General features: G+C 37.0%; 1 protein-coding gene across 1 annotated transcript; it reads right to left on the bottom strand.

Annotated features, from left to right (window-relative positions):
* Positions 1-11,798: 11,798 nt before the first annotated feature.
* Positions 11,799-120,265, bottom strand: crim1 (cysteine rich transmembrane BMP regulator 1 (chordin-like)). The gene is made up of 17 exons (XM_026285941.1): positions 119,239-120,265; positions 108,051-108,224; positions 64,104-64,346; positions 62,951-63,071; positions 62,092-62,213; positions 46,640-46,822; positions 43,844-44,041; positions 33,434-33,562; positions 31,833-31,989; positions 26,040-26,161; positions 23,781-23,993; positions 23,473-23,688; positions 21,438-21,659; positions 21,115-21,303; positions 20,012-20,128; positions 18,658-18,845; positions 11,799-17,236 (listed from the first exon to the last, which is right to left on the bottom strand). Exons 1-17 carry the CDS (start codon positions 119,549-119,551, stop codon positions 17,060-17,062), a joined length of 3,084 nt encoding a protein of 1,027 aa, XP_026141726.1. The 5' UTR covers positions 119,552-120,265; the 3' UTR covers positions 11,799-17,059.
* Positions 120,266-132,746: the final 12,481 nt, after the last annotated feature.

Consider the following 132,746-nt stretch of genomic DNA (forward strand, 5'->3'; position numbering starts at 1 on the left):
CTTCACAAAACATTAATTGTACTGGAGTTTGTGTGGATTACTTGTGTATTATTATGTTTTTATGAAGTGGAACATCTCCAAATATGTTCTGATGAAGAAACAAACTCATCTACATATTGGATGGTCTGAGGGTGAGTACATTTTCGGCAAATGTTCATTTCTGTTGAACTTTTCTTTGGTGTAGAAACACAGTTTGCTAGTAAATTTCACAAGCAATTTCAAAGACACATGAAACGAATTAAACATGGATTTTTGTAAAACTACGATGCAAAACTAAATACATTTCTAACAGCTAATCGCAGCACATCAGTTTGTGTGTGTTAAAGTCCAGCAACAAGGAATCAGCCTCAGGGTGGACTGTTAATGCCCTCTTTTTTTCTTTTTTTTTGGTGGGCCATCGTTTAATTGCCTGAACTAAATGTATCGGCAGACAAAAGATGAAGCAAAGTGATGTTGCATGCTCACAAATCTGTTTGTACCAGCTACAGCCGAGCTGGTTGATGTCAGTGTTTTTTAAAGTCAGTTTTTTGCTAATCTTTATTCGGGCTAAAAGTACAGGACTGTGTGATGGTTAGCAAGACTGTACTGGACACTGATGCTACCGGTGTGCCCCCTGCAGTGCACGCTGGATAAGCTTGCCAAAAGACAGTCTGGAATAGCTCAGAAGTCCAGCTGCCTTTTTGTAATCATGTGAATGGTCTGAATTCTCCAGTGGTGTGTAAGTATGAGTGTGTATGAGAGTGGATGAGTGTGTGTGGTAAGTGCAATTTTAAAGGTCAGCTGGTGAGAATTTAGGCTGAGGCACTGTACCTGGGGTAATCATCGATGCTGTGATGATTTGTTGTAATACTGAGAAACAGAATACTGTATGCTTTCCAAAAAACTCAGCTTTTCACTGGAGTAAAACATGTGAAAACTAGCTTTGGTCTTCTTCTAAGTAGTTTAGTACAACTTTAATTTTCAGTAAATATACAGTTGAAAAGTTCATTTACATAAAACATGGTAATTAAGCTTTAAGCAAATTGATAATTTAATAACATGTACAAGGAGAAGGATCTTGTGTGCTGCTAAAACAAATGGTGAGATTAGGTTCTTCATTGTAAGGTATGTGGGAGCACAGCCCAAGGGAACACTTGACAGGTTTCAGCATTCAAATACAACATTATTTAAAGAGATGCTCATGAGAATTATGTCCTGTAGCAGGATAATGTAATTTATTATGTATTGCAGTTAATTAATTTTTTATTTATTTTTTCCAGGAGGGATTTCTACAGAAGGTTTTCCAGGAATCTATTGGTACTTAAAGAAGATTAGATGCTGTTTACCTCTCTCTTGCTCTCTCTCATTCCTTTGAATCATGTGTTTAGTTCAGATGACTTGCTTCCCCAGACGATAATGACAAAAGACTTGAGCCTTTTTCCATGGTAAAGCCTTGAAGAAAGACTGTGATTGTTTTAACTAACCAACACTAACTGAATAGATGCTGATGTTGTGAACTCAAGAAACTGTATTTCCGGTGTTTTTCAGAGAAATAGTGAATATTGTTCTTACAGGACAGACGTGATAAACATGCCAGTAAGTTTCTCTCCCATGTAAAGTGTGCTAAATTACTATTAGTACATGCATTTGAGAGCAGAATGATTTGGAATCAGCCATGTTGTTGTACTGTATGTTAATTGTCAACTTTCAAATATACAATTTTTGTAGACTGGCAAAACAATTGTGACCATAGCCAACTTGGACTCAAATAATGCATGTTTTTTCTTTACCGCTCTGTTGGCTCAGGGATCATAATGATGATTAAGCAAGATTTAACACTGTCACTCAAAACCTTCACAGCCGTTTACATCAGCTGTAACCGGATAAGTCTCTAGATAAAAATGAATGAAACTGGAGTGTAGCCAAATAAACATTTGATTCAGTTTGATTCAGTTTGTATGTATTTTACACAGCAAAAACAAGATTTATTTAACTGTCAAGAAAGAGTGTTGAATATATACACTAACATGGGTAGTTTATATGGTCGTCAATGAAAGGGATGCTTCCTTGTATTCAAAATATTGTGTTGACTTAATATCTTACATTTTGGCTTAATAAGATTTTTCTAAGAAATATGGAAGGATGAACATGGTGCATGATTCCTATTCATTCCATCAACAAAGCACTTTAACACAACAAACATCTTGGTTACTGGGGAAGCAAGACCGTCACTTCTGGGTCCAATTCAGTGGTGGCAACAATGCCCGATAAATACCATTTGTGCAGTGGAAAAGTTGAACAGATGTTAAAGGTTCTTCACGGAGCCATTGATACCAAGAAAGAACATAAATACAGTATTAATTATATTCAATCCTAACTTTTGGTGCGTCTTAAACCTTTTGTGTTGACACTACATTAAACATTTTGTTCACCCACAGTAATTGGACAAAGTAAATGTTGAAATTGTTATGTGTTATTTATGTGTTATTTTTGTTATTTTTATGCGTTTTTGCATAAAAAGCAAGGGTAATTCGGAATAGCTTGCACATACTGTTTCTAACAAATTGTTGTCTAATAGAAGAACTTTCATTTTATTAATGTTTGTTAAACAAAACATTTGTTGAAATTGACTTATTGGTTGTACAAGCCTAAATGAATAGTGTGGAAATGTTGAAGAATAGCTCCAAAACAGGAACAAATCTCACACAATCTATTTACCAATGTATTCAGAAATTCTCAGGTGGATTCATATTTCCGCATGGCACCTGAACCTTGACAGCTAGGGGTCTAAAGGGCTCACCGCCAAGCCATTGAGAAGGGAACAAACGGCTCCTGGGACATACTCTGCTCTGGTAGCAGTAGCTCCTGGCATATGGAAACATGTAGCCTCGTTTCAAAGAGAGCTCCAGCCACCCCAGGTAACCTTACTTACCCAAGAGGAAAAGCCCCTCCTCAGCCAACCTTCTTGTTTGCACAGCTAAATTATTTCTCCACTGCTTTCATCTTACCTTCCACTCTGAGGTAAACGTCCCTTTAAATGATTTCTCTGTGCCTCCCTAGATATGTCAAACTCTTTTCATATGCTTCAGTGTCTGCATTAAACAACCACAAATGTAAACATTTGTAGATATTTTTTGGCTAATGATCAAGGCTACACTAGTCTTTTTTTACCCTATAACAAAATTTAAGTAAAAATAGATAGTTCTCCTCAATTTGTATTTGCGTTTAAACTGTAGGACTCTACTCTTTATTTTCTATGATTTATTTTTATTTTTATAATTACTATTTTTCTGTGCATTGCACTTATTTTTGTGCATGCATAAAATTAAACATTCACATTTTAACTATCAGTAACTGCTGTCTATGTGTTGTTTTGTTTTCAGCATTTATTGTAGCTTGTGGAAAGTGTGTTTTTTTCCTTTTAGTTATGTTGTAAAATATTTCTATTTAGTGTCTTTAGGTACTTTAAAATTTATTTTGTTATATTTTGTTTTTAATTTAATTTTGATTAATCTCTACTTCAATTAACATATAATTTTTTTTGAAGTAACGTAAAAACAAAAGTTTTATTTAAGGATATCAACACTAATTCAGTGGAAACGAATTGATTGCGAAAAGTGAGGTTTCCGTACCTGAATATGATGCTGAAACTATAAAAGATTTGTTCAAGGAATCCAAGGTCATTTTCTGAGCTTCTGCTTGCTGAGAATGAGATGGTGCAAGGGCACAAGGAGGCTGAAGTTCTAAATATCACATTGTTATATTATGATGGCATAAATGATGTCAACAGAATTTTTTTTTTAATATGGAGCATGATTATTAAATTTGCTGGGAGATTAATAAGACAAAAAAAAAAAGTTGCTTTGGAATAAAGTGCACAGATTAATGCACAAGCAAGGGAAAGCGACCCAAAATCTTGCTAAGAAAGTAAATATTGTCCATTTTGATTTCATGCTGACGATAATCCTTACTAAACATTGAGGACCTACTGATGTATTATGTACTTGTGTAGAGACTCATCTCAGCAGTCATGCTGCCTTCCTGCCTGTAATCATGTGAATGGTCTGAATACAGCAGTGTGTGAGTGTGTGTCTTGGGTTCAGACTTCAGGGACTGGTCAGCTGATGAGAATTTGGGGTTTGAGGCACCAGGCAGGAAAGTCAGCTGACGACTCGAACACTGTGGGGAAGTATGTTTTTCATTCTAAGTGTCAGTGGTGTATGCTTGCTCCATCTTACTCATACTATGAGGGAATTAAATCTGCCACTCTTAAAAATAAAGGTACTTCATGATGCTGCAGAAGAACCTTTTTGTTTAAATGGTTCCATAAAGAACCTTTAACATCTGGAGAACCTTTATGTTTCACAAAATGTTTTCTGTTGGTGAAAGAAGGTTCTTCAGATTATTAAAAGGTAAGAAAGAGAGGATTCTTTAAATAAACTTTGAATGAATGGTTCTTTGTGAAACCAAAAATGGTTCTTCTATGGCATTGCTGTAAGGAACCTTTTAAGCACCTTTATTTTTTTATGGGATATTTAGACATGGTTAACTGGTTTTTCTTAAGGACCCAGATTTTATTTTGAACATCAGTGTCCCAACACTGACTGTACCAAAACTGTTAATTGAATAAAACAAACTTAACACAAATGTCCAAAAATATAATTAAAATGATCAATATTACAGTGAACCAGTGTTTTCATGGCAAAATATACCATATTTAACTTTAGCAGGTGAATTTGAATGTGATATAGAATGTGAATAAGACCAAGGTATAAGCAAAACAAATGACAAATGTGCTGTTGTTTATGAATTAACAGTTAATTCCTTAAAGCTGCAGTCCGTAAGTTTTGCCTCTTCGTCGCCGTCTCTGTTTGAAAACCTTCGATCGTAGCTGTTTATCTTCCTTGAGTGGGTTGTGTGGTGACGTGGCTCCAAGGCAGATGAATCTTATGTTTTGAGGAGTATGTGTAGCATTCAGTAACCACACCAAAGTGGATATTTACTATACTTTGCAATCACAGATTCTGGCCTGCGTCTTGGAATATATGACTCAAATAAGAATTTTCACCGGATATTGTCATCTGAACAAGTAAGTAACAAGTCTGCCAGGTTTGTTCTGACCAACTTAGTAAAAAAGCATTAAAATAAAATGCGCTACCAATGGTGATGTAATCCAACGATCAGTTAGCTCATATCACATCAAACTGTGCTAATTGGGCTATCTGTTATCAGTAGCACATTTAAAGCTGGAATATAATTACATTTCATTTACATGTGTTTCATAAACACATAATCATTTCTGGATTACAATCTGTCATCAAAATGATAAATTTAATTCCATTTCAAGGGAACTTTGAACTGCGTCTATTAGGGGTCGTTATGGGGAAACACCTCGTCATGATCCGTGTCTGAGGCATACATTAAAAAAATACCCACAACATCTTGGCCGGCGACAGCACATGACGTCACTACCGGTGCGACTATAGTACAAATAGGTGCTGAGAGAACATGTCATCCTCTTCTTGTTCTTCATTGACTATTTTATTTGAAGAGTACAGCTTTTAGGAGTGCATGTTTCCCACCAGAGGCTTTGCTCTGACACCTCCAGTTCACACGGTTTTCTGGATGTCCGGGCTGGGCTTATGCTTTCAGGCATTTGAACATGCTTTAGGTCACGTCCCCTCTCTACTGAGAGCTGGGTGTGTTGCTCCCTCAGCTAGGTATTTTACTGCTAGCCATTCCACCATTAAACCATAGGCTGAGTTAATGACTTCTCAAATATATTGTTTTTGTGATGCACCACTTCCATCTATGGGATGCTCTTTTAGAGTGCCACGAGAGCCCCTTAGAATGGTATCCCTAAAATCCATGTTATGGTAAGTGTGCACATGTAGTCTTTTTACACTTTCTAAAATCCACAATTTGGTAAATTCTCACACTAGTAATTTGGGGTCTTTCTAAAATCCTGTATGGTGAGGGCTACGAGCAGCGATCTATAGAGACAGTTCCTTCAGCAAACTCAGAGCAAGCGGTAGCCCCTGTGTGACAGGCCAAGACTCAGTATGATACTAGGATCTTGTTCATATCCCCTTAAAGGAATCTATTTCTGATTTCAAGCCTTGAGCTCTACCCCAGGCCCAGGAGTAGTTTTTGGGGTATGTAGCCTAGGCCTTTGGTTGTGGGGGATAATGTCACAGACAGCCGTCAAACATACAAGGGGCAACTCCCTTAAAGCTTTGCTCACCATGGTTTTCTGGCATGCACTCCTCTCAGCATAGTGGTGTGGGTATACCTTTCCCCATAGCGACCACTAGAGGACACAGTTCGAAGTTCCCTTGAAAGGGAATGTCTCAGTTTACTTATGTAACCATGGTTCCCTGAGTAGGGAACGAGACACTGCATCCTCTAGGTTTCTTGCCATGCTTTGGATGCAAACTTCAGATAAAGAAGTGGATGATGTGTTGTCTCGGCACCTATTTATACTATAGTCTCACCCAGGCGGGAAGGAAGTCGACCGGAAGTTGAAGTCGGCCGCGTGCCACCATCTTGTAGCAGAACTTCACTTGCGTTAGCATCCCATTGACTCCCATTCATTTTGGCGTCACTTTGACAGCGAATAACTTTACATCTGAGGCGTTTAAAGACTTAATTTGTCCATTAATTATTTCTAAAGAAACACGAAAATGTATAAAAGGCTCCATTACCTTGTATCTTACTTTATGTTCCCGTAGAAGCAGTTTTTGTAAAAAATAGGCTAACGATTGCGTCATAACCACTCGACTCTCTGTCGCACAGTAGAGAAATTACCGTGTGGACAGGAGGAGAAGCTCGCAGGCAATCTTTTACTGTCTATGAGGCTATCGGGGGGACGTGGAGGCATAAAAAGTCAAGGGAGAAAATAAATCAGAATACTTACTCCTGCTCACTCACGCCAAAGAACTCCCCGCTCAAGCTCGCCGTCTCTGTAAGATTAACGATGGCAGTTTGCACGCACAGCTACTAGAAGATTGACATCTGTCAGACAGGTTGCTGACGTCATCAAGCTTAGTTTGAGTCTGCGCGTCAGAAACCGAAGTGCTAAAAATAGCTAAAAATGGGCTTCACTTGTCTCAATTGAGTTCCAATGGGGTCGCTGTGTCCATTTCTTTTACTGTCTATGGTCTCACCGGTAGTGATACCATGAGCTGTCGCTGGCCAACATGTTGTTGGTGTTTTTTTAATGTATGCTTCAGGCACGGGTCATAGCGAGGCATTTCCCCATAGCGACCCCTAGAGGATGCAGTGTCTCATTCCCTACTCAGGGAACCATGGTTGCATAACTAATGTGAGACATTATTCCTGCTCCTGTGAGAAAAGGCTAAAAACAATCTGCCTCTTGCAGATCCTCATAAGCGATAGCCTAGTAGCTGTAGACACAGTGTCATCCTCGAATTCTGTGAAAACCTACCTGTACTACTGAAAACATTATTACAAGTTAACTGATGTGAATTGAGCTAAAGTAAGGGGATAGTTTTGAACCATAACTGGTTATGTACTTGCTCAAGTATTGATTTTCGGTTGATTTTCCACCAAAAAAATTACGAACTGCAGCTTTAACAAATTAATACAATTCTGAGGAATTATTCAGAACAGTTAACAAATATACATAATACATAATGCTGAACTGTAAGTTATTTTCAGTGATAACTGTATAAAAATGAAGGTTCTCGAGTCAGGATTCAAACTCTGTAAGCCCGTAGCGCAGTGGCAATGTATATGTTGCTGCACTGTCCACAAGGCTGTCCCCATTTACAAGTAGCTTTTTTTAAAAGCTTAATTGTTTTTCTGTAGCATGCACAATTATATATCTATAGATTCATTTTATCACTTGCATTTCTTTTGCAACCTTATCAGGTGCGTTTTGGGTCATGACTCACCAGCTGAGAACTGGTCTGGGTTGCGTTTCCCAAAAGCGTCGTAAGCTTAAGTACATCATAGACCTGTTGAAACCAATGGAGTTACAGTACGATCAATTTAGGCTTACAAGGCTTTTGGGAAATGCAGCCCTGGACAGTATTCCTTTGTGTGCGTATCTAGCTAATGTTATACACTAATTCTAATAATGAATTACTGCCATGTGCACCTCCACCTCTGACTTTTCCTCATGCATGGACTGTAATAATCAGAAATAATTCCATAATATCCAGTCATTATAACGATCAATAATTGAAGAGAACAATTAATATTAAAATGAATACTAATTTAATGGGGCTTAATAGAGGGAACTGCACTTGCCGCATGCTGTTTGCCAGCGGGACTTGGCCGTTCTCCACTTGCTGGTTCGTAGCAGCTTGTTCCATTAACTCTGACAGAGCTGGCGTAAGAGCCACAGTAAGAGGATTAGCTGATGGACATTTCTGCCATGCCTGGTCAATTATGAAAATGAAAAATGGACAAAAGGTCAGAGTTGACATTCACTCCATATCACAAAACTCTATGCAAATGCCCATACACAAATGGTGGCAAACAAAGAGGTTTATTGTAGGCCACCACATGGGAAAAAAAGATTGAGCGTAATATACTACAGTAAACAGCAAATATGCTATTAGAGGACATTGTCGTATATTCTAGTTTTTCTTGGCATGGCTTGTTTCTTTATGCTTGCACTGTGTTCTCATTCTGTATAAATGAAGCCGGCTGTTTGTGTCTTGAATCTCTTACCTCAGTGTCGTATAATCGCAAGAAGTGGAGCATGAAATAGTCTAACAACCTGAACATCAACATTCGTGAACGCCCGAAGAACTGTTATGCATTTACGGAGCCAAGCTTCGCTTTCTAACGCAGCCCTTCCTTTATCAACTTGCACCTTGATTGTAAAAACCTTACAAATGTCTCTGGATCAGTACGTTGGTAAATGTCATCTGACGCCCTCTGAAATCAATCAGGTTTTCCATATAGCATGGATAAATGATATAGATTAACCTCGTGTGACGGTGTTGCCTCCAGAACAGTACAGAGCATTCTCATGACCTTCCAGCAAATATTTAATAAACACTGTTAGACTTTGTCATGGCAGATACTGCCAGCATGTAAGATTCAAATTCTAACATGATCTATTCACCTTCAGTGACAGTTTCAAAACGGCAAACAAATCTCTGAAATGTACTCTTTGATACTTTTAGACATTTTGCAGTAGTTTATTGATAATTGTCAAATATTTAAAAAATAACACATATTGTTATTATTATTATTATTGCAATAATATATTGTTATTAATAATACAAGTGTCAAATATTTAAAAATAAAGAAGAGAAGACAATGCTGAATAAAGTCGTAGTTTTTGCTATTTTTGGACCAAAATGTATTTTCGATGCTTCAAAATATTCTAACTGACCCTCTGATGTCACATGGACTACTTTGATGATGTTTTTCTTACCTTTCTGGACATGGACAGTATACCGTACACACAGCTTCAATGGAGGGACTAAATCTAAAAAATCTTAAATTGTGTTCCGAAGATCAGTGGAGGTCTAACTGGTTTGGAATGACATGAGGGTGAGTTATTAATGACATCATTTGTCATTTTTGGGTGAACCATCCCTTTAAGGTGTTGGCCAATAACAAAAACAAACAATAACAACAACAGAACACACACAATCAAGTAAAAACACCTGCAAAAGGGTTTGATGACATGAGGGTGAGTGCATTAAATGGCAGCTTTTTAATTTGAAAGTGAATTGTCCTTGAAGGGCTCTACACAAGCTGAAATGCTTGTAAGTCTGTCCCTGATGATTCTCTCCTTGTGGACAATCATGTGATATAATGTGGAACACAGGACAGCCACTAACTAGGAGTGCTGACTTCATATCCTGTCACTGCCGTCACATCCCATCATCTTCATACTCCAATATGTTAAGCACTACATTTTTGTTTTACATTTTCTCTTTAGTGCCATTCATGTGACTCTCAAACCAGTATCAGCATCTTTTACAGCGCAGTAGTACGGAAAGTTTCGCGGCACTCTGTCGCCCCTCAGTGTTTAGATTGTGTAACGGCAGTCATTATAGCTCACTGGCATTTTTTAAGTGTTTGGTCATTCATTATTACTCATGGCAAAAGGTCCTCTAAAGATCAACGACCACCGCCATTCTGCGCAAAACTGACATGGCAGTGATTAAAGCAGAGTGAAACACTCAAATTACGATTTAGAAAGAGAAAAATTATAATAATGCAATGCCATTGATTTTCTAAAGGGATTGACGTGGTTTAATGCAGCGTGTGAAAACGTTATTGTGTGTGAGGACGTAATGTGTTTATAATGATTCTTACGGTCAGTTACACCAACTCAAGCAGCAAAGCTTTCTATCACATATACCAAATGTATTGTCTATACAAGTAGAGACATGTCATGTTTATTGCTAAATAAATCTGCATGGTTCACTGTACATGAACATGCATGTCAGTGCTTTATTGAATGTGTTAAAATACTTGACAATTAGCCCATGCCATCATTTACCCTTTATACCCAATATACCCAACTCTCAATAATACCCTTTGTTATTTTAAACCAGTAACGGCTCCTGAAAGTAAATTTAGGTGGGGCAGATTCTGGGTCGTTGCACAATAGCCTAAATGAAAAATATTTTGTAAAGTTTATATTCTATTCTCTGAACACATGCGGACAAAATTTTGGCAGATATGTCCTTCCAAATGCCGATTTAGAATGTTACAAGTTGTGGAGCTGAAGCGGATGGATATCGTCTTGGTGGAGCGAGGTTCACGTAAGGTAGCGTGAAAATAAGCGGGGCAGTCTCACATCTGCCCCAGTGGCTCTCAATTAGAGCGCGCTGCAGTTCCACTTTTCACCACAGATTTATGTTGTAAAATTGTGGGGCGCTGTTGAGCTCGGGAGGGCTTATCATGCTTATAGCATGTATACATGCATGCTAAAGTCATGCGCTGGATTTAAATATATACTGCTTACTTTACGACTTAAAATAGTATGGAAAATCGGAAACATATTTGTTGCAGAGTGCTGAACACTTTTATAATTTATTATTGTTTAAATTTATATAGAGGTCTATCATGTTGTGGATGAATATTTTGGCCCATATAGACGAGCCAGCGCCTGTTTTAAACCCTTGTTTCCATGGAAAACTAATTAGATTTTTTTTCTTATTAAATATATTCACATACCCATGTTTTCATCAGTTTGTGAATGCAATTAATTTAAGGGGATAGTTCACCCCAAAATGCAATTCTATCATAATAATTTCATCATCTTTCTTCTTTTGAACACAGAAGATATTTTGAAGAATGTTGATAGCCAAACATTGACTTCTATAAATTATTTTCTATTTTGGGTGAACTATACCTTTCAGGTTCATTATTATTATTATTATTATTATTATTATTATTTTATATTGAAAGCAGAAAGCTCTCGGATTTCATCAGAAACATCTTAATTTGTGTTCAGAAGATTAATGAAGGTCTTATGGGTTTGGAGCGACATGATGGTTATTCATTATTGACAGACTTTTAATTTTTGGGTGAACTATAACTCAAACTTATAAAATTGCCAACTATAGGGCCTGTAATATTTATTTATTTATGTATTCAGCTTGACAGCCTCAGCAATTTTTCACTTAATTGATTAAAATTAAATCTATTTTTTTTCCCTTTTCACTCAGATTAATATATGTATTGTAAATGTAATTTCACGTCGTCTTTGATTTCTGAAAATTTCAAAAGAAAAAAAAACTGGATTTTATCCTTTTGGCAGTAACTTTGCTAATTCTAATGAGCTGTAGCACAGATCATAAACATGACAAGACTCTCAGTTGTTTAAAAAGTATTTATTGTGCTGCAAAGAAACAAAATAATACAAGAAACTGGAAAAAATCTGCTGTGCTACAGGAATTCTGAGTCAACTTTTCATCTACCCTTTTTATAAATCTGCAGTATCATGACCCATGTTGACATTATTATTTTTTTACATGAACATTAAACACCAGTAGTACACAAACTCCAGAAGGGTGGATATTTTATGTAGAAATAAAGAATGAGAGGGAGGAGAGGAGAAACGGGGACACATTTCTAGAAGCTTCTTGGGCTTCAATTTCTTGGAACAAACGAACTTGCTTAGCATCCTTTTGTAAAAATGGTGTGCTCTCAAAAAAAAACAAAATAATATAAAAAAAACAAAAATAAAGAACAAACGGAAACTGAACTTTGAAACGCTCTTTGAGAGATCGACACAATGCAAACATCTGTGATTTGAGCTGGGTCCTCCGCTAAGTTCAGTTTTTCTGCTCAACAATAAATTATTAAGGTCATAGACAATATATTACATCTCTAATTCTTATTTTCTCCATACCTTTTTTTTTTTTTTACGTTTTGGCGAGTGACACTCAAGTATTTACAACAATACTTAGAGAATGCACAAAAATAAAAAAATAAAATCAAGACTACACCCCGTGAGACCCAAATGAATGTGCAGGTCTGGCTGAATCAAATCAAATCAAATCCAGTCAGTGGTGTTCACTGGCTTTCATCTATAAACTTAAGCACAGTGTTCAGAGGCAATGAGGAGGAAATGTTGTTTTGTGTGGAAATTGCATTTCAACCTGAAAGTGGGCTATGCACAGATTTCACATTGCTCATTAAATATGGATGACATCTTGCTGAAATGCTGTTGAGTTTATTTTTGTAAAGGTGGTTGGGTCCTCTACAGCGAACCATTAATAATTCTTGTTTACCCTCTCTCTGATGCTTTTTGATTGGCCGTGACTGAAAGACAGGGCTACTAATCGTTTCACTTCCACAAAACAGAAACGTTGTAAAGAATAAACAGGAGTGAAGGTCCAAATCTCTGTAATTAGCCTTATATCCTCAGTTATATCTACACATTTACGTGCTTGAATCAAGGCTAAACCACAATTTTGTGGTCATAATACAGTAAATGATGTTGTGAACATGTGCCTAAGTATTGTATTTATTACATAATTGAATGTTGCAGTTGAAAAGTTCTGAAACAAATGTGAATCCACTCAAAAAAAGAAAATTCACAAAGAAAATAAAACCATTATTCATTTACACGTGATAATTCACGACAACTTTCAAGACAATAAAGCACATTTTCCTTTACAACTATCATTACCGTAATACAAAAAAATTCTAAAATTTCTATAACTAACGAGAATTTTTTTCCTTTGAAATATAAATATATTTATAAAAAATACTTTGATTAATCTGCTTTTAATAGACAACAAAAAAGGAAAAATAAACAATGTTTCGGAGAACGTGTGCTTAATTGTCGTAAAAAATTATATTATAATGCAAACAGTGTCTTAAAAATAGGCTTCATATTCTCAGATCTCAGTATATATATGCATTTGATTTAGGGGTAAAATGTGACTTGGAAGTGTTTTTATGAGATTCACCAGATTACTGCTGCACAGGGTCCCACAAGGGTTTAGGAGGAAAAAAAGACATTCCAAATTAAGGGCAAACTCTGTCTACTAAAAAGATTAGTTAGAAAACAAACTAAACCAAAACAAGAAAGAAACACATAGGTTACTTCTCTCTATATAAAAGTGCCAAGTTGTATAGCTATACAAACAATATCACATATAGATAAAGATACAACCAAGACAAACTATCACAAATAACCAGCCCCACCCATTCCCCTCCCAATGCCCCGCCCCTCGCCCCGTCCCCTCACTTCAACAGCTTATGTCCATCAACATTCCAGTAGTTCTGACACCTGAAGGGACTCATGACAGGAAACGATCAAACGATAGCTTCATCGTTCGGCTGTAAGATCACAATGGATGGCGACGTGACATTGCTTCACGTACAGAAACGAAGGCTTTGTTGCACACAAATACATTTTTTTTATCTAATCTTTAGAATTGGCTGTCCACGCTGTCTTTTGTAAACATTAGATTTCTCTTGGTCTAATATTTAACACTACAAAAATCTATTTAAAAGTTTATTTTTTGCCTGTCTAAACAAAGCCAAAGTGACTCTTATGGGCCCCAAAACGTTCAACTGAGCAAAGCTCTATATGTGAAAACAAAAGGGAAAAAACACACACAAAAATAAGGATCGAATGAGATGTTTGTCTTTCTTTCAGTATCATCATCGACTGTGCTTTTTTTAATTACCACCAAACAAGAAAGGCAATGGAATGCCTGTCATCATCAGTTTGCCATTATATAAATCTCTTATTTTGCTCAATCATAAATACATTCATTAGGAAAATGAACTAAGAACCAATTAAGAGAAGTCATGTGTGCGTACAGGTGCGTTTGTGTGTGCGCACTCGTACGTACATGCGAACACATATACATACACACATACATATATACTCACATAATATTTGAGGTCTTTTCATTTTAGCAATAATATGTACATAAATGTTCCTATAATAGCTTTGGATTTTTGAAGCCAAATTCGTTCTCAGTTAGAAAATGAGAACACAAAGGTGCCTCAGTAATGTTTCAAAGCTTCCAGAAAAAGAGGCAGTTTCGTGAACAGTACAAATAAAGAAAAACGGAAAACATTTAACCACAGTATACGTTTCTCTCAGATCCCCTACCAAAATTAATTTGATCATTGTTTAGACCTCGTTCTCAAAACACTGGCACAATTTCTGTGTAAATCACTTGTAAAACCATTCTCTCATAAACAACGCTCTGTGTCAATTTGTAGAACTACTAGTAATAATTAACAATGTCATTTTTAGATTGGTATTAATTTTGTTAGTAGAAACATTGGTAAATTTTTGGAAACTTAGAACTTGTGCAAATAGTTAGTACTACTAGTACGTAAGCAATCCTAACACCATTCGTATGTAAACTAAAAATCTCGACAGGTATACAACTTTTTTGTTTAAATTATTCACAGAACTAATAGTATTTAGAAATCATTTATCAGATTGATCTTAGGTAAAGACCAATCTTATAAAAATGTATCAATTAAAAAAAATGTCTACGGATAAAAAAAATAAAAAAAATAAAACGGATAGTTCCGGTCCTTGATTCTGATTGGTTGAGCCCCGTTTGAAGTTTGAAGCCCGGCAATCACTTTTAACATTTTTTTGGGGAAAAATGTTTTTACTGATATCATTAAAATTTGCTTTGTTTTATTATGTGTAACCTTGCCATGTATATGGACTAACCATTTATATAAAAGCAGTAATCCCTGTGAATCCATGGTTTACAGTGAATTTATAACAGCTAAGGGGTGCTGTTAGGCACAATGCCCCTTAGCTGTTATAAAATCACTGTAAACCATGGTTTCACGCGGCTTATTACTTTATTTTACATACTATTTTTTTTAAGTTAGAAGTAGGGGTATAGTGGTACACAAAATACCTCATTTGCAAAATGGAAACCCTCCCATGACTTTTAACATTAACAGATAAAGATAAAACTTTAATATGCCATGTGTTGATGAAAACATGTCTCAAGTGCATTCATTTGAAATGAGGGAAATCTGCATAGTTTGAAATTCTTAATATAAAGCATGTCTCATGTTAAGGTTTTTTCACAACCGCTCACTCTGTGTTCTGCGTTTCATTTTCAAATGCATTCACAACATCAAAGTATATCGATAAAAATGGTATTTTCCTACAATCCTCATTGGAAAATATATCAATATACTTTATAATTTCTAAATGTGTTCCACACACATGCAGTAATTAAAATGTGCATGGACTGCTGTACTGAAAATTTTCGGTGCGAATGTGTGTACCGTTACACCCCTAGTTATAAATCCACACAAACACTGCTAAACTTCAGAAAAGTACAAATGTTTTTACAAGCGATTTGCACAAAAACCCATTCTGCTCGCAGGCCCTTTGATTCTGTTTTCCTGGTAAATGTTTCTTAAAGACGCAAACAATCCTCACTACTGGTTTTCATCGCGACAAAATGAGGTTTAAAGAATCAAAGCAAAAAAGAAAAAGCAGCACTTGTAAAGCATAGCCTCAAATCCAAACCACTCTTGCTATGTTCCTGCATCTCGCTTCACAATTCTCGGATTCGTTTCAGGAAAATATATATTTGCTAGGAGTGTCAATCTGCCCTTAGTTGTGGGAGAAAGAGCAAATGGTGTTTGTATGATTAAATGGGAAAACGCTCGTACATATAAGCAGAAATACAACATTGAGACCCCACACATCCATTAACAGGAAGAACTCATGTCCACAGAGCAGTTTACTCGGCTTTTCCTCCTTTTGTCTTTAACAGAGAAAAGAAAAATGGCCAAACTCAACCCACAACACTGGGGAAATAGCAATCTTACAGTAGCATCTCCTACAAAAATGCATATGTCCCAACAACAGAATTTCTTTCATCTGATTTTCCCTCTTTTTTTCCCTCTACTCATCTCTCTGCTGTGCTCCGTACACAGTCCAGCGCCTCCTCTGTCTTAGGGAAGTGAACGTCCCTTCTCGGCCTCTCGACGGATCTGGGAATATCAGGTTTCATAGACAGAGAAGCTTTGGTTCAGCGTTAAGTGTTCACACAAGCACTTGTGTCATAGTTATCACTCCTAAAATAATTTCTCTCTTTTCCAACAGAAAAAGTTAGGAATGCAGGAAAAATATGGTTGAAAACACACAAACAACAAAAAAACAAAATACACCCCAGTTGTCCTAATCCCAAAAAAACGTTCATTAGACTTCACGACTACCTTCAACTTGTGCCTGAACATCCACGAAAACTCACGCTTACTCACAAAAGATGCTCAACCTACCATACCTCTGATTCACAAAAGTATTCTGGAAGAGTCCTGTCCAATTTAACAACCACACTCCATAATGTTTCAGTTACATAGGTGCTGCTTCCATCTCCTGGTGAGACTTTCGGGTGTCAAGGTGTGAAATATGTTTTCGATTTGCTTGGAGTGACTTATGTGAATATTATAATTGTTATTCAGTATCAGGGTCTCTTCTCTGACCACTTGGTTTGGTGGTTTTGTCCGTCTCAACAGTTTTTTAGTAGGTGTCCATGTGCCGCAAAGGTTTGGCAGCTGAACACAGGCTCAGTCTCTCTCTTTCTCGTTCACTCACTCTCTCTCTCTCTGCTGTGTCTCACGCGGTCTGGTAGAAGTTGTCAGCTTGCAGGTTGTTGTGTTTCTGCATGCTGTAGTAACCGCTGTATCTCGAGTCAGGATCTGCAATGCGGAGCATGCGTTGGGAACTGTCCACCTGGACCTTTGTTCCCTTCTGGCAGTCCACATACACCAGCTGGTTATTGAGACAGGTGGGCTACACAGGACAAATAAAATACAAAATACAGTCATTCTTATGCAATTAAATGCTGGAAGACACTACACAACTTTTGCCTCGATATTTGTTCCAATTTAAGTCTTGTGGAGCCCATGCTGGGTGACAGATTTCACTGAAAATCACATAGTTAGTATAAAAAGGGCATAGACAATTCTTATTTGTCATGTGTCTCCTGGCAATGAGGTGCATGTTTCTGCATGAGTTTGTTGTTTTCAGACCAAATTGAAAGTCTGGTAATGTGTTACCCTTGTTTAGTGGCCAGTGTTTCTCTGTAACCATTTACAAAGCCAGCAAAAGTATGATGCCCAGTGTTTTAAAAGTTGTTATTTTAAAGTTGTGTGGCATATTCAAGCCTTAAGTACCATTTTTGGTAATTAAAATAAACATTATAAACTTAAATTTAATCATTATTCAAATTCTGCAATTCTGCATCCTATTTGGTATGTTAAGTGATTGTGGGCGATATGACCAAAATCATATATCACGATATGAGTAATTTGATTTCACAGTAGCGATATTTTTTTAAATAAGGTCTTGATGATATCAACATTTTGATACCATAAAACCATAAAACATTCACATTCTAGTCACTACTTTCAATATTACAAAAAATGAATACAGCTCACTAAAAACAACTAAACAATCAGCAATCAAATAAAAATTATCCCAAAAAAAATTATCAAAAGCAATAGGAAAAAAAATATTGTATAAAATGTATAAAACACTTTATATATAAAAACACTGCATTCGTTAACTGTGTAAATTATATATATATATATATATATATATATATATATATATATATATATATATATATATATATATATATATTATTATTATTAAGGTTACAAGAGCAGTGAGAGATTTTCTTTCTTTTGCTGTTTGATAAACATGAAACAGACAGCAGGAATTTTAGACTGCTGTCACTTTAAGAGCTGCCCGGATCCAATATAATGTTATACAATTGCTTACACTTAAGACCTAAAGACCTTAAGACCTAAATTACATTTTACGACCATACTTGCAAAGAGGGGCATTTTGGCAAAATATCTCCGTTCAATACTCCCACGTTCTATGAGCATTGTCTTCACTTGTGTGCACCTCTCTGACAGCGCTCAGACATGGTCTCTCAGACAGCGCTTGCATGTGGAGATTTCTTTCGCTGCTGATTGTGTTTCAAAGGCTTAAACCATTTATCATTTGCAATGCTTAAAAATGCATGCAAATGACACGTTTTTGTGACCATGTAGCACAGCAATGTCACGTCAGTGTGTAACCTTGATAGAGACAATAGTGCAAAATCTTTACCTTTTGGCAAATTTCTACCGATTAATCGTGTCTCCCAGGATATCGCCCACCCCTGGTATTCATGTAGCAAACTGGGACATATAGGCAGGTACCTTATTGGGTGTGCGGTAGCAAGGCACAGGGATCCACTGCTTACGCTGGTTGACCAACAGCAGGGCGGCGATAGTGAGCATCATCATTAGGATGGGCAGTGCCACCCAGGCCCAGTGCAGACCAGCATCCTCACTGGGTAAATGTGTCTTGCCATCTAGGTAGGGCATCTGCAGACTTCCATAGTCACCTGAAACAACCCACAACACACCTGTTGGCACATTTTGCACCTGATAGCCGTGACTCATTGAGCAGTGACTCACTGGGGCGATGCAGAACAATTCAGAATTGAATCATGACATATGAAATGCAAATTGGGCTTGATTGTAAAAGCAGGTAATGTCAGACATCCATGTCAGCAATTAAGGCAAATGCCAGAATCTTGACAGACAGACATCCCACTCAAATCAGCCTTAACAAAAGCAACACATGGAAAATCAAGAAGAAATTACAGATTGCTAACAGAGAAAATCAAAAGAAACAAACAGCCAGTTTTGTTAAAGTGAAGTTTGATTAAAATTACTTCAGAAGTTACATAATTTTCTCACCAATTCTCTACCACAAGTACACGAAATTACTCGATGGAATGAAATCAGGAGAAATCATAGTCAGCTATAAACACGCTAACAGCTTATGTTTGCAATTAAGTATCTTAAAACAGCTTAACTAGACGAGGTAACTTTTCAAATGAATTATTTTCTAAATGTTACTCCTCCATGAGATGTGTGCTGTCCGAATGATTCTTACTTCCACACTATACTGTACAGTATGTTAAAAGAGTAGTATATCTGAAAATATCTAGACAAAAAGTACCCTGATGAACTACTACATCCACCGAGATTCTGGAGTGTGCATTCGATAGATGCTTTACTATCCCATGAGACCAAGGGAGTGGATTTGTGAATGGCAGGTAAGTGATACAACTGACACTGATAGGTCACATGACAGTAGAAACATGGTGGATGCAATACTTCCAAATTTCATTCATACTACCCTTATTCATACTATACAGAACATAGTTTTTAACAGTTGTGAAGTAAGTTTCAAATCAACTGTAGTTCCTACTAGAGAGTATGAAAATTCAGATGCAGCTTAGTTTATCCTGAACCAGAATACTGGTTTTAGCAGAAGACCTTTATGCTAAAGCTCGCTACAGCACCCCTTGTGGCACTGCTAAGAATACAAAAAGCATTATGCATTGGACTTTTTGATTTCTTCTTTTAAAAAAGTGGCTCATAAGTCATTTGCTCATGAATCAGACTACACTGGTTGTGCTGTGTCTTATTTTATGTATTAAGCTAAGACAGCCCAACAAAGACTTGCTGTCTATATATCATCCCATACTCTGGTACGTACCTCTGAACTGTGGCATAATATCGTTTTCGCTATGAGTTGGCCAGGCTGGTTGATGTCTCTGCTTGTCTCCTCGTTGGTCTGTCTTCTCTATGGGCACATTTGTGGGAGCGTAACTCTCTGTAAAATATCAGAGACACGGGGACACAGAGAAAGATACAAAGAGAGAAGAACAGCGTGTTACAGAAAAACATACACCAAAGCACATAATACAAATCGTAACTACATTAAGAGGAGTCAAGAAGTGCCTACTCAGAACAAAAAAGATTCGGGTCAGTGTGAAATTGCGGGGCGCAGGCTAATTAAAAGCTCATCTTCAGAGCTGCGTCTTTGAGTGGGAAAGCACCAAAGGGTGAGTGATTACCCAGAGTGCACAAGACACCGCTCTCAACCCCCTCACTGATCCAGAGCCAAGTGACACAGCAATAAAGAGGGCCGTGATCAATGACATTATCTCCCAAATGCAAAGAGAGCTAATTTAGCCTCTGTCCGGCTTCGACTTAATCAATCCTTTTAAATGATTCATCTCAACGAGTCTGTATTTAGACAAAAGACCCATTCAATTAGAGAGAAGGTTCTGAGTAAACACTGCTTTATGAGAGCCAGACAGAGAGTGAGAGACAACCAGATAAAGAGAGAACATGAATGAGATAGACAGACATGTTACAGAGAGCAAAACTGCAGGGTACTACAGCTGACACTGTCCTATATTCTAGTCATCGTGAAGTAGTCTGTAGTCCACTTCAATTTATGTGGGGAAAAAATGCAAACCAGATTGCAAATAAAGCAGAATTTAACTCCAGTAGTGGGATGTACATTAGAATTAAATATAGATATATTAGACGCAAACACAATTTTCAAACTGCTAAGTATTTTACAAAAAGCTAAATGTTTCAATAAAACACTATTCTTAGCTAAGAAAATTGACACTAGTTCTGATAAAGGTTGTACACTGTTTGTGATGCCACCTGGTTAAATATTTTAACCATGCAAATAAACTCTGAGTAGCATGTCTGTTTTGTATTTTCCATGCAGATTCACTGTCTCTCATTCCGTTCTACCCATCTGATCTAATCTCTATGTGAGCACAGCACATAAATCCTGACCTGGACACATGGGGCAGCAGCTGCCCTCCACAGTGACCGGCTGATGGCAGGGTAAGACAGGACAGCTGACAGTCGAGCAGAGGGTCTGGCCTTGCAGGCAGTAGCAGTGAGTGCAGCTGTCAATGTCCCATCGTTCCTCGTCCATGTACGTCTTCCCGTTGAAATGACACACGGCCCTTGGCGTGGCATCTGGTGAAGAGGTAGGTGCAAGAGACGCTCGGTCATAGCCATGTCAATAACACCCACAAATGATCAGAAGGCAACTTAACTTGGCTGTCTGATCTGGGGCAATATTATATTCAGCTGTGTATAGATTTACATACCTAGACAGTATGGGCAACACTGGCCCTTCCTGAGCACGGGTCGGGCGCAGTTGACTGGGGGGCAGGACTCAGAGAAGCAGCTGATGGCCCCGTCTAGACACACGCAGCTGGAGCAGACGTTGGGCTTCCAGGACTCAGCGGCCAAGAAGATATCACCATCCTCATTCCTGCAATAGCTGGGCATGCTGTCGTTACTGGGCATCTGAGGGGTGACTGGATCATCTGAAACAGGGGATATATATAGAAACGGATTTCTATCAGGACAACTCGCTGAAGATTTTTGCACGGTAATGGATATGACAATATTCATGCATTTGATATTGGTGGAATAGAACTGCTACACTGCTATATTGCTGTTGTTGGTTATTGCTGTTGCTGTACAATATTGCTGCTGCTGCAAAGCAAGTACAGGAACATGCTACTGCCAATACATACTGTATGGTGATTCAGTACTTTGAGTATTAAAGACACTTCTGCTGCATAAATTTCATATACATAGAACAACCCATAGCAGCAGGTGGAGATGGGGAAGGAGGTGGGTTGCAGAGAAACTCTGAAGTGTGCTGTGAAATGCTCTAGTGAATGCTAACAAACCATTTAAATGTAAAGCAGCAAGCTCATTGGCTGCATGTACAATGTGAACCAATCAGCTTGTGCCATGTAGTTTAAAGCCTGGAATCCACTACATGATTTTTGCATTAATTTTCCACAGATTTACATTTTGAAGAAGCCTATGCTAGTTGTCGAAAGTCAAAGCCAGTCTGGAGATTTGAGTTGACAGATTCCAAAGAAAATCACAGTGTACGATGGACACATTCGATTGTTTAAGCTTCAGACTCTAAATCCACCCAGTTGGAGGATATCAAACATGTTTAATATTTTCAGCCGATTTTAGAACACATTGTTTTTATATGTCAGTCATCTCCTAGAAACAAGGTGCACGTTTCTGCATGAGTTTGTTGTGATCGGAACAACTTTAAAGTCTGCTCGTTTATCATCCTCAGTCATGAAGTGTATGATATAAGTTTTCCTCTGTCACTGAAAAAGTCGGTAAAGAACATGTTGCTTAGCGTTTTAAAAATCTGTTCAGATTTTAAAAGTCATGTAGTGTATTCCAGGCTTAAGGCTGTGAACATCATTAGTTAGCATTAACGATCCATCAGCTTGCGCCATCTAATGACAGAACTATAAATACTTTTTTTCTTTAAATCCTTAGATCCTTCACAATAAGACCAGAAATGTATTAAAGAAGTAAACAGTTTTGATGTTGACCTAAATGAGATCCAGTTTACAAGCTAAAATGAAACTGACAGTCAACGGATTTCTAATAGTCTCCTGGGACACCACGTCTTTGAATTCAAGCATGAAATTTGAAATTTGCTAATAAGTTCACCATATTTCTCTGGGGCTGTATTTGCTCCATGTTATAGTGAGAGTGAAAAAGTTTGAGAACTTTCTCTTGTAACGGAACGAAATGTCAACATAATTCGACTAATACACAAATGACTCAAAAACATAAATATTCATAGCAACTCAAACAATCCAATCTTGAAAAACAAATCTACATTTCTCTCTTTCATTTAGAAAGACAAAAAATGATTTACGCGGTGTCTAGAACATTTTTAAGAGCAGAGTTATAGTTGAGTTACTGAAACAATCTCTGAAATGTGCATCCATTCTATTCCTCTGTCATCCTTTCGGCTCAGACTGTTGATCATGTACTCCTGCGCCAATGCAGTATTCATCATTTCCACCAAACACATGCATTATGCACGTTCACGTTTTGTTAACTTTCCTCCCGTTGAAGGTGTCTCACGCCTCTATGCTCTAAAAGTCCTTACAATAATGAATCTTTTAAAAAAGGATGTTTTTCTGCCTCCCCAGACTGTAGTCCTACAAGATCCAAATATCACAGCCACTTTGGCTTCTCCATGACATTCAAGTTTTCGCAACGTGCTTCTAAACTAAAGTTTAGGTAAGTTAGAGTAGGCCTGTCAATGCTTTTCAAACATTAAGGCTTCTGTTGACCGCGCACCTGGACAGTGAGGGCAGCAGGAATCCTGCGTTCTGATTGGACTGTGGCAGAGCAGGGGCGGGCACACCTCCGTCTCACAGAGCACACGTCCGCTGTGGCAGGTGCACTGAGTGCAGGAGTCAATGTTCCACGTCTCTCCCTCCACAAAGTACTCTCCACCCGGAGCCAAACACACGGACGCCTCGTTCAGCTCCGGCTTATGGGAACTGGACTCTTCTGAAAGAGAAAAATAAATATTTTAACATATGAAATCTATCGTGAAGTATCAATGGAGATCGTAATGTAAGTATGTTGCAGTTTTGGCTCACCTGGACAGGTGGGGCAGCAGTGGCCAGGTCGGATGGTGGGGTTATCACAGGGGGGAACTGGGCAAGAAATAAGGGCACACATTTCTCTCCCAGTATGGCAGTAACAGTCTCTGCATCCGTCATGCCAGCTCTGCCCATTCTCGTGCCTGCGGCCATCCATAGACAAGCAGGAGCCCAGTTTCACTGCTGGAGCCACAGACGTCGAGCTCTGATCTGCACGGAGGAACCAATGAATGAACAATCAACACATCAACGGAAAACTGAGAGCTGAAAGCATTAACTCTGAACAGCCTAAACAAGTTATCAGTAATTCGAATCCCATTTCTGTAACAGCTACACGTCATGGAGTATCACATTTGCATAACACCCGACTATGTTTCACGCAGTAACTTGAACTGCCCTCAAACACGGTAGCTTGTTCGTCATGCCGAGAAGACGCTGTGTTCCATACTGTCAAAGTAAATTCATTTTTTTCAAAGAATCAGTGGTTAAAATATTTTTTTTTTCCACTGTACCACAGCAGTACAAGCCCAGTCTTTGTTGTGTTGCCTTCATTGTACTGACGACTGCTTTTCTAATCTTGGTGAGTACAAGCGGGATTCACAAAACCCTCACTCTTGAAATATGACTGAATCACAACCTGTGAGTATGGTACATAGTAGATGTTTGAAATTTCAAGTGAGCACTCAAAATATTGAACTATGACAATTGGCATATCATTTCTTGGATGCCCTGGGGGTAAGCAGATAAACATCACATTTTCAATTTTGGGTGAACTATCCCTTTAATAGCAAAACAGGAAAAGCCAGAGGATTCCCTGAATCATTTTTGCATTTATATTCCAGACGTTTGACCTCTTCAGTGAAACATTTTCACCGGCTGCACCACAGACAGCGTGAAATGACAAAATATGCAAGTGATGCCTCGCACGCCCCAAACCCCAGAGCACAAAACATTCTCAAATCTCATTCTATCTGCCAAGAGCGTCACCTCTCACTGCCTCTCCATAACAGCGGCAGGGCTCCAGCCAGGCCCCAGTCAATATCACAGAACCATTTCACATTGATTAAAATCCTGTCTGGGTGATATGTGGAGGATGCACGCTTTCAAAAACTCAACGCGAAGGGAGATTAAAAAAAAAGTGTCTTTTTCCTTGCTCTCTCGTCTCATTAAATGAACCGAGCTTGTGAATATTTCACGTGCCAGCTTCATTATTGAAGATGAATCAAATGAGAACACAAGAGTCGTATAAATAATGGAGGGCTGTGAGTAACTGCGAGCCAGGCTTTTGTATATGCAACAGGTGGCCCTCAAAATAAATGGAAAATATGTGGAGGGGGCTGAGTCATCCTGGAGACCCTGGTCTCCTGAATTGGAGCAGTTCTCTTGGTGCACATGGCTCACACTTGGAAATTAAGGAATAACACCTCAACATATCGATTCAGCTGTATGGGGCCAGTGTAGCACTAGATCACCTCTGGACATGAAAAAAATAGCTTTCGATTAATATTACTTAGATTTTTAAATATAAATTACTGAATTTTTTTTTATTTGATTAAAAAAAAAATTAAATGGGAAAATAATATTTGATCCATGTGAGCTGTCTACTTCAAGGGCATTTAAACAGATTTTGCTTATGTATTAAAGCAATAAGCCATGAACTGCAGTGATTTTACCTTGGGTTAGGGGTGTTATAGGGGCCTATAGTATCTTATTGTATTTATAAAATTGCCACAACAGTTATATGATAAAAGTCACCAATCTGTAATAAATAATTGTAATTTTTAATTATATTAAATCAGAATAAACTTATACAGTTCATTACAATGTTTTTGTAGTTAAAACTACAATTTCCTTTAGCTTAAATATATATATATATATATATATATATATATATATATATATATATATATATATATATATATATAACTGAACTAAAGCTGAACTAAAAAATAAGATGAAAACTATAAAAACTATAATTGAAATAAAAATTAAATGATCTGAATAGCCAAAGTAAAAAAAAAAGACAAAGACAAAAGCACATCCTCAAATTATTGAAATATAAACTGATATAAATACTAAAAATACTTAAATGTATAATACTTAAATATTTCAAATTCAAAAGATGTGCATTTACAGACATATATTTTTTTAAGATTTCAAATTTGGAACTATTAATGAGAAATGTAACAGTCATGCTGTAGTTAAAGCAGATAATGCAAAATCACTAGGTCTATAAAAGGCAAAACAGTGACTTACCTCTACACTGGCAAATCAGACAGCCCAACTCATCGTGCTGGAAGCCCATTGGACATGACTTGTCACATGGCAGTTCAGGGCATTTCTTACAACGGCAGGTGTCACAGCCATGCTTGTTCTTACTGATAAAAAAGGGAGAAAGAACAAATTAGCTTGTTAATATGTACATACATGCATAATGCAGTAAGCTTTCCCTTTTAAAAAATAAATCAAACATTTTGTCATGAAACTCTAGATAGCCCAGACCGATAGCTTCTAATTCAATCTGATGTAATCACATCATTATTCACACAGCCCAGCTGGATGGTGTCTTTTCACATCAGCAGCCAATGAGCTTGCTGCTCAACATTCAAAGGTGTTTGCTGTAGCAGTTTCAGAAACCATCCACCTTCCCCAGTTCCACCTGTATAGATCCACTATGGGGTAATTTCATGTATCTTATATATGGGGGTTATGTTGTATTATGTGCAGCAGCAGTATTTCTTACATGCTCATAGCAGCATGTCTGTGGACTTATTGGTTGTAGCAAATCCTGGTACTTGCTCTGCCGAAGCAGCCAATCTTTTCCACCAAGACCAAACACATTAACACTGTCAACTCTTATTTGTCATGACATCTCTTAGATAACAATAACATCCTTCCCAATATATATATATAAAGGGACTGTTCAGACAGAATGTGTTTTTGCATTCCACTGCAATCTTTCTATTTACATTTTTATTTAGCTAAACTTTCGTTAGATGGATGTCTTTGACTCTAATCAAATCAAACCACAAATCCAAGTATAGTAACTTTATAAAAGGCAGCTGCACATTTTTGCCATTTCAGTGCTCACACCTCCCATTTTTCAACACAAAAACATGTTTGTGTGAATGGCCCCTAATAAAAGCTGATTTATTTTAAATGGAGTTGGTTGCCTCCTGAATGCAGCCATGGTGAGATCATGACTAGTCAAAAACTACTTTATCTGTGTACATCTTGTTACTAGACACTATCAATCACAGAAATTAATTAATAGCTTACTGCGATTACCATGTTTCTATTTGTGGATTTCTGGATCCATGCCACTAGGTGTCAGTATAAGTTTGCCTGCACAACATATACAAAAAAATGTAATAAATAAAAAATAGACAGAGTGCACCTTTAAAATAACTCTTCAAGACATATGGCCTTCATAAAGAGTCAGTGCACACTCTCAGCACACTTTGTCATTGGCACATCAAAGCTTGGCATTATACACCAGGTGCCAAAGACACGGTCCAATGTCATTCGTTAACACCGGAACAGAGCGAGAAGGAGAGAGAGAGAGGAAAGAATGAGAGAGTCTTTATTGACCTTACTTGGAGTCCTGTCAGCAGATGGCACATTAAAGACGACTAACCAAAACGACCAATCAAAATGTTCCCTGATGTCCAAGACACCTTCCTTGGAGAACAAACTCTTCCAGAGTACAGTGGCCTGAACCCCAACTGCCCATCTCATACACACACACTTCTTCCCATCCTTCATCCTCCTATCCGCTCTTATTGAATGAATAATAGGGCTGAGAAGCAGCCATGTGCAGTGCGTATTTGGTTTGGTGATAAGAAGTTATCAGGTATGATGTCAGCAGTGGGGAATATCAATATTCTTTGTGCAAGAGGAGGAAGTCTGCGCTAAGCTGCATGCATTATTCAGGCCGCGAGCTTGATCCTCGGCCATAACTTTGAGGGGGCATAAATAGATATCTAAAATTAGAATCTGAGATGCAAGCATTTGCACTTGTGTGCTCATTCATGACGGCAGAATTGAGGTGGGGAGAGACAACGACGGGCCAGGGGCCAAACTCTGATAAATAAAGACTCTGCTTTATTCAACCACACCTGAGGGAATGAGCCTCAGATAGGAGACTATAGAGATACAAGACCAGCCAACTGCTTCCTCCTTCTCTGCACTTGTCATAATGGTCTTTATTATATTTTAAAGGAACAGTACACCTATTTTTTTTTTTTTTTTTTAACTTTTAACATTTTAGGGGTTATTCAATGAGACAGTAGAGAGAAGATAATCAAGGGGGTAGCCATGGAATCCCCAATGCCACCCCCCTGCAATTTTAAGCATTTAGCCAAGCCCAGGCCCAGTTCTATGGGGCTGTTTTAGAGGGTGATAAATAACCTCAAACAAAAGCACCCTCAATTAAAAATCTGGAAAATATAATTTTTTGTGCATATTTGTGGTTGCGCTCTGGAGGGCATCAAAGCTTGCCATTTACAATGTGTTTTTGCAATGTTGAGCAATGTAGCCAATCACAGACATTTCTGTTGATTTCTTGAATGCAATAGCCAAACAGAAGCGTGTGAGCTGGAGTTTTTATTCAGTGCAGTTCTGTACACTCAATCACCTCATAACAAACAAAGTCCAGATGCGGTTTAAATAAAAGTTTCAGGTTACACTTTATTTTATGGGGTCCTTGTTACAGTATAATTATATATTTAAGTACTGAGAAATATTAATTAACTACATGTAATTACTATATGGTTACGGATAGGATTTGGCTTAGGTTTACTTGCATGTAATAATGGATAATTTATTGGTACTGCAATAGAAAGTACATGTAACGTGTAACAAGGTTACTGTAAAAGATTTCACGTTACAATAACGCGCTCTCGCTGCTGCTTCTACACTGCATACACATACTGTATATGCACTGCAGGCGGAGTATGTGTGAACCTGTATAATATGTAACTAACAGATCTATTTCGACACCCAAGGCACCGCTACAATTAATGAAATCTATCAACAATTCATGGCAAAAAAGAAAAAAAGTCCCTGGACACTGGACACTATTTATTTATATTTTTTTGCCATAAGTCTAGAAATTACTTTACTATAGTGATTATTTTTACTTATGTCTGTTCAAGAGACGTTACAACTTTTTGATAAAGCTCTAATTGGTTTTCTTCCGGAAATATGTTTCAAATTCATCCTGAATGCATTTATGACTGTAAAGCCAATCTGTGTCAAAATCGTGTTTAAAATCGAAATTGCAAAACTGATCAAAGACATCGCGATTGTTATTTTTTTTGTCCATATCGCACAGCCCTAATTCAGTCAACAAATACAGTTAACAATCTAGCTTCTAAGAACTTAATTATTAACCCAACAATCAGTGAATTTTTTTTGCAGTGGGCCGCGAAAACATATGTGTTTAGTTGTGTGGGCCACGAGTTGAAAACGTTTGGGAACCACTGGTGTAATACATCTGATGTTGAATCAAATCAAATATTTATTTTAATAGCTACTGTTTGTAATGTCTACTTAATGCTCTTACTTAACACAAAAAAAGCTTTAAATTTTTAGGGGTATTTAATTTTTTTAATCTTTTAATCTTTTGGGGGTATTTTCACAGCCAAATGTTGGTTGCAATTAATTAGATTAATTAATCGACACATCTTTTAATTAATTAGATTAGGATTGAATTTTAATTGACTCATAGTCCTAATAATAACAGGTCTTTGCGAGATTGGAGGGAGCTAATTACCTGCTTTCTAGGCTAAAACATTTAGAATTTGCACAAAGCAATTTTTTTCAGACATTGAGCGTGTTTACATGCACGTTCTTAAACCGATTATGATTAATAAGACGAAAATACACTAGGTCATGTAAACACGGTAACCAGTTTTCTTTTATCAGAGTATGGTCATTTTTTTTGTGACAGGAACGCATCGTTAGTGCAGATTTAAGAACATTTAGACCAAGTAAATGTCTTGCAGTAAAGAAAGAAGGAAATATATCACAAAAGCAGACTTTTTCATGACTCAGAAAATGATAAAAATGTGTCTTGTGCAGCAGAAGTAGAAGTGGTTCAGTCACAATGCTGTTTTTATAATTGCATGAAAGGATAATATACGAGCTGTAAGTTTCTGCCGACATGTTGCAAGTTGACATATTGCAAGCTTAATTTAACATCACAACTGAAAAATCAGATATGCAAATTATTATATTTTGATGTCACTACAGGGAAATAACCTGATTTATTAATGATGTAAACGCAGCTTACTTGGGTTGACAGGTTACTGGTGTGCATGTAAACGTGCATATTGACACTCTGCAAAGTTTTGGGAATGACAAATGCATTTTAATGCTGGATTCACTCTTGAAATAGCAGTAATTGACACAGTGATACCCATAGCAATGGACGGGACAAAAATATACGCGAGAGCACCCTCATGATTTCATTCTGGAACTGTGCCTGGCAAAGCCTCCACAGACAACGTCCTGAACCAAATCCAGTTCAAAGACCAAAAACGTGTATAAACTTTATTGAGATCTGGCTATATCAACCAGTAATTTAATTTCCAGCAATTTATGACCGGTTTGAATATAGTGCCAAATTTGATTTTGAATTTTTTCCTCCTACATGTTTCGAATTTGGTGTCAACGAGTCAACATCGCCATTCAGATCAGCAGCAAGTCAAACTAGTCCAGAGTTTAGTAAACGTTGGCAACCTGTTAAAGTTATTCTTGACTGCTAATGCAGTGTAATAAAGTAGGATATGTGTTCTCGATTTAAGAATTTACAGTCGCCTGTGTTAAACTTGTGCCGGACCTTCAATTTTCCAAAATCACCAATTCTACTGTTCCAGCTGTACTTCTGAACACAATTTTGGAATGCTGTTTGCAAATGTTTGTTGGAACTCTGGTTCTGGAAAATCTAATTCTTCAACTCTGTTGCTAACAACAGAACTTGCAACTGTAGTTGGCCAGCGATGCTTTTGGGAAATAAACCATCAGTTAGGACACGGTGTTATGTGGTTTGTGAAATTAATCATTATATACCAAAATAAATGGTTTACATAAAGAAACATTTGCCAACAAAAACCAACAAACCAGCATTTAGTGCACATGCTCTGACACTGACTGGTGTTGCTCATGTGGGTTTTTTAAGTTTGAATCTGGCTTGCAACGGATTCAAGTTCCCAATTTTGTCGCATGAATAGAAAGTTGTCTCCTGACAATAAGTCATCAGTCACTGAAAGTAGTCGTGTGTACTCTCTTGCTCTTTTCTTCTCTTTCTCATCTCCATTCGTCACAAGATGTCTCTTTAACCTGCAGACTGCACAGCTTCACAAAAGTTTGTACAAATTGGCTCAGCGATCTGCCTGTGTAATTGGAGCAGTTTTTTTTGTAGATGTGGAGCAGCAGTGTTTATCCGTCATTGCGTCGAGACATGGTGTTGTGTAGATTAGGGGTTCAGCTTTGCTATCGCAGCTCATCCTTTACGCGGTGCAATCAGAGGCGCTGATCTGAGCTGGCCCTAATTAGCTGTCAGCTCTAAACTTGCACATACAAGCAAAGCATAGCGCAGAAGATCATTTTGTCATTCACAATTTCTCTAGACCGTGCTAGGAACAGCGTGGGATTCGCTTTAGTTTGTGACAACTAATGACTGCTGCCTTTCCTAATAGTTTAGAAAATCATTGGGCTGACTATGGCATAAAATAAAAGATAAAAATGGTTTGGAACTATATTATTACTTAAGTCAGGGGAGACTTAGGAAGAAGTAAGACATTCTTATACTAATCCTTAAAGCTCTAAAACTAACACGTAGACAAACTTTTATTCGAATTGCCTTAAAATTAAACTAGTGTGAATGTCCCTCAAGACCAGCCTGGCTCAAGGAAACAATGTCAGGAAGAGCTTTATAAGTCAACAGAGATTTAATCACATACTGTTCCACTAACATTGAAAGTTTATTAGAAAATGCACTTCTTGTTATTGCTACTTCTATGAAGCAGATAATCGTTTTCTTACATGTAGCCGAAGGGGCAGTCCTTGGCACAGGCCACAGCCTTGCACTTCCTGTGACGTGGGCGACACTGGCAAACATCACAGCCATGGATGTCAGTCTGGAAACCAAAAGGGCATTTCAGAGTGCAGCTGGCAATTAGACCACTGCACAACTCCTCTCCTGAAGAAAACAGAAGAGACTAATTAATTACACCTTTAGACATTAATTACCTTAACATACATGCTTTAAGACCAACACAGACACGGAGGCAAAAACAAGAGAAACATATGCTAATACATAAAGAAATTATAATAGAATAGAATAATATAATGCTGTATTTCCTTCATTTCCTTCAAGTCATCCATTATTATTGTTTAATTTTCATATATAATTTTATTTAATAAAAATTTAGATTGGTGGATGCTTTCATTGGATTAAATTGAATGTTTTTCTGTTTTTCCTTCACTATATTCATCTTCAATCAATCAATCAACCTTTATTTATACAGCCCTTTACAACACTCAAAGTGAACCAAAATGCTTTTCAGGAAATCTAAAATAAAAATAAGAACAAAATATATAATGCCAAAAAAAAAAAAAAAAAAAAAAAAAGCATGCCACAAAGAAACAAAATCCCACAACAACTGCTATAAATTAAAAGCCAGTCTAAATAAATAAGTCTTGAGCTTATTCATCATATTATTTTATTTTATTTGTAGTTTGTGAAGCAACCAACATTATATTATATTATATTATATTATATTATATTATATTATATTATATTATATTATATTATATTATATTATATTATATTATATTATATTATTCAACATAAAATGTACTGATGATTTTCTGTCAGGATATTGACTGAACATTATTTTATTTTATATTAATATGTTACTTAATTTTACAGACATTCATCAATGCAATGAGGTGCAAATTCAAAATACAGGTATAGTACCTGTATAAAATAAATATAGAAAATTCCTCCATATTAATGCAGTACATTGTGCCATTTTTTAACAGATTTTTTAAAATGTATTTCATACATATAATAGGTTGTATTATAACATAATAATATATATGCATATTTATATTGTATTATATTTACAGTAGAAACATTTACTTTGGGTAGAAATTCATGGACACATTTTCTGTTTGCCTGCAAAACACATACATGTTAGCATATATTTGCATTCAGATTTAAGCATGTACCTGCATTGTGTCCAAACGTTTACCAAGTGAAGTGAAGTGAGTGAACTCACTCACTTCACTTCACTTGGTAAACGTTTGGACACAATGCAGGTACATGCTTAAATCTGAATGACTGGTTAGCGTATATAAGTAGCGTATATCTTAAAAAAGTATTATTTTTAATCCACAACCAGTCTTGTGGTCCCACCCTAAACCACTGAAATCAGCATTATGATCTTTTTTTCTCAGACTTGGATTCACTCAGCCTTTCTTAGCATAAAAGAATCCCTTAATCCACCTGCCCTTCAGTGTTTATCCTCATAAACATCTCTGCTAAAGCCAGTCAGTGTCTGGAGAGAGGAGCGCCTGACATCGTCTGTATGGGCTGAGGAAGATGAAGCACTTCTCCGGTGACGTCTCAGCTCACTTACGTGTCTTGCAGCTGCACGTCCTGCAGCCGCTGGAGTCCAGCCGGAAGCCGAACGGACAGCTCTTGTCCCCCAGTGTGCAGTTGTCCAGAGAGCCGCAGGCAGGGGGCGCCATCGTGATGTAGGTGGGCTCTGGAAAACAAAACAATTCCCCCAGATGATGTGAGTCACTCTTGACTAAGTCAGAGTTAAACAGACAGAGAAAGAATACAGGATTGTAGGGGCTCAAGCAGGACTACAATTATGAGTCATAAGAGGCAAACAATTTTACACAGGCTTTCTTTTAGTTTTAGTTAAAAAGACAAAAACAAAAACCCTGCCATGACTTACTCATCCTTATGTTGAGAATATTTTTAGAGAACATCCAGGCCACTCTTTTCAATATAATATAGCCAGTGTTATATTGATATTATTAATATACTATTATAATATTTGTATTATTTTAAGGTAGCTTTTGTTTTCATATTTTCATATTTTTATATTTTTCAAGATTTTTTGAATAATATCTTGGTCACTCTTTTCAATGTAATATAAGCAATTATTTTAGTATTATTGATATATTATTATAATATTTGAAATATTTTAAGTGAGCTTGTATTACATTTAGTTTTTAATTTTAATATAATGAGAAATTTTGAAGGATATCCAGGCCACTCTCTTCATTATAATATAACCAGTATTATTTTAGCATTATTTATATACTATTATAACATTTGTAATATTTTAGGTGAGCTTTTATTTTCATATTTTAAGTTTTCATTTTATTTTGATGTGAATTTAAGAATGTCCTGGCCACTTTTTTTCAAAATAGTATAACCAGTGCTATTTTATTATCATTTATATATATATTTTATAATATTTAAAAATAGCTTTTATCTTCATATTTCAAGTTTTTATTTTTATTCTGATGAGAATTTGGAAGAATATCCTTGTCACTCTTTTAATGTGTTATTTTAGCATGATTTATATTATATTTCCATATTTTAAATTTGCTTTTAATTGTATACTTTTAGTTTATGTTTTGTATTTTTGGTAAGTTTGTTATGTGGTTTTAAATTTTTTTGTTATTTTCTATATTTTTATTATATATTTATGTTCTGATTAAGATGAAACAGTCAGATGAAGAGACGGAACGAAAGAAAGATGTACATATAAAGTTGTCAAGGTCTAAAAATGGATAAAAACCTTCATGACTACAAATACAGTTGATGACAGGAGTTCAAAAAAAATTAACCATCATCACAAAAAATTAACTTTTCATGATGAAGTACATAAGCAAACACGAGTATGCTTTTTAATTTCTCGCGACCAACAACAGACGATCCATCTTAAAGGGACAATTCACACAAAAAAGAAAAATTCACAGTCAGATCTTGCTGTGTGTGTGTTCTCAAAAGCAAACTATACGGAGACAATTTTATGCTAATTAGCAACTGCATGCGCCCGCTTCCTCGTAAAGAATAATCTGGAACCATTAACACTAAAACAAGGATGAGAACGAATGTATGTGCGTGTGCTACTTGTACACAATTATTAGTGCAGCAGCCCCACTGTGTTCTGTTTATGCTCATTAAGCTGCTCTTTTAAACAGCATGCTGTCTCTGGTGGGCTGACCCCAGACCGCACGGCTGCTGGGAGACACTGCGGCGGAGAGACACAGACTTGTGTCAGAATTCGCAAATGAGTCAAGACACGTACCTCTTTTGAGTCGCTTGAAGAAGAGAGAGACACACACGAGCTGTCAGTGGCACAAAGAGAGTGCCGTCATTGCATTAATAACTAGTTGTTCAGTTCAGTTTAGTACACACACTTCTTGGACTGAATGTAAATAGAAGAATGTGAAACAGATGAACTACTGAATACTCATTGAATTTAAGTCGTCAAATCATTTTCAGATGTGGAATAAAAATCAAGAAAACTGGGTCATAAAATGTAGACTATGATTTTATTAAATTGTGAGATGTGTGCTACTTCTCTCTCCCCAACTTGACTCAAAAGTAAAGACATATGGTTATTAAAATAAAAACGAGCTCTCTGTGATAAATATAAACTGGAGGCAAAAAAACAGAACATTCCCCCCCTATTCATTAAAGAGCGCTGTTTCAATTAACACTTACTGTAATATTTGAAGCCACGTCGGCATTGGCGCCTCATTTTGTTTCTTCCTATGTGGCCCAACAACCAACAGAGCAGGCTCACATTCAATGACTTTCAGAAATAAACCAGTGCAGTGTTTGTGAAAATTAAGGCACCTATTTGAATATGGAATCATTTTAGTGCAAAACACTAAAGGCTGTGGGTTTCGCTTCAAAACAGGATGTGCGATATTTGGGGGTTCAACTCAACCTGACATCTTTCCTTTGCTTAATTACACACGCTGCTTCTGGTACAATAACTTGCCTCTGACAGGGAGAGTGTGTCACCTTGAGGAAATGAGGTCTCCTAACAAATAATAATTAGGAAATAAAAATGCACAGAGTGCAGGGCAGCTGGCAAATGGGCTAAATTAAGCTGTCCTGGGACCGGGGGATAGAGTCAGGGCTGTGTCCAACAGGGCCCAAAGGACAGTTGCAGGACTTAGGCGGGACATGGAAATACACCAGCAGCGGTGGCATGGTTTCTGTGCCAAAAGACAGCACTGGAGTGGACGCATCTGTTCATAAAGAAGGACAAACACACCAGTGCTTGTGCTGCGGGTATATTGAATGTGTGCAATATATTCAATATTATATGAAAGTCACTTCTGGTCTGATAATTACTAAAATAATATAAATACATACTAACTAGGTTTTGTAGGTTCAGAAAAAGTGATTACATATAATATGTACTAAAATAACAAACATTGTAAAGATTTGAAAGATGTTTATGATTTGAGCGCCAATAAACATTTTTAATTGATCACTTATAAATAAATAAAAATAATATATATATATTTTTTTACAATATTATAATGTGTATATATATATATATATATATATATATAGTAACATAAATATTGTGAAAAACTATATATAATAATATATGAAAGTTATACATACATATATATATATATATATATATATATATATATATATATATATATATATATATATCAGTATATATGTGCAGTCAAACGATTAATCGTGATTAATCACATCCAAAATAAGTTTTAAGTAATATATGTGTGTGTACTGTGCATATGTATTATGTATATATTAATATACACACATACAGCATATATTTTGAAAATATTTACATGTATTTATATTTATATAATATATTATACATAAATATATTTAATATACCAATTTTTTCTTAAATATATACATGCATGTAAGTGTATGAATATTTAAATAATAAATATACACAGTACACACATATATTATGTAAACAAAAACTTTTATTTTGGATGCAATTAATTGCGATTAATAATTTTACAGCACTAATATGTATATATAAATACACACACACACACACACGCACACAGATATATATATATATATATATATATATATATATATATATATATATATATATATATATATATATATATATATATATATATATATATATATACACACACACACACACACACACACACACACGCATATATGTATATATAATATTTAACTGATTAAATGTAATCTACACTACTACAAAAATTAATTACTTCTAATTATATTAAATTGTAATTAGATGAATGTTACAAGAGTTTTAAATCAATGTGATAAACGAGTTAGGTTACATGTAATCTAAAAGTAATCCAAAATAGTTTGATTATATTACCTCAAATGTGTAATGTAATCAGTGATGCTTTACAGTTGGTAATTAATATACATACAGACTAAAAAAGAAGAAAATTTCTTCAATTTTCAATCTGAATATCTTACTAACTGGACCTTCAGTACTAATGTAGCATAAAATGAAGTGTGATGGGAAACGGCTCTGGAATGTGTCCATCACTTTCCCAAACGGCTGCATGTAACATGCCTCATGTAAATGTGAGGAGCAGTGAGAGCAGAGTTCTCTAGACCTTGCCATCAGGTAGGGCTATTTAAGACCTCTATTGAGGGGGATATCAGGAATCATTACAGCTGCCTTTTATTTCCCCATTTCCCATCTTGTAATAGAGCCACATATGGCTCTGCTGAATGCATAGGGCTATTTCTCTGCTTTACCCTTCAAGAAAAAAAAGAGTTCATCCTTGAATGGAGTAACAGTCCTATCTTTATTTTTGATTGCAGAACTGCTGTCACAAGGCTGCCGACACTCGAGACAGGCTTTGTTATAAAAGGAACCACCAAGGTAACAAAAACAGAACTGTGTGTACACCTTGTGTGTAACAGGGTCACAGCCGCACTAAACTGTTGTTCTCCATGGCAAATGAGTCTTTCTGTACACAAATAGCATTTAACATATTTAGTGAGTGACTGTAATCCTTAAACCGGTACTTAAAGTTCTGGGAAACAAAACTAGATTAGAAAATATGGACCATTACATAAATCTTACACACATGACCTAGTAATGAGACTAATGTCACAAAATCATTTATTGACCTTGTTTATGCCTTATATCCAGTTCAGCTCTGTTGTTGATAATGTAAAGACAATAAACTCAGTACGTTTTGCATCATAACGCCAAAAAGGAATGAATCCAATGTTATAGCCTTGGTATTTCCAAACATCCATTCACATAAAAGAGTAGTCCCACCATTCAAAGAAACATTTTGAGAACTTTTTATAGCTCACATATCTGACATTTTTGTTCTGAAGAATCTGTAGAGCACCTTAATGAAAACATTAGCTACATAGTTATGCTTTTAACATTCCACAGTGTGAGACATTACTGAACTTTTTTGTCTAACAAATTTAGCTTAAAATTTAGTCTTTATTTATTGACTTGAGGCCAAACTATGCTTTTAAAAAAGCTTAACTTGTATTGAACCCAGAACATCTATTTAAAGATCCTAGATTACACTGTGGCCGTGGAGAACGGATGCCAAAATATATATCAACCCTTTAGTGCTACTACTGCTCCCTACTGACATTGCGCTGAATTGCTTTTATCCTGAGCAACATTATATAATATTTATTACAGTGAAAGTAGCCCTGGAGCAACTTAGAGCCTTGCACAAGGGCTCAATTGTAATGCTTAATGAATGGCTCCTGGCTGGATTCAAACCTGCAACTTCTTGGCAACCATTCCAGATATTTAAAGGACACCTTACTAACAATTGTAAATAAAACACATCAAAAGTTCAATAAAAGTGGTCCATATCATCTCAAACCCAATATTCCAAGTCTTCTTAAGCGATAGTCTTGTCTGAGTAATGACTTGTACAAAGAGTTGACAACTGGCCGATGAAAATTGTTGTTGAGTGCTGGCACATAATGCTGGCATAATATTGTACTTTTTTACCTCACTACATTTCATAAAAACATGTAAATCCTTGTTATTTTGAACTGGAGAAATCGTCATGCACTATGAGATGCGATAGCTGTGTCCGATTCACGAACGCGCCGATTCTTTTCATTGAGCTTATTAAATTGGTTCACAAATCACACTAGACAATTGGATTGAGTGGATTGCAGCTGTTGTCGAGTCTACAACTTACAAATTCAAATGATCCGGTCAGAACGAATCTCCAGTAAACAATTCACTGAAATCACAAATCTGACTCAGACTCACATCAGAGATTCAGTGCAAGTGAAAAGTAAGTTACTAATGGCAAATTTTAGTATCTGTTATTGTAAATGAAAATCTGGTCTGTTTTAGCAACTGCCTGAAATGGGCTTTTTTTTTTTTTTTGGTACCTGAACTTCATCCACCTCTGCACTAGCTGGACCCCTTTCGGAGATTTTCGGTTGAGTTGAACATGTTAAATTGGCAATGGAGCCAGTAGGTGAGTCCACTCTGATTGGCTGTTCAGATTACCAAACAGTTCACAAGAAAAAAAAAATGAACGTGACTAAGGACCTTTCCCAAATGGTACCCTAAACCCTCATGGTCCTCCTCTAAGGCAGCCTCAGACCGAAAGTGCACATGAAGTCCACAAGACCGAAAGTGCACATGAAGTGTTCCATTTGGGACAGGGCCTAAGGCAAGCAGATGATCAGACTTTTGTGGTAAGTGAGATTGGTGTGAAAATTCTATGACAGACTACTGCCACCTAGCGGTATGGAGAGTTATTTATTTTCTCACACAGGCACAAAATCTACGGCATTGTTTGCTATTGTCTTTGCACTGTTCAAGCATAACATTTTGGCCCAGCCAGAGGCAATGTAAGGCGACACTACAGTCAGCTTTTGTTTCTGCTAGTTCTTTGATGCCGGTTTGGTTTGTCACGGCATTAAAAGAGTGGAGTTTAATTATTTACATTTCAGTCTGCCGTCACATGAAGATATTGTTGACTTGCATTTCAGAACCTTGACAGGTACTTTTACTACATGAAAATGCTAAGAGATTTTACAATATAACTTTGTTTGTGCACTGTGGTAGAATGTGTAAATAAGGCTATGGACTGCCTTTATGTTTTGTGACAATCTGCTAAACTTATTTTCTTTCTTTCTGCTCCATGGACATAAGATTCCTGTAAAAAGTTATGCTCCATGGAAGTGATATTTCCGTATCAGTTTAACGACATGAAGGTGAGTAACTGATGGAATTTACTTCTAGCTGAACTATCCCTTTAACCGCTAAGCTACACCAGCCGGCTAGCAAAGTATGGAGTTATGAATTCATATGAAGCACTAAGCAGTTAGTCACCTTGCCGTCACAGTGAGAGGATTTCAAGACCGTTTGAATATTTTCACATTCATGTAGTCTATCTGTGCTTAACCTTTCACTGCAGTCAGTGATGATGAGCAGGCACACACAGTGCCTTTGATCTACCCCTGCATCGCCCGGAGAAAGAGCGAGAGAGAGAATTCAAATAAAGAGAGAGCACTGTATTTGAGATGTGGTTTGCGATGCAGTGGAGGTATTGTGTGTATAAAACTTTGTATGGAAAGCCATAGTGCACTACCCCCTCACTTCACCTCAGTACTGAAGTGAGTGCTCTCCACGGTCAGGCAGACCCATCTAAACCTCTAATTGCTTCACAGGCCGAAAGGCGTATGAAAGATTAATTGAAAAGGGGTGAATGTGAGCTTGCTGCTCTGTGCAGGTCTGCAGACAAGCTGCTGTCACTCTCTGTCCATATACTGCTCTCTTCTCCTTCAACAAGATTTATCATACACCACATGCAAGTCATACTGCTTAGAATCTGCTTCTCAACATGCAACATAATTTGAGGCATCACTCATGTCCTTAGTACATTTGTTGACATCCCTAACCCTGAGTGTGAGCCACAGTAATAGTAACGCTTGCCTTCACCATTATCAAGCACCACTATGAGATGAGAAGCACTCCAGGCGTTGTTTTCTCTCAATATACAGAGCCAGAGCAAGAGAAGGATGCTTAATTTGCTTGGATCTTTAATTGGATGGAGGGTGAAGGTGCAGAGGGTAGATGAGACAGACAGGAATCCTATTACCCCTGGTGTGACTCAATTCCTCTGGAACGGCATTGATCATAACCAACACGACAGTTGGTGGAGCCTCGCCCCCACAGCCACAAAAAAGCTGTGGATGTTTAGTACGATTTTTCATTACCTCCTCCACACATATTGTCAGTCTGGCATTTAGGAAGGCCTGATAAGATTGTTAATCGCTCTGAACAAGCTTTCCATTCCCGGTGATCCCAAGACTACAAGTATTTGAAAATCTAGACGGCAAACAGCGACGTGAGGAAATCTATATTCTCCAGCTCTTTTCAAAAGGATGATGTCATCGGTCTACACACAGCCAATCCCGGGAGAAATTCATTATCCAACATACCTGCCACTCATCTATCACTCGCTCGCTTGTTCCCATGCCTGAAATAACCCTCTTTTAGAAACCCTCTCTACAAAAATGTCATCCATGGCCCGGCAAACTGACCTGCATTCCTTTATACCGAGGTGCATGTCCATACCTCGCGGTGCTTAATCAAAGCTTGTGATGAGATACAAACGTGCAACAAACACCGAGGGGAAAACCTAGCCAGCTGCAGTGGGAGTGGAAGTCCCTGGGGTAACCACTACAGATCTGTGAGTAGTATGAAAAATACACTGGTAGGTGGGATATGATATTCCATTGCTGGTGAGGGTAGGAAGCGAGGTCTAATGGAGGGAAATCCACAGGAATGGTTTCGGTGCAGTGTTGCATGACAGTAAAGGAGACACAACACGATAGACCTGAGATATAAGGCAATGGACATGTTTGGGTTGTGCTGGAAGTGGGTTGCTGGGGGATACAGGTAAGCAACTGCTTGCATTGCTCTCAGACTACTAGATTATTCACACATACAGTATGTGACTGGAATTGAAACTCAAAAAACACACAGAGAGCTAGATAACACTCAGGAAATAGAGAAAGAAATTGTTTGCTCACACACATAGACACTAGTCTTGAGAATTCCTGTTTATTTTAGTCTGATGGCAGTTTGTTTGATTAAAGCAGTTCGAAAAAAAATCACAGTAATGTCCTCATCACTTTGGAGGCAAATAAATGCATATTTAGACCCTGTCCCAAATGGCATCCTAAGCCTTTGTGGTCATCTTCTGATTCCACACTTTTGTGATGTGATGCCGCTTTGACTATCAGGTAGAAGTCTGCAGTGGAGCTCTCTTCAGATCTGCCAGAGTGTACAAAGAGCACCCTTCCAAAACCAAAAATGATGAATGGGACACCCTAGGGTAGGGGTGTCCAAGCAGATTCCTGGTGGGCCAATGTACTGCAGAGTTTGGCTCCAAACAGCTCCAACACACTTGCCTGGAAGTGTTGTAGTCAGCCTGAAGACTTTGATTAGCTGGTTCAGGTGTGTTTAATTAGGATTGGTGTTAAACTTTGCAGGATAGTGGCCCCCTCCAGGAACAGGTTTGGACATTCCTGCACTACAGTCTTGTGGACACGTACACATCAGCCATTGTAAGTCCACAAGACAACAAGGTCACTCAAATTGTGCCATTTGGACATTGGAGTATTTGAACTGGGTCCTACATAGACTTAACCAACTCAGCCTGTTTTTGAATACAACATTGAATTAACGTTCATGATTAGTGTTAAGTGTCCATTCTCTGACCCTTTTGTCTGGCTGTTTATTTGGGTGTAAAATATAAAATCGCATTGAAAGGACTCAAACCATATCTAGTGGCCAGAGTATGATAGAAACCACTTGATTTGGGCAGACACCCAAAACGACCTAGCAACTGCATAGCAAGGCACTCATTGCCAGGTACACCTTACAAGTAGCATGTTATGTAATCAGAATACTATTTTCAAGTAACAAAAGGAACATAATGCATTACTTAATGGAGTAATGCAATATTGTAAGGCATTACTTTTAAAAGTAATGCATTTTCTTTTGAAAAAAAAAAAAAAAAATCATTTTACAAGACTTACTATGAAAAAAATAATTAATTTGTGAAGCTGCTATCCCCAGTCTGAATTACCGTAATTACAAGATTCTATGTCTTGTAAAAAGCATTTATGTCCTTGTAGAACTTGTAATTACCATGTTGTAAACTACCATTTTCTGAAAGCCTCTATTTGACTGCTGCAACATCACAGAAAACTGAGAAGGCTTCAGCAGTAAACAGTACAGATATTCTTGTAATCTTTCTGTTTAATAATTCCTATAATTGACTAATGTTAATGCCTTAATAATGCAAGATTACTCTTAAAAAAATAAAATAAATTATATAGATTTGGTTGACTAATGTCTAATAACCAAAAACATTTCAATTGAATTTGAATTTATTAATAAAGCATTTGCTTAATGAATGTTTCTTGTTGTATTGTGGTTTTGTCTACTGGTAACTATAAATACAGAGATTCATTTTGCCATTATTAGCTTTGTCATAGAAATGTATAAGTCAGAGGTTCAAGAAGAATGTCTGGGTTGTTCGCTGGTAATTCCAGTAATTACATGACGTGAACATGACTTAACATAAAAAAAAATAGTGGGTACAAGGGTACTGCCCTGCTAGATTTAGTCACTAAGAACTGTCATCATATCACAGTAGCTGAATACATACTTATGTCAAAAAATAATAGCATGTGAATGTAGAATGAATCAATTAGGCATCTTGCTCAGCCAGAGTAAATTGTAGCTTCACCATTAGAGTAGCTGATCCAGAAACTGACTATGGAAGAAGTTACTTTATACTGGCTTTAGTGGCGTTTATGAAACACAGAGATTGCAATGCATACGAAACCATAACAATTGCGATCGGACACATTTCATAATGTATAACTATAATTATCTGTGTTCATGTGCTGCCACAGAGTGTGTTTTATATCCGAGAATACAAAATAATTCCAACCCACATCCATAAAGTGCATCTGTTCTTACCTTCACACACAGGGCAGCACTCTCCGGGCACAGTGACAGGATTGAGACAGCTGTGGCCACAGGCAGCTGCCACACAGTGGGCCTCTCCACTCACACACTGGCAGAAGGTACAGTCGTCCTCACGCCAATGGTCTCCGTGAGCCAGGATCTGCCCATTCACATAGCAGCCGGCTAAATTGAGCACTGGGTAGATGGGGTCTGTAAAGAGAAAGTGAAAAGAACAGAAAGACAAGATGATGATAGCTGCCACACATTAGTACTGACATCTTGCAAAATACACCCTTCTGGAAAAGTCAGTTTAAGCTGTTTTAGAACGGAACAGTTTCTGAACACCTTAACTTTATACAAGCAACTGGTGGGGGGTTTGTAACTAGTTCAGGATGGTCTACAAGTTTGCACAAGCTAATAACCAGCTTGGACCAGCTAATGACCAGCTGGGACCAATTTGGACTAACTAAATACTAGTCTGGACTAGTTAATACCCAGCATGTACTAGCTAATGATGGTCTTAGACCATTTAGGGGGCTTTTACAGTGGGCTTGTTTGCTGCAGTCCGAGCCTGAACACGATTGTTCCCGGCATCACCCGCAGCGTTGGTCTCCTTTCATACTCAATAGTTGTATCGATCCCAGGTGCGTTTTCAGTCACCTTACGTCATCGCAAACGCACACGGAAAACACATGGAGAACACAGCGCGACTGAGCATAGTTGTAATTTTTTTGTTATTTTGGTGCTATTATGCACAGCATAGTGAACGACAACTGCATTTATGTTCATTGCATGGTGTAATTCAGCACATATCCAGGGGACGCCGTGTTTCTGCTGCTCGTAGAAGGTATTTTTGAGAAGACAGCTGAGTGCAAGAAATGCATTTGTATCTTTGTTTACACCTCTTCCGTGTCCCACAACGTTCCCCTGCCACTCATGGTTTTCGTGTGTTGAGTAAACAATGATATCGACAGTGTAACACATCCGCTACTTTTACTTCCTGAACAAGTGCGCACCCGAGTCCGTGTTGCTTGCACATTCACACACACTGCGCCACAGTTTGGGAGCAGCCGAACTCAGACCACCTTCTCCAGGTAGTCTCGGGTTCGGTACCCCAGTGCGGACCAGGGTCCGATGACTGCGTTCACATTAGTGATTTTTCATGTGAACCATGCCTCGTTCCGCACTAAACTGCCAGTGTGAAAGCCTCCTAAATGATCAGCTTGGACAAGTTTGGACCAGATAATGATGCCCTTTACACAGAGATTGTGGAAAGTTTCTGTTCCTGTTTTGTTCATTCACGCTGCCTGAGCTTTATTGTGTTCCATGTTTTACCGTTTTCCAGTAACCAGCTCAAGATGATTTTTTTTCCAGCAGGGTTAGTGTTATACACTAACAGAGTTACAATAGAAGAAAACTAATATTACAATAAGTGTAAACAAAATTCATCATATTTCATAGTTTAAGGGTATAGCAGAATGAAAATTCTGTCATTAATAATGTCGTTCCAAACCCGTAAGACCTATGTTTATCTTCAGAACCCAAATTAAGGTTTTTTTTGGTGAAGTGCAAGAACTTTCTGACCTGCATAGACAGCAATATCACATAAATATCATATTCAAGGCCAAGAACTAAGAACATCATCAAAATAGACCAATTGACATCAGTGGTTCAATCATAATTTTATGAAGCTATGAGAATTTTGTGCGCAAAGAAAATAATGGCCTAGTTCAACAATTCTTAATTAATAACTTAATTTGTGTTCCGAAGATAAACAAAGGTCTTACGAGTTAGAATTGTTATTTTTTGGGTCATCTATCCCTTTAATTCATCTTCTCAAAAACCATTTTCACTGAAACACTGGAAAACGTGTAATTTCTATAACTGGAAAGTCATGTAAATTAATAAAATAGTACAACTCCATTTTTCTCGTCATGCACAATGCGATGTAAATAATAAAAATAAAAAAACCTACATACTTTTAAAAACTCTTATTCAGTACATCTTGAATGTCATTGGGCCTTTGGATATAGTTGTGGCCCCTAAAAAGTTAAGAATCACTGTTCTAAGTGGTTGATTAAAATGATTTACCTCCATCGTAAGTCAAGACTGTCTATGAGTCAGCATATGGAGTCATACAGGCTTACATTCATTGGCCGATTTCATTTGTTTAATTGACGGCAGTAAAACTCTCAGGAGGAAAGCTACAGGGGAGTGGATGAGCTTCACTTTAATTAACTACATAACAACAAAATCATTCGCAAACTAATTTCAACATGACCACAATCTGATAAATAGAACATGAGCGGAAAATGTAGCAAGGTAATTCCAAGCAGTAATGTATTGGACAACAAAACCTACCCACAAGAGAAGCATAGCAATCGAAATTACATGCTCACTGGCAGCCTATTACAGGTTGTCTACAAAATAAAACAATGAACAGTTTCCCTGAACTAATTAGCCCTGGATGCTCCCTGAACTGGGAGAACGCAAGCACACAAAGAATTTATCCTGCAATTTCAACGTCCAATCGACAGAATCTTCCACATCATGCAAAATACACAATATATTCAGAGAAAGTAAAAAAAACTAGTCATGCCATAATTGCTTTGGAATCTAGTTTTGGACCTGGATGACACTATTCATTAAAATTCACAAAAATCACCTCAATTACAGGCAGAGCATCAACAGCATATGCAAAACAGGCCCTAAGGCACAAGGCTAATGCTAAAGACAGCTTGATATCATTTGGAGAATGGTGCACACATGCCTGCTATATGAAGACCAGGAATATTTTCTCTTTCTAACCTTCACAGACAGGACAACACTCTCCGTCGGGGACGTAGTAGCGTTCGCAGTGGAGGACGCCGCACTGGGCCGTAAAGCACACGGACACCCCACCCTGACAGCGACAGAAGCGACAGGCATCCATCCTGAACATGTCCCCATCCTGGTACTCCACTCCGTTGAAAGTGCAGGCCTGCTTTGTCTCTGCAAAACACAGTAATCCGAATGCAGTGCATTAGAGGTTGTCGGATATATGACTGACAGCACAACAAAACAAACAGGGTCTTGATGACAGGGCCAAGAAGAATAGTTAGTTATAGGGTACGCAGGGACCGAACGGTGTGCATTTGTGTCCAAGAGAGCTTTTAGCAGCCGAGTTTCAGATAGCTGTGGAATTGATGCTCACCGGTCACCATGGCAACCCTTAGGTACCAAATTCCCCTTTCAGCTCATGCATTATAATGCCTATACTTGTGTTATGAGACCAGTCTGCTTTTTGCTCCAAAATGCAGCTTAATAAAGGTCTCTTTATACGTGATTGAATTCTGAGGACTTATGTTAATGCAGTGGATATGAAAAAATAAAAAAGATCAAATAAAATAACAGTTGCAGTGGCTGTGAAAGAGAACTCCAAACAAAGAATTAACGCAAAAAAAAAAAAAAAAAAAAAAAAAAAACACACTAAACTGCAAAAGACTGTGTTCTTAATTAGCATCTTTGTCTTGTCTTCTTTTATCAACACATTCAGTACATCTTAGTACAAAGAAAAGTAAAAAAAACAGGTCACAAATATAAGGGTATTTTTGGGGCCTGGAGAAGTTTTGTCATGCCCTGACACTTGTGCTTTTTTCAGTAGCTTATAAACATCCAAATGGCTAAAGTCTAATATCACTGTAATCAACAGAAATTGGGCTATAATAATATTTGAGCAGCATGTATGTTTTTGATTGTGTGTTTGAGAAAAAAAAAAAGTTATGCGTGGTTAGTGAACAAGTACAAATGTAAAAAAAAAAAAGATGTCCTTCTTATTGTCCTTCAAACAATTTAAATTAGAAAGACATTTTGTATAGGCCTTTTTTCTTATAATGAATTACATAATAAATTATTAGTGTTCCTGTAGCTCAACTGGTAGAGCACTACGCTAGCAAGCAAGCAATGTTGGGGGTTCGATTCCCCAGGAACACATGATATGTAAAAATTTATAGCCTGAATGCACTGTAAGTTGCTTTGGTTAAAAGCGTCTGCTAAATACATAATTTTGATTTTAAATTTTAGTTAAGTTTAGTAAATTAGATAAACATCTTGTTTTGAGTATTATTGAAACGTATGTTATTTCCAAATTTTTTATTCAGTGACAGTAATTATTTGGTTTCAATACCAAGACGTGTTTTATTCAGGGAATCTGTGTCACATCCCTCTCCTTGTGCTTATGTTGAATGACGCCAAACACGTCCTTGAAAACACCTCTGATCACAACATATCTGAAGGAACTCTGCTGATGACAAACAAGAGGCCTTGGAACATTCCATAAAATCCTATCAAACGAAAGAGTAACAGATTATCAAAGCAATCCATTAAAAGAGGAATTATTAGAAACCTGGAGCCAACAAAAAGCACCCAGAGCCAAGTAAGAATTGATCTCTGCACGCTTAACTGTTGAAAGATCAGCTAAATGCTGTGCACAGCGTTTTTAATTCCAGTGAATAATTTTGTTAATTAGTACAGGCTCAGTGAATTACCTAATAATCTGGTGTGGCAACTGTGAGGTTGTCACACTAGACAGGTTTCAAAGAGGACTGTGTGAATTTGCTCAGTTTTCTAATCAAAGCTTTTTTTTGTTCCATCAGCCTGGGTCTGTCACTCTCCTCTGGGTGACAGCTACAGCTTGTGAAAGCGGCAACTAATTGGAAGGAGCTGCTTAAAAATCAATGCGCAAAAGAAAAAAAAAACTTTTTAAAAGTAATAAAAGAAATAACCCCCTGCCATTAGAGCTGTAAAGGAATCAGATGCTAAAAGGAGCTGTACAGGTGGAGTTGAGATGTCTTTTAAAGGAGAGCTCTCTATAAGTGTAATATATCAAGTGTCTTGTGTTAACAGGTATCATCTGTGTTGTATGTTCTTAATGATATAGTACGCCAGAAGGATGAGCAGAAGGATTCATATCTGTTATTAATGAAATATAACATGCTGAATTGTTTATCACACACTTTCAGGAACAGAAGGCATTAGATGTGTGCTATCTGGGCAATTAGCTGAGGAATAGTAGGTTATCAAAAGGTCATTAGCTTTTAATGTGAAATCCAAGATGGCGGAGATATTACAACAAATTATTTATTAGCAAGAGCAATACTTCGATATTTCCAACATGTCTTGGGAAGCAAGACAAACAATCTTTAAAAGTATTAATCAAAAAAATATTTGAACATTATTTAAAATTTTGTATAAAATATATTATGCTCATGTTAAGAATTTCCAGATTTTTTATTAATTTGCAAATATATATATATATTTATATAGATTTTTTACAGTACATTGGCAGTTCAAGCAAATGCTAATGTAAATTAACCAGTTGCTAAAACTCGGCAAACAGTTAATTAGTAAAAATTATGTACTAAAACATGTGCATCTTAAATCACTACAAAAATGATTTACTGATTCTTTGAAACCCTTGTGAACTGTTCATTGGGGAAAAAAGACTCAATTCTTTTGAGTCCTTGCAAACATTAAACTGGTTAAAAATTATTCGTTAATTTTTGTTTTTCAAATCCTTGAAAAAATAAATAAAAAATGAACCGGGGAATTCTTTTGAATTCTTGCACATTTAGATAATTATCAGTTGAAGTTGAATCCTAATTAAAGACCATGTTATTTTGTGTAAAGAAATAAAAGTAAAGAATGTCTGGAACAACATGAAGATGACTATCTCTAACTATCCCTTAAACTACTTCACATTATAAGTAAGGACGTAACGATTAACCACGAGCCGGTTGAAAATCGATTTAAATATGTGACGATTCAAATCGGTTGAAATGCTAAACAAATCGCAATTCATTTAGGGGTAGTTAGTGGATCTGCATTTCATTCAGCTCGTCTGCTGTTTCATCCAGATTTTTTTATGTATAGATTCACAAAACTGAAGTCAAACCATTCTGTTTTAGCTTCAAAATTTCAAAATTATACAAATCTAATTTAGATTGAAAAAACTGCTCATGTTGCATGTATGCAGTATCTTTGTTTGGATCCTAATTAAAATTCAGTGGTTGCCTCTTATTTTAAATGGAAGAAGCACGGACAAAGCCTTATTTTGTTTTTATGAAGCAATTTTTTTTTTGTGTTACTTACTGTTACTTTTTGATTTGGGGGTTATTTTAAAATTAAAAGTTAGTTTTGTTATTTACATTTAAACTATATTTAAAGTTTGTCATTTAGCAGATGCTTTTATCCAAAGCGACTTACAAATGAGCGATTAAACCAACAAAAAGCAATATTATGCAAGTGGTTTATTAGTATATCATTATTGTTATATTATAATTTCACACAGAAATGTACAGCATTTTGCACAAGCGATAATAAAAGTACACATTTAATTCATAATTTGCCTTAATTTAAAAAAAAAATAAAAAAATAAAACTGGGAACTGAATCGTGAGTTGACTGAATCGTTACATCCCTAATTATAAGTAGCTTGTTAATCTGGCAACAGTTAAGTAGTTTCCACAAAACTGCTCACTACCCTATACTATCAATTTCCAAAACGATTCTCTATACTAACCTCAATACAAACCAAACTCCCTTTCCCTCAACCTATATCATACCAATATTATTTTTCCCATTCCCAACTCAATTAACCATCCTATCCTGTCTATTCCCTACCCAATTTCCCATATTCTACATATTCCCTACTCAATTAACTAAGGCTTACAAACATTATCATAAAAAAAAAATCTAATTGCTTAAGTTCACATTCATTCATTCTATGCAAGCAATAAGGGTAAACAGGATTGGCTTGATCTCTGCAACGAAGGGGCTCACGCTTGAGACTTGACTCAAGCTCTAAAACAACCCTCTGGACCTAATTATCTAAATAAATAGTGCTGGGGTGGTGGAAAGAGCGAAACAGCTGTTTATATACACTTTGCATTGGGATTGCAACGGCATATGAACACACTTCCCCTTATACGTTTACTTAGAACTCCGTTTTGTGGGAAGAAGTTTCATTTTTAACTACAATCTTGAATATAATCTCATGTTTTTCGTTTTAAGTGCAATAAACCTTTTTTTATCTTAATGACTAATGAGCTTCATCCCATTGGGGAAAAGGTGCAGCCACAGCCAGGTGACATTTTGTGGCAAAGGCGAATAATAAATGGAGGCGTGAGCGATAGATACATCAGCATCTTGAACTTCCCAGATGTTCTGTGCAGTGGCCTCACCCATGGATCTCATTCTTTAAAAGTGACACAAGTGCCCACATCACAGTTGTCAGTGTTGGGTCTTTTAGAAGTGACTCTGACATGGTAAGAGAAAGTACGGAATGTCTCTTTGTTTTGTCTCATTGAATGTCAGTGTTTATGTAAAACGGTTTATGTTTAAACCCCTGCTGCATCTCGTGAGTTTTTAAGATAAAGCCTGACCCAAGCCGTCTGGATGCTGTGAAAGATTTGCAGGAGAGCAGATAGCGAGCTTGCCCCCACTTGTTTTGCTGGCTGTTATGACCTCACAGTAGAAGACGAAACCAAATGGTAAAAGAGAGAATATGGCTTTCCTGCTGCATTTCCGTTTTTGAAGGGCAAGCCATAAGTGCTGGTTGGTGTGTAAACAGCTGGCCGAGGCTCACGGAGAGCTGGTGTCTGCTCTAGGGCTTATCCCTCTCTCACCACAGTAGGACAAGCTGGTTGTTGAACAAATATGCAAAGTTTGTCAGGCTTGAGCTGGTGGCTCCATTTCTCAACCCACTGGCTTCCTTGATTTGGGACTTAAACCATCACAAAGGATTATACAACTGCAGCAAATTCCATCATAGTTTTATGGAAAAGTCTTTGACTTGGACTTATTCCGGAATCGTCTGGCATTAGGGATTGGGTGCCGTGTAGGGAGAACCAGCTTGAATGAATTCTGTTTAATATTCAGAATTTCCTCCCAGAGCTGTAATCCTGTAACGACTGTCAGGAAAGAAAACGCTGATTCAAAGTCTAAACTTTTTGAAAGAACTTCTTGGAGATGGCAAGGATTGTTCTAGAATGGAGTGTGGCTCATTTCCGCATGTTCTTCACCTCCATAAAGCTAAACTGTTGTGTTCTGACTGAGTTGAAGGGTGACGGAGATGTATTAGCCCAAGAAAAAATTATAAATAACAAATATATCAGCGAGTTCAATACCAGTTGGAGACTCTAGTATCTGCAATTCTGCACCAGTTCCTCTCAAGTCTTTATTGCCACCTTCAGAAACACAATGATGAATGATACCGAGAAAAAATTCACTAAGGTTCTTGGACCCATAAATTAAAATGACATAAAAAACACCTTTAATATCTACTTCACACCACTGTCATCTCTTGTGAAAGTCTCTTGAAAGGTTTCCCTTTCTCTCTGCAACACCTTTAAATGAATGGAAACACAAAAAGGTACAAAACATTTGATTTGGCAGTTTCTTTTATTCTGGTCATGTCTGAAGATTTGAGTCTTAGCACATTTTACACTAGTGTGTTACACTTCCAGCCTCAGGCCTGTCACTAGTGGGGTGAAAGATTGGGATGATTATAGAGGACCAGGGCTGTGTGGAGCCACCGGTGATTCAACCAACTGGCCAAGGCCAGCCTTAAAAGACACTCAGGAAGGTTGACGGGTCCCTGCTGCACATAGTCATGAAAGCTTATCAACTGCATGTGTTTCTAAGCCTTGCCAATTTAAACATTCAAAAGAGTTAAAGGCATTCAACTGAGTACACTCATAATTTATACAGTGAATACTATGCAATGCTATACATTTGATTATTTGGTTTCTGTACCTGAATACCTACAAACTTGAAAAAAATAAAACATTTAATTTTTTTTTTTAAATCTTTGTTCTTGTTTATTTGTGCTATTTACCAGGTACAACCTGCACTGGGGCCCTGCAAACCCAAGCTAAGGCATCTGCACATGGTGTGTGAAGAAAATTATACAAAGTTCTGTTTATTTTAATTTCTATTTGTTTAAATAAAATCGGTCAATAGGAAATGTATACAAAAAATCAACGTAATGAATATATTATAAATTGCTAAATTCAAAATCATTAATGAATATGTTTTCAATTGTTAAAATCAAAATATTAACATAGTTTTCTACAATTACAAGCAGTGAGGTGGTACACAAATACACAAATATTATAAATATATGTCAATACTACAAATGTAGCGTCATGTGGTACAACCAATCTGCACAAATACATTTACATTTAGCAGATGCTTTTATTCAAAGCTACTTACAATGCATTCAGGCTATAGATTTATTTATTTATTTTTTGTCAGCATGTGTGTTCCCTGGGAATTAAACCCACAACCTTTAGCGCTGCTAACACAATGCTCTACCACTGAGCCACAGCATTTTTAAAATATAATAATTTGAGCTTTTTATAACATTGCAAAGTTAGTTCCTGTTGTAAAATGTGTAGTTTTACCACCTAGAAAACGTATTGATATTTTTTCATTACTAATAATAATGACGTGCAAAAAAAAAAATTATTCATTTTTGCTTGATGGTTACACCACATGACATATAACGACATGTATACTGACATACACCTGACATATTTTTTTTCATTATTGTGGGCACTCTTTTTCAGCATGTACCATTCATTTTCCATTTTAAAATGTATTTGATAGAATTCCTTAGATTTTCCTCCAGAAATCAGTGCAGAACATCTAAAAGTCTGAAGATTCCATCTTGCTGATATTTTGATTATTTACAGGATCTTGTACAAGCATCATCTAATACAAAATTCGGAGTGGAGGAGATTATTTCTCTCATCTCGAAACACCACACCTCAGTGTAAATTAGTGGAAGAGAATGGTAACCATGGAAACAGTACCCTGAGACGCCAAAGCCTAGTTTTCTCTGCCTCAAGACTGATCCAACAGGTCCCCTCCCCTCAGAGGCCTTGAGGCCAACAGCTGTTAACTGGCCCCACCTGAATTGTTAGAGTGTATGGCGGCACTAGCAGGGTCTGTACGATATGAGGTAAGTGACAGAAGTCAACTATGTAATCTATATGACTGCCTAACCCTCCACACATCTGTACGAGTAAAGCTACTACCTGTGTTCTCATACGTCTCTCTGAAAGCAGAGATATAAAATCGCACACACATACACACAGAGTCTTTCTTATTACACAAAGGCCATCTGAAGCAGGAGGAAAAAGAGCCCATTTATATTTAACTCTAAGAGTTTGACAGGATTGTGAAGAGGCAGTAATGAAATTCTCCATCTGGAGATTAAAACACCTCCACATCTCAGTCTCACAGTTCCTGAACAGAGCACTGAAGTGCAACCTAAAATAACATCTATTACCGTTCAAAAGCGGCTAACCTTAACATGGAGGATTTACATAATCTCCCACCTCCAGTCGCAAACTTGTACTTGTGCAGATTCCTCCCGCTTGAGGTCATGATTAAACATGGACCAGTGTGCACCAAATGTAACGTAGCAGAAGAATCACATGCAGTCTTTCAATTTCGACCCAGGCACCACAGACCAATACTCGCTGGGTTTTTAAAGGAGTCATATTGTATACTTTAGTAGCGTTTTATATTTCCCACTGAAGTCCACTTTTATTGTTAGTTCAGGTTTCATGCACCAAAACTGTTTTATATGACCATTTTCCTCCTCCCTTCTGTCCTTTAGAATAAAAAGTGCTGTATTTTGGAATTCTATACTGCGCTACTACCTGATTGATATCAATGAAATAGGCATCTTGAGAAATCATGCCTGTGTCTCTGTGACTGCCAGTGGCTCTGCAAACAGCAAAACAAAAGTCAAGTGGGCGGCCTGTAATTTTTGGTCAGAAAACTATCCAATCTGCCTGTGGAATATTTTGTGGGTTGGGGTTATTGACATCTGATGCTGACATCTTTTAATAGTATACCCTTGTGAGGATTTTTTTGTAAAGGGTGTGTGGTTGATAGCAGCAAAATGATGGAAGCTAGCAAAATAGCAGCACCTTTAAACAATTATATTTTTTGCTATTGTGTATATTTAAGATGTCTATATGCAAATGACCGCTGTTATAATTGGCTAAACTTCTTTTTGCATGTAAAATGAGGCCTTGACCACAGTGCCACTCATCAGGGTGGGCCAAACTGTCAAATGCTGAATAAGTGTTAGTTTGCTAATAGGCTAATAGTTGTGGTAGGAATGATATTGGTTGTAATGGAAACTGTAACAGTCCCTTTGGGTCTCTACTTGTAATTTGCGTTAAACTACTGTACTCGGCACAGGCTGATTGGTTCATGTTGCATACTGCATGTAGCCAATGAGTGTGCTGCTTTACATTTAAACAGTCGGTTAGCATTTACTAGAGCATTTCGTAGCATGCCGAGTTCCTCTGAAACCCTCCAACTTCCCCAGCCCCACCTGTATAGATCTACTACAGGTTCATTTATATGCTACTTCTGCAGCAGCAGTATGTTTTAAATACTCACATCACTGTTTAGGTGTAAATATTGGCAGTAGCAAGTTCCTGAACTTGATTTCCAGTAGCAGCAGCAATAATCTACAACAACAGCAATAACTTACAGCAGCAGCAGCAAGTCAGCAGCATAGCAGATCTGTTCCACCAAGACCAAATACATGGAAATTGTCATATCCATTACCATGCTAAAATCTTCTGAGAGTTGTCATGATAGAACTAGTTAAAGTAGCTTGCAGCTTAGTGAACTTCAATTTCAAAATCCATATTCTGCTGCGAAACAAATATCTAATTTGTGTCAGAAATTGCAATCTGTCTGAGTAGGTACAGTACTACATTGGATGAAGAATGAAGTTCACTACTATATTCTATATAGTATGAATGTGTGGTATGAAGTAGCAGGTCATCTGGGTACCTTCATAAAAAACCTTTTGTGGAATGGTAATATTCCGTAGATAATAAAGGTTCAACCTTATTTTAACCTATATTTTTAAGAGTGAACCGTTTAACGAATACTGAGAATATGGGCAGAATATTCATTTCACATACAGTTTTTTGCCTACTATTATAGAAGGGGCTTAGACACATTCAGATGCAATGTTAGTTTCTCACTATGGGAAGGGAGAAAACAATCTGAAACATTAAGAAGAAATAGATTTCGAAAGCCAAGGAGATTGTGGTTATCATCCTCTTAGATGCTTGAGATCGTTTTTTTCTTTGTTAGGTAGGAGATCGACTCTGTAGCAGGACTCAGTCCAGCACTTCTTGTCTCTTCCTGCCCTACAGCCCAACAGGAGCTGCCTCCTGGTGTTTTTCAGCCCTCCCCCATGCTGCAGGCTAGCTTGTTTTGGCTGCAGCTGCTGAGAGGCAGACTAAATAATGTGATAACGCACTGCTCCACAGTTGCGCCTTGTGCTGCCAAGACCCGCCACTGCTCTGGACATGCAAATCACTACAACAGCACAACACCTGCAAATCAAGGCTAAGTTGTCGAGAAACAAAACAAAACAAAAAAGACGGCGCCTTTGTGTGCATGTTTTCCCATTTTTTATCAGTGAAAGATAGCGGCCACTGTGTTGGAGCAGACATAAATAAGAGCAGAGTATAAAAGGGAGAGCATAGTGCCTACGGGGCCCGTCAATCATCGTAGGCTTTACATTGCACAAGTTATATGAATGGCCCTTCGATGACTCCTATTTAAGCCCTACCTTAAAATCACTTTCCTCTTTCGATGATGCTTTCTCTAAAGAGAAAAAAAGACGCCCGTGCTTCTCGCCGGGCCACCGTGCTATGTTTACGCTAGTGGTTAAATTAAAATGTTATGTCATTTACTGACTGAGCCTGGTAAAAAAAAAAAAAAAAAAAACATGGTTTCAAGGCTTGTAATCTCTCGGAAAAATGAACAGCTGTTTAAGCATTTCCTTCAGAGTGGCATATGTCCAAATCCATGCTTGTCTTCTGAAAGAGTGTGCATTGTTCTTCCATATGTCATTTGAGGCAGAACAACATGCTACTGTTTACAGAGCTAATCCTAACGCTAACTGCTTAAGCGTAGACAATACAATCAAGTTTTTCGATGCTGAGAAGAGGATCTAAATCAGCAGTCATAACCTCTATTACATCGCCCTTCTATCCCTAGGTTGAAAAGCTTGCGCAAACCGCCAATCATGCCCTTCTCCATGACAACTACTCTCTGGGTAAACATTAACGTAATGATGGGGCTCGTTGCAGTGGGGCTATATGAATGGGGACTGACAGGTGCGCCAGTTCATGTGTGAAAATGCACAAAGCTAATTATGGGGCTAAAAATATTGTTAATGACAAAGCAAATCTACCATGTGCAAACGTGGCAGTGGCATCTGTTTTGTTGCATTTAAACAACATGTTCGCATATTCACTTGTTGATCAACACTTTTTAATGTTAACATTAATTTTAATGTGTGCTTCAATGTAACAGTGAAAAAGCTGCGAATTAAAAGAGTAAACAAACTTAACACCAAACACTCTTGAGAAGCGCAACAAAAAAACTAAACTATCTTTAGCAACACATTTGCTAAATTGCCATTACGAGATGGATAAAAACTGTGAAATTCCTTGGTGTGGTCAAAGTTAGTTCACTTTTTGAAAAGGAGTTGCGATTAGCTCAGGGTGGGAATGTTTTAGATTAGATGCACACATACACTTACTAATCAGCCCTTCGTCTTATCTACTCCCAAAAAGGGTGACATCACTGTCTGAGAGAGAAATGTGGTGCACAAACACTGTCTGAGAATGCTCACTCTCTTGCCATCCCAAACACTTGCCTTTGGAAGTGTGTGCGGGTGCCTTGGGGAGAGAGTTAGTGAGAGAGCGACTGGCACAGAAAGATGGCATTCTGTCTGTCTGACATCTGCTGTTTCTAGAATTATCAAGCTGTGAATTTGTTCAGAAATGGAACGGTTGATCTACTCAAAATATTCGTTGGAAACTTCAAAGTTTTGATTCACTATGTAGATAACGTTTCCTGTAGTTACACTGCCCTGCTGAAAAAATACAGATTAAGGTGGTTAAGTTTTAGGAATAATAATAAATGGTGAAAACAAAAATGTAAAAGTAGCTTGACAGTTTACTCTTTAGGTCTATTAAAATGTTTAAAATGGTGGCAATAAATTTCTTTAATAACTCACTTAATGCTATACTAGGCATCCAGATCAGTTCATACCTCAATATTACATACTTGGTAAAGAGATGCCATTACAGAAGAATTATGTAAAATATACTTTGTCTATATGATATAGCTTGAAGATTATTTCAAAAAATATTTAGATTACAAATACAATTTGTTATGCTGTTTTTAATTGTGATTGAATAAAAAAATACATTTGTCAGAATAAGTTGTAACCTGCTCCCGAGTTTATGCTGAGGGTAAAACACATGACTAATCCAGACCATCTTGGACAAGCTAATGACCAGTTTGCAACATGTCCATGATGTGCCAGTGTGACAAATCTACAGGGAAAAACTTTAAGTTAACACAATAGAAACTGAAATTAATACTCCTCAAATCCTCATTAAGGCAAGCCGCATTGGATAAATCTTATCACACATTACAGCGGACAGAAGTGAAAGATGCTGGCTCCTTCTTCCAATTAAAGATTCATAGAGACAGTTTCCAGCAGCCCAGCATTATGTAAATCAAATTAAAGGGACAGTCCAAACCAAAATGAATATTCTGTCATTATCTATTTCACCCTTATGTCGTTCCAATCCTGTATGACTTTACTTCTTTAGTGGAACACATAAAGAAAAATTCTGAAGAATATTCTGGCCATTCATTACAAAATAATGAAAGTAAATGAGTTTGCACTCCAAAATGGTGGTAAATACGACTTGTGGACTACATTTGAAGACTTCTAAAGACTTCACAGAAGAAAGAAATAGAGGAATTTCAACATGGGCCGACGTGACCATTTGTGTTTTTTTCCCGCATCCATCTGCAGTGTATTCATCTGTTGTGTCAATTTGTTCATGCCATGATAGTCTTGAGAAGGTCACTCATCTAATGACGTCCATGCGATATCTTTTGAATATTAATCAGTTTCTGTCCATCCAAGGGTATGAGTTCATTTTCTCTTTTCATAGTTCCTTCATGTTCTCCCCCACCCCCCTCAGCTATGGAATATGAGATCGGCCTCTACACTGTACACAGCCACCGGTGGCCAGATGTTCAATTAGCCTGTATTTCTGTTTGATGCTCCCCACGCTGCTCTCCGGCCTCAGCGCTTTGTTCTCAAATCAGCCTAAGGCTAATTTCACCGCCCGCTGTGAAGACGACACACAACCTGGCACCTCATACCACACTGCTATTTATGCTAGCTTGTTTATATACATATGTGCTTGAAAGGAAGGTGACTTGCCAAATGACGAATATGGAAAAGCAAGTCCTTGGGTCGCACTCGCTTTGCTTCCCTTTGTTGCTAAGCCTTTCATGTATTGTGTGCCCTAGGCCAGGCTATAGGTGAAGCAGGAAGGAAATAAACAACTAGAGGGAAAGTGGGATTGTTTTCATGGGTCCCTTTATTCAAAGCACCACTCTTGAGCCTTTGTGTTTGGATGGTGCCCTTATTCTGTTGTCTTCCTCTCGGCGACTGTCTATCCACGAATATGGAAAAGGCCCAACGCGCGACATACGGCCTGGTACTCGCTGATGTTTCCAGCTTTGATTTGGTGCTGATTTCCTGTGGCTTTTGTCCATCTGTCGCCAGCAGTCTCTTCATCTGAAAAAGTTCTCCACCACCTGCACACAGCTCTTCTCACAGTGACTTTGGGGTTAAGCTCTATCTTTCTGTCCCAACTCTTAGTGTAGGTTTTATTAGTTAGGGAGAACTGCATAGTGTTTGTGTATGGCTGTGCACAAGAAGCACAAGTGCTTTCAAAAATAATAATATATACAATGTATTTTGTGTTTTTCTTTTGTCAGGAAATTGCTGTTAATGTTGTTTTAACTAGTAAAGGGTGTCCTCTCCCCCAAATATTATGGATGTAAAAATATCACAACACCTACAATATGGGTCAAAATAAAACTTTAATAAAACAAAAAGTACTTAAGTAAATTGTAATTAACTGTCAAGTAGTAAGTAAAGTAAATTGTAAGGAAATTGAAATTAACTGTTGTATTATTTATAAATTACAGCTGTAGCTCTACACAGTTACCTATGGCTATTATTTTATTTTGACAGTTTTCTTAATGACTTTATAGTCTCAAGCATTCACACAAATAACGCAAAAGACAACGAAGCAGTTTTACTATGATAAACCATGGTATATTTTGTAAGGGTTGTGATGTCCAAGTTTTTGCACTGTTTTATGAAATTCTATTTCTATTGCAAAAAGGAGGCTAAAAATTTAAGATTAAGTGGATATTTGAATTAGCCTAAATGTTTGGTCAATATTAAAGTCAAGTTAAGTCAAGGCTGCTTTATTGTCAATTCTTCCACATATACAGCACATACATACAGAGAATTGAAATTTTGTGTTCGAAAATACCTTCAGCCGCCATTATTTAAAATGCTGTGTAACATACAGTAAACATTCTGTCACTTTATTTCGCAAGTATGGTGAACACCGATGGATGGACGCTGTAGCACTGCCAGTTGTTGTTGGAGATTTTTAGTCCTCCTTTCTGTTCTTTCAATCGCTTTACGTATATGTAAACATTTCAAAAACACAGCTGCGATCACAGCGTCCTCCATCCTTCTGTTGTTAATGTTGTTCTTTGTTTACATTGTTGAACGCTGTGCACAAATGACATCACTGTCGATCAGCTTACGTCATGTCCTAGCATACACTGTCGGTGCAGTGCAACCCTTTAAATGGTACTGGAAAATAGTTTGCGCAAAATCTCCCAGTACTTTGGTACTGTACATTCAGTTCTGGAACTAAAGCGATGTGAAAGGCCCTAAAAAGCTTAGAGAGCAGTTCTTTATTTAAACTGACTGTAGAGTTACTTGAATGAGGTAGTGAGCAGACCAATGCTGCACAAAGTGACTGGTGCAGGTCAGAGTTTGTCATTGGGAGGAGGTAAAGGAAGGACCTGGGGATGTGTGATTTGGAGGGAGGTTCAGAGTTCAGTGATGACTGGACCAGAAATGGGGGGGGGGGGGGGGGGGGGGCAAGGTCGAGAGGGAGTTCAGCCTCCTGCAGCCTGACGAACGAAGCTGTCCTTCAACTTTAAAGGACTTGATCGTCCTGTAAGTGTAACAGCAGCGATTCCCAGGCCTTTGGCTCCCTTTGCAGGCATTTGTAATAGTATGTAATAATGTACATAAATTGTCTCATTTGTATTACATTATGTATTTTAATATTATGATTAATATTATTATTATGAAACCATATAATTATTAATCAACCAATCATTAATGCTTAATGTTTTTGTTGTAGGCTTAGGTCTTAAGTTTTATCTTAATACTTTGTAAACTATTATTTGAAATAACAAAACCACGGATAATTTGTGGTTAACAAGAACCATTATTTTTGGTTTTAAAACCATGGCTAATGTTCGTGAGGGAACATGGAAAATCAGAGAGAATATTAGATGCGTTGTTGGTGGTTAATTATTACTGACATCAAAACACGTTTTTAACGTCAACAGCCAAAAAGGTTTCACAGGATTATGAATGTACCTGAAAGGGATGCACAGGCTTCTTTTTTTTTCGGCGCCAGACTGCTGATGTGTTTTCATGGGCATAGCTGTCCATCAGTTATGATAAATTGCATTCAGCCACAAACATGAGGTGCGAGCGGTCGCGGATGAGGGAATGGTGCGTCATGTGTGCCTAGCCTACTGCACTCACCATAAAACGCATATGTTCATGTTTACAGTTTCATTTATATGTATATGTTAATTTTAATATTAATATACAATGAAAGCAACCGGGGTGCCCCCCTGGGAGTTGGTGCCCTACGCAAACTGCGTACTCTGCATATAGGGAGCGGCAGTACTGCTCATTCACTAATGCCTTGCAGAGACACAGAAAGAGTAATTTTGGGAACAATAATGAGCTATGCCTTTTTGGGGTTTATTAAAGCAATTCAATGTAAAATAAATTACAATTTCATCCAATTAACATTAAAAACACTGCAAACTGATTTTTAAAAGAGAGAAACAGATGTAGTAAAAGTTTGTATTTTCTGTGTTTTGAGTAATGTTCTGTTTTAGCTAATGGGCCGGTTACTATGGCAGCAGCTGCAGGGTTCTGCCCACTGACTAGACGACCTTCCCAAAACACCTACACATAAACACTAATTAAGACACACAGGAAACAGAACCTACCGTTGACGCACTCAAACACATCGCAACACCTCCCAGGTGTTCCATCGCCACGGGACACGACCTGTGGGGATGTCCCCGCTGAGCACTGTGGGAAGCTGCAGAGGCCAGGCAAACACTCACATCTGAATAGAAGAGAGAGAGAGAGAAACAGGGAAATACAGAGAGAGAGAGAGAGAGAGAGAGACACTGGCCTGTCATACCTAATTCATATCAACAAAACACTCTCTTCTGTCACTCTGAAGTTATTCACTTTCACTGCTGAAATAATACAATATTAATGCTCTGATTAAAGAATTGGTGCTAAAATAGTGAAAAATTATGTTTGTTTTTTTGACAATCGACAGGTGTGACGTCTATCCTAGACTGAGAGTGACAACCTTGACTGTGTGTGTGTGACAGGTGTGAGCATGAAACAGGTGTTCGTCTAACCTATACTCTTAACAAGTGTAATGACTAAACTGGATTATGAACATGAAACATGTAACATATCACCTGGATTGCCAGCATGAGACAGGTGTATCATCTAATCAAGATTTTGAGCATGAGACAGGTGTAACGGTCTAAAGAGAGTGAGTGAGATGTGACACCTAACCTAGACTAAATTGTAAGTGTGAAAGAGATGAAACATGTAATGTCTAATTAAGATTGTCAGCATGAGACAGGTATAATGGTCTATTTGGAATTGGGCGAGTGAGAAAGGTGTAACGGTCTAACCTAGATTGTGTATGTGAAACATATAAAACAGTGTAACTATGAATGTGAGAGTTACACAGGTGTAACATCTAGTTATAATTGTGAGCATGAAACCAGTGTAATGGTGTAACTGAGACTGTGAGAGTGAGACAGGTGTAACTCTGACCTGGTAGGAAGGGTGCAGCAGCCGTCTGCTGTCAGTCTGACCTGAGTCTCATAGCTGTCCGCCGGACACTGGACAGGCTTCACCGGTGGACACTCTACTGTGCTGCAGTCTACACTGAACACTGAACACAAAACAAGACATAAAACATTTAGCACTTCTCTAAAAAGCCTCTAATTAGCACACCTCATCAAACTCTCATCCAAGCAAATGATTAACCTGTTATATCACACCATAAACTTCCACAAGTGCTGTTTACAGTGCTTAAGTCATTATACGATGTAGGTTTAATGTCAAAAATCGAGTACAAAAAACAAAACGAAAATTAAATGTAATTTGCAGCAGGTTAACATCATCCAACTGACATTTTCAGATGCAAGTTATGATTATGTTTCAATGACATATGAATAATGTGAACTGATGATTTCTTTATAAAAAATGTAAATTTTACTTGTTTACTTGTTGGAAGCAGAACCACTCATGTATTTTCAACAGCCCATGGCTTTAGCGTGTCTCAAAGGCCTTGGCAAACTCCCAAATCCCGAAATCGCACTCTTTAGTGTATTGGGAAATGAATTACCGTTGTTTTTTTATGTCGTGTTGAAGCCAAGTGCCTATCTCTGCTCAAGGCTGCCATATTGCAGCAACATACCGCATGACAGAAGAAGATATATTAAAATTAAGGTACTATGACAGCATCTTGAGATAACCTGCAAATAATTCCAATCTATCACTACCCGGTTCCTGGTGTGGATTCCCAAGACTAAAAAAAATCCATCCATTGCTGTAGCAGGAAAATAATTTGATATTGCAATACAAGTTGACACTGCATGCTTTTTATTTGAGAAAAACCAACAAAAAGGGATATTTCACCCACAAATGAAAATTCTGTCATCATATACTCACCCTCATGTCATTCCAGACATACTGTATGTTGTTTGTTTTTCATTGAACATAAAAGTTGAAGCTCTTAGAAGAACCTTTACACAGTCATTTGAACTATTCCTTTATACCTTGCTAGCGCAGAATGGTTTATATTGTTTGGGTTGCTGTTAGCTAGTTACATGGTGACCTACTGTACATGGTGTTTCATGTGAAGATCAAAGAAGGAGAAGGAATCGAAGTCACAACACGACTTAATATTGAACTTTATTACCTGGTTTGCATTCGTAGAGATCACAGCACTCGCCAGGTTTGCCTGAGCTCTTGGATACCAGGATGTTCAGGTGCCCAGGCTGGCAAACTTTCCTCAGACACCCGGCTGGGCTACACACGCAGCGGCTGGGCAGGGGGCAACATTCACCTGGTGGAGCGTAGCCCTCGATCAATATGGAGTCCTCAGGGCAGCGTGGAGAAAACTGCACCTCACATCTTGCCTTGGAGCAATCCGGCCTTTCCTCTGCAAAGAAAAAGAACACAAGTTTGTCATTTCTGATGTTCAGCTATGCTTAGTAGATATTCTTTTCTTGTGAGTAAGAACTGGCAAATAAATAAAGTTACTCACTGGTAAAATGATTAAGAACTGCAATATGGTTTAAATTGAATTGTAAGAGCGACAGGCAGACTGTTGCCGATGTAAGTGACATACACGATTCAAATCAAAAAGCAAAACAATCTATTAAAGAAAACATCTGTCAGGACTCACACCGCACAAAACTCCATGTGGTGATACATATGCGGAATATTCCTTGCATTAAGCCTCCAAAACGAAAAATAAGGGGTATTTGTCTTCATGTTTTATGTGACAGGTACCCGAATCGCCAAGAGACAGACTAGTTTGTCATGTATATGAGCTGTGACACATTGACATGCTGTTTTTACCACATATATGCATGAAAAAAAATAATAAAAACATTGTCATGAGAACAAAAGTGAAAAAAAAATTAATGAAGAAGTTCCACGGTATGGTGAGTAAGATTTTTTTAAGTCTCCAAAGCTGACCCAAGTCTGCATTTATCTGATCAAAAATAAAATGGCAATATTGTGAAACATTACTGCTATTTAAATTATAAAATATTTATTTAGTCTATTCAATTTTCAGCAGCCATTAGTCCAGTGTCACATGATCCTTCAGAAATCATTATAAAATTCTTATCTGTTAAAAAAAACAGATGTGCTGCTTAACATTTTTGTGGAAACTGATACATTTTTGAGGATTATCGGATATATTGAAAGTTTAAAAAAAAAGTATGTATTTGAAATTGTTGAAAAGTAAAGACGATAGTAAAGACTATCACTATTTTACTAATAGATATTACTGCGCCAAGACGAAGTGCTTACAAGCACTTGCCATGGTATTCCGCCACACAATATAGTTATCCATTTTACACGCTTAGAAAAGCGCAACGTTTTGTTTTGTGTAACCGTCCTAGGTCGAGTTACACTACGCGAGTAACTGTATTTAAATAAGGAGTGGAGGTGGAGGTGTTTGGTAGCTTCTCTGCTTGGCCCATATTGAATGAATGGGCTAAGCTAAGTGCTTTCAAAGTGTCACCGCGCGCCAAAGCGATTGAGTGCACGCACTGAGACGAGAGAGGTATGTATCAACTTGTCTTAGGTAAGGGAAAAACATAGTTTAATATGAAAACACGGTGGAGTATCCCTTTAACAATGCGCAAATTAAACACACAGACGCAACATCTAATTTACATATTAATCAACCTAATATACCAAGTGCAGCACAAATGATCATAATCGCAAATAAAGAATAAAGAAGCTACAGTATGTTGAAAAGAACCAGAGGCCAAAAAATGAAGGTTTGATAGACCTAGTATTGCATGCCACCTAGTTGAGGGTTCCAAGACGTCTTTTATTTCCTGAAGCAAATTAAAAAATAATATGGCTTTGCAAACGATATGTTCAAATAATGTGTTCTTCTGGCATTCAAAGTAAATTAATATGTGTGGAAAAACCATCTCCCTTCTACCACGTGCTTTCTGTTCTCTGTGGTGCCTCCTGCTAGCAACAATAACTTTTTTGGACGTTAAATATTGGTGCAAATGCTAGTTATTTGATGAGCGCAAATGTTAGTAAATCACATTGCGGGATTCTTTTTAAAACTGTCCTCCCATAACTTTAGCATCTGAAAGGGACTCTCCTACAAATGCACATTCTGTGTCCACGCCTTTTCAGCGCAAAAACAGGTATACTCTGTAAATATTTTTCTCCATTTCTTCCTAAGATGTTATAAAAGTAGGGCTGACTCACATATCACTACCTTGAGCAGACAGATGATGAGCAGCTGCTTCACTCCCTTATTTTGAACTGAATATTGACCATGCAGGTCAAAGTCCAGCGTTTTATGAACACATTCAATTTGACCTTCTGTCGTTCAAGGCATGATTGCTTTTATTCGTTCTTTACAAGAGAACAACAAGCTAACAAAGGAGGAAGGCAGAGAAATTGAAAAGGTGCATTGGAGAGACATAAAAAGAACCACAGAAAAGAAAACTCATGCTGATGTGAATGTGAATGAATGGCAAATGTCAGCAGGAGAGAAAAGGCTGGCATGCTGTAATTCTCCTGTTGCTTGTGTGCTGTCTGATAACACTTGGTGGAGGGGTGTGTAACAACTTTAGATGCCGCGCTTCATGTTGAAACACGGGCTGCAATATTAATACAGCCATTTTTAAAGGGATGGTTCACCGCAAAATTTAAATTTTGTAATCAGCTACTTTTATTTTATGTTTCTGTGAACACTATGGACTACTTTGTAATTTTTTTTTAAGCTTGCCAGCCACACTTGTTACTATTCTGAAAATTAAAGCATTTTGTCTTCCATAGGAAAAAAAAAATTGTTTAAAGTGATACAAGGGTGAGCAGATTAGATAAAATAAAATTGGGGTTGGAAGGTTGTCAAAAAAAAAAAAAAAAATACAATAAAATAAAATAAAAAACCTTCCTGAAATTGTTATATATATATTCACTGTCAATCTTTTATCCAGTGAGCTGTTAAATGCTGCAAATGAATCACTGAGTCAGAACAGATCTGTCTGGTTCACGTTTGGTTTTATGAACCATATTATTGAAAAGATTGGCCATAAAAGGACACTACTATTTCACCTATTAATGTGCCAAGGATTTATGCATTCAAAAGACTTACAAAATTGTATGTGAGTTACATGGACCACTTTAATGGTATTTTAAGTGTTTTATGTCCATTTTGAACAGTCCCTATTAACGGTGATGAATAGAAGAAAAAAAAAGAGCAACCTTCACAGTCTTGAGAATCTTTTCTTTTGTGCGCCATTGAAAAAAAATTAATAATTTTTTACATTTATATAATGATGAAAAAGGTGATTTTTTTGGAGGTGCTAAACTAAACCTTTCAAGCTTCAAAACAAAACAAAAACACAAAAAATATGGTTGATATAGTTGACAGCTAATTACACAATCGGTTTATGTGAAAAATAAACTGATTTTAAACCATTATTCACTAATAATCTTTCCTTCAACTGTGAGGTGTACAAGGCTATGAACCAATTAGTCAGTGAGTCAAACTTGAGAAACAGATCAGTGTGATAAGTGATATGTACATATTTGGACCAACATAAGTGTGAGCAAATTATGACAATTTTCCTATTCAGGTGAACTATGCCTTTAAAAGACGTCAAGACCCCTTCCCTCAGAAACGCAAATATAATGATCAAACAATTGCTCTGAAATGATGAATAGCAAGAAAAAATGCACTGCAGGGCGAATCTTCTGACTTTGTTGACTATAAGGTTACATACTACGCAAGCATTACTCTGACACTGATTAATTAACTGCTAAGCTTATTAAAGGAGATGTACTCAAGCCATTAAACACATTGTTCACTGCTTTGTTTGATCTTGCAGAAAAATTACATCTGATGTATGTAATGCATGTCTTACAAAGAGACTGTGGCCTATTATTGCCTTTTGATGTGTTAGGAGAGGAGAGTCCTCTATAGAGGTACTCCGCTCTTTTGAGAGAGAGAGAGAGTGAGAGAGAGAGAGAGAGAGAGAGAGAGAGAGAGAGAGAGAGAGAGAGAGGGTGTAATTACCTCAAATGACTGACAGAGAGAGAACATAATGCTTGCAAATTCACAATAAGAGCAGTGAAGATAGATACCTCTTTAAAAAGCTCCTTATATTTAAGCACTGAGCACTTCATGTGTCATACAAGCGCCCAGGCCTTTTGTTCTCACCAAGGATTTAATGACAATTATGACGGCATTATTTTTTGTTTGCCAGCAAATGCCACTTGAATATGATATGACTTGATACACGAAGATGTGATGGGTGAAAATGAGACTACAGTGAATAAGTGACATGGCGATGTGTCAAATGAGACACGTTGCAGTCACCAAATGAGACAGAATATCACAACACCTTGCAGTGATGGATGTGACATTTCATTTAACAAATGTATTAGACAGATGCTTTCATGGAAAGTGACTTGCACTACATTCAAAGTATGTTTGCTGCCTGGGAATCGAACCCATGACCTTTTCATTCCTAGCACAATGCTCTAACACATGAGCTACAGGAGACAGAAACTCATTACATTTTACATTCTTGTTCACATGAAATAATAACAGATAAAAAAGTATATTATCGGTCAATAAACAATAGGTTAAGAAAATATACTGAATCAAAAGCAATACTGCTGTAAAACAGCAAAAAATAGAAATTTTATAAATATATATATATATATATATATATATATATATATATATATATATATATATGTATATACATATATATATATATATATATATATATATATATATATATATATATATACATATATATATATACATATATATATATACATACATATATATATATATATACGTATATATATACATATATATATACATATAGATATATATATATATATATATATATATATATATATATATATATACATACATATATATATACATATATATATATATATATATATATATATATATATATATATATATATATATATATATATATATAAACTAGTAAACCTTACAGACTACTAGTTGGTTGCTGGCCCATGAATAGTCAACCATCATGATGATCCATCTGTTTGCAGGACTGTACTTCTTGCTGAACCTTAATGGTTCTTATTAATTGCACCTTTTGTTCAACAGCCTTCGCTGTGATTTCTCTTTTGACAATGACAGCTGTTCACCACTGATCGCATGGACGTGGTTGCCAGGCATCTGCTACTGAGATGGGAACAGATTGTTACATATAAATTCAATCTGGGAGCAGCCTCGACCCCTGCGCTTATCATACTTCCACCTCCTGAGATGTGACAGAATACACATCTCCAGACTCTCACCACAATGAAGTCCAGAAACACCTGGTACAGTGCGAGTGCACAAAAGCATGGTAATGTCCGTTCAGATACCAGCTGGAAATCTATACGGTTCACATTTTTGCCCGAAACATAGAGAAATTGCGTTTAGACATTGATTATTGTGCGATAATGAGCTTGTTCGTACATAGCGCTCAAATTCGACAGATGAAAAGACTCGGCAGGCATAATTATTGCCTATAGAAAAGCTGTTCTTCAAAGCACATCATCAAATCAGCCATCATTGATGGAGACAGGGCTCTGGCTGAGAGCAGCAGGTTGCCTTGGCACTGTAAAGTCATTACTTGTTATTCCACAGGGCCGGTGTAGGCTGCAAAGTCCTATGTGGCCACAGAGACCAGGAAGAAAGTGGCAGAGAAAAGCAAAGCCCATGGAGGATATGGAAAACCCACCAAATTGCAGATAAACAAGCAGGCAGCTCCTACCAAGTAAACATTCTCAGAAAGCTTCATGGGTGTAGAAAGGCTTCGAGAAGTGCAGAAGGTATTCAAACTGAATACTTTCCAGATCATTCTGTATGTGCCCAAGCAAGAACATCACAATACTGTTTGGCAGTCCTCACACTTCTAAATGTCATGTATTTGCTCTGGTTTGGAGAAAAAAATCGTAATTTGTGATGGCTTCAATCTTATTGTCTTGTTGTAGACCTCTATTATTCTCCACCTACATCAAAAATGAGTCAGCTAAGAAAACCCACGACAATATTACATGACAGGCTAATGCGAAAAATAAATAAATAATAATAATAAAAAAAGAAATATATATATATATATATATCATATCTCATTTGTCATGTCATGACTTAAATCATATATTATATAATAAAGCAATATTTATAGTTTATGACCTTTTTTGCAGTCAGCTGTGTTTTTGATGCCATACCAAGTATGCAGCAGGCGCAATGATATTATCCAGCACCTAAAAACAGGCTACCATTGGAAGTTAGCTGGGGACTATATTCAGGCACTGCGTGATATCACTGCTCCTGCTGCACCCACGGTAGAGAAGTAAAGTTCTTTGATTATAACGCCGGAATGAGAGTATAGTTCCTAGCCATATTGGCCTAGAAAATCACAACTTTTAATTTTCTGTTGGTCTTTGTACATAATGTAAAATGAAGAGTTAAGTTTTTAATAAGAACAATTTTGAGAGAGATGCTAATAGTCTAATCAGATTCAATGATCTATGCTAAGCTATAGATAAAGTCCTACAGCCAGACCAGGAGATCAGCTGAATGGATTTGAAAATGGTAAAACTCAACTGTTTAACTCTAGGGGAGATGGAAAATTAGTCTATTTTCAAAAACTGTAGAGTGTTCCTTTAAATGTTTGGTTTATTTTTAGTTTTAAATTGGTGTTCCTGTGACTCAAGTGGTAGAGCGTTGTGTTAGCAGCGCAAGGTTGTGGGTTTGATTCCCAGGGAAGACATGTTAGGTAAAAACTGTTAGCTTGAATGCACTGTAAGTCGCTTTGGATAAAAGCATCTGCTAAATGCATGAATTGAAATTTAATATGAATCTAAATGGTAATGTTATTTCACAATATATATATATATATATATATATATATATATATATATATATATATATATATATATATATATATATTTTTTTTTTTTACTGTATTTTTGATCAAGCACAACATTATATACAGTATCTTATATGGAATTATTTTACATCATATATTATATATCATACATTAAATGCCATATATGCCTGGAGTGCTGTATTAGCATTAACAATCAACTTCCTATTAAAATATGCTCTATCATTGGTTTATGCTTGTAATTTTATTTAATATGGATTTATGCAATACCTGCTGCCTGTACATGCACATGCATAACATTTTGAAAGGAAAAGCTGCATCCCTGGATCATAGTGCTAAAAACCATGAAAAGCAGTTCGTTTTAACATAAAAATTAATTTAGAACATCAGTCAAACTCTGATTTACCTTCCCACATGACAGCAATCCATTTAAATGCAAAACGACAGAGAGAGGTTTGATGAAATGTAAATAAGCAAGGTGAAAGATCAGCTTTCTCAGCCTAAGGCAAACAAGAGTGAGGAATGATTTGAGACGGTTCATGTTTTTCTTGACTGATGGAAACTGATCTGAAAGAAGCAAAGCACATGTACACAGTGTGCAGTTAAAGCACATTAACACTGGAGTGAGTTTAGCCACGTTCAAAACACAGTGTGCTGCCTACATAGAGAACATTTTTAGGCAGTGGTTTTTAACTTTTTGACTCCAAAGCCCATTTGTAAATTTTCATCAGAGTAACTTTATTTCTGTACCATTTAACTTCTCTAAAAATGGTTGTATTACTTATTATCACTTTCTAAATCCCATATGAACTTCAACCAGTTTAACAATACAAGGGCAGACATGATCAAACCACTCTTTTACATCTTTCAAATAAAAATATATAAAATTGCATAAATTATTATTAACTGGCCAATTGTTTAAAGGGTTAATGTTACATTAAAAATATATTAATCTTAAATTTTGATGTTAAATCCTTTATTTTATGTAGGCTAGAACTGTTCTATAGTCCCTACAGTATTTAAGTAACTAATTAAATTACAGAAAAATTAAGAATAATCCCTCACTTTACTTTTTCAAGGGAAAAGTAATTAAATAGTTAATATATACTGGATTTAAATGAAAATACATCTACTGGTTCATGAAGAGCATCCATAGAACCTTTCTATTGTACAATAGGTTCTGGTAACACTTTAGTATAAGTACCAATTCTCACTATTAACTATTTGCTTATTTGCATGACTATTATTAACATATTAGCTGTTATTTGTGCTTATAAAGCACATATTCTGCATGACCATATTCTACATCCTGCACAATACCTACGTTTAACAACTACTTAACTAACTATAATTAAGCAGCAAATTAGCAGTTTACTGACGCAAAAGTTGTAGTTACTGCAATGTTTATAGCAAGAATTGGACCTTGAAATTATTAATTATTCACACTCAAATGGTCCTTTTAAGAAAACCAAAATGGTTCTTCTAACTGCACTCAGTGAGCAAACTCCCCATTTTGAGTCTTTATTTTTAAGAGTGTAGGTCCCATTAGACATGCATATTGTTTTCACACTGGATCCAGACACAAACCAGCAGAGAGTACACATGAAGAGAAATGAATCAAAATAAGTGTACATGAATACGGCCCTCTGATGACTCATTACGGGTGCTGGTTAATTGAGACAGTCAGAGAGAGCTCTTAACAGTCCAACAACTATCCACTCCACAATACCCTGCCCCTGGAGAACATCGCTGACACACTTCAACCAACCCATTACACACATCTGGCTTTGAAGAGCCTATGATGGTCCACATCTGTAGAGCGTGCATGCCCAGCAGCGAGGGTGATTGAAGAGCATGCATGCACCAGCGCACACACACGTTACGCCACGGTCCACATTTGCTGTTTAAATGATTCCATGCTCAGAGGTGCTGTTAGCATATCATCATCATCGAGCATCCATATGGACACGGCAACACTTTGTCCCTGTGTCTCGTTTCTTTGGCAACCGTTCACAAGTGTGTTTGGCCAGCCCTTACACAAGTGAGGTGAGAAACATTTTAACATGTTTTCAAGATGACTACATAAAGTGCTGTACGAGGGAGAGATGTTTTTCTTTCATAAGATGGTATGAGTCCACTGTTATTTTGTATTTATGAATGTCTCATTCAAATTCTAGCAAAATCACAAATGCTTCTGCACTGAATATTTTTGTCATTGCTAAATGATTTAAAAATCAATTTCACCTTCAAGGTCCTGCCTTTAATGACAAAGCCATTATTTAAATAATTATAAGTATAAGTGGTTTTATACATATGTGCAGTGCATATATATATATATATATATATATATATATATATATATATATATATATATATATATATATATATATATATATATATATATATATATATATAATAATAATAATAATAATAATACGCAAATTATTTTATCATATATATATATATATATATATATATATATATATATATATATATATATATATATATATATATATATATAAGATAAAAGAATTTGTGTCAAAGTTTAAGCATATTTTGGGCTTTTCATGTAAGCAGGCTGTACATTTTTTTTTGCTAACGTATAAATATATTATTGATGGGATTGTTTTTATGACAGATGCCCCCCTGTCACTTACACACTTCAAAATCTTGGCATTAAATGCGGTGTGAATCCTCTAAATTATCATTCTATGTTTGTATAGACACTCTTGGTGGTTGAAACCGTGCTAACTATATAACGTTTTGGCATTTCATAAATGTAAACAAGAAACACGAATGCCAACAGTAGCGACTGCAAACGCATTATAGCTGGCGAACCTCCGTTGACAATGGTGGCATGTTGTGCTCATGCTCATTAGCAGCTGCTTTTAAAATGACACTTAAAAAAAACAAAACACTTAATGCTAAATACAGTTTCGTGAGAAATGTTTATGTCCAGTAAATTCTCAGTTTACCGCCCAATAAAAAGTGTGGTGAAAAGTTAATTTTCTACAAGGCTATAGTTCAGTTCCTCTGGGGCTGGTTGAAAGATTGTTTGGTTGAGCAGACGATGAGAAAACGAGGCGAGAGCAAGAGAGAGAAAATTGAGGGGAGTTCAGGGACCAGTTTTACAGCCAGATAACTCGCCTTCTCTGTGTAAGCCACACACCCCAGTGAGCAGTTTACTCTCCATTAAATGACACAAACACTGACCCAGTGCCTGGTTTCGTGCACAATACAGGCTTCTTTACCAGACAATAAGCTCAACATTGCAGTCCACTGATGGGAATCAGTCAGCTAAGTGCCATTGAAAGGATTATTGCAGTTCTCTTGCAAGTACCTGCTCTTTGGGGTCCTTATCTTCAAATAAGAAAGCCATGCGAAAAACGCATGCAGTATTGAGGACTGTCAGGTAAAAAAAAGCAGTTTTAGATATGTAAAAGATGACTCTGATCCTGTTTTGGAACAGGCAGCGTGGAGGAATAATGCTGCGAGCACACAAGAGGATCGGGGAGTGCCGCAAGGTGTGGCGTTGCGCCTCCACACAAGCTTCATTCTGTGACAATCTGTTCACTGCTGAAGAATAAAGCCCAGCGCAGGGAGTGTGTGAAACAACAGCATGTCTGTCTGTCAATGCTGAGCTTCCATTAGCCCCATCAGCCGCTTTTTCATGGAGTGTTAGATTACATGTCCCATGGAGAGGATGGTTTGTTTGTTTATTATTGGGTCTTTGGAGCTGACTGTGCCACGATGTGCTTTCAAGCGCCCTACAAACTAAAATCTAGACCGATCTTGACCCAATAAGGCACCAAATTTGGGGTTTGTGTTAAGGAGCTTATGTCATAATGTCACTTTAATTATTATACCTACAAGACAAACCTAAATGATTTATTCTGCCAACAGGATCCTTTAGGCATTAAAGCTCGCAAATAAAAACCAGGCTGTGGATAATGTTTGCATTCCACAAACTGGACGAGGATGTATACAGTACTTTGACAGTACTTTTTTTTTTCTTTTTTTTTGGTCCAACTACTGTCAAGGTAAAAGCAATGTTTTGAAGAGAAACTTGCTAAGCAATATTGTCACCCTCAACAAACAATTTCTAGAATGGTTCTGTATACTGCACACAACATGGCAGCAGCTTTTACAAAATGACAAGCTTTAATCTGATTGGCTGGTTTTTACACAACTTTTGGGAGTTCGAGACCAAGTTCCCTGGCCAGTACCAACTGCTTCCAGTGAGGAATGTTGAATAGATTTGACAAAAAATATGAAGTTTATGGTTTGAAGCCTTAAGTAGTGAGTAAATTCAATGTTTACTTGAAAAGTTGTATATTCTGTATATATTTTGCGGTTACATTTTTTGAAATGTCACTTTCAGAAAGTAAAATTTTGGTCACATAGACCCATTTGACTCAAACAAAACCCTTTTGGGCTTCAATTAAGCTGGCAAAATAGGGAGATTGTTTCATCCTGCATCCTGACTGCCAGGAATCGTGTAAAGGCAGCAAATCAGAACAGAGTTTGGCACATCGAGAAGGCACTTTCAATTCTGAGTGGGCTGAGGCTAGGAAGCATTTAACTTCAGTGGTTGAGAGCTTAAATCTCCACACTACAGCAACTAGCAGACCAACAACACAGTTTGCAGAGAAAAAATGCTGACCGAAGAGAGATTTGGCAATCTCCTTCACTGACAGACTGATAACAACTGCTGTGAGCAAATACTTACAACTGATAGAGCGGATTAAAACAGGCCACCGTTATACAGTGGTGATCGGAGACCACACCTGGATTCAAAATTTGAAAGTTTATGCTTTAATATTTGTAAAGTTTTTCTTGCTTCAAACATCTCCACTGCTTTAAAGTAAATGTTAACTGAAATATAAAACATCAAAATATATAATACTTATTTCATTGCAGATAGTTGGCAAAGGCAAAATTTAGTTTTTTTTTTATTTTACAAGAAAGGAAGACGGAAAAACGCATAAAATATCACTAAAACTTTAAAAAAATGCAAATTAAAAATATTAACAGAAACTATAATGCTCAATGAGCACAATGGATTGGACAAGAAGAGTAGTCTGCAGATGTGTTTCTGAATGTTGAAGTAATTTCAATGTGCCATTTCAACTGATAAAAAAATAATGTTTACTTCATTTTAATGGAAAGTAAAGGTTAAAAAAAATATCTATGACTTACCCTCAAACTTTTGAATCTCACTGTATATTACTAAATGTTGAATATGGGGCTAGAGTCTTAACAAAAGACTGGGAAAAGAATACTACTTTAAAAGATACTAAAATCAAAGACCACACAAATGTTCTCTTCACCTGAGAACAGCCCCAAGATTTAAATACACTTGACTTGTTGTAACAAATTCAAAGCTGAGCGGCTCTTTAGAGACGCACGTGCCTCGCAGCCCTAGCATGTGGTGCACTTTTCATTGCAGGTGAACGCAGAGCACTCCTCTAGCGAACACTATCATCTCACTGACAGCCGGACCGCTGTCTCTTAGACGTTTGACACCACAGCAAGTGGAAGAGAGAACGCAAGATCTGGACAGACAAAAAAGGGAAAAGACTCAAAACACAGTGGGAGGCAGGAGATAGGAAACTGCAGCAAAACAGGGGCAGAGGATAGAGCGTGATAGATGTACAACACCACAAAGATAGCAAGAAAAAGAAAGTGGAAAAACAGATGGAGTGAGGTGAAGGAAAAGAGAGAAAGCAGACAGACAGGCAGAAAGAGATCTGCAGCTCTCTGGCCCATAGCCAGGCAGGGTGAAGATCAATCTGTCTCTGACTATGCCAGAAGTCTCCATGAATAATGCAGCATCATTCCCAGGCGTAGTCCTGCCTGTAATCTGCATAGCAGGAACGATTTTACCCCCAGGTTGCTGTTCCGCACAATCACCGCCGGCCTTTGTTTATTTATTTATTTACTTTAGTTCATCAGGACGCGCAGACCCGTAAGATCACAGTCATTTCCTGACGGCTGGGCTCCCCGTGACTCGCGGACGTGAGGCACCGATGACTGAACTCTCCTCATTTCTGTGTTTATTCCGTGTGTTTGTGTGCATTAAATGAGAAAAGATGCATGAATTGTCTCATAAAGAAATGTGCTGGAATTCAATCCAAATTCGAAAGAGTACAAAGTAAAATTATATAGAGCATAAAAAAATGAAGCCTATCTTTAGGACCATACCCAAATTTTCATTACTGCAATGCACATAGATTTTTTTTTTTTTATGTGCAGAAATTAAAACATTTATTTAAAATGTGTACATATCTTTGCAATTCACACTACAGTAGCTACAAAGAATGCTAAAGTGTATTGTAACTTAAAAATATGCAAAAATACCACATATATATATATATATATATATATATATATATATATATATATATATATATATATATATATATATATATACACACACACACACACACCAAATTCATAACAAACGTTTTCTATTTTCCTGTATTCTAATGAATTTATTTAAAGCTGCCTTAAAAATCAAAATTATAGTAAATACTGAAAAATATGATTAAAATCAAAATTGTTATAGTAATATTTTAAAATGAAATTTTCTCTGGTATAATGCTGAATTGTCTGCATCCTCACTCCAGTCTTCAGTGTGGCACTTAGAAATCATTCTAATATGGTGATTTGGAGCTTGAAAACAGTTGAGATGATTCATTTGTGTGTGTGTGTGTGTGTGTGTGTGTGTGTGTGTGTGTGTGTGTGTGTGTGTGTGTGTCTGTGTGTGTGTGTGTGTGTCTGTGGAAAAAGTGATACTTGTTGATGAATAATAGATCAAAAGAAAAGTATTTATTTGTAATAAATGATTCTTTGTTTCTTTGTAACAGTATACATGTCTTTATTATCACTTTCATCAATTTAATGTAACCTGGCTAAATAAAAGCATTAAAATTGTCACTATAAATTTAAGAACTCTTAAGTGGATACACACACACACACACACACACACACACACTTGTCTAACCCAAACAGACTGTTACTTTGTGCACAGTAGCTGTCCTTTAGCTATGCTCCCGTGCAGAATCCAAACAATGCTATTTACAGTGATAGCATAGCAGCTTAGCTGGCTTAGGAGAAAGTATGTCATATTTTACATTTTCTCAAAAGATTAAGTCTCTCAAAGCCTGAGAGCTGAGGCGCAGTAAACAGTACACATACTCCACTCATCTGCCTTCTGCTCTGTCAAACGCACCAAGGAGTCAGAACAACACCTGCAAAACACTGATCTTGTCTCAGTTCCTCCCTCTCTTCCAGCCAGGTTTGCTGTGTGTGAGTGAGTGTGTCTGTAAAATAGTATATCTGTCTGTTTTTGAGGGGTGGAGAACTTCAGGGGCCAGACAGATTAGTGCATTTCTATCTTATACAAAAATAATAATAATAAAAAACTTTCAAATTGAAGCGCACAGCCACTGGATTTGGCCTGGAATGCAAAATAAGTGATTTCATCATCGCTTAAAACAGTTTCAGACATTCCACTCTTTGTTTCTCAGCGAAACGCCTCCCCCTTGGCACAATTCTTGTTATGTTTTTCAGGTTAAGACAACAGATACGAGTTAAATGCCAAGAGTTCAACACAGAGGAAAGAACAGACCTTTCGAATACCTTCATCCCCTGTGATACTGAGCTGCATTCATTGAACTACATGGCTAACGGTGTTAATTCTTACAGATGTAAAAGGAGATTTCCCAACTGAATTCCTTCACAGATTAAGTGTCCCTCTAAAAGCAAATAAGCAAACCAGCTTTTCAAACACTACAGCTAATCATTGTTAAAAACAGTTCATCATTTCCTTTGCCTGTTCTGACTGCATACTGATATTTAATAAACAGCACTGATTTTCTACGGCTTTCTCAACTGTAAGGTCTACATATGAATCGATCACAACAGTCAGGTCTTGGCACCAGATCTGAAAAAGCTTCGCAAGTCACTATTTAATACAGCAAACTGCTGTTCACTGTTGGGAATCTCCTGATTTTTGATAAACCTCACGGAGAAACAAATAATAGGATGTAGCTCTTACCATAGGAACAAAAGATGGATTAACCCAAAACTTTCTGATTCCGTTTCCCTTTCGGAAAATCCAGCTGATTTTTATCGAAGCTAGCTTTATTTGGTTTGTAGCAGGTTCAAACTGGACCTTGGCCATGATAAATAAAAGGAAACTTTAATTCTTTAGTTAAAATTAAATGCACTATGGATATTCATGCTGGTTTCATATAGTTAAAAATTTATTTTATTTCACATTTTATATATAAAAATTGTTTGATTGATCAAGTTTGATTGCACCGTGACATTTCAAGATACATGGGTGCAAATTTTTACATTAGAATAAAAATGTTTTTATTGCAAACTAGGAAACTCACACTCTAAAATGTCACACTGCTCCATTATAAACCACTGTAAAAGTAGAGGACATAAGAGGAATACTTAAGAACACTTTCAGAATGACTCAGTACTACACTCCACCCACACTTGGTGGGGAAATTTTGCCCATTTATGCCAGTCTAACACCCACAAACTCTTCACTGATTGTAACCAGAAGTCAGCCTGTCATGCTCTAGTCTTTGGGTCTGGTCGACCAGTCTTCATCAAAAGTAAAACAGTGAATCAGTCGTCTTGTGTTGAAAGGAGTTGGAGTGTGATATGAACGGTTCAGATGGAAAAGCAGATGAAAGCTCAGCCGAGAGTGTGATTTAAAAAGGCTCTGTTCAGAATGAAATCGGCACCCTGTGTGAGGAAATGACTAGAGAGATTGCACAACGCTGGGTTAAAAATGAAACGAGAAGCTTAAGCTTCTTGGCTGCAACGGCCTCGTTTCTATGATCGGGTCGCTTGAGTCCCAGATTTCCCAGAGCATTAAACTTGAATATGAATAACTACTTTGTATAATTTTTTTTCCCCTTCATGTAACTCAAACATAGATGTTACAATTGTTCATACTTTGAGTTTGAACAAACCCTGAAAGTTAAGCATCAAACTTTGGTGTATAACTCATCTAGCTACAGAAATGAATGATAACTCTCATCCAGTGATTTATTTCAGGAGAGGTGCACTATACTTTTTTGAAGTGAGCAGTCTTATGGTTTTTACTTGATAGATTATAAAACATTGAAACAAATCTCACAGATTTATATTTTATCATACCTGGAGACAAAGTCATATATCACTGTATTTTTGGAGAGTAGTACCACATGACATTTTGAAAACGTATTATTTAATTTATTTTTGCATGTTTCTATATGAATTTGTTGGCTGCACCATTACCATATGATTTTGACATGGAGGACATAAAAATACTCTATCACTGTAAAATGAAGCAGAGAAAATATATAAATAAACATATCAAGTAATATATGCCAAACGACTTTATTTCCCCTCATGAATTTCATTATTTTATTATGGTATCAGGACAGTTGTAACACACACACACACACACTCTATTCAATTATGTATGTATATAAATGTGTACATTTATACATCTGGACAAAAGGTAAACACACACACACAGAACTGTGAAAACTATACTTAATAATTTTACAAAAATTTTGTTTAAAATAAAAGGATTTTGACACTTTTAGAAAATGTAAATATGAATTTAGATAAACCTTTACTTTTTATAAGTAAATACACCTAACTGGTAACATGCATTACATTTTATTATCAAAATAATGAATTGCTAGCCAACTTGAAACTAGGCTGGTCACAATAACAACTTTGCACGATATATTGCCCAATAAATAAATGCGATAATCGATATTATTTTCATTTTAAAGACCATTTTATGCCAAAATCATAATATAACAGCATAAAACGCAATAAGGCCTACATACTTCCAAATGACAACAAACTTTTAATTTTTTAGAATATTTATATAGTGGAAATTAAGTATCGAAATATTAGATACCTTAATAAATAGTAAAGAATTTTATTTATTTATTATTTGTTACAAAATGTAAATGTAAAGTAACGAATAGAAAAAAATAAAAATGCACAACAAACTTGTATGGAGATTTTTCCATCTACAGATTTTTCCCAGTCCTTCTTTTCTCTGAAAACAAAGGGTGCACACAAATGTTGAAAAACACAATCACTACTCAGCAGTCAGATATCTGTATGCACAACGGCACAGAGCCCTAAACAAGACCAAATCTGCAGATTCAACTTTTTTCATAGAAGCATGTTTTAAATTTGAACAAGCTGCAAAAGTGCAATGTACAAAACATGGTGACAATTTTTTTTATGAAATTATAATGGCCGATATATTGCATCACCCAAAATTATTGAGTTCATGTACATATATTACGCGATAAGTCGATATACTGATTATTGCGACAGGCCTACTTGAAACTGTTTTTACACGATTCTTCTCACACACCTCAGCAGCTCGTCTACGCTTTAATAACCAATCTATGATATAAAACAGTTGATGAAAGGAAGGAAACAAAACAATTCTGTGAGCTGATAGAAAAATATGTGATGCAAAATATGATTCATTACCAAAGTGAAAAAAGAAACACCGCAAGCTCTAGACATCTCATCTCCACATTATTATAGGCTGATAAGAGTTGCTTTTAATGCAGGAACCAATTACGAGGAGCGACTCGGTCTGATAAGCCATCGGCTCGAACATCCAAATACTCAGACAGTGGTATTACATGATGAATCAAACAACGGACGCCAATGCAATTTTTTCTGTCCGCTCCACAATAACCTCAGATGTTCCGAAGATAAAAAAAACACACCGCTAACAGCGTTGTAACAATGCGTCAGGACAGAAAGTTGACTCCACCGTCTACCCCGTCCTTTGTTTTTTCCCCTCTCTTTCACTCTATCCTGACACTCATTGGCCCCATCATTCTCTGTGTTTTTCACACTGTCCTTGATGCGTGTCATCCCGCTACCTGCTGCAATGCCACACTTCCTGCATTCCAGCACGTGGGCAGTCATGCAGAACGCAGCGCCACCAGGACTCAAAGTCGCAAATGATTTCCCAACATGTGTTCTGCTGGGTTATTAATAACATGGTGGCATGGAGCAAAGCTTGGCTCTGGGCAGGAATGGCACTAAAAGGACATACACGGACTGGAAATCAACATGCCTCAAACAGAAGAGCACCTGTGTGTGTTGTGTAAGGCTGGATTGCTTGATCTTTTGGCCCCCTATGAGCGTTACGGGAAATTAGCAGGAAATGGGGGTTACTGCAGATTAGAGGACATGCCCCTGGAAGAATATCAGACCATATGGTATAGTACTTTGCCACTACAGAACAACAACATGGATCTATTCACCATTCTGACCTCTGAAAACAAGACTCTGGTTTCTCAGCTAGTTGTGGCCGTCTGAGTTTGAGGGCCATTAGCACATGCTATTACATTTAAGGTTCAGGTCAGGGCGCTCCAGAAAAAGAGTGACACACAGTCACTTTCCTCATTTGCCCTCATTCACCACCATTATGTTCTCTTTGAGTACAGTTTCCCTTGGGAAGCACACAGTATCACAAGAAACTACATGACATTGTTAAGAAGAATGCGAGTATTGTCTATTATCAGGGTTTTTAAATGATCAACATTAGTATGAAATTAGCAGCAATTAATCATTAAAAAGATGGTCGTCTTTTCTACTGTGAATTTTAATGTTTTAATGGCTAAATTTATTTCTAATTGTGCATTTATTCATTTTAATGAAAGGATCAGTGCATTATATCTCTACAAACATACCATGATAATTAAACCCATGACCATGGTGTTACATATAAAAAAAGAAAAAAAAAGAAATTATATATATATGTTGTTTATATGTCCTGTGTTCTCCCCCGATTCCTTTGTCTGCTATCGTTTGGGTTTGTGTTTTGTTGTGCCCATTCTCTCCTGTGGAATATTAAAAGTACTCTTTTGTTATATTGGTTTTGGACACCAAAATGTAACAATATTCAATAGCAGTGTCATTTTTATGCTATTATGGCATTCAGGACTATTAATTGGCTTTATTTTATTTTATTTTTCCATTTTCACTTTAACTTTTATTCCAAATTGTGTTTTTTATATATATATTAGATTTGCTTGTTTTCTTTAGTTTTTCCTTTATTCTTATGTTTCTATTTCTATTATTTTATTTCTACATTTTACTTTTAATATTTAAAATATATTTCATTTAAGATTTTTATAACTAGAATTGTAGTTTTTGGTAAGTCTGTTTTAATTTCACTTGTATTCATCAATTCAACACTGTTTGATAATAAATCTAGTTTATCTAATATCTAATTTATATTATTTAATTAGTAACCAACCATTTGGAATATTCAGCAGCAGAAACTTCATTAATATGCTGGTAATTCACAATCAAGTCTACACATCCCCAACTTTTGCATATTATTATTATTATTTATTTTTTGCTAATGCTAATTGATTTAAATCCAACCCGCAAATATATGCACACATCGCTCCACAATCAGCACAGAAATGCAAAGCATCTCTGCAGATTCTGACTGAGATTTCCAAAAACTCATAGCTATCATATTGCCATAAACTCATAATTCCATACAGACTCATACAAATCTCTCCTGTCAGGGACATACTAAGTGTAGCAAAGCAGACACTGTATTCCTTCAGAGTAAGGGACTGTCAAATAAATTGCTATCCTTAATAAAAAAAAAAAAAAAATGAAAAAAAAAAAAAAAAATGAGTAAGGACTGGTTTAAATCCCCCGCGTTCATCTATTCATCAAATCTTTTTTATCCTTGACACATATGAGAGATAAACACAGCATGCAGAAAGTCACATGGAAAGAAATCCCTCTAAAATCATTTTTTAGAGACACAGCATGCACTCTCTCACACACACAGACAGACATGCACGAAAAAAAAAAGCTGTGGCTGGAAAAACAAAACAACACACTGAGTGAATTAATCATTTCAATAAGAAGCCAGTGAGCAGCTCAGCGGAGGCAGATCAGCTGATTGTCGTCGTGTGAGTGCTACATCCCCGGCTTTCTGTTTTCTTTGCCACTTTCCTCTCGCTTTTTGGCAAGGCGCCCCTTCGTAATCTTTCTCCCTCAGCGGCTCTCTAATTGAATCTGTTTAATAAAACATTCCTCTAATTGCCATGTCAGATCTTAAGCACTGTATGACCAACAAAGGCGCAAGCACAGATACCTGAGCTGAATCAACCCGTTTAGACCAATATGGCCTCACATAATTCAGTTTAGCACACACATAACCAGCAAACGTAACCCTTTCAGTGCTGTGTTTCTTCAAACATTGGAAGATTGATGATAAACTGAATAGTTTTGAAGTAATGAGGGCTCTCCATCACTGACAACCACACATGCAACGCTGTTACCCAATTTGGGTGCTTTATTCTAATTAGAATTTAAGATTAAGATCAGTGTGTCCCAAATCAGAACACGCTAAAAATAGTATGTCAAAGGTTTCGAATGTTGTACTAATCCTGTTGGATTTTCAAAGAGTGCAGCTGTTATGCAAATGAGCTAATTTTCCCCACAATTGAATGTGCTACAGAAGAATAGCTTGACCGTGTTTAGAATACAGCTCTAGATTGGTACTTAAGATTGTGCAGTATATGGCACATTCAAGTCATGTATTTATGTGTTGAACAAACATGAACAGCACCAGTTGGGTTGAGAGTTTGTCATTGATAAAACACGGTGGACATAACATCTGTATTGGAGGCTAAAATGGCTAAGATGCATGTATACAATATAATAGTTGTACAATTACATTTGATAACCTGTAAATATAATTTTCTCCAGTTCACTGGGCAAAACACAAAAAGTATTATAAAGAGAGTTTCAAATGGTTTTCTTTACATGAAAAACATAAGCCAGACTTCATTGAATGGCTAATTAACTAATTAACCAACAAAAAGTAAAAAATGTGGCATCTTTCAGAATTTATTTCTTGTGTTCCATGGAATAAAGTAATGCATACAGGCTTTATATTACTTGAAGGCAAATAAATGATTTAATCTTCATTTTAGATAAACTATCCCTTTAAACGTGCTTGCTTGACACGTGAGAACCAATGCATTTTTTCTTGTGCGTCAAACAAATAGAATTTATTTATATATAACTATTTATTTATATTCTATGCATTTGTGTTGATGATAGGGCTTGACCAGAATATTTGAATATTCGTTCGGTGGGTTGGCATTCGATTCTCAATTTTGAGATTCAAATATTCTTTTTATTTTTCGAACACTTGGCATCCCCCTTGAAACGGTTTTCGTTCGCCCTTAAATATAAATCGCCCATGAGTGAACACCATGATTCAGTTCATCTGGAAGAGAAGACAAAAAAGCTGAAGACCTCAGCTGTGTGGGAGAACTTTAAATTGAGTGAGGACAAGACAAATGCAGTGTGCCAAATATGGGATTTGAAACTGTGCTACCACAATAACACATCAAGTTTGAAAAATCATCTGAGTTCTGTAAGTAGTGTAAACTGCTATTATCTAGCATGTTAATCAGTAATTTTACATGATAAAAACATGCACTTAATTTGCTTAGAAAATACTTCAGAATACGGCAGTCATAAAAAAAAACTTAAAGTAGTCCAGCCTAATAATAATTTGTCTATATTAAAATTATTGCTCTTAACAGACCTGTGTGTTTTGTATCACTAGTGAAGTGTCCGTTCTCGGAGCATATAAGCCCTGCTTGTGTGAGGTGCGCCCCTTCTGGCTCGCGCTGCACTGTAGTTTATTAAAAGTTTATTCATTCTAAATGTTTAGTGTCCATATTTTACTGAAATGCAACACTACACTCCCTTGGGTCCACAGCAACACACCCGCCAAGCGTGAAGTCGATTGGATGAACGATTCTTGACAGATTTTATTTCTTGGGGTGAACTAATTCTTTAAGACTGCAGTCAATATCACACTACAAGTTTTATTTCTTTTAAGAGTGGCAGACATAAACTCCTACAAAAGGCCTTTCAAAAATGTTATATCACTGCTTTTACAAATTTTTAACGAGAAAAGACACAATAAACAGGCTGGGTAAAAATAAAAAAAAGAGTTTAATTCTCAAGTAGAAACTAGAGAAATGTAGAAAGTTGTAAAAGTTATGCCCCTGAAGCCACAAACAAATCGTATGGGAGAAAAAGCGAGAGAAAGATAAGCACATTAATGACAAAAAGTAAAACCAGCAACCATTTATTTCCCCACAGTCTTCTGACGTAACAGTAGAGCTGTTGTGTTAAAACAAACTATAAAGCTTTCCATAAGATTCATCTCGTAAAGTCAGTCACACATCCTCGCTATTTTTGGCACATACATAGATTATCACATTCATTCACAGCTGTATAAAATTCTGTAGCAGTATCTTATACTACAGCAGGAGAAAAAGGCGCTAACTGGGGCTTGTTATAAACATGCTCACTAATCAATTTTATGGAGTCGATTCTCCACCACTACTTGTTACACTGACAAAGATCTCGGTTGGTTTGTACCTAGTCACAAAAGTGGAAACACTTTAGGAGTGTCGAAGTCGTCATCGGATTGGTTGAATTCTACAGGATTTCCAGGAGAAGTGTGTGTCACGATCTTTAACATTCCACCTGGAAACAAAGATGTCATGGTGTCAAAGCCCTTCACGAAAGAAGAAAGCCATAATAGTGTTTACAACTGTGACAACGAGCACTTATCAGGATCGACTAAACACTAGAGTTCCAAAAGTATGTGAAATATTAAAAATTCACGGCACAGAATCTTTCAAATACGTCCAAGAGATTTACACACCAGTATGTTATTGTGGCAGCATTTCCAACCCCCGAAACGTGCCCCTGACCAAAATGAATTGTGAATAGTTGTTTGACATGTCTTGGCCAAAGAAAACTGTCATGGATTCCAGACCTTCAGCCATTAGTCTGAAGGTCTGGCTACATGAGAGTGAGACTAGTTTGTACCTTAGTACCTTTAAAACTGTTTGTAGTTAAAGAGGTGTTGGAAAACTGGGATAACTGCCTGAGAAGCGAGATAACAAACTGTAAATATGTCCTTGAACTTTGATTGACAGGATTAGAGGAACACAATCTTTCGTCTGGAACTCCGTTTTGCTGAATCAGACATTTTATAAAAAAATCTTGCAAAGTGCTGTGGCTAAATCATATGTGCTTCCAAAACATGTTCTGACAAAACATTTATCTAATCTGCTCAAGCAAACAATATAGTTATTTGCGTGTCTTTTCTCAATCACTATTCATAAAATCTAAGTTTCCTGAACACACAATCTCTATTCACCATGCGAGTTCAACTTTAAGAACATTATGGGGTAGTTGCTAACTGGCCTAAGTCAAAAGAGCCAACCCCCAAGTCTTTAGTGTATACACTGCAAAGCTTCAGGAGTGAGCACTGATTTTGAATGCAGAGGGAATCTTCTAAACTGTCATTGTAAGTGATCTACTTGCTTAGTTACTCAACTAATCTTATATACAGGCACTGGACTAAAAATACATTCATTAGTCATCACTTCCAACATGAATTCAACGGGTCATCTTGTTAGCAGTGTTTGGAATAACGGCGTTTAAAAGAACGGCGTTAGGTAACAACGTTATTTTTTCAGTAACGGGGTAATCTAATTACTTTTCCCGTCATTACAACGCCTTTAACGTTACTGAACGTTAAATGCGGTGCGTTACTATGCATTGATTTAATAAACTATTTAATCCGAACGCACCCCTGGCTCACACAGCGAATGAGCAAGTTATAACGAGATAAGCAATTATGATTGGCTAAGGCAGAGTCATGTGTTTCATGGTAGCCAATCAGAGCCAGTGTTTTTACACACATGCCAGCACACGTGGCAGCGCCAGCGGCGTCAAACACATACACGCGCACACACGCACGAGAGATTCGCAGCAGCAGCAGAGATAGCGAGTCAGGAGCAATCCGATGAAAAGTTGGCATTTTCAAGGTGGAGATATAAGCACTTCTTCAAATTCATTGTGGTCATAGGCAAGAACGTGCATCTAATGTGTACATGAAATATGTGACATGCATCTACAAAGCTAGTGGCCAAAAACACTTCTTACAAAGAAAATACTTGAAGTGCAGGATAAAACTCTTGCTGTCTGTTGATGTGCAATGCATATCGAAAGTTATGTATGAACACCTGTCTGTTCTACTCATTTCAACTGACTTGTGAAAACTGCAAAAAAAAAAGAAAAAAATTCTCTGACATAGCAACTTTTTTTTTTTTTTTTACAGTAATAAATAGTAGGGAAATAGTTACTTTCCCTGGTAACGAGTTACTTTTATTATAGAGTAATTCAATTACTAACTCAGTTACTTTTTGTAACAAGTAGTGAGTAACTATAACTAATTACTTTTTTAAAGTAACGTTCCCAACAGTGCTTGTTAGTGCTATAAACTAATTACTACAGCAATAAAAAAAATTTCATCATGAACCAGAAAATGAACAACCATATCACATAAGACCACAGAAATTCCAAAATGACATTTCTTTGCCATGTTACATTCATTCAGTTGACTAGTGGTATGTGCTGTATTAACAAAAACACTAACACTGACAAGCTACGCAATATGGTGTTCATAATCGAATGCGATTCATCTAATGAACGCGATATAGCACAGCTTGTCAGTGATCTATGGCTCTGTGAATTAAATGCATCTGAATAATTTCCATCTGAAAGCACTTGATAGATTTACTGATACTATTAATCACAGAACCGGCTTTACTGATGGGATGCACATGGCAATCACACGTGATTTGTTGTGCAGCCCTTGCTTGTTGATCACAAAGTACAAAGTAGATGAGGAAAACTAGGATGTCAGGTGTATTCAGAGTCCAGTCATTACTGTCTAGAATATGTGGAATGGTGTGCTCTGATTGGCTGAGAGGATATATCGCATTCAGTATAAAAGGGTGACTGGCATTTTTTCGCAGTTTGGAAAAAAAAGGGAGAAAACATGACCTAATAACTCTGCGAATATCCCATTTTGAGTAAAATGAAAAATGTACTTTTCAATACTGACTTTATCGCATTTTGGATCCAAACTCTTAATTTGTTGTATGTTGAGTAAGTTTCAGTCACTGTTTCCAATGGGACCACATGAAAGCAGTTAAATTTTTATGTAAATACAGTGACCAAACCTATATTGCTTGTTTATGTCACACAAACACACAAACTGTGCAGAGAAGAGCCCAGGAGAGTTATGCTGTGGAACAGCCTCTCTTCTGCTGTGATCTCGCCTATTGAATTTATCATCACAATCTGCTGCGACTCTCAGTTGTCACAAACCTTCCTGTCAAGAGCAAACTGGTCACACGTGACGAAAGTGCAGCACTATGGGAATTCATTGTGCTTCTGGCTGGGGCTACTCTCTGTTTTAATGTCCTATATTTCTTCAATGCTCTGCTTGTTCAACGAAATCCATTCCCAAATTGAACACTCCCTCAAATAAAGACAGACAGACGTCAACATAAATAAAAAAAGTCCTTCCTGAGGACTCCACATTTTCTAACCAGCAGTTTCAGACTTCAAAAAAACTCCAAATGAAAGCAGCACTAGTGCAATATTTACTGCTTTAAAGGAATGCATTACCCAATAATGAAACTTCAGTCACTTTTTTCTTGTAAACTTGAAATGATCAATGTATTTGGCAGATTGTAATGCTGTGCAGAAAGGGTGATTACAAAGAGGGCAGGCAGAACATGTCATAATGATCATGCTGAATTAATTATTAACAGTCATTATCTGTCTCTGCTTGAAGAAACCGTGCTGATATGTTCCTCATGGCACTTGAGGTGATGGTTCAGGATGTGATCGCCCACTTAAACCAGCTGGACAGTTCAGCTGTAGATTCCTAATCACGTCAGAGGAGAGGCACATCTTTCCGGCTAGCAAATCATGTGGAACAGAAATGTTATACAGTCCACTCCTAGTCTCAATTTTTGATGGCATGTCTATGCAAAAAGGCAAGAGTTGGCAAAAATCATCAATTTGACAAAGAGTCATTTATGGGCTAATTTTCATTTTTGGTTGAATTAACCCTTTAAGACATGCTTTTTTGGGGAGTTAAATAACTGCGCAAATACCAGTAATCTGACAAGCGCAAACATTAGTAAATCGCATTTAATCGCATCATGATTCATTTTAATACTCTCCTCTGATTAATTTTGCATCTGAAAGGAAAACTCTTACAAATTAATACAGTATTTTTCAGGCTATAAGTCGCACCTGAGTATAAGTCGCATCAGTCCAAAAATACATCATGATGAGGAAAAAACATATATAAGTCACACTGGACTATAAGTCGCATTTATTTAGAACCAAGAACCGAGAGAAAACATTACCGTCTACAGCCGCGAGAGGGCGCTCTATGTCTTCAGTGTAGACTACAGGAGCAATGAGAAGCATAGAGCGCCCTCTCACGGCTGTAGATGGTAATGTTTTCTATTGGTTAATTTCTCTTGGTTCATTTCTCTCGGTTCATGTCAAATTAATTTTGACAAATAAGTCGCACCTGACTATAAGTCGCAGGACCAGCCTAACTATGAAAAAAAGTGCGACTTATAGTCTGGAAAATACGGTATTCAATAGGGTTAGGTGCAAAAATAACACGTCCACGCCATGTCAGCACTAATTATTCACAGTGTGTCTTTAGTAAATCCTGACAGTACTATTTTAACACTAAAAGGTGGTTCGCGCTGGTGCAAGCTACAGTATTAGTAAATATGGCCCAACAATTGCTCTACCATTCTTGCATATGAACTTCCACTTTATTGCAATAGTATCAGACTAGTATTTTGGTAACACGGATTCCAGATTTACTCCCTCCTAAACATCATCTCAGGAAAAGAAAGGAACAACAAACTGATTGTTCAATTACAGATGGTTGGTCAGATGGCCAAGTGGGTGTTTCTTGGCCAGGATAAGCTAGAGGGTGGACCAGATTTTAGGCCAATACACAAAAGTCTGGCTTTGTCAGACTAGACCCTTCCAAATTTTAGGCTGGGCTTTCATCCATCCCCCTCTTGTGATGGAGCTTGCAGAGCACTGATCTGAACGTACAGGGTGCGACTGGCCACGTGCCCTTTCCACCTGTGTCTCTGTGCATTACAGCTTCAGCCGTTAGCTCTGACAGGCCCTGATGTCCCGCATAAATCCACCCACTTTCTGTCAGATACGTGTTATAAATGAAGGACAGCGGTGGTAGAACGTAGGAAAGATTTCATTTTTCCATTTGTGTTCTTTCTGCTGGCAGGGCAGATGTGAGGGTGATGGATGTGTCTATGTGAGGTCTGCGCTGGTGAAAAGTGAATGCAAGAGCATGCCGAGCCAGCGTTTACCGCCCCATGTCGCCAAAAAACCACCAGCCGCACAGCATGCATACATCAACGGAAACCGACATGGCAGAAAGAAGGAGTGAGCTGACAAGCAGATAAGCGTGGCACTGACAGGTCTATCTATCACAAGTCTTTATTCGTCATGTTAAGGTTTGTTTATTCAAGTGACTGGACATCTATGCATTCATATGTTTTTTTTCCAGCCTTTTCTCTTCATTGAGAACTGAGTTACAAAAACAGTTCATCAGTAAGTACAATAAATGAATAAAGTTGGCTGCCAAATGTCACTGGTTATCATGTCTCTTGTAATAAAATGGACTATGACAAACTGGAATATTCACGTTATGCTAATTAGATATGAAAGCTACTCTAGAAGACAAGATATTACATGAAAAATTATGTTTATTGTTGTATTGTAATTATTATTATTTTATTATTTTTATTATTATTATTGTTATATATTTTTATTTATTCGTATATATATATATATATATATATATATATATATATATATATATATATATATATATATTAATAAACCTCAACTATCTTTATGGTGGTTAAATTAAAGGACATAATGTTCACCTGTTTAACAAAAAGCCTTTTGAAATTTTCTCTTTGTACCAAAGCGATAAAATGAAACAAATAATTTTGAAAAAAGATTTGACATTTCAATTCAAGTATCTGATGTGTTTCTTTTGCGTCTTGTCCAACGGAATGGCAGCCATTTTGCATTTCCCTTGGAGACCAGTGGTTAAGTGGTAGGATGAGGATCACATAAAGGCCCCTTACATTTCAAAATAACATCTCCAGGATAAATGAGACTCTCAGAGTGCTCGCATTTCACCTGTTATGAGGACTATTTGAGATGGATGCTACGCCAGTTGAAAAAAAAAGTCTCTCAGCAGTCGATCTCATCAGTGTACAAGCTTTGCACAGACAGATACATCTGTAGTTAGCTATGTGGCATTTCTAGCATTCGTGCCTGTCTCGCAGTAAATCAATATTGTTGACCTTTACTGATGGCAGTCATATCGAAAGCCAAGCCATCATTTGCCTGAAAACACACAGACAGAAGTATTGAAATATTGAAAGAGACAAGGAGACGATTTCCCCTCAGTGTTTATATACAGCAGTTTGGAACATTACTAGTGCTTTAGGGAGCCAGTGGCTCTTTAAAAACTCAAGAAATGTCTTAAATTCAATACAGTTGGCAATTACTGGCTGCTTCAATTGTGCAGGTTAGGGGTGACCAATACAAGTTTACCATAAACTGTTCTGATTATAATTTATATAATGATTTATGCCAAATCAATTAAAAACTGCTTTGCTGCAACCATCAATTTAAAAATTGGAAGCAAGAATGTCAAATATATATATATATATATATATATATATATATATATATATATATATATATATATATATATATATATATATATATAGACACACACATTAGAGCTGTCATTGTTAACGCGTTAATGGATGTGATTTAAATGCATTAATTTTACAATCTTTAATGCATTAAAATAATTTATTTACTGAAGCACAATTTATATTCTAACCCTTAACTCAATTTTGCTTCTCTGCTTGCGATTAGATCATTTAAGCCATTAAACTCAGGGAAAGTTTTCAGTTCCAGGATCCAGTAAGCGAACGCAGTCAAACAATCCATCCAAAACAGCACTAATATAAAGCAAACCATGCTGATTACATCAGAGATCGCAGAAAGAACAAAGACTCGCATTGCGTTTTTAGTGAATTATTAATTCCAGTGTGTTTCACTTTAAAACATGAGCTCTGTCATATTATGTGATCGTCTCTGAAGAGCGCGAGCCCTCACACATCGCACTGTGTGAAGTACAGACTGAGCGGGTTGTCAACATCCCACCCCTGTATGGCCAGATGAGACGCAAACTATGGTTTCTCGACTGGATAACCAGTCTCGCTAGTAAAGTTTTGATGGATGAAGACTGATATAAAGGTAAAGTGATTGCAGTGCTCTTGATGCACTGATCGAATATATATATATATATATATATATATATATATATATATATATATATATATATATATATATATATATATATATATATATATTCAAATAGGAAGCAGTTATTTCAAATAGTAAAAATATTGCACAATATTACTCCTTTTGCTGTATTTAGGATCAAATAACGCATGCTTCCCAACAGCAGGGCATTCTCTCAGACACCTACAGTGACATTCCTTCATAAGACTGTTCAGGCTTTAGAGTAGCCTCAAGTCCAATACTAATATAGTGCGAGGGGTGTGTGTGTGTCTGTGTGTAAAAAGGCAATGAGGCAAGAGAGGACAGGGAGAAAGAGGGATGAATTCAGGCACTGACAGAGAGAAGACGATGACAAGGAGCTCAATTAAAGAAGCTGTGGCATGTTAAACATTCCAAACGATAAGTCGTAACATGCTCTGCAGGATAAATCCACAACAAATATTGGGTTACAAAAACCAACATAACCATTAGATGGCTAATACTGTCTTTTTGACAAGACGACTGTGAACTAAAGATGTTTTATCTAAAAAAGCAGTATATTTTAAGAACAAATTTACCCAAAAACAATATTTATATTATGTATACCCCAAAGAAGCAAAGAAATTTTAAAGAAATGCTTTTAACCTGTTAGCCTTCACCCCAACGCCCGCGTCCTCAACACCCCTCAAATCGCACGTGTCAGTGTTTATGAATAGATTAAACGAAACGGGACATAGGAGTGAAAGGAGAATTGCATGCTACAAAATGGCAAAAAGTGACCATAAATGTTGACAAAAGCAGTCCACGTGTCAATATTTCAGAAAAGAATTAAACCAAAATGAAATCATATTTCACAGATTTCCCCATCTGCCACAGGTTTATGTTAAAATATGGACCGCCAAGACACACTGTGCCAGATTTAACATTAATGACGTCAAATGTATGTCATATTTAACTGCATGGTAAACAGCAGCCAGAATAATCTATGAAAGAACCTAAGTGGCATTCAGATGTTATAGAAGAACCTTCATAGGCGGAGGGTTAGCGTTCCCCTGGCCACGGGTTCTTATGCCTAAAAAGACATGAAGTTTGTATTTAATAGTCTGCTTTTAGCCTTAACCTAGAGTTGGTTCACCCTCCGCCTATGAGGACCTGCTACAAGGTGTGTATCTTGTTCTTCAGGTCTTTTAAAAAAATTATATTTCATCTCTCTGCCAAGAGGGATAACTGATGTAGATAAATTACTGCATGGATAAACTGAGCTTTGAAATCCTGTATCGTGCTACGTCTAAATGTAGCCTCAAGTGAACCATGTCAAGTTCCTCTCGGAGTCTGAATCAAGGGCCCGATTTTCCCTTCAAACCTCTTGCTTCCTTCATTTTTCCAGAATAAGCTTACTGAGACAAAAATAGACTTTTTATTTTTTTCTTCTCTGCAATGAAATTGTGTTGCAATGACACAACAAACTTTATTTTTCAGCCAGACTACCAGTCAAAACGACACATGACCCACTGGATCTCTCCACAGTCGATGAACAATAAGCTCTTGTTTTTGCACATTTCATGTTTTTCCCCCTCATAGCTACTTTGGTTGTGAATTATGCGCCCTGAGGGAAAGAAGGTGAATTTTCTCCTCATAACCCACATGCACATAACAAGCACACACTCTCAGACTCAGTTTTCTGTGTACATTGTAAACAGCCAGCACTGACCTCTCCGGAGCTGAAATGGGTTAGCAGAGGTCACTCTCGAACAACAATTCAAAGCTCTTTTCTGATCTACAGTGGCCTTTTACAAAGACCACAAAAAATGCATCAGTATTTGAACAGATGAGACCGGTAAGCAGTCAAAAAAAGCACATTAAATAAATGTTCGGTTAAATGAGATCACCATAGTGATTCTGAGAGAAGAGACCTGCAAATATCACTTATAGGCCTGAGACTCCAGTTCAGTAACTTGATTATAAAATACTGTTTATTGGAAATGTTCATCCTCATTTACTGCACAGTAAGGGTGGAAAACATACTGTAGTGAAAGCCGATGAAAGCCCCAGCAGATAACAACAATTGGCAAAAATTCAACAGCTTTGACAAATCATATTAATTCTCACAGTTGTTAATATACAAATCTAGCAAAACTGTGTAAAAATAACATACTGTAATCCCACAATTTATTTTTAAAGAATATCAAATAAGGAAGAATCTATGTGTTTAATTATAACCAACTCACAAACAAAAAACAAAACAAAACAACATTTCAATTTTGTAATGCAGACACCCATAGTGCATGATTCAGATGCGAGTGTCATAACATTAACACTCACATCTAAGCAAAAACAATAACAGTGATGGCAGGCATCCTGTTTTGAAAACTGTAATTCAAATTACGTTTAGAAAACAAATCTTATTGGAATATTGCTTTCTTTTTGTCAGGATTCAGCACTGCTTATAATGATCGGGAAACTAAATATTCAAAACCATCAGAAACTAAGTTGGCAGTGCTAATTTATTATTTTGAGATTCACCCTTAAATATTTTGGTTTACTTTGCTGGATATAGCAAATGATGACAAAATAAACATTTGAAACAAGATAGATGGTCTATGCTTAATTTCATAATGTGTGCGATTAATCACAGAAAAAGGATGTGATTAATTTGATTAAATAAGTTAATCGATTGACAGCCCTATATATATATATATAATATTTTATAATTATTTTGAACATTATTTGAAGTCAGGACCTTTTTAATGTTTTTTTTCTATTGCAATTTATATAACTAGCATAACAATATACATTAATAATAATAATACATATACATGAAATGAAAATCTTTTGTAACATTATAAATGTATGTATTCTCACTTTTGATCAATTTTAAGCATCCTTGCTAAATAAATTTATTTATTTCATAATCCCCCAAAAAGAAATAAAAATAATAATAATTCTCTCTCTCTGAGATAAATTCTGATATTAATAATTAAAATATCAGGAAACTAAATATTCAAAACCATCAGAAACTAAGTTGGCAGTGCTAATTAATTATTTACTATAATCTAGTAATCCTTATAAATATATCAGAAGCTGAGAAAAGACTGTAAATGATGTAGAACATTTTTCAGTCCTTTGACAATGTGAAAAAGTACAGCTTCCGTATTTTCCCCCAATTGATCATTTGACAAACTATCAGAATAACTGATAAAGCATTCAAAATGAATTGTGAGTTGAAGCCTGGAGTGTCTCATCTGTTATATCCATCCGGATTCAAGACCACAAGATGTGTACGATTCCTCTTTCCTGCCAATTTGACAATGCAACCTCTTCCACAAAGCAACAATTAGAATGTGTTCGTGAAAAGGCAGATATAGAAATCTTTCAATTATACTGACATGGTCAGTCTGGTCCACATATACATTTTCCTCACACCATCTGATCAAATGTTCAAAGTACACAGAGCAAGCAAAAAGCACTCAAGGACCATGCTGTGAGCCACTGCGAGAAAAAAAAAAAAGCTCCCTTAAAGGTTCTGTGTTATCTTTACCAATTTAAAGGACAAACGAGTGGCACGCTTCGACAGGCCGCAGTGTGATTCATCTTTATCAGCGAACCACACCAAACCCTCAGACCACGCATCTACTGCCAGACACCACAGGGACACCAGAATGTCAACAACTGACTTACAAACAAAACGCCTCACTTCCCTCCCAAAATATCATCACATCTGCCATTTCAAGCCATAGCCATTGCAACCCACCTCAGCACTGAGTAATTGCTGGCCTTAGGCGGAAATCACGAGGAAATACGCTTATCACAAATGCAGCAGTTTTAAAGCTCTTACAGGAAATGAAAAAAAAAAAAAAACTGACCAAACTAAATATGTTATCTGTAAAGGAAGCAATGATTGTGGGCAAGTGTAAGTCTAAATGTCAAACTTTTCAAAGAGCGGTTTGAAGTGCACATATTTTATCCTATACTGTCAAGGAAAGTTTACAAGATGTTTGCTGTTTGGCATTAAAGCAATGAGCTAAGAGGCCACATGCTCTTCACATGCCACATGCCCATATTCTCGTCCTAAAACAAGCGAACAAAGAAAACTTTGCATTGTCAACAATACATACTAACACAACTATAAATGACAATATTGATAACAATAATATAAATGGTTTAATACAATCGAAAAAGCATGTGGACCCCTTTAGATTTACCTGGATTTCTGCATTAATATCTGCATGATTGCTGTGTGATTTGATCTTATTGTAGTTGAGGCCCATTTCCACTATAGAGTAAAAAAAGCATTTATTCAAAACTTCAATAATAAAATAAAAGCAGAATAGTGTGACAGCCCCTCGCAGATGACTGTCGCACACAAACATAACCAAAACTAAAATCCAGGCCTGGTCCTCTCTCATCCAATAATGTAGACACTCGTCCTTTTCTCCTTCCGGAGGTCCTCTGTGGGACTCGAGACCGCTGAGTGGCACAGGTATTGCATATTCTTATTAACTCCACCGGCCTCATTCCATTCCCACGGCTCTCGCCCCGCCCCTCACATACCCTCATCGCCCCTCGCAGGCCAGGGGGTACCCACGAGAATGCGCTCTACTCTCCGCCCCCAACTCTGGGGAGCCAATTATGGCAGCCGTGGCTTACATGGTGGTAAGGACAGATTGACGAGATGAGAGAAAAGGAGACAGAAGGATAAGGAGAGACAGAGACAAGATAAAATATTGTTTCGGTTCCCAGACACATTGCCGCTTGGTCCTCAACCAGCTGAGAGGCTCTCACTCACGATGCAGTGTTATGGTGCTGGACATCTCTGGTGTATGGCCCAACGATGATCCTCCACTTCCTGGCGATGGGGATGGATACTCCTGTCGGGGGCAGCCAACAGAAAGTCCCCCATTCTCTGCTCCCGCCCAGTCATGGTGGACGGCAGCAGGCTCTGGCCTCCAGGTGATGGCGCCAACTACTGCGCTCCCTCTTGGACAGTCGCCACCCCTCCTAGACCTCAGATGAGCCCTTGTGCCACCTCATCTTCCATTGTTCCAGCACCATCGCTTCGGGCAGCCACTGGCGGTCTCTCTGCTTCTACCTGCTGCCCGATCTCCTCAGCACTGTGTCCCCTCTCAGCAGTGAGGGCTCTCTGACAACCTGTCCCTCTTTCCTCACGGGTTTCGGCACCAATGTAACAAAGTTCATAGTACAGGAAGGAGGAGGTGGGAACCATGGAACATTTAAACGAAATTGAATAATACAATAAACACAAAATAGCGCAAAACACAAAATAAAATTCAGTCCCGTTCTCTCTCTTCCAACACTGTTGACACTCCTCCTTTTATCCTTCCGGAGCTCCTCCATGGGACTCAAGACCGGTGAGTGGCACAGGTGTCGCGCATTCTCATTAACTCCAGCCTCGCTCCAAATTCTTGACATTTGATTCTTTTCAGTCCATAGTGAACACATTGATGGCCCCTGGTCCATATGTCCTCACCAAAATATTGTAGATACTGAAGTTTGCCCTTTGTACTGAACGCACTTTACTGAGAACTTGTGTGGGAGCCATAAAGACCATGTAGTGGTCCCTGATATTTTGCAGCACAATAATATTATTTAAACATGTGGACATGGTCTTTTTATTTGTGGTGGTTTATAGTTCACCCAAAATGAAAATTCTGCCATGAATTACTCACTCTCATGTTGTTCCAAACCCGCATGACCTTTGTTCATCTTCGGAACACAAATTAAGATATTTTTGATGAAATCCAAGAGCTTTCTGACCCTCTATAGACAGCAATGCAACACGTTCAAGGCCCAGAAAGGTAGTAAGCACATTGAAATAGTCCATGAGACATCAGTGGTTCAACCTGAATTTGAAAAAGCTACAAGAATACTTTTTGCATGCAAATAAAACAGTTTCTTCTTTTCCATATTAGTCAGCTGGGCCCTGTTTACAAGCAGGAGAAGACACATGCTGTACATAAAAGAGTCTTTGTAAACATGAAGATTCCAACAGAGAGGATGACTTGCAATTTTTTGCCCAGCCTTTCTAATTCAAACCAGAATAAACAGGTTGAACTAAGAGAAATTGACTTTTTACATCAGAACTCTGGCTCCTGCATCAGCAGAAACATGTATATGTCAAAGGTCTTAAGGGTTTGGAATGACATAAGTAATTAGTGACAACATTCTCATTTTTGGGTGAACTAAAAACCACCATTATGTCCAACATGATACCATATAAATTTCTTTAGAAAACGAACACGGAAACCTTCAAAAAAATGTGTATAGTTATATTATTGTAATGCTTATCGGATTTATATAATTTGTTAGCCTAAGTGTAGGATATTTTTACGGTGCACTAGCAAATTTCTCTGATTTTTTAAAATGAAATAAAAAGGTTTCATTGACCAACAACAACTTTACCGTTACCACTTACCTTTATGATGCGCTAATGTACTGTAAAATGTTTTATGCATTTAACCACAAATTCGAGTGTTGCTTATCCAACAAATCAAAGTTGGTTTTCTCTTTTATAATGTTGCATTTTCCACAGTTAGGTCTGAATTAAATTGGTCCCCTTGTTAACTTAATTAATTACTAAATCAATTTGATAGACTTTCATACCGAACAGGTTTACACTGCTAACAAGTGGCACTGTTGTTAAACTCTAACAGCGCTGTACTCCAAACACTGCCCCATGAAATCCATCACTGAGAAGTAGTATCTGCAGATCTGTTGATAGGATTATATCTGCATGTGACAAGAATTAATCAGTTGAGATGAACAAGCCTGGGAGAACCATGTCAACATCGGACCTGTCCTGTACATATGTGTGTCAGAAGCTTGAAATCTCCTCTTCCAGTGGAGCTGTCAATACTATGAACGTAGAGAGCAGATTAATAACCGCTAGGGACTGACCGTGAGGTTGTTAACAGATTAACTACTGAAATAAGGCCACTGGGCTAATGGTGATTTCAGATAATGTAATTCGATTGTCATTGCTCCAACCACAAAGGGCACACTGGCCATTTTTTGCAGTGTTGGATCATTGAGGAATCTAGTTCACTGGGCTTCATCAAAGCTCTGGACTGGGTCACAACACTGCTGGGGGTGACCCTCCATGTTCGACTAAACCCAGAAGGAACTTTTATTGCTAAGAGGTTGCTCTTTCCATCAGCTAGGAGGTCTCAGCTATGTATTAACGTCACTTTGGTGTCAGAATTTTCTGTGATAATTTCTAAGAAAAAAACAAAAACATAACAAATGGTTGCTATAAGATTATAGAGGTATACAATTATGTGGATAGCTTGCTTCAAAAATTTGGTTTGGGAGAATTGGATGAGAATTGTTTGAGTTCACATTTCACATAACTTTTGAGGTCTGAGATATCAGAAAATTAGCCTTTGCATTCACGTTTGTTTAATATGGTTTTGAAAAACCTGTACCACTGTATACAATAAAAACAGCTTCGTTTTTAAATTTGATGATTGTAAAATGTCATGTGGTTCAACCAAGTTAAACATATTTTTTTCTTATCACTGAATAGACTTGATACATCAAAAAAAGTAATTATATTTTTATTTATTTATTTATTTTAAACATCTTGAGTTGTTAATTTATAAAATATAATTTAAACAGGTTTAGTTTTTAATTATTATTATAATTATAAGTGTTATTACTATTATTATTGATTTAAATTAAGGTCAATTATTTATATTTTTCTTTTACAAACAGCATTAGGTGCATCACTTCGCTAATATTATGCAATATCTTTCACTTTTTAATTATATTTACTTATTTTCAAATATCATGGGATATAAATTGATGAATATCATTTATACAAATGTTTTATCCTATATGATGTTTTTTATTTACTTATTTAAATATATAAAATTTCTGCAGAGTCACACCACATTTTACAGCCTGTCAGTGTCAATATATCATCAATAAGCTAAATATTAATACATCAATATTGTCAATATTTGAAGACTTGACTTACATTGACTTACCTTGTGAAAAATAATTATAAGCAGGAATATTTAAGCAAAAAGAGCTTTTTACCTTTCTAGTGCATCAGCAGTCAGTAAATGGTGAACCTGATGCAAATACTTTGTAATCAATTAGTTAATTGTAAGTAGAGGTCTAAGTCCTACAAAGCTCCTTATACTGCGCCTGGAGGATAAGATATCACTGTCACCAGTGAGGCCACGGCAGCTCACACACCACTAAACTCTCAAACAAGATTTATTTACAAGGTAAATGAAAAAGGTTTGATTTTAAAGGCGATAAGCTCTTAAAGAAGTTCTACTGACAGGTCTCTGGCAGAAAACTGCACATGGCAAAGGTGAAGGAATCAATGGTATTAACAGCACTAATTTTCCGCCTCAGGAGAAGAAGGGAAACTACTCATGTTGTGCAGTAGAGCTGACCCTGCAGATGTGACAGGGCCGCATCCTATTAACACCTGTTTGCGATGTGGCGGCACTCTGGTTCTCACACAGTCTAGCATGTCCAGACGCCGGGGCAGATTGATGTGAGCCAGTTTCGAAAGCTGCATCGCCTCTAAATCTTAGCTCCTGTGAAGAGGAAGAACACATTCGTGCTGAACAGACAGTTGTCCTCAAACATTTACGACTGCCAAAGTCAGGGAGGATAGAATAACATGCAGCAAGAATGCTGTGGATATTTTTACAGACCTTTGAAAAACCACAGAGATTAATTACACTCTGCCACCACAAATAATTAATAAATGCATACAGCACTAGAAAATTAGAAATATATTTATTTATTATTTTATCTATCTATCTATCTATCTATCTATCTATATATATATATATATATATATATATATATATATTTATTTATTTTTTATTTTTATTTTTTTTGGCAATTTTAGCAGCCCTGAATTAATTAGCATGCAGACAGCTTGCAGTGCTTTTAGACAGCTGGCATGAGAAAAACACTCTAAAAAAGTTTATTTCAATTAAAAATTTAATTAAGCCACTTTAAAAGCACCACAGACACATTCAGAGATCTGTGTTTCGCAGATGCGTCAATGTTCTTGCCTTTTTTTTTACGTAACCACAAGCTGAACTTTAAGATGTCATGCCAAGTTAAAAACAGTGTTTTTCAGTCTAAAAATATGTCTTGAGAAACCCATGCTTTCGGTTTCACTCCGCTGTTCTCTGTCCAGCCGCTATTGAAGATGCTGTCTGATGTAAAACATCTCATTGTTGTGAACCTGAAACCAGTCTAAATATGCAGGGCTTCTTTAAAACTGATTATTATGTATCGATTATTAGATTTGTTAAAGTTTAGAAATCGTAGTTTTGCACATTTAATTTTAATCCACTTTTTATTTCGCCATTGAATGTAGCAGTATAAGACAAATACAAATTAACATCTCTTTATTGGTTCGTTAGACCTCAATTTAGTCTTTGCATGGCATTTTTATAATTACTTTAAAAATAGAATAAGTTGGAATTGCTGTTTTGATGCACGTTTATATTCGTGCATAGAAATGAAAATTATTTTCATAGAAATTAATGATTATTTTTTAACTTTACTGAAACTGGAACTCTAGCATTTACTTGTCAGCAATGACCTTCCTCTGAGCCATTTCAGAGTGAATAAATCAATATTGTATACATGTATTATGTCTATTGAATATGGTTCAAAGGGAGAAAAACATTTTAATATTACCGAGTCCTAGTCATATTTAAAACCGAATACAATTTTGAAACTAGTAACAGTTTGTTCATGGTGCACACTCCCTCACACATGGAGCTCTGCCCATGTTCCACATCAAACGGCTGAATGCCTTTGCGTTCGCCTCTACGGGACAACAGGGAGAGTCAAAGTACAGTACTTTCAGGCATTCCGTTCTTGGGTTTGGCCGACCCCCCACACTCTCTTTGAAAACAGGGCATTGTTAAAACAGAAACATGTTGCTTTTGGCGTGAGAGGCTGTTCTTTCCCTGCATACAACAGGGCCTGCAATTAGCATGGCCCACTCCCCAGAACAAATATTCTCCACTGTGATCCTGCCAAGGCAGCAGAGAGACAGCTCTACTGCAAGAATGCTTGGCATTTCCTTTAATGTGCTTTGGCCGAGCTGGGTCAGAGAAAACCAACTGTAACAGCAGAACAGAGTCCCACACAACAAAACTTCCTGTTCACGCTCACTTTCTCTCTCGAACATCCACAATTATCCTATAGAAAGAAAAACATATTTCCATCCCATCATTCTTTGTACTTGCTACTGTTCTCTAATGGTTTTATATATACTTATTTATATCACACATGTGGCTTATATACATGTATATGCTAAATAAGCTTTCCATTCATTCAAATTCTTTCAAGCGACAGTTTCTAAAAGTAGTGCATTCATCCACTTACCAAATTACTGCAACCTCTAGGTCAGGGGTCTAAACTGGATCAGTGGAAGACTACCATTCACCTCCATGTTAATTTCAAACACAGGCTCTCTCTAAAAGAGGTCCAGTACATTCCCTTACCGCCGTTTAGCCCAGTCATTTCTCACTGACAGTAAAATTGCCTTGAATAACCTGGACCCATTTCTTCAGAAGTCTCAGTTGATCCAAAGAAGCCAGTAAGTTTGATGATCAAAAGCACTCCACCATTAAAACAAGTGCTTGACACCCTGAAACAAGCACTTAGCCTCTCTTCCATCTGTATTTTTTAAAGATTTTGAAAGAATTTTGAAGAAATTTCTCTCTGTGCAAATACATGTGAATGACATACAGACTGAACACACGGAAGTTAGTTCAAAGTAATTTGAGTCGGCGGCCATCTTTGCGACATGCGAACAAGTTGTTGTCTACTTGAATGGGGGAAATCTATTTGTCAGTGACCTTTTAATTTAGCAAACTTTGACAACAACAGTATCAAACATTTTCAAAGCCATTTTTGAAGCCATTCAAGAGTATATAAAATCAGAAAATGCCTCTATCCACTGTCTCAGACTCATTTTAACACGTTACCATATTTAATTCCATTTCCTATTGTATAACACATATTTTCTTTCTCAGTATGTGTGAAAATATACCAAGGGGAACAGATTCTGTTTGGGGCTAACCTTGGTTGGGCCAAAAATGTAATTCCTCAATGTGTCATAGTTTAAGTATTAACTTCTCAAGCAAATGGACGTGACTAATTAATTTTGAGAACCTTGAACAGTGTCTCAGTACCTTAAAGATCAATCTTTTTACCATCCTTCTAGTCTCACTTAGACCAATTATTCTTTATAAGAAGCGTTCACTTAGTGACTGACTTGTAAAGCAACTGTCCACCATTTAACAAAAAAATAAAAATAAAAAAAAATATATATATATACGTGCCATTGGATTTATTTAAAACAGATCATGCTACAACAAATATTTACTGCTCTGGAATATTTTTTTTTTACCCTGCGGGAAAATCTACTTAGACACCAAAGGTCAACATATTATTACGCTTTTATTGGGTATTGATTTCCTGTAGTACCAATGGTAGCAGAGAATATGGATGTTATCAGAGAAACCTTGAAGAGGGCACTGGGAAGGCATTATCAATCTTTACCGTCCTTTCAAAAGACCCCACTCCTCACAGTACTGGCTGAAGAAATCCAAGAGGTCACAGCACTGTTCAGAATAGAGCCTGTTCCGATGCGCTACTGATAAAATCAATAGCACTTATCTATTCAGCATTCGCCCTTGTGTCTGCCAGCTTCCCGTAAACACAAAACATTCCCTTGTGAGGAAGGACGTTATTCCATTGGGCTGAATAGGATGAATGACCTCGAAGAACGAGCCCATATTTCAGGTGATTCTGATTTGGTTGCACGTGCAGTTACTTAAATACACTTATTCCTCTTCCCTTCACCAGCGGTGCAAAGGGAACATCGAAACTGAAGTACGAGGTAGAATTTAATCATATTACAGTGACGGCCCCACTTCTGTGTGACAGAAGCAATTGTTTAATGTAAAATCAATAAAATCTCACAATGTCTGCTGACTCTAGACACAAAAGATAGCCAGGTTAATGAATCACGACAGTAATGTTTTTCTTATGCAAATGATAACTGCTGAGCACATACCGTTACAACACTGCAAAACATCTGCTTTGGCCAACACTCCTCACGGCACTGAACGCAAACAGATGTACGAGGAGATTGGAGGAAAAACAACTTACGTAACAGCCAGAAAATGCATCACGTTCTCAAGCAACAAAAAGTGTATTATGTACGCCAGCTAGGTGAGTAGTGTCTCTATATGCTCTGTTAAAAGCTTTTATTATATAACTTGCTAGGGCTGTATGATTAATCAAAATTAAATAGCAAAGGCGATAAATGGCAATGAGGCAGCAGCTGCGATTGTCATCCATATCTTTCAGTGAAGCATGGTTCTGTGATCAGCATTAAATCTCCAAAGACCAGAGGGCTGAAACTCATGCTGAAACTCCAAATACGCCAAGTAGAAGAAATCCAGGAAATCCCCATAGTCGTTGCTAAATAAACAGAAGATTTAATTACTTTCATTGATTCAGCGTGACTAATCAGCAGACTGCCGTAGTTCACCGACAAGTTACGCAAACAGCTTTCATAATTGCAGAACGATTTCTTGGATTTTATAATCGTGCGATTAAATCATGCGATTTTGCATAGCTTATCAATGTACAGCTCTGTGTAGTAAATGCTGCTCCATCTGAAAGCACATGATGGAGATTTACTACTGATCACAGAACTGGCTTTACTGACAAGATGCGCATGACAATTGCATTTGATTAATTAATCGTGCAGCCCAAGAACTTGCTTTGGACTAGCATAAGCAAAACAATTATTCAGATATGAAGAACTAAAAACACTTAAACAAATAAAATAACTATAAAATGAGTCATTTTTTATTATGTGATAAATTGTGAGGGTGTTTGTCTGTGCAAATTAAGCAGTTGCTAAGGTGTTTAAAGTAGTTTTTTCTTTTATTTTGTCATTTCTGCAACAAAGGCTCTTTGGAAAAAGCATGTCTCTATTTACTATTTAGCAAAAACATACCTATAGGGCTTTATAAAATTTGATAAAGTTTCTAGCTACAATGAACATTAGTTGCAGTAAAATATTTTCAAAAATAACTTTTATTCCTTTTCACATATGACTATGATGGACTTTTTTTTTTTGCATGGCTCCTTCCATAATACTATGTTATGATCTAAAACACTTACTATAGTGCATGATTTGTAAACTAATACATTTTGATGCTTGCATCACATAACCAGCTTCATATGTATATTATGTCTTTTCAAGCATAGTAAACTTGCTTGGTAGCGTACTACACAAGAACACAAGACACAATAATAGAGCTCAAAGACTTTTAGAAGCAAGCTAAATGGCAAGCTTATTTAAAAAAAAAAAAAGGAATTTTTATTTTATGTTTACCTCATCAGTTAGGCTTAGGGTAGGGTTAAATGAAGGTGGTAGGCTAATTTTGCCACTCACCAGACATTTTATTACAAAATTGCCGAAATAGTCTTCATACAACAACCAACGCAATAAAATGTTGCCACATTCTCTTTCAGGAAAAACTCAACAAATTTGTATTGCCCATGTATTTATTATGCATGCCCACAATAAAACTAATAACTATTTATAACTAATAAAATGCTGTAAAGGGACAAAGACATCAAAATGATAGACAGCAACAACGAGCTATTCATCATGAGAATTAAGAAAATATTAGACAAAACATTTCTAGTAAATTAGCAACTCTACAAACAGACAAGCAAAACAACATCCCAGACTAGACACAACAACACAATAAACAAGTGACAACTGCAACAACTCTGAAGCACTAGTCAAAACAACATGACAAGCACCTATTAGTAAAACAAAACAGGGGGTAAACCTTCAAAAATAGCCTCCGCCTGCTTCAGGGATGACGGAAAGCACACCTGCTGCAATAAAACAACAAGCCCTGCACCCATTGCCAGGACCGTTGTGATAACAAGCATGTATTTTTGTGTTTAATTACCAGTGTGCCACCAGCTCACACTCAACGCACAGGCACGCTCAGAGAATGCAAGCAAGTATCCATCAGGGACTGCATTTTTCAACGCAACATTTGCATTTTGATAGCGATAAAAGGAGCCTTATCAGCCTCTAGTAAATCAGCTTGTTTGTTTGTTTAATCACAGGCTTCTAAAAAAAACTGTCATATAAGCAAGATGCCTCTTTTTCTACCCCACCCTTTAGAAAAGAATAGGAATTAGAACAAACAACCATGTAAATAAAACACGGCTCTAGGGATTTCGGACACGTTGGTTATGCAGCTGCTTATGCTTAGGAAAGGCAAACCTTTTTGCGAAACAAGTATTTGTTGGAAATCTGACACAAGCTTGGGAAATTATCTTCTGCACATTTGCACAAAAAATGTTGCTGACATTCCCAGTTTTATTAATATGCATTAATTTAAATTAGTTCACAGGTTAAATTATCCCTTCGCCAAAAATTAACACAGATTATTTTTGGATTCTCTCAAAAATAATAAGGAATCTTATTTTAATTAGCAAAGAATTAATGGCAGAAGAACATCAAATTCTTGATATTTGAATTAACATGCAAGGTTTTACCTTGCAACAATTGTACAGGGACACATTATAGAGTCTGTTGAGTATGCAAACAAAATAAAGCAATCAAGAGTTCAAACACATATTTTAAAGATGAAACACATCAAGGCATTAAACAGCATGATGACATTATGACTACTGCAGAAAGATATGAGCATGCAGGTACAAGTTTTACACTAGAAGTAGGCAGAGAGAAAAGATAATGAGAATGGAGAAATATGAGGTACCTTCAATCTTCTGCAGGGCTGTCTGACAGGCTTCCTGGCTAGCGAACTCAAATGGGTTGTTGCATGTTCTTACACTGTCACATTCACACTTCCCATCAATGATGTTACAGCCCGTAACCAGGTTTTCATTGCATGGCTCAAAGCCCAAGAGCTGGTCGTCATCCCAGTTTTCATCTGAGTGAAAATGAAAGAGACACATATCAGTGAGGACCCCACAGAAACAGAAATTCGTAGTAATAAATTACCAGATCAAACAGAGCAACCAGATTTTAAAATTCAGAATCATCCCGATGTATTTTTACAGTATCATTAAAACTGTGAGTTTCCCAAAGCCAATATGTCTAGTGATGCTGAAGTAATGAGGCTACTGAATGCTAGAGAGAAGCACATGGCCAATTACATGTGCATTTGAGGTCCAAGGGGTATCGTAGAACTTGGAAATAAGAGAGCAACGTAGACTTGTTATAAAGGATTATGCAGTTCGTACATTCCTAGCCTCTGTTGACTTAACACGATAGATAAATGGTGGCAGAGAGCAGCAAATTTTCAAAATAAGAATGACCCCGACCCTGAAGATGCTTCTATCTCCCAGCAACATTATAAAGTCTTATTTGCAGTGCAAACACACATTGCTGATACAAGCTCAGGTATTTTAGCCCACTGCATGTTCACCTTATCTGTACACATGCATATGTGCTTAGGATGGATGAATACACTCAGGATGGGGGTTAGCGGCTATATTCAATATTTATATATAAAAAAGACATTCAATAAACACTATATATGTTATGTATATCAAAAGTTTGGGATCAGTAAGACTTTTAATGTTTTAAGTCTGTTATGCTCATCAAGGCTGCATTTATCTGCAAAAATGCAGGGGGAAAAAACAACTACTATTTCAATTTTTTGGCAACACTTTAGTGTAGGAACCAATTCTCACTATTAACTAGTTACTGATTCGAGTGCCTATTATTAACACATTGGCTGTTTATTAATACTTATGAAGCACATATTCTGCATAACCATGTTCTACATCCCTAAACTTAACAACTAGCTTTCTTACTATTAACAAACAGCAAATTTTTCTTTTATTTTCGTTGATAAATAAAAAGTCAAAAAGAACAGCAGTTGAAGTAATATTTTAATTATTATTTATATAAAAAAAACATTTACAAATAATTAAATATTTATAAATAAATCATTTAAATTAATATTTATACATTCAAAAAATAAATAAACACTGTGATATTTATTTTATTACATTTCTTAAGGCCGTTCATTTTCTATGCAAGACCTCAGTAACATACAAGACAACGGTGTCAAGTTTCAGTAAATCAGTCCAAAACACAGATTTACATGCATATACATCAACCAGCCCTAGTGCATACTAAGTACCAGCGCATGCATGCAGACGCATCTGCATGCATGTAATTTGTGTCTGTTGGTCTCTGAGGAATGCAGCCCGCTTGCCAATAAATAACGGGCCTTGCGCATCTATGAGCAATTCAGCTGTTGAGTGAGAACCATTTCTGTAGAAACCTGTCTCATACTGCAGAGCAACCTACAATTTGATTTAGCAAAAATGAAACCACTTGAACTACAAAATGACTTTGTTTTGGATCCATAACTTCTCAACCCCTGGGTGGGTCACTTTAAATACTCAAAGGATAAACAAGTCATGGAAAAACACTCCTCTCACTCGCCCCATTTCTGTTTGTTGTAGGGTCAGTCATCTGTTCAGCTCCCGGTGCACAGATGCACACTTGTGGCCCACTCTTTCGTCATCTGGATATGATGGGTGTGATTACAGCTGTACGGCACAACACCCATACCGTGGGCTGAATGAACACAGGCCTATCACTATCCCTGTCTATAGGGGACTGTGAGTATGTGTGAGCTTGTGAACTCCTAACAATCATGGACTGGACTGGAAGCTGATGTTCCAAAGCCCCTGCGCTTGTTGTTTTCACCAAAGCCACAGGGGTGAAGTCCCCAAATAGCCGCTGTCAACAGCTGATTCTTTCAGTAACTAAGCATGGCTCTCCAGACCAGCTCCGGGTCATTTAGCTGGGCGTGGAGGGTTGAGTCTCCTGCCAAACAAGGGTTGTCTGTAGCATGGCAAAGGGTTCACATTTTAAACACATTGTGGTGGTCTGAACCACACACTGGGATTCGGCCTGGCGTGTTCACAGACCGTATCGCCTTGAAGACCTCCTGGGAAGTTCCTACTTACGAGGACAGAAATCATAATTACGACGTGATGTGCATTCAAGCGATTTCAGTCTGAGAAAAACTGCCACACTGTCATATTTCTTTCTCTCTTTCACAGAGTTTTTTTTTTTGTGCTAATGCAAGTAAATGAAGTGCAAATATGCATAATGTATGTAACTGATGTGTTAACTATGTATTTTGTCACTCTTGTGGTGCCATGCACAATGAATGATAAGAAATGCCAAGCCAAGTCAGCCCATAAACCAGCTACATGTGCAGTATTTACTTGAATTATTCAGTACACAAATGCAAACTAGAGATGTTGATCAATTGAAACATTAATCAAATGAATTACATGTTATTCTCCTTAATCAAATTGAATCACAATATTTGTTAAGCCCACAAATGAAGATAATTCAAAGATACTATTTGATGAGTAAATAATTAAATAAACATTACTAAGTCATTAAATAGGCATTACAACAATGTTGTTTGTTGTATTTCCATGTTAAATGTAAGCCTATCACTGGTATTTTCAGTTAAAAGCAGGCTGAGCTTTTTAAAAAACGCCATTTGACTAAAGATGGGGTCTAAAGTTTTTCCATATTCAGTGATTTCGGTATAATTAATCACAGTCAGTTATTATGCTAAGTTGATAACCTTAATACAATGTAATTGTAAAGCAACTTAAATAGTTACTTACAACTTCAATCATGACTAATTTGCGCCCATCATGAATCTATAATTGACATGCCCCCAGAACCCAACAATGAAAATGTGAGCACAATAAAATATAATGTTCCACTGGAAATTACTAAATTGTCGAGGCTTCAATGTATGTTCTGAAGATACAATCAATCAGGCACAACTTTACAGTAGAATTACTGAATTGTAGTCCCAAAACGGTAAGAACCAACTTAGACACTTTACATACACTTAAAACAGACCAAAAGTGGTGTTTTGAGAAGTAATGAAATTTTTTTTTTGGGTAAAACTTAATTCTTAAAGATCACTTCTCACTATATTAACTAGCTGCTTATTAGCATGCATATTACTAGCATATTGGCTGATTATTAGTAATTATTAGGTACATATTAATACCCTGCCTGACCATATTCAATATCCCTTAACTCTAGACAATTCCTAATTACTAGCCTTACTAACTAAGCAGCAAATTAGGAGTTTATTGATGTAAAATTCTTAGTTTATAGCGAATATGTGTTCCTTATCTAAAGTGTTACCATTTTTCTATTTCTATATTGTGATGTACATCTGAAATAGGTTATCAAAAAATAATAATACATAATAATGTAATGCAAGAGCTTGGTTTCATTTATCTAATTATTCACTAGATGAAGGCGGATCTGAATTACAAGCTTGTAAAATAGGATTTAAGCAGACTAAAATGATTGGAGAAGACAGACGTAAACAGTACCTCACAAGAGAAAAAGTCTGTTGTTTCACTGGAAGGATGAGTAGTGATATTTTGATTAAATTATGAGCTCAAAAATTAAACAATAAGAAAATAGACAGGGTGAATTTCCACTCCATGCCAACTTTAACAGATTATCACACTCTCTGTTTGAAGCGTGCCACAGATTAATATGGTCAGAGATGCGAGTTATAACAATAACGGTTTAAGAAAGTGTGACTGCTCTTATTACATTCTCTTAGGGAAATCCTTTCAACACATTACCAAATATAGATTGTCTGGTAGATGAGGACACCTCTAAAATTAACAATCTCACCAAAAAGCTTGTGAAATCACAAAAACCGGAGGAATAAAATGAGGCCACATTCAACACAGCATCTCTTTATAAACAAAGACAGTGAAAAGTGTTGTTTTGCCGATACCAAGGCATGATATCAAATCTGCTAGCTGAAACATGGCCTTCCTGCTGTACTTTGCAGTGGCACCTGGTTGTTATCAAGGTAGGAGTCCTTCCTGAAGCAAGAGATGCTTGCTAATTTGCAACCAAACATGTTAATTACTCTGTCAGAAAAAGACACCCTAGTGGTTAAATGCAACGCTGCTACTAATACACGAAACCAAAGACAGAAAGACAAATATTCTCATAATAAATCAGAAAAGCTATTAATGCTCCAAATCTGAAAATTAAGTCAACATAACATCAGAGTTAAGCTTTTATTTAATGCATATTCCTGGTGATATTATGGACAACTCATTAGCACACTTAAATTAAATACTGCTGAAAGATATTAGAAGACATTTAAGTAATTGTGTATTATTTTATAATTGACAATAAATATATAACTAATAAAAAATAAATAAAAAAATATCTAGTGGATAATGCTAATCAAGAAGTAAAAACAGCCAACAAACTTTCATGGCAGTTTGCAATTGTTGCATTCTGATTAGAGTTATACTGTATTTAGGATTGGGATCATGGGATTAATTTGTACCAATTGTACAAATTCATGAAACCTTGTAAACAAGCTATGTTCTCTCATGAGGTTGGGTTGAAATAGTTATTTAGGTTTCAGAGCTGACTCTGTTCAGGAATGTTCACAATCCAACCAATTCCTGCTTCTTTTATCTCATTGAATATCCCAATTCACTAATAAATATGTTACATTACCACAGCAAATGGGCTGCAAAGCCAATTCAGAGTTGACTTCAGCAATAGAGGACTTTTATTGAAAAAGTGACTACAGTCCGTGTCCTCTGTTCATTGTTCAAACACGGACCCCCTTGCGACACCACCTCTCCCGTCTCTGAATTATAACCCGAAAAGTCCCGCCGGCCCCTACGCAGCACCCTCTGAGAACACTTAGTACTCGGAGGAGCAGAAGAGAGACTTCAGGGAAGTGCGTGACAGGGAGGCTGCCGAAAGGGGGTACACATTTCCGCTTGTCTTCACTGACAACACAAGACAACCGGAATTCTCTCAACAAATTTCAGCCTGCCCGCGCTGTCCCTTTTTGTGAAAAAGAAGAAAAACATAGGCAAAGACATGCACTTTGGCTGGCAGCAATGGTCTGCTTTGAATAAATACTTCACCCCAAGATTCTGTCGCCATGTACTCATCCTCACATTACTCTACATGTATTTCTGTTCTGTTACATTTACATTTTTCATTTATCCATAGCAGCTTACAAATGAGCAACACAACATGTGATTCATCATAAAGAGGCCAATAAAACATGAAATGTGTTTCACACATCATTTAGAATATTACAAGCTACAACATGGAGGGCATTAAGAAAAAGCGAAAGCGTAAAGAACTTTTATTCCACGAATAGGGACTTGAAAATAGCCACATGCTCTAAATCCTGAGTAGTTCACCAGAAAATTCTGTCACAATTTACTCATCCTCACCATGTTACTCCAAACCTGTATTCTTGTTCTTACCTTTTATTCCATATACAGTAATTACAAAGAATGGTTAAAGCTAAAGCTTCAAAATGGTCACCTGATCGAGATCTTGAGTTAGTTCAAATTACGGACTCAACGGTCCCTGGTCACTGGAGGGGAAGAATATCAATAAATAACCCCCTTAATTTCAGTCTGTTTTTCAGAAGACTTGGAATACAATACACATTTCGTGTTAATCATTAGTAGGACATTACAGTGTTTTTTCATACTTGCTTGGAAGTTCCAATAACTGCAAATATGCAGTTTATATTTATTTATTTATAATGCATTTTATATGCATTTTAAGTAACTTATTGCATTACTTAGCTACTTTTTATTGAAGGTAATTCATTGCTACTTTTGCGTTACTTTTTGTCTCCTGGGGTAGACTTACTAATTTATTTTATTTATTTATTTTAACTAAAACAGGAGAGGAGAAGTGTGAGTGAATAGATAGGAAAACAAATTAACTTGCATTTCAAGAAGTAACTATACAAGATATATTACAAGATATTTTCGTGTTAATTTGTAACTTTACTAGTTACATGAAAAAAAGTAATCTGATTATATAACTCACATTACTTTTAATGCATTACTCCCAGCACTGCTTGCTAGTTTGGAAAAATGAAACTACATATATTAAAATAAGTGGGACTGCTCATATCTGAATTACTTTCTTAGCCTATTTGTTTCATGAATTGCATTACATTTCCCAGTCATTGCATAACCTTTATTTAGATGGGTCATTTAGTGTTTTTTGGCAAAGGAATGCCTTAGACAAAAAGCATGCAGTCTAACAGTGATTACGGCCAATGTGGAGCTGCTTTGTTAGTAGACAAAGTCCAGGGATTGTATAGATGACATTAATAAGGGCAGGCACGCTTTTCTCTGCAAACAGATTGTGTATAATCAAGTTCCATTCTTCCCAGTCTGAAGCCATTTAAATGATAAAGACCACTGCTTTTCTCCTAGTCAGGAAGATTATGATTTGAGCCCAATGCTGTATTAACAGTAATGTGGTGCAGTCAGTTGGGGATACGAACTGTCAAGCTCAGGGCTCCGGTTCCAGATGGTTGGACAAGGTGAAGCTTCAGTAAATATACTGGCGCAGAAATGGTCAGTTTGAGTGTCAAAAATTTAAATGTTGTCATAGAAAAGGATGTCAGCAGCACAAATTAATAAATTATTTTCTTACAGCGCAACAGAACAAGAGCAAGGTAAATTTAATTTCAGATTAAAAAATAAATAAATAAAAAACTAATATGTTAATATGTGTTGTTTTCTAAGGCACATTTATTACACACATTTTAAATATATTATAGGCTACAATATGAAAGATGGATAAATATTTATATTCAAAACTGCTACAGAACCAAATAACTAAGAATTTTTTTTTCATGTTTTTTGTTTTCAAGAAATCAACTCACAATTAACAGAGCACTCTTAAATGGATAGTTCACCCAATAATGAATATTATGTCAACATTAACTTGTTCCAAATTATGTATGGCTTTCTTCTTTACGTATTCATTGAACATGAAAGGTGAAACAATTGGAACAACCATGGACAAAAAAGGTTGTTTTGCAGTAGAAAGAAGGACATACAGGTTACATGCAGTCCATTAAAGGATTCATTACATCTCCAATATCAGCGGTCACCAATGATAAAAAAAATTTATTAATAAAAAATATAAAAAAGTTCCCTAAAAAGCAGCATGCAAAGTCTTTACATTTCCAGATGCCTCAAGTTCAACTTAGATGTTAATTTCTGGCTCCATATTAGGTCTTCCACTGACTGGCTTCATAAAAAATAGAGCAATCGGTGCTTTACAAGGCACATTTTTTCCCCGACACTAGTAAAAGCGGTTATAATAATCAGAAAACGTATGAACGTCAACAAAACCTATAAAGCAGTTCTACAAGAAAACCACAATAAAGCAAAAATAGCAAAACAAAAATAATGGATGGATTAACAATCATGGATTTCAAACATCTGTGATTTGGAATGCCTCTTGAGAAATAAGAAGTGGATTTAAAACACTAGGACTGCACCTGAACTAATGAAATTGACACAGTTTGAGCAAAGGTTGTATAAAGGTCTTTTCTTGTTAAGATAAGGCCTAAAGTAACTCCCAAGTACAGCCGGCTTCACACAGGGACCCCTGACTGCTTTCTCTGAATAGAGATGAGAGACATCATACATCACTTCCCAGGGAAAGCTCACCTGGAGGGTCCTGACACTAAACCCCCCGGGTGTCCCATGTGACGTGCTTGGTAAGCCCATCTCCAGAGAAGCCCGCGGGGCATTTCAAGACCATCATCTCAAATGTATGTGTTCACTGTAAACAGCCTGTCCAAAGTAATCTCATGCCTTGGAATGCACAGGAATTTATGGACTTGGAAGTGAAGCGTAGGGTCCGTTCAAACAGAAAAATGCTTTTGTTGTTTTCTCCTCCACCCCTGTGGATTGTGGTGCTCGATTTAAAGCAACAGTTCACCTAAAAATTATTATTTTTTATTTTATTATTTACTCACCATTTGTGTCGCACCAAACCTCAATGTATTTGTTTCTTCTGTGAAACATAAGTTTTTCGCCACTTTACTGCTTTCTAAAGCCTAACAGTCCCAGCTGTCAATCACCTTCATTTAACTAAAAACATAGCCAGGATATTTTCCAGAAATTCACCTTTTGTGTTATACAGCAGAAAGCAAGCAAACCATACAGATTTGGAACGACTTGAGGGTGAATATAAAAATCTTTGATGTTGCATAACCCAGAGAATTTAGATATATTTGTAATTCATGGTGGCTCACGGCAGGCTTGGTCTACAGCACATGTACTTTAGAGACTAATTCACTGTTAAGACCCTCTGAGGCCTTAGTTTGTTGAGAGGTGAGGGTGGAGGTTAGCAGGACATGGCCTATACTGGCATTCGCTGCGCTCTCTCATCTGACTCATTTATCTGACAGCCATAGCCGTGGAACTCAATGCCGCAGTGTTTTCTTGGCTGAATTACAGCAGATGTCACCCAGGCAGTTACATGTCAAACAGTCGAGACGTCTTCAATTCTCCTAGCCAGCCATGCTGAAACCTGACCCGTGACATTGCAATGTGTGTCACCTGACGAAGCCTGCATTCAAACTTGGACTGGGCCTAAAAAGCGATGGGACTCTTCATAGAAAAAGTAGACTGATACATCGTGCAAGCATGCAGAAGATGTTACAGTCTGTTCAAAATCGGTTTAAATAGCTAATATGACAGTTGTGAACATCGCTGTGCCAGTTTTTGATCTCTAGGGTTATTTTCTTGAGATGACAACACGTTCTGGTATAGTTGCTTCATTAGTTTAAAAGGCCTGCAAAGTTTCAGTATATATTTATGTTTTGATTCTTTCCTTAGCAGCAGAAAAACAACTTTAAAAATGATGACAGGCCGATAAATGGGCTGATGCTTGACACTGACAGCGCTGTGAATAGATAAACATTTTCATTGCATTCTTACTGCGTAGAATACCTGATTTTACATTTGTAACCTGTGGGTTTACATTCTTGTTTGTTTATTTATGAGGTCAATAACATTGACCGGACAAATGCAGATTTAAACAGCATTTTCCATCTGTGAAATGTCACGTAAATCGGCTCTGGCTGTTCAAAGTCTCCAAAGACTATTAGCCTACTTAATATCTTTTCGCCGCTGTGTAGTTAACGCGTTTTCCAATTCCTTTATCTCAGACGCAGAAACTAAACAGTGAGGGAAAGTTTATTTAACAGCTACAGAGCTCATGAATAGGCTATTGAATCAGGTAGCTAGGCAATGATGCTAAACAACGTGCTTCTTTCACCGTATGGTTCAACATCGTAAACAGGCACTTAAGTAGGGCTTCAGAACCCAGGATTTTAAAACACGCTTTCAAACTGAAACGTACTAAGCCAGGATTAAAAAGAATGTTAAGTACAGACAGAATAACCCTACAGAAGCTGAGCTAAGAAAAACACTTGACAGTACAATTAAGTGAATCAAGGTGAGGTGAGTAAAAAGCATCCTGAGAAGCAAAGCCTCATGACTGAGGGTATTAGGAACGCACGTCACTCGACGGTCCGATGTCAAATATAGGCTACTGGCTGAGGCGCAAGTGAAGTTGCATAGCAGACATTCCAATGAAAAACCAACAAGCCTCGGCGGAAAGAGCGAGGCTGGCACCACGTCCAAAAACAGCACGGAATCCGTTAGCCATACCCCAAAGACACGGGAAAACCGACATGCTGCAAACACATTAACCAGCTTGCCTCACTTTCACTCTACTCCAAGCGACCGTCATGAATGCAGGCAGGGGAAATGTGTCATAGTCAGGACCAACGCTGACATTCAGTCTCATGCGGACAATATCCTGTCTATAATGGCTTTACAAACACATTACGATATCTAATGACAGCAGATAATGGTTCATTTCACTCAAATTGGCTAATCATGACACATCATTTTCAGGAGTTTTTCATTTCTGGAAACTGAGCTACCGTACGGTACTGTTAACCAGGTTAACATCATAATGAACAACTCATCTTATCGCAGATTTAACATACTTTAGACTTTAATTTTCCTTTCTTTATGGACAGATACTGTGGCAAGCCGCTTAAACATTTATCACTTTTTCAAGCCAAGAAAGTATCTGTTTTTTGTAACAAGTAGACCTATTAATTAAATACTCCGATAGTGGCAAATAGGCTACACTTTTTTTTTTCAGGTTCAATATGAACGATCCACAAAAGAAAATATAAATAGAAGCAAGTAACAATTTCATTGATATTGGTCATTTTTGTGTGTTTGGATTATGAATTATGAACCATATCTGGTTCAGATATAGATTATTCATATCCAACTAGTATGTAGGCTATTCCATTGTCACTCATTATCAATTTTATTAATATGCATTATTAGTAATTATCTATTACCTGATATAATGTTCACTGTAACTAGTCACAATTGGAATACACCATTGGAATTGCATTGTAATCTGAATAGTAAGAAATGTAACTAATGGGATAAATGTTAATTAACTGGGAGATATTCTGGTGTCACACAAATACTAGTATCCGATAAATAAGATGTAGTAAAGCATGAATGTATACAAGTATCTATAATAGATTATTCTACAACTACTACCACCAATGTAAATATTAGTGAATAATTCATATCTGAGCCACAGATTTCCAAAATTCAGAGAAATATTTGCAATGTGTTCAAGTAAAAAGTCGCAGTAAAAATAGAATACTTAGGCCAACTTGTCACTATTGGGTTGTGATTAGCACTAATGTGAAATAATTAGCCTGCTAGGTCCTGAATTAGAGATACTATTTGAATACATATTATGACATTTACTCAAAAATCAGTAAAGAGAGAAAAATGATTAGTCAGCTATATGAAATAAAGTGTTAAAATGGCTTGCCAGAACACATCCGCTTTGGTTTAGTTTCCATAATAAATACAGACGGTGGCAGAATTGATGTGATTTATTTAATTCCTTTCTCCATCATTAGGCGCGATTGAAGCAATGAACACGGATGGCAACTTTTCAAACAATAAAAATGAAATGTGTATACAGACCTTCACAAACTCCAACCTCGTACTGCGTGATGGAGCCGCCGTTTAACGGGGGTCTGATCACGCACCGGAGTCCGCGGTCGCAGGTCCCGTACAGACCGTAAACACCGCCGCAGCTCTCGTTCTTCTGCTTGGCGCAAACCGAGCAGCAGCCGCAGATCCCCAACACCACGGTACCCGTGCAGTGCTTGGGCTCCTCGCATTTGGACTTATCACAGGGCAAACAGATGAGCGCCCGACTGTTCTTCGCGATCAGCACCACAAGTTGGGAAATCAGCATGCATTTCATAAGAAGATACATCCTGGACGAGGGCATGAAGGAAAAGTGAAAAATATAGATATCCAACCCACCCCTGTCCCCCAAAAACTACACGACGAGGAACGGCTCCTCCAGCCAAACCAACAAATAACAGAAGAAAACAGCGACTCTGGACGAGCGCGAGAAACGTTCCGTTCAGAAAGACGCGTTTACTCTTCGGACAGAATAATACGGCGTTCCTGGCGTCAAACTTTTGTTGAAGAAAGCCACCAAAAAGGCATCCCCTTCAAACGAACGGCACCTGAAGAACTATCCCACGCTGTACAACCTGTGCATGGCTTATGCGTCACGAATTCTGCACTGTTCCGTCCAGTTTGTTTTCGCGTAGGAAAACTTTCCTCACGCGCCTCTTCCTTGGAGTATTTCGTATGCAAGCCTTTCCTGCGCCTATAAAGCCAACGCGCGATGTTTTTCAGTAGTTCCCTGTCGAAGGAAACGCGGTCCTGTTATTTTATTGCTGCCAGCAGAGATTGATTCAGCTGTGTGAATAAATGTTTCCAGCTATCGCGTCCGTCTCATGTCTACCGCTTGCGCTCGCTGCTGAGCGTTCAGTCCCTCACCGTGACCTCATAACGGAACCACTCCCATCTCGCATTACTTTGCTCCTTTGGAGAATTCGCTCGTTCCAGATATGAGACACAGGAAATGCTGGTAACACGACACGCTCAAACGCAGTCTGTGATATAGTTCCCGCTGGTGAAAGGTGCACGTGCGGAATGTGGGGCCCGCATAACTTTGAAAGAATCGCGAGTTTGTGTGGCCGCGCACCTTACGATACGGTGGAAAGGATTGTTATGTCTTGCTTTGCCCATGCATTGTTTCACATCCAAACAATGTTTAATTTATACAGTAGGAGTGTTTACACACGATATCAGTGAGACAGCAATGTTAAAACAAACCTTCTCGTACTAGTCATCCAAATTGTACAATTCTTATGTATAGCTAACAGAAACATAAACAAGTTTTGTCATAAAGTATTATCAGAGATCATAATCTGTGGTAATGTTCTTATATTGTGAGTCTTCGACAAATCAATTGCTACAGTTTCTCTCTCAGAAAACAAAAGTGCAAAAATACTTTCTAAGGATGCAACAGCTTGTCAGTGGGGCAGTACCCTCAAAGTACATTCTTTACTCCTTAGGAGACCAAAAGAGTATATATTACTACCTTAAACTTTAATACTGTAAAGTCCTAAGACACCCTTTTGGGTAAAGAAATGTCCCTTTGAGGGTACTGAGGGTATAAGGCTACCTGTAATGGTACAATTTTTGCACATTAATTATTTTATTTTTTTCTGACAGTGTACATGTGTTCAAATTAGTGGCCAGTGAACTCAATTATATTTTTTTATTTACTTATTGAACATAGATCAACTGAATGTACTGTAAGTCTCCAAAAACTAGCACATTTATACCAGAATCATGCATTAGTAATATTATGTATGTTATTTTTGGTTAAGTGAAAAATTATAGCATTATGTACTTTAATTAATACTACATTCCTGGTCATTTTGTGAACGACCAATGAGTGCAGTTTATTCCTAAAGAAAATAATAATAAAACTTGCTCACCCTCAGTTACAACTTTTTTCTTATTCAACATTCAGTTTGATATTTTAAAATGCAAAATGTTTCTTTTAAATAAAACGGAATCTTACATTTTAAATAAAACAAAACGCATTTGAATTCATTTACGGATTAATCGTATGCTACTTTCTTCAGCAAATAAAATTTCACTAAATGCACTTTCCAAATACTTTTGATTTATTTTTGATCAGCTATGTATTTTTAAATTGAGCCTCAAACAGAAATTGCAGCCATCTTTTCTAGTATGATGCATGTCCAATGACTTCTCAAATAAGACAAAAATATTGGGTGGGACTTATTGGATCATCTGCTGATCTCATGTGAGTGACAAGTTGCTGGAGGGGATGGATTATCGCCCGGTGTACACAACATCAGATAAATTGTGTCATTGTGAGGGGGAGGGGACATTAATGTTTTTGATTATAGATTATGAGGGCTCATGATTTTTTTTTTCTTTTCTTTTTTTTCTTAAATAATGATGTGCATAAATAATTTATAATAAATGCTGCAGGATATATATAAATAATTCTCCATTTAGATTTTTGTGGTGACTCTAAATCACAATTGTGCAAGTGAGCAGCATGCTTTATCTTTCATTCGACGCTCATACTGAAGCTTTTCTCTGCAGAGTTATATCAGTGCTATCAGATGTCACAATCCTGTAGATGATGACTGATAAATGTGGTAAAAGCCAAGAATAGGGCCTCTCTTTTTGCCTTGAGAAACCATTTGTACAGCAGTCTCTGAAGAAATCAGATATCTTCGGATTATATTTTCTGTTCTTTCATCTCCTCTCTTTTTACTGCAGTGGTGTCCTGGCTTTGGGCAGTAGCCAATTAGCAATAGCCTCTATATAAGTTAGCTATGAATATCATTTCCATGCACAAGATCAGAGGCTAGAGTTGGCGTGGTGTCTAGATATAGTTTTAGGCTGTTTGGTTGCTGCTAAATGGATATGATTGCAGACACATTGCCTCTCTTAATTCTGTTCTCTATGCAGGACATGCCGATCCCCAGAGGGGCTCAAACGTAAGACATGAAGCCCTTTTGATGTGGAGATACTGTTTTTATTGATCGATAAACCACTGTCTTGGCCACCTTCAAATTCTATTTATTTTCTTTCCTTCTTCCCTCTTTTCACATCTTCATTCAAACTCAAATTTGAACTTGTCTGTGGGATTTAGGGTTTTATTTTTTTGCCTATCCTCACTGGTGTTAGGTATTTCAGAGGACAGGACAGGGGGATGCAAATAGTACTGTTCAGGGCAAAAACATACAGTTTGTTATCATCTAGGCACAGACTTTGACATTATTTCCCAAAAGGCAGTAAAACCGGTAGCAGTTCTAGGAGTCAATGGACATAGAACTGCGAGAGTGTATATAATGTGAGATATCTTATAAAAATTGGAATTCCAAATTTTGATTGCACAATTTGGTATTTTGGTGGCACTTGGCACAGTTTGAGACCTTGCTACAGTCCTTTCTGAAACTACAGGAAGTATGTTTTGTATCAGAAAAAAAATTGCTTTTTTTATCAGCACAATTTAAGATACTGTTAAGATCTCCTCGGAAACAGCCAAGGTTATTTAAAGAGGAAATCATGATGACTCTATAGTTAAACTAATATTTACATTTCATTTTATTCATTTATTCAGTTCATTTTGAAATGCAGAAATGATTTGATTGCAGACTTTGGCATCTTAGCAAGTCTCAAGAGCACAGTTTGATCCATTGTTCCCTTCTGAGGAGACATGCAACATTACTGGGGTATTTTCTGAAAGAGAAAAATCCAAACAGCAGGAGATTTCAACAAAAATACCAATTTGCTCCATTTCTGCCTGCAAAACATCGTATTTCGATTTACTATTAGGAGGTTTTTTTTGTTTGTACAGGGTTTCTTAATTCAGAATTTTCTTTGGGGAATGACACTGACATTGTGAGGAGGAGTTAACTGGCATGATGCTTCGGGTTGTTTCCATGTGGATGTGTCTAATTGTTTAATGATGTTAGGTGCTGGCTAATTGAACTCCCACTGTTCCAGTACCACTGTTTGTTGTGAAAGTTCCTGGGAAAACAGCCACCGGTGTCACTGCACCACATTGAATTAGCCCTGATGAGCCTGGTCTTATCAGCCATTGCCTTTCAGTCACAATATGACCTTCAGAAGTCCTCTCTTGAAACCGACAACATTATGTATGCCAAGGACGCTGAGGAATGCTTCCCAACGAAAGGTCCCTCGTGCACTCCGCATAATCTTGGTCATCAGCCCCCACGTATCATGTTCAAATGAGGGTAGAATCTCTCAAACATCTTGGGAAACAGCTCATATTTAGTCAAACCACCCCAATCCCGTTTAGCATGCTTTTAACAGCTATAGCCATCAACAGATCAAACATGTAAGTGGCATTCCCGCTGAGGAACCCGATTTGATTTTACATTAAAGTGACTAAGACTCTGTCTTTTGTAACTCAAGACTCAACTCACTTTCTTGATGTGTTTACCTGTCTAGGCTGTCATGTCAAAATCGAACTCTGAATGGCCACCGAGGGTGTACCTGCGGCGATACAGACGTCTGTCAACATCTAATACCATTAATGCCACCTTCCACAAAACATCAGCAGCACACTGGCTCAGCACTCACCAGCCCTCTTTCAATAATCATTAAGTCCTGTTTCTTTCGCCTCTCAGCCTCATTGTTGTTTCCAGGTACTGAATGATGGTTGGCTATTGTATGCCAGACAATGTCCTAGACAGCGCATTTTTTTTGTCGCTCGGAGGACAGTCGGTGGCTGTATTGTGTTATATGTAAATTATGATCTCTGTGGCATCTCCTTTGTCGGAGCTGCTGTATTTAACGCAGATGATTTGATATTGTCCCCCGGCGGCGGCACTTGTGAGCCTGTATCAAATTCATAGAGGTCAGTGGGGGAAGAGAGATGGAGTGTTGGATAAAGCAGTGAAGCGTCTGATGTTTTATGGAGATTTGCAGCCGTGTGAGTGTAATCGGTGGCTGATCCTACTATTACCATCAGGTCTGTTTCCAAATGTTTAACCGCCTCCTTCTTTCTCGCACAGCTGCCTTCTGTATCATTTGCGCAAAAACGTGTTTGACGCACACAAACAATGTTTAGGCTGATTAGACGAGTACTACATTATTAGTTGTTATTCTCGTTTTCCTTCCAATGGCCTTTCCGCACAGCAAGTGTTTACTTTTGGCATTTACTTCTCCACTTTTTCTCCTCATGGACTACAACAATGGCTTAGATTAATGGCATATCTTAAATTAAATAACAAAAGCCAAATGCAATCTGTTCAAGATAGGAAAAAATAAGGGACAGAGAAAAAAAAAAACTCTCAAGAAAACAAATAATTAATGTCGCCCAAGGAGTGACGGCTCCAATTCATGAAGCAATTTTATTTCTTGGCCGCTGAGACATGCAGAAGCTGTAAACGTTGGGCCAGGGAGCAGCATGAGGGTGCAGAGGAGCGCTGATGACAGCCAGTGGACTCATTGTGACTGGAGCGTTGGCTCTGCAGCCGCTGGGCTAACTGCTCCATTAATCTTCCACACAGGCCTGCACATCACCCCCCACCCCACACCACCACATGCACAGCAGCAAAAAGCCAAGCATTTATCCGAAAGTGGAAGAAGTACTGGAACCTGCCTACTACAATCTTTGCTAGTTCCTCAATGAAATATTTCCACTTCAATGGCTAAAAATTACAAAATTACCATAGATAGATAGATAGATAGATAGATAGATAGATAGATAGATAGATAGATAGATAGATAGACAGAGCAAATTCTCAAATATTTTCTGACTGGGTACTTCTTTTGAATAAGTAGCTTATTACTTAAATTATGTATAATCAATTTAATGAAAGTAAATTGGATCATTAGCATTAACACTTTAAAAACTATATGCTAAATGTTGGGCTTAAATACTCCCATTTAATTACTTATTCCTTGAAAATGTTAAGTAACAATTGGGTATAAAACAATAGTGGATTTAACATCAAAATGTAACATATAATGTCAAAATGTATGTAACATTCTTCCTTTAAATACTTTGGTCTGTTCAAGAATATTTGATATGATTTCATATTATGTAGCCTATTTGAAAGAATTAAAAGAGCAGTTTATTGTCTACCCTTGTATTGTTGAGGTCAGTATGGGATTTAGAAAGTAGACAGAAATAAGTAATGCAATAATTTTAAGAGTAATAAATTCAGTAATCTAATAACAGTGATGAAGATGCAATTAGTAGCTAGTAATGATTTGCTCTTTAAAAGTAACTACCTAAAACTGGTGAACACAGTGAATTATGATGTAAGCATGTTGTGAAGCTTGTGCGGGAAGTGACAGAAGCACATCACTTTTAAAAAGTGCTGACACTTACATAACAGGTTAAGTACTAATTTAAGGATTACAGTCACTAAATATGTTAAATGCTATTTGTGTATAGAAAGACTCATTTGCCATGGAGAACAACAGTTTAGTGCGGCTGTGACCCTGTTGCACACAAGTCGTACACACAGTTCTGTTTTTGTTACCTTGGTGGTTCCTTTTATAACAAAGCCTGTCTCTAGTGTCGGCAGCCTTGTGACAGCAGTTCTCCAATCAAAAATAAAGATAGGACTGTTACTCCATTCAAGGATGAACTCTTTTTTTTCTTGAAGGGTAAAGCAGAGAAATAGCCCTATGCATTCAGCAGAGCCATATGTGGCTCTATTACAAGATGAGAAATGGGGAAATAAAAGGCAGCTGTAATGATTCCTGATATCCCCCTCAATAGAGGTCTTAAATAGCCCTACCTGATGGCAAGGTCTAGAGAACTCTGCTCTCACTGCTCCTCACATTTACATGAGGCATGTTGCATGCAGCCGTTTGGGAAAGTGATGGACACAATCCAGAGCCGTTTCCCATCACACTTCATTTTATGCTACATTAGTACTGAAGGTCCAGTTAGTAAGATATTCAGATTGAAAATTTAATAATTTTTCATCCTTTTTTAGTCTCTATGTATATTAACCTCCCGGAGTTGATGGTGGCACCGGCGATGCCAGTTACAATTTTAATGGTAACAGCGAAAAAACTTTAAATGCTACATCATTTTTGATTGTACATATAAACATAATACATCACTTAAATCTGTTAAGGGTCAACTTGTATTTGTGTACACTCATAATTACAATAAAACAATGTGCTTTTGTAAAATTAAGAAAATATACAGGGTGCACTTTCAGTCATCTCAGTCTCCACACATATCTCTTTGAAACTTGTCCCTAAAAATGAACTGAAACTAAGAGAATACCTGACACAGAATGCATAAGAGATTATTCATTATCTCTAATGTGATCATGCCCATGTGCTGAATGCTATTGATATTATAATTGTCCACGTGAGATGCGCGGCATATAGACACTCACATCACAGCAAACAAAGCATCAAGACTTTTCCTCAACTTTTCGGCTACTGTTCATTTCTGGAAGAAGACACGGCGGCTTGATGTGTTTTTTATTAGCCTACTTGCATTAGTAGTTATCGTGTTACTGTGACATAACTGGCACAGATTTTACTAGTTTCTACCATGATTCCTTACTAAATTTATAATCAAATGAATCATTATTTTTATCATGAATGTGCACATGGCAGTTGTTCTGAAGCGATGGTTTACAGTTTAAAAAGTTTAAAATAATATTTTTCTCACACACACCTATCATTTTGCTTTAGGAAACACATTTCTCAGATGTAGTTGTTTGGGTTACCATTGTGTTCATTTTATTCTTCAGACAACAAGTGCGCAGTTTGGAATTCAGATTTAGAACTTTAGAATTCTATAGCATAAGTGTACAAAAGTAATTACCTGGTGAAACATACACATCTGGAACAGCATGAGGGTGAGTATATGATGAGAGAATCTTCACTTTTAGGCACAGTTTCACATTTAACATCTAAATTAACAACCCTTATAAAGTAGATTTTAGATGTAAACTTATGTCCTCACTGTATTAATTCAAAACATGGCCGAGACACCTCTTATCTAGACTCACTTTCACAAGCATGTGAACCATGAGGCAATACACTAAGAATAACCCCTGCAGAAACTGTCTCATGTTGAAAACATCTACACTGAATTATCATTTTGTGATGACAGAACAATTACTTCATAATTGAATTTAAGACTCAATTGTCCATGAGGCACAGAAAGCTTGGGCTAATGGTTTTCATTCAAATGACGGCCAGCATTCATCTGCACTCATCAGAGCATTCCAAACATCTCAAGCATTCCCCAACGGTGCAATGTTTATGTACTGGAATGCCTGATAATTATCAACATAACTTTGGATCTGATGATTTTAGACTGTACAGTTGAACACATTGTTCTTTATTCAAATCCCATGATAAGATACAGACGCACATCCATAAAAGAAAATCTAAATGTTCCCAGACAACATAAACAAGGAACTATCAACATAAACATATTTATTTCAAGGTTGCTTAAAAAACACAACCACATCCGCGTTTTTATTATAAGATTTGGTTCTCCTTTGAAACACCAGCTGCATACAAACTCTGACACACTGTAATGCAGAAAGAGTTAACACTAACTGTAATTTTTCTCTTGTGTCTCATACCTTTTTTTCCCCTCGTCTTTTTGTGAGCACATGATAAAGGAATGCATGGAATGTCAGTGAACGCGGCGCCAGCAGAGTATCCAGTAGCACTGGCCGATGAGAACTGGGAGGGTGGAGGTGGGGTCGAGCCTGGAGACTGGGCTTTCTTTACTGTGTTTGGGGAAATGACTGCTTTTTTTCCATATAAAGTAGTGCATTCCACAGGCTGACTGGCAAACGAAACCTCCTCTTGCTTCGTAAAGGGACAGAATTAGAGACATAGGGAAAGAGACATACAAACTGAAGAGGGGAAACACATTCCTAAATCCTGAACGTATACAGCACTTGAAAGTAATGTACAGTTACAGGAAAAGACTCTGGATCAGACCAGTAAATGTATTCAGTGTATGATATCACTTCCTTAAGTGCATTCAGAGGTCACATTCTAATACAAAACATGAGGTGTATTTGAATCGTTAATGATACAAAATGTAACACTGAACTGATATATATGATACTCATAGTATGAAAAGCACTATATTGTTGGGAACAATGAATAAATCAAATAACATTTTATTGACTGAACCATTTAAGAGAATGATTTAGTGACTTACAAATGAAGACTTGATTTGTTCGTTAATGAATCGGTGGATTGAGCGAAGGTTTTAATAAATACGGTAACTCAGTTTGTTCCTGAATGAATTGGTTGAGTAAATAATTCAATAACTCACTTATAAAGACAATAGCTGTATCCAAAATTGCATACTTTCTGAGTAGGTACTCTTTTTTTAAATAAGCAATGACAAAAAATTATGTTTTGTGTAGTTTGAATGTAACATACCAAATTTGTCATTCTGTCATTGTCATTTGACTTAACAGTGTCAGGTGTGTCGCTTCACAGCCAAAATGGACTATGAATGCCATTTTATGTTGATTTATGCAGTGGCGGCTCGTCTGGGGAGGCACAACTTCCCCTCAGACCAATAGCTGCCACTGGATTTATGTATCTGACATCTCAACTTATGTGATACACACAGACGAGCATGTTATTGACCATATTAATCACCCAGCACTGGAATATATATTTCAGAATGAGTGATTTCAAAGTTGATTTCATGGAAAAGAAACAGCATTGCAATATTATTAGTCAATTTGACTGTTAGCTAATGATCTGTTAAAACCCGAAAACAAAAGATGCTGCAGGGTGAAAATGAATCTGAGATCAAATGGAACATATACAAAGGTCTCCATTTCATTAACAGCTCTAGGGTAGGTCAGCTATTATCCCATGTGAAATTCAGGGTGAGAAATCCAAAGTCCCCCCTCTGGTAATGCAAGCCACTCAGTCTTGGTCATAGATGGCAGTTCATTCAGATTCTCTAAAAGAAGATTAAATTGATTTTTATGTTCTCTGCAGATAAAACCCAAATCGCATATTGCCATTATTTGATCTTTTCAAATTCACCAGAAGAAAATGTGTTTTCTTGCAAAAAGGTAATTTTACACTGCTGCCTCAATAGTCATAAGGTTCAATGTAGCGCAGCCTTTTAGTTTGCTTTTTTTGTTTCTTAAGTAAGGTATATACTTTCCACATGCTTCAACTCAGACAGGCTTGTATTTAAAACTTTTTTTTAATAAGCCATTTGCCTGAATATATACTGAATATACCTTGATGCACTGTGTCTATCAGATTACTAAAAATTAATATTTATTTAACCCTCATGTTGTGACCCCCCCACCCCCACCAAAAAAAATCCTTTCTAGCTTAAGTTTCAGTTATGCATTATGTAATATGTTGCAAATGCATTTCCCCTTATATTTGCAGTTTTAATGTATAATAAAATGATGTGCCTTTCCAAAAGCACATCATCTAGTCCTGCTAGGCTAACCCTCTCCGAACCTCTCAGCACAGCAAGAAGACCTAAACTACAGTGAAAAAGAGATTCAGCCACAGCACTCAGCACTTCTTTCTTTGTTACACCGGAGTGCTGCTCCACCTTTACTCAAAGCATGAGGTCGGATTCTTCCTGAACAGTGCTGAGAGCCGAAGGAATCAAAACAAGTCAAAGTGAGTTTTTTAGATGCCAATAAAGAAGTCACTCGGGTTCATTCTTCTCTTGACACTTAATGAACAACAGTAGCCAGACACAAACCCATAATCTGCTAATGTGTTGGGCCCTCATAGCAAGCTTCACTGGCCAGCTATGCCTTAATGACGCTCTTGCCCTCTCTTTTCCGTGTGCATGGAGACGTGAAGCTTCACAACATCGAAACAATATGGACATAGACGATGTTTGTTCCTGGTCTGGTAAAGTCAAAGAGAGGATCATTTCATCTCATCAAGTCTGATTCACTTCACCCGTCCCTCTAAAATTACATTCAAATGTGCCTTCAGTAAAAGATTGGGTTTTAGTTTTCACTTCACAGAGAACAGAAAGTCTGCTGAATTTATTTAGTTGTTTTTTTCTGACAGTAGAACCTCATAATACCCATTTAAAAAAAGAAAGAAAAGAAAAAAGAACTATAATAAAAGCCATTTGTACTTCACAATTTTTTTTTTCTGTGGTACACCCTAATGCTCTTTTAAAATAGCCACTCAATATATCTCATGTATTTTAATGCAGTCCATAACTTCACAAACCTTCATAAACATGCTGAATTGTTGTGGCAATAACATTTGCAGTGCATTGTGATTCAGCTAGTATATTGATGTAATATACATCCTTTGCTATTTATAGCATCATGTTGCTTGTCACAGTTCAGAACAGACAGAAATCCCTGTTTAGTGGATGGTGTATTGTCAAAGTGATGCAATTAGATATGTTCTCTTTAACAAACTGCCAGAGGCAGCTCTGTACCCCTTCCATTTTTTTTAGCCTGTCTTTCCAAACAGGATTTAGATTTCATCAACCTCATTTGTCTTCTCCGAATTTGTTACTGCTGTTTAAAAAACAGACTTTCTTGAGTCTCTATTCAAATATTTGGGCTCTTTTTATCACCAATCAAAAGCTGTGAAGTTGTTAGTCTTAAATCCCATAAAGCCTCCTGTAGGATATGTAATACACAGATTTCTAAGGCCTCTATATTATCAACATGATTCAAATTTGGCTGAAAAACCAGTTGCAGACAATCTACTATGTGCTTTCTGGAATCTGACTGTTAGTAAGTATGTCAAACACCACTCTTTTAAAAATGCCTTTCATGTTGTGGTATACTTGTCTTTTTGCTGTGAAATCTTTAATAAAGTAAGTTTATATTGTACATTTACTCAACTGTAGCAACTTAGGTTTACTGATAAAACAGGCTTTATATAAATTTTAAATTAAATTTATGCATTTAGCAGACACTTTTATCCAAAGCGACTTACAGTGCATTCAGGCTATCAATTTTTACCTATCATGTGTTCCCGGGGAATCGAACCCCACAATGCTCTACCAATTGAGCTACAGGAACACTATATATATATATATTGTAACAAACCTGGTTTGTAGTCTTCTGTTCGATCACCACCAGAATTTGCCTGTGCTTTACATTAACTCTTGCAGAGTTGAACACCACACAGACTGTCACAGATCACCCTGATCTACAGTTCACACAATGTATCTCAGTGATTACCTGCACATCTGAGGCCAGTTCATATGCTCTACAAAAGGCTCGCTCTCTTGCTCATCTGGGCCGAGTGTTGTAAGCGTTTAGCGCTTGAGAGCGTTAGCTACTTTGCAGAGCCGTTTACCCTTCTGAGTTTCATTCTGTTTCTTAGCTTTAGTTCTATCATTCTAGATCCTGACTTAGTTCTTAGTTCCTAGTCTTAGTTCTACTATTCTAGTTATCCCTTGTCTAAGCTTTAGTTTAATTATTTAGTTTCATCCCGTGCCTCGACCTTCTGCCTGTCTTAGTTTTACCTCTCTAGTCTTGTCCCTATTAGAGTTTGTCTGCCCCTTGATTGATCATCGCCTGTATACGGATGACCCCACTGGACTACCCAATTGGATATTGTTCGCAGACCGCAGATCCACACCTGCCTATGCATCACTCTTAGTCTTGTATCCTCTGGGATCAGTAAGACTTTTGTTTTTACAATATAAAAATAAATAAAATAAAATAAAATAAAATACAAATATAAAAAATAAAATAACAAATATATATAAATAAAATAACCCATAAAAACTTTTATTTTGAATGCAGTTGGTATTACATTATATATAATAAAATCTTAAATAACACTGGTTAATTTAAATGGCTGCATGAAACACATTTTAGCTGCCGAACATGTTACCTGCCAAAACATTTCTACAGTGCTTTGTAAGAAATCATAAGTGGCTTAGTCAGCTAAAGGGAATCTGCATAGAACTCTTCGTACCCCCTCAGATTTTTAGCCGAATAAATTCTAAAATGCAACTTCTAAAGAATCATTCTAGGACCTTTGGGAATAGCACTGCCTTATTATTATAGTTAAAAAAAAGTGTTACATTCACAATAGCATTTAAATTTGTATCGCAACTTCCAGAATTCATTTGCTTTATAACTGAAACATTAGTCATCATCTATCCATTCCCAGAAATTATTTTTTATTCTATGGCTTTTAAACAAAATAGGTGCCTGACACCAGTGCATCTCATGTTCTTTGTGTGTAGCACACTTTATAAAGCAAGAGGACGTCATGCCGCTGACTGCGGCTCCCAGAAGAATGGGTCATCCGACCTTCATGTGTGCTCAGCAGGGTTCGTGATGGCTTCGCCGCATGCTGCACAAAGGTCTCCTGACATACACACACTAATTAATGTTTAAGAGCAAGAAATGAGCAACCCTGTGTCCATTAGTTCTGTAATCATTGTCAGCTATGTTAGGACATCCATACATGTGCAGTCCATTCAATTATATAATCTGAGCTTCAATTTTCTGTGCAATTTTGTTTTTGCACATTTTCTCTCTAGTCCACGTATAGGTCCCTAATGTGTTTTGATATCTTTTGAGTATGATGTCATGAGA

Source organism: Carassius auratus, chromosome 17, assembly GCF_003368295.1.
Source record: "Carassius auratus strain Wakin chromosome 17, ASM336829v1, whole genome shotgun sequence".
Classification (NCBI taxonomy): domain Eukaryota; kingdom Metazoa; phylum Chordata; class Actinopteri; order Cypriniformes; family Cyprinidae; genus Carassius; species Carassius auratus.

Coding starts and splice junctions, on each gene's coding strand:
- crim1 (XM_026285941.1), bottom strand. CDS start 119,551: ATGCCCTCGTCCAGGATGTATCTTCTTATGAAATGCATGCTGATTTCC. Junction 108,225..119,238: donor CGAGGTTGGAGTTTGTGAAG/GTCTGTATACAC, acceptor ATTTTCACTCAG/ATGAAAACTGGGATGACGAC. Junction 62,214..62,950: donor TGCTGCACCCTTCCTACCAG/GTCAGAGTTACA, acceptor TCTTCTATTCAG/ATGTGAGTGTTTGCCTGGCC.